We start from the raw sequence: 144179 nt of genomic DNA, 5'->3' as shown, positions 1-144179 counted from the left end.
GAAGCTTAGTCGAATTCCCCAATGTCTACTGATCTCCCCATCTCTCCTTTAAATGCCTGCACAATCAGAAGCAGCAGCATGGGACTTAACCACCATAGCCTTCTATCATTTTCTGGCATAAATAAATAGTGGGATAGGATTCTGTAGCCTTGGAGATTTGGGCCTGAGGCTAGCTAGCTTCACTGCTTCCTGACTGGTGACCGTTTGCCTCTGAGGTGAGGATGCATCTGAACTTAGAGAATTTAAGAATGTTGGCTGAGACCAGAGAGCTAGAGCTGTAGGCCAATGGCTGGAGGAGCGCCCTGCAGTGGGAGGCACTCTTTGAATATGTGCCCAAGCTTTCTGAGGGTGCAGAATGTTTCCTCAGAGCAGCTGTCAATCTCTGCTGCATATTGTAGTCTCAAAGATGGCTGGCTGTGCCCAGAGATCGTAGGATGGAGCTTAAGCATGGAGGGTTTTTTTAAAGTTTCCCCAGGCACGAGCCAGACATCAACAACACAAGACTGGGGTCAATACATGTTCAATGGGGACTTAATAAGATAATAACTTAATAAGTTATCACATTGGTTCTGCGATAAAGATGAGTAACAGGAAAGGGTCAAACTTTGAGTGCTGTTACCGCCAGGTTCCATTTTTAAACACGTGGAAACCCTATACTGAGTGGAAGGTAAGTCCAAATGGGCAGAAAGTGAGCACTTTCAGGCCGAACACCACAGCGTTTCTCTTCATGATTCACAGCCACCGGTACAATCTCCTCCAGCACGGAGACTCCTTGTTAGAGAATATCCATTTTCTCACACACACTTTACTGCAACAGAGAGAAATAAAGGGGTCACGAGACAACTCTGGAAGGGAAAGCAGAGAAGCTCGGTGGTGTATAAATAGCTGCGTGGTTACCAAACTTGACCCCAGAGTTGTATAATTAGAGAAGTGGGGGAGACCTCATTAACTACAGAAATCATTACTGGAGACAGAAAGGAAGGGAAGGGAGGGGCTGAATGCACACATGTCAGCAGCCAGGGTCTCTTGAGAGCGGGATGCTGCAACTGGGAAGGCTCTGTTGGTCAGCGCAGATGTGAGAGAGGCCACCAGGAGCTAGAGTGTCCCTGCATCTGCCCTGAGGTTCCGGGAGAAAAGAACCAGGGGTGGAAGATGCTCAAGCTGTTTCAGTGGTCACGGCCTCAACCTTCCAGGGTCTATTCCCAGGGTTCTGTAGAAGATCTCCCTTCAGATCCACGAAGGAGTCTCTGCCCTTCTCTACTCCATGCCCACACAGTACAATCTCCTGCAGGGTACAGAGTGACTAATACTGAAATTCAGAAAGAAGCCAGAGGGCCAGGAAAGCCTAGTTCCCAGCTAATTATCCCTGTCTATTGACTGCTCAATACCAAACAAATACCAGTCTCCTCCTCAATTTCCAAAGACTGGCTCCTGCCTGTACCCAAGCAGGGGAGGCACTGGCCCTTAGAATGTCCCATGAGGACCTAAGTGGGGAACTTGTTCTCTTGACAGGATTCATTAAGCTTGCACATATTCTTTCTCTTGATCAATGCCAGTGCATAGGAAAGATACATGGGGAAAGAGGATGACGAAAGAAGGAAGGAAGGAAAGATAGATGTGAACACCAACAATAATACCTAAGAATTACTGAACATTTATACCATGGCAGGCACTGTAATACAATGTTATTTTGTCTTAAGCAATCCAAAGTAACATTATTCCAGTCTTACAGAATAGGAAAGTGATATTCTAGGTAAGCTAGGAATGTAAACCCTCAGACGACCACGAACCTAGCCACGAACCGGTAGAGCTAAAATTAAAGTTTACAGCCTGGTTGCCCCAGCTTAAAGATCTCACAGCCCAACTGAACAACAAAGAACATGTAAACAACAACAACAAGAAATGTCAGAAAGACCAGAAGGACCGGGGTATTGTATACACCCAGCATTGGGGAAGCAGAGGAGAGAGACCCAGGCAGGAGGAGCAGGGGAGCCCTGCTGCAGGGCCTAGAAGCCCGGTGGCTCTCTGCTTATGAGAACCTATAGACATTTGTGCATCAAGTTGTGAGAGCATGTCTGATTTGGATTACTGATGGGTATGCAATGTGAATAGTGTCCTAATTTCTTACCATGGTCTGAACTACACATAGATCAGTTGTCCAACTCCTGTAGCCACTCAATTTGGGAACTCCAAGCAAAGACTGTAGACCCCTATCAAGAATCAGTCTCCCAGTGGTAAAGTTTCCTTTAGAACCACACAAAGATTATCTTTCTTAAAGCTATCTGAATCTCTGTGTGAGGTGTGTGAGGTGTGTGTGTGGGGGGGGGGGGTATGGGAACAGCTCCCTGGAATGGATTTGGTTATGTGTGTGCATACATACATGTCTAAGTAGTAGGAGCCCAAGCACAGGCTATGACAAAGTCCTCCATCCCCACTCAAAGCTACTCTGCTTAGAACTTACAGGATGCAGTGCATTGCTGGGGCATTGAGATCTTTACAGGACTTCCTTGATGATCTTTCATCATACCTGCCCATATGTTTCCTTAAGTAGGAAGAGAAGGAATAGAATTACAGAAAGCATCAAAGGAATTGCCCATACTGCATGGCTTCTCCGATTTGAGAATGCCTAAGAAATAGTATCAAGGTCCCACGCATCATCCATGGGTGTGTATGGCTCACAGAGAGGACACCCTTCTACCATTTCCCATATGTGGTGTAGCTTAGTGGGGTCCAGGCAGGCATCATGCAAACAGGAGATATAAGAAGAGATTCAAGGGATGTTTACATCTCTGACATCCCAATGCTGCTGAAAATCCCAGAGCAGCGGGTATCCCCAGCAGGTGCACAAATCCCTCACCTAAAACCAAGTACCCTGCCAGGCCTGCATTCAGTATCCGCTGGAGTGGCTCCTCCACAGAGCTTAGCAGGATCATTTACATGACAGGGTAGTCTGTTCTGTGCAGAGTAGAGGAGGGAGAAGGAAGTAGAGTGTGCATTTATTGTCAGGAAAGCTAAAGTGATTAATGGGTCCGTTGGGCGAACTCGGTTTGGGGGACATCAGCGTATCCACAGGTTATTCAGGAAAGTGAATCTCCGAGATTGTCAGGCAGCTGCCTCCACTATCACTTTTGGGAGGCAAGTCCTGGCTTCAGGTGATTTATACAGATAAATTGTCTTAATTATGGGGAACCAAGTCCTTCCAGGCATCTACAATATGACACTGTGATTTACAAAGATTGCATTCAAGAATCTCACCACCAAATTAAAATATCTTTGTCTCTCTGACTTTCTGTCTCTCTGTCTCTGTCTCTGTCTCTCTCTCACACACACACACACACACACATACACAGAGAGAGAGGGGGAGAGGGAGAGAGAGAGAGAGAGAGAGAGAGAGAGAGCACACATAGTGTTTTAAGTAAGTCAGGCCCCTGGCTGCATGCGGCCCAGAAGCTGTGGGATGGCCACACTGCAGCAGGGCATCCTGCATGACTGGGCTCCCAGTGGGCAGTCTTATGGAAACGTCACTAAATTAATAGCCACTAGAGTGTGAATCTGTTTGAAACTTTTTTCCCTTGGTGCTAGAGAGAAACCCCAGAGCCCCATGCATTTTAGGTTAGCACTCTACCACTGAGCTAAATCCCTAGCCAGTGCATTGGATAGTTAGCTCCCAGGCTAAGCACTAAACGGTGGGACTTCTAGGGGGTGATCCTGAGGGCTGTGCCCTCTCAGACTGATCAATGTAATTATCTTCAAGAACTGATCAATGCGTTATGAAGAGCGCAGACTTGTCATAAGTGTGCCTTTGCCCTTCTCAGCCTCCTTTGCTCATCAGTTCTGAGCATTTCATCCCTTTCACATTGAGAGGTGCAGAGAGATGGCTTTTGTCAGATGTGGGGCGCTTGACCTTGGAGCTTCCAGCCTTCAGAACTGCAATAAATATAATTTTTTCCCTTGTAGATTGCCCAGTCTACGGTAGTCAGTTACAACACAAGACAAGCCAGCACACTGGCTGTAATTATTTATGTGTACATGTGTATACTATACACATGTATTCATGGATGTAAAGCAGCCACTGTGCTCAGATGAACAGATAGATGAATAAATAAAGCAGTCAGTGTGTGTAGGAAGAAAAAGAGGACCATGCTCATGCTGAGCCTAAAGTGGGACTTAGACCTGCTCAGAAGAGCCAACGGACTGCAGACTCTCTTCCGATTATTATAAGGGCAGGGCAGCCATCTGGCCTTTAACTTTCCAAGAAAGAAGTAAACAAAGAAGCCTGTGACCAAGTAGCAAGGCTTCACGGACAGGGAGGGAGAGGTCAGATTCTGTTGACTGGGGGAGGCGCTTGCTGGTCTCTGTCCTGGCCCAACCAGTGCTGAATTCTGTGGGTCCTATCAGCTAGTCAACATCAGCATTACAGAATGCCAATATCCGTGAGGTGGGTAAACTGAGGCAGGCAGGCAAGGGAGGTCAGTGCTTAGAGATTGGTCCAGATACTGATGGGTGCTGCTGCCGACAGCAACCAGTGATTAGAGAAACCACTCAGCAGACTTTTCTCAGAGGGAACAAAGCTTAATTTACTGGGGCTGGCACGCCCCGTGGCCAGTGAAAAACTCTGAAATCGTTTAACTCCTGGGGGCCGGCAGGGAAGAAAAAAGAGAAAAATAAATGCATGCACATACAGATATACAAAGTAAATGAAGCAAAAAGCAGATGCCACTAACTTCATAATATAAAGGCAGACAGACAGACAGACAGCCATATACATATGCACACATAGAAAAGATGGAGCAAAGCTCCAGCAAGCTGGCTCTAAGCATTTCATGCATACACATATGCACATATACACATATGCACAAACACACACATACCTGGTAGGTGAATGAAACATAGTTTCAACACACGCTCACATAAAATTTACATATATACATACATATACATGGTTGATGAATGGAAAGAACAATGTTCCAACACATTCTCACACATATACATATACACACACACACACACACACACACACACAGACATAGTTGATTGTGGAAGGAACAATGTTCCAAACCCGACACTTTTATTTTTTTCTTCCATCCCAGCAAAATCTTTCAAGCCATATAAAATCCCCCTTAGAGTTTCCATACAATTCTTAGATTGGGAGGGAAGTGAGGGTAGCAAGCAGAGCAGAACTCCATAACAGCATAAAGTCCTCAGGACACACAGTCCTAGAGGCCATGCCTTAACCAAGTCACACCCATGTTGTGCTAGCTGGTGGGGCCGCATTCCATGGTTTCTAAAACCATTTGTCGTTCTTCCTGCATGGCCCTGGGCAACAAAGTATATGGTGTGCATCCTAAGCTTCGAATTTAGGTCTTTTTAGCCTCAAACAACCCTCAGGCACCACAGCCCAGAAGAAGGAAGACTGCAGGAATGATGAACAGTGCACTGCAGTCTCACATTCTGAGAAAGCACAGGGGAAGCAAGGCATCCGGCCTCCCAAGAACATCACATATTACTGTGTTTGGCACATGGAAACGTCCAGCATTGGTGATGCCTAGGTGGGTGGGGTGGGGGTGGGGGGCTGACTTAGCTAATTAGTTAGTCAGTCACACGTTCTTGGAAGAGAGACTGTGGTGTTCTGGAACAGTGTTGATGCAGGGAGAATGAAGGAGCTGCTCCAGGCAAGCGTAGTGTTGCTCCATGCAGTGCAGCAACAGTGCATACTATCAGTGCGCATCAGAAACCTGCTGTGTTTGGCAGGCAGGCTTGCTGTGGAAGCATCACTGGATGTTCCCCAGAGCCCAGGAACACCTAATGAGCTTTCCGTAAGTTCTGAGCTCCCACAATCATGGGAGACATAAGAAGTAAGAAACCTCAGCCACGGAAGGGGAAGAGAACCACTTCTAACCTCGGCGGCCACCACTTGCAGATGAAATGCATGAGGAGGTCGCTCTTAACGCCAAGCCCAACCTTCTTTGAGTGAATTCTGATTCATTATAAAAACCAAAAGGCCAAGTTAAATATTAAATGTGTCTTTTGCATCAAATCAGGGTAATAGTTTGAATCATCCAAACCCACTCCCCGAAACTACTCTCAATATTAATGGGCCTCTTTGGCTTCAGTCTTTGCAAACCTCCGATCAGCCCTGAACATCCAGGAAAAGAGCTATGAATCCCAGTAACATAGCCCACACCTCACTCCTCTCAAATCCATGCTGACGTCCTCCCATCTGTGAGCCTACACACACCCAAACCACAAACTCTCAAGAGAACCACAGCGTTGACAAGGACAGGGTTAAAAACCTTACCCTGCTTCCCCTCCACAGTGCCATGTGGAAAAGTGCTGGTCTGGCAGAGCCCCGTGGCTTTAGCAATCAGGCAGGGAAGGCTAATTAGTCCGTCTGAGATCCATGGGGAAAGTGCTGACAGACTCAATAAGCAGCAAGTGTCTCTTCCCACAGGGGAGCTAGAACTGCACTCGGCAGAGGGAGAGCAGTTCAGGGGCAGGAGAAGGGCAAACAGGTGCCCTCCAAAGAGCCCGAACCTCATGACCTTTTCATTCTCCATTTCAGAGACATTTAGCACAGCATTAAAGGACAATTACCAAGCACTAAGGATTGTGACTATGCTTTCTCAGACACTGTGTTTCCAGAAAGGGCACAGAGTACATAGCGGTGATGGGTGACTGACACCAAGGGTCGTGGGTCAGCACGGAATGAGCATGACACGCCAGCAGCCTGGAGTGTCGCTCCTCCAGCTAAAGAGAAGAGAGGTGCTATCATTTCGCAAGGAAATGAACACAGTTATGCAATGTGGGATGCTTTGTACATAGCACAGAGCTTCGGGATTCTGGCTCTGCTCCACGACTCCCACCTCAGGAGATAAGGTCAATGTTGTTCATTCTGAGGATGAGAAAGAGCAGCTGTTCTCAACCTGTGGGTCCTGGGCCCTTTCAGGGTTAAATAGATGATATCCTGCCTATCAGATATTTACATTACAATTCATAACGGTAGTTAAATTACAGTTGTGAGGTAGCAACAAAATAATTTTATGGTTGGAGGTCCCCACAACGTGAGGGTCACAGCACTGGGAAGGTTGAGCACCCCTGAGGTCGAGTAAGGATAAGGAGGAAGTAGAGGAGAAGAAGAAAGTGGAGGGGAAGAGACAGAGATGAAGGAAGAAGATGGGGGGAGAAGGATGAAAGGAAAGAAAGGGGAGGAGGAGAAGGGAGAAGAGGAGGAGAAGGAAAAAGAGCAGAAGGAAGGGGAAGAGGGAAAGGGAAGGAGAGGAAGAGAAGGAAGCCATAATAACTTGCTCAAGTGTGTCTACATCATCACCAACAGGGAAGTGTCATCTAACTTTACTCAGGAGAGCAGGGGGCAAGGGAAGTGGCCTGTAACACTTTGCATGACCCAGAAATCTCAAAGGAAAGGAAGTGAACGTGTTAAAGAGATGTCTGTGTTTCCATGTTCCTGGGCATTTCAGTAACTAAGACATAGGACCAGCCAAGACACTCATCAAGGATGCCCATGCAGAGAAACTGTGGTAGGTGTGCACAGTAGGAAGGTATTGGGCCTTAGGAAAGAGGAAAATCCTATAGGCAGGTGTGAACCTGGAGGACATAATGCTGAAAGTGAGCTAAAGCAGGCACAGAGGGGCCACATGATCTCTCTTATCTCTATACTAAAGTAAATAAATGTATGGAAACTGAGCAGAATGGTGGGCACCGGGAGCTGGGGAAGAGGAGGGAAGTCTGGGGATATGATGGCTAATGGGAGGAAAATGCCAATCTAATGGGAGAAATAAGTTCAAGAGGCCTGCTTTGTAGTTTTATGACTACCATAGTTAATATTATATGCAGGTTTTGGAGCCCTCAGGGCAGACAATAAATATCCTCAACACACACACATGCATGTGTGCACACACACACACACACACACAAGATGAACATCCTGGTTAACTTAGTTTAGACATTCAGCAATGTAAGAGTACATACAAATATATACATATATATAAGTTTATATTCAAGAAACATTAAAAGAAATAAAATCCCCATTCAACCTAAAAGGGAGACACTGTGGACCTTCAATTGTTTCCCAAGTTTTACTGAGGCTGAGTGTCCCTTGGCAGGTGGACGGAGGTCACTACGAAGAAAGGAGTACTCAATAGGCCCGAAAAGGATTGTGTCATTGCCCAAAATGTATCCCCAGAACCACTTGGGTGTGAGCTAACTCCACCAAGAGAGCATAAGAAACTGCTAAGAGCCACAGCTTAGAGAGCAGGTGGAGGCGACTCCAGGTTACGCGGAGAATAAAACGTTCCTTAATGTTTCATTTCATGTGATACACCTTCATTTTGATATGTTGTGACTCAGGACATCACAGAAGCACACCAGGTGTGAAAATCTGATTTAGATTTAATAAATGCATTCGCACACTCTCTGGACCTTGGTGGGAACATTAAATTATAGTATCTTCCAAGTGTTTCTGAAGATTAAAATACATAAGGCTCAGTGCGTTTTTTATTTCATCAGCGTATCTTTATCTCACCGATTTCTTAGCGTATCTTATAAATTGAAAGATGTGCGGGAGGCGGTGAGAGGCAGAGCCGGAGGCTGTGCAGCAAAGAGAAGTTCCCCACTGAGGCGCAGGAGTGGTGGTGAGCTTGCTGGAACTCTGGCCTCTTCCTGGACCAACAAGCCCACAAAAACAGGGTTGGAGGATAGCAGCTCCAAAGAGAAGCAGATGGCCTACAATCTGAATACTCACCTGCTCAACAAGTGGTTGTCTGCAAACAACTGTTACAGGTACTAGGGAGCCTCCAGTGATCAGAACAGCCATGTGTAACTCTGAGTAGAACAACCCAACTGATACAGCTCTTGAGTCTCTGCCCACACCAACAGTTGCTTCAGTACTAGGAGCTGAGGTCTAAATGCTGAATATTTGACTTCATCTGTTCAAGCCATGTGTATGCTCCTAGGCAGAATATAAGAGTGATTAGCCATCTGGGCATTATGATAATTAAATATACAAATAATATGTAAATTATATATAATATATAAACTATAAATATATAATATAAAATACATAAAAATGAGAAACAGAAATATAGCCTTGTAATAATGGCGTGGGTTGAAAAGTGTGGCCTTAAAGTAAGTCATGCTTTGAATTGGGAAGGATATGAAATGAAGACTGAGCACTGAGCAGGGTGGTGTAAGCCAGGGTGGTGTAACCCTAGTGCTTGGCAGGCTGAGGCAGGAGGATGGAGAGTTTGAAGATAGCCTGAGCTACCCAACAAGAATGTCTCAAAATAAACAAATAGGCACTTAAATGCAATGTCTGGCATATCTAAGCACTCCACAAATAAATATTAGCTTTTCTTAAGAGCAAGGGTAAAAACAGAGACAGAACAGACCTCCCGCTAAATGGCACCCAGGAACTATGCAGAATGTGAATGTGTCCCCTTCTTCCTCCCCTTCCTGTACCCGCCTGGGTGACACAGGACTGGGGTCGGGTGCGGGTGCGGGACTTTGAGTTTCCTCTGATTTTTGCAGCAGTTGTATTTGGAAATGCTGTTTGCATTTGCCTTTTGTTGATTTGATTTGCCCGGGAACTGGAAGCCAAATGTAGGGTTTGGCTAAAATGTCGCTTGATTCACTCCCCCCCCCCCGCGCCCCCAATAATGCAGATCACAGCCATGGCCTTGATTGCTTTCTTGAGTGAGGCCATGAAGTAGCTCACTCTAGTGACAGAGGGAAACAAACAAAGGGACAGAGGAATGAAAGGACGTAAATCACATCCCTGTTCTGTTGCCAAACAAATGGGACTAACCTCACCAAAGTGCTCGCTGAGTAAAAAAGCAGCTCCTGATGGGACGAGAAGAATGTTGTTCATCTCAGCCCCCACCCGGTCTCTCATCAAAGCGCCCACTGTCTCCCCCCTCCCATCTGTGCTCCCCTAATCCTGGCCTTCCGGGAGGAAAGGGGCTGTTCTCACAAAGGAGTCAGAGGAAGATGGAGGGGAACAGATGTCTTAATTGCCCTGCCGGGCTTCTTGATGCTGCTTTCAGCTTAATGAGCCAACCAGGTGTGTGGCTGCACACCTGGATGGGATTCCCGAGGCTGAGCGCACGCCCGGGTCCCGAGGGTGTCTTATATCCCATTGCCCTCCAGCTCTGCCTGGGTGCAAGAACCTGCTGCCAGCCTGCAGGCTTATCCTAGGGCTCCATGTAGCTTGAATCCTGGGAGGGCTGAAGGCTGGGCGCTGAAGGAAAGCCCACGTTCCATCTGCTGTGGCCCCCTAAAGAGGAAGAGAAGGACAGCACCTGAGGGAGCCGGAAGGCGTGAATGGGTTGGTTTATTAAATGCTCCAGTCTGGTAGGCACTCAGAACAGAAATGATGGTCCCTATGAGTTTCTATGCTCTGAACCAATGTCCACAAAACCCATACTTTTCAAATCATTGATCAAGAAAAAAAAAAACATCTAAGCTATCCTTAAAAAGGAAACCAGCTATCCTGACTTCAGTATAACTCTAATACATTCCATTTTAAGTCTAAATAAATCAAAATTTAAATAACCTCTAATATGTAAATTATCTAACAGTCTAAATAAGTAAAATATAATCTAAATATTGAAATCCAAATAAATCAAGTGCATCCTACCTGATTTAATAAATCTGCACTTTTAAATGAACTGGTATTTCCCAATCACAGGGAGAGCTGCATATATTTCAAATATCAGAGGCTGGAGAGATGGCTCAGCTACTAAGAATGGTGAGGACCTAAATGTGGTTCTCAGCACCACGCTGGCACTTCACAAGCATCTGTAACTGCAACTCCAGGGAATGCAACACACTCTTCAGGCACCTGCCACTCATACACACACCCCACACGGGCATGCTCGTGCATACGTGTAATTAGAAATAAAAATTTTTAAATCATTGCAACTGTTAGAGAGCCATAAAATGTAGCCAGTCTTCCTGCCTGCTGGTGGGTTTGTGGGTCTCCAAAATATCACAGAAGCTCTAGGACCCCTCAACCTGGCTGGTCACAGAGTAAAGGAGCCACCCCAGGAGCTTTTCATGATCAAATGTCAACCACATTCACAGGGCTCTGAGCCCACAGAACTGCACCTCTGTATGCGTCCGAGATGAGCAACAGCTGGCATCCTAGGTACACTTTCAGATGACAGAACTCTTGCTATCTGAACATCAAAATGCCATTGACGGGTATTGGTGGCAATCATTCTAAATATTTTATAATTTTCACTGTCTTCCTGAGAGCATTTAAAGGCAATTGAATATTTCTCTGTCCAACAAGGACCATCAAACTGTTATGGGTAGTGCTATATCCTAGACTTCCGGCATGTATTGGGATTTGGGTCTCTGTGCTAATAAGCATTGCTGGGACGCTGGGCTTCTACAGCTTCTCTACCCACCATTCACAGTTGTGTGCCTTTCCTCCAGTGTCCTTCATCTCCTGCATACTGTCCATGCATTCCTGATGACATACTAACTGGCTGAGCTGAAGGCTCTGTGACTCACCCATCAGGTAGAGCATCATTTTAGCTGCCGGTACTGAGTGTCACTTACTGAAAGCCATCCAGAGCTCAGATCCAAGCACTATTGCCTAAGCACTTTGTATACGATATCTTATCTGTTACAATCGCCTTCCCAAATAGATGACAGTCTCCTCATTTTAGTTTTAGAAATCCCACTACGGAATATTGAAACACATGCCTGAGACCACACAGGAAGAGCAGACAGTGACTGAATCTAACCTACTAAGCCCCTCTCATCTCATTAAATCACGTGCATTGCTCCCCCAAATCTGTCGAATAATAATGATGGGGTGGTGCTTACTCACTTCATTTGTTCATTCACGCACTCTTAGGAGATGGAGCGCTTCTTCTTCTCTTTCTTCTTCTTCTTCTTCTTCTTCTTCTTCTTCTTCTTCTTCTTCTTCTTCTTCTTCTTCTTCTTCCTCTTCTTCTTCTTCTTCCTCCTCCTCCTCCTCTTCCTCCTCCTCTTCCTCTTCCTCTTCTTCTTCTTCTTCTTCTTCTTCTTCTTCTTCTTCTTCTTCTTCTTCTTTTCTCCTCCTTCTCCTTCTCTCTTCTCTCTCTTCTCTTCTCTCTTCTCTCTTCTCTCTTCTCTCTTCTCTCTTCTCTCTTCTCTCTTCTCTCTTCTCTCTTCTCTCTTCTCTCTTCTCTCTCCTCCTCCTTCTCCTCCTCCTCCTTCTCCTTCTTCTTCTTCTTCTGGAAATGTTGTTCCCAGTGGACAATGAGGTACTTTCAACCCTGACTTCTGAAATAAGAATTACAATCAGTTTTTAATCCCAGCACTTGGGAGGCAGAGGCAGGCGGATTTCTGAGTTTGAGGCCAGCTTGGTCTACAGAGTGAGTTCCAGGACATCCAGGGCTACACAGAGAAACACCGTCTCAGAAAAAGAACAAAACAAAACAAACAAAAAACAACCAAAAAACAAAAAGAATTACAATCATGAAAGACATGGTTTTTTACCTTCAAGAAGTTTGGCATCTACATAGGGAAACAAAGTCAAATGCACAGAATTGGAACCAAGCTGTGTTAGTTTACGTGGGTTGCTATGACAAAGTGTCACAAACTGTGTAGTTTATACAACAGAAATTTACCAGCTGAGAGTCAGAGATCAGGTCATAGAAGGATTTGGTTTATTCTGAAGCCTGGGAAAGGTCGATGCTCTTAGCTTTTGGTAGTTTGCTGTCATTCATTGCTGTCTCTTTTCTTTTTAGACGAATCACCTGAAATTCTCCCTTGAGCTACCTGTTGCTCTCCCTGCCTCCCCTCCCCATGTGTGTCTGTCTGTTAGTCTGCCTGTCTGTTTGTCTGTCCTGCCAAAATTCCCTTTTCAGAAAGATGAAGTCATAATGAGTTTGAACTCATCCTAATGGCTTCATCTGAACTTAAATATCTCCAAAGATCTTATTGCCAAACGAGGTCACACTTACAAGTCCCGGATGTTTAGCCACTACAATATTCTTTTAGAGACAAAACGCAAGTCTAAAACTTCAGGAAAATAAGCAACTGAGAATGTCAGAGCCATAAGCATCCGGAGCTGTGGGATGATGCTGTGTCTCCCATCCCTTTCTAAACCCCACAGTCTCAGACACAAAGCAGACCCCTAGCAGATGTGTAATGGGCACATAATAGTAGGGAAAATTACAAATCCCTGGAACACAAAAAAAACCAAGTAGAAGAAATAAGATGCATGGGGCCTGGGCATATCAGAATTGGTCTTCACTCTGATCTCCAAATACACTGATGAGCTAGCCTTAACCATCACTTCCAGTGGCAGAATATCCTCCAAACCATCTCTCTTTAGGCAGAGCCACCCACAGCACAGCCACTCCCTGCTGGCTTCCTGGCCTAAGGCTATTGATGTCACTTAATACTAAGTCAGTGTTGTAATTTTACCGAAAACATAAATTGCTTCACTTATTCATATTATATACCTAGCTCACATAAATATTTATATCTATAAACCCTCCCAGCCATAAAGAATAACAGTAATTAATCCTAGAGGCCTTACAAGGCTGACTCTTTTCTCAGTATTTTACATGCTTGAATTAAATTTGCTCCTGAAAGCATTGTTTTAAAAGTAGAGGATATGACTTTTTCAATCAACAACAGAAATGAGGCACAAGGAAATGAAACTCTGCAGCATCTCAGCTGCCAATGAAGAGCAGAAATGGGGTTGACACAGTCCAGCCTTGGAGACTGAGTTCTTCACCCCTGCACTAACAGCCTGGTATATGAGCTCACCAGGAAGCAAAAATGCCTGAGTGTGTTTTAGGTTTGGAGACAGGAATATCAGTGTGTCATCAGCCCATCAGCCCTATGTACAAGTTCAGCATCAAACTGTCCTAACAGACTGGAGGAGGAAGGAAGCGTGACTTCTGCTCTGCAGAGGTTTGCAGTTGAATTAAAGTGACTGCCGTTTTGACAAGTGCTTAGCCACACCCTAAAGGAGCACTTCTCCCTCCCACTGCAGAGATCCTGGGTCAAAGAGGACAGCATTGGCCTCTGTCTGTATCAGGTTTATCTTGAACTATCTTGATGGTTGGTTCCTGGAGCATCCAGCAGGACCTCAAGCTTCGGGTTCTGTCTCCTGCAAAGTGAGCCCTCCTCCACCAGGAACCTGGGTCTCCAGCAGGTCTCTTCCCTGCAGAGATATGTCCTCTCCAAGCCACCAGAACAGTGGGCAGCCGGGTGTGGTGGCACACACCTTTAATTCCAGCACTCGGGAGGCAGAGGCAGAGGTAGGCAGATTTCTAAGTTCGAGGCCAGCCTGGTCTACAAAGTGAGTTCCAGGACAGCCAGAGTTACACAGAGAAACTCTGTCTCGAAAAAACAAAAACAAAAGCAAACAAACAAAAAAAGAAGTGGGCAGAGGCCCTAGGCATTAGATTGCCAGAACCAATCTGGTAATCCCTGGGTAGCATATTCACCCCTCCCCCACCCATCATGTTGCAAATCCCCAAGGCCCAGAAGGACAGCATGATGATCTTTCGGGAAAACTCCTATAAGACCAGATTTCTGTTAAAGGCTATTGTGAAGTTGGTTTGGTCTTTGTTTTTCAAAACATGGTTTCTCTGTGTATCTCTGGCTCCTCTGAAACTCACTCTGTAGACCAGGCTAGCCTCAAACTCAGAGATCTGCCTGCTTCTGCCTCCTGGGTACTGGGATTAAAAGTGTGTCTCACTGCTGCCCTGCTGTACTTCTTAGCTTGGAGACACACTGAGAATTTCCAGACTCACAGCCATCTATAATATTCTGCATTTAAGAGGACACCCTTGATGTCTTACTCTTTCTCAAGGTACCAGACAGGTGAGGAGATCTTGGCCAATGTCTCAGGGAGGCGTACCACCTCTAGATGCTTCCTCATCTGTAAATATCCCTGTCTGGGCAGCAGGACTTATTTACAAGACCTAAATTCCCAGCATGGGCCTGGTCTGTGACAAATGCTGGGATGTCAGAGCTCTTGGCTTTTATTTCCCTCATCTTCCTTCTCCTTCAGAACTTTCTAGAAACCCCAACATTCTGACCAACATGGTTGATCATAACAACAGGCCAATCAGTAAGCTCCAAGTTGTAAATCTCTATTTCAGCGGTCTTCCTACAATGTCTCCGGGCTCACTGATCTGCACAAAGAACATAATTAGCTCGGAAGCAGAATGACTTCTTTTTTAAATCAACGATTCTCAACCCCAGTTGATTTTTAAAATTACTCAGAGTGTCTAAAAATTACCTGGATACCCAAGTCTCACTGTGGAGAGTCTTCTCCATTGTGATGTGACAGGGTCACTATTATTGTTCCATACTAAATGAAGAGGTTGTCCCTTCCTGCCTCCTTTCATGCCCATCCAAACTGTCTCTCTTCTATCAACAAGCCCCTCCAATAAAGCCTCTTTTTGTCCTTGGTGGGCCACCGTACACTGTCAGCTCCTCAGGTAATCACTTTGCTCATCTCATACGAAGGCTAAAGTTGATCCCTGACTGTGAGAGCTGGGCTCAAGCAACACAATCAACCGTCCAGGGTGTCTCACCCCTTTGTCACCACTGCCATCTTGAAGGAATAAGGACGGTCTGGAGTCCAACATGAGAGCTCACAGTTTTGGAATTAAAGACTCCACTCTGACTCTGACTTCTCAGCCCTTCTAAAGTATTATTATTTAATCCCTATTACCACTTGGCCTCAGCACTAACAAAATGCATATAGAAATTTAAATTTTTAACCCTTTCTGAAGATTTTCAAAAATTCAGAACAGAGACATTGAGTCCAAGCACTGAAAAAAGAAAGTTCTAAAGATATTCAAGTTTTATTGAAGAATAAAATTTGGCATTTTTTTTCTGAGTAACTTCACCGATTCTACACATTCTTACCTAATCTTAATTCACTATGGTAAAATAGTAGCATGCCCCAAACATTTTGTACATAGCAGCCAAGTCCACTGTACTTTCATCAAGAAGGCTGTGAGTTCCTGCCTCCCATCTAACCCTGTGTCAGGGCTGTAAAAATTCTAAAAGGCGCTGGGGAGCTAAAGATGTCACATGCTCCCCATCTTGTCTGGAAGGAAGAGATGGGGATAAGATCAGGGATGGCCTGGAACCACACGAAGAGGCAGCAAATAAAGGAGCTTGCTTTGGTCCCATACCCAACGCCAGCTTTCTAACTTCTGCAGAGGCAGCCTGGAGCTGTCTCTTCCCTGAGAGCTGAGAAGGCAAATAAATCCATAGCTGAATGGTTCACCCCCTTTGCCAAGCCAAGAAACCTGTAGTTCCTGGGAAAGCTTTCCTCCTCCAAGAACACCTGATCATAGTGAGCATGCAAATAGACAAACAACTCTTTGATCCAAACATCTTTTGAAAGTTTTCTGGTGTGTATGTGCATGTATGGTGTGTGTGTTTGTGTGCATATGTGTGTACACATACATGTGAACATGACAACTTGTCACTTACTGCATCTCCATAAACAAGCTACTTAATTTCCTTGAATCTTAATTTCTTTTTGTTTTCTTTGGCAGATACTCATTTTCAAAACTTTGGATTTCTGATAGACAAATGAGCATTGACATGTGACACTTTCTATTTTTGTTACCTATTTAAGTTGTCTTCTTGCCAGTAGGAGAGGCCTTGTAGATGAGCCTTAAGGTCTTCTTCATCCACAAGAAAAGAGTAATAGCGCTATTTATATCATGGTTGATGTTATATGATTACCACTATATGCATAATACCTGGCATATAGTGAACTCTCAATATGAAAAATATTTTTTAAAATTAAGTTGGCTTTTTGTCTCTCCTCTAGGTGTCTAAGACATCAAGAGGAAGAGAGTCCAACGGAGAAGAAGATGGTCCTGATCCTGTTGTCATGGAGAAACAGGTGGAGAGAGCCCTGATTTTAAAAAGCCATTGGAAAGACATCTGGCCTAATGAGGACCTCACATGCTTTCACAAATGATCCTACTGTGTCCAGGTGCTACAGCAAAGACTGCTCTACAAGTGGCTGACCAAACTTCCCATGATTAACAGGCACCTCTAGACCAATATAGTTCCCAACCTGTGGAGGTCAAACAACCCTTTCATAAGGCTTGCCTGAGACCATCAGAAAACACAGGTATTTACACTACATTTCACAACAGTAGCAAAAATTACAGTGACGAAGTAGCAACAACAATAATTTTATGGGGGGGGGGGGGGGACTCACCACACATGAGGAACTGTCTTAGAAAGTCACAGCATTAGGAAGGTTGAGTGACAACCACTGTACTAGACCTTGAATTGCCACACAGCTGCTCAGCTGCGTAAGCCGCTCCACAAACACTGATGTGGCAGGGAAAGAAGACGCAGAGACTGAGAAGAAACTTCAGGCCTTAAAGGACCACTTGTCCTCCGAGCCCATCACCTCCGAGGAGAATCAGAGGCTCTTCTACCTATGGCATGGGTTCCATGGAGCCGGGCGTTTGTCTGCCTGCTCTGTATTATAAGGTATGGGCTACTTCTCGTGCACCACCAAGAGGAAGGGCACACAGAAAAGCCCGTGTCCACCGGGTAGATGGTATTCTTGGCTCCAAATGCTCTAAAGCATGCTCACCCATGTCTGCTATGTCCATCCAACCAAGCTGCTAGTGCAAGGTAGAAGTGAGCAACACTGTGGGACCCACTGTCCCCAAGGAGGTGACGTCCTTGATTCAAAAACTCTAGAGCACATTACCAAGAAAAAAAAAGGCCAAAGAACTTGCTAGTAACCCAGATTAAGTACAAATTGTTGAGCTTTATGTTAAATAAAAGCGGTTTCAAATTCCCCTTTAACCTGTGTCCATTGAACATTCTGTTTTGAAGGAAATGAATGATTTGGGCGGATGTTAGGAATCTTAATCTTAAAATGTTGATCCCTCTTGGTTTTTGGAGGTAGGACAGTACAGAAATTTCAAGGAGCAGAGTGTTAAATAGAGCCCTGCGATGAAATGGAAACATGGTAGCATCCTTCAGGTAAACTCATCTAGTTTGCAGAAACTTTGTAGAGAAAAGTGTCAGAGGGGGAAGAAATGGGGAGCATTCCAAAGCAGAGGTAGGCAACTCTGAGCCCTGGAGTCTGCTATCACAGCACCCAGGCCAGTTCGGGTGCCAGAGGCAGAGGCTACACTGACCCCATAAGAACTCCTTTCACACAGAAATCCACATTGCATCAATTTGGCACTTCCCGCCTTAACTGAATAAATGTTTAACTATCAAATTTTCTATTTTTAGAATGCCCAAATTTCCACCCATCTGGAAAGGTCTTCTGAGCGACAAAGGGCTGACCCCAGTGGAGGCTGCCTCTTCTCCTGCTGGGGTGGAAGTGGCCCAGCTTCCTGGGCCTCCAGCTCCACAATTCCCCATCGCTGGCCCCCGGTTTGCTGCCCTCATCTGTGCTTCTTGCCCAGCCTGTGACACCTAGGCTAGACTCAAATATTCAGGTACTTTGCCAGCTGAATCCCGACCCTCCCCCATTCCTAAAAGGGACAGCCAGCGTGGACTTGAAAGCTCCCACAGGGTCCCACTGAATCCTTAGACGGATGCCACAAGAGGAGGGCAGGACAGTTCTGCACAATGAACCTCCTTCCTTCACAGACAGAAAGACAGCTCTGGAGTGGGAGTCCACCATTGGAGTATGCCTAGTCACACCTCCTGGGTCACCTGACTGGATCTGAGTCTCTCCTGAGGGTTGGGAGTAAGGAAGAGAGGGACTCCCTAGACCTCCCGCTGGCTCGTGCCAGCTGGCTCTAAGTTGGAGTGGTCTGCTGTTCAGCTGGACCTGTTTACAACCTAAAGATACATAGTAACGGGGTGCCAAAGAAAGTGGAGTCAAGGCTGGGGCCAGGAAAGCAGTAAAATCTTAAAAGAGGGAGAGAAGTAAAACAGGAAGGATGGGGAAGATAAAAGGTGAAGAGGCCCAGGGGTGGGAGGAGGGGAGGAGGAAGGGAAGGAGTGGGGGGGGGGGGGGAGCGGCGCGTTCCTAAGGTGCTATATAATTTGAGTCTTTAAAACAAATGAGTTAAATCCTCAGAGGACAAAGATGCAGATAAAGGCTCCTCAGCTCCTACAGCCACTTACTCAGATGCTTTCCAAGCTCCCGAAAGCATTTCCAGCTTAGCTTCCCCCTGGCCTTCTCTAAGAGTGACAGCTACCTCTGCTCCTGCTGGCCCTCACCCTCTCCCCCGCACCACCCCCACCCCACCCCCACCCCCCAAGCCAGCCCCAGTTGTTTCCAAATAAGCCCTGGGTTCTGGGAACGCTTGAGGTAGATTGCATCTCATGTAAAAGGTTCCAGGAGAATAATCTTGTTTTCATTTCACCAAGCAAGGGGGATGACCTGGAATGTTTAAGAACAGCAGATTATCAGGGCATTTTTAATAGGTGAGCAGATGGGATAATAAGAGTGCAAGAGATGGGGGTGGGGGGAAGAGAGAAAGGTTTTCAATGCATCCCTCTCAAACTCTGGTAGGTCACTTGACATCCCGTGTTGCATTAACTTTTCTTGGGGAGGCATCTACTCATCTAGATAGAGCAACTAACTCCAGGCCGAAGGAGCAAAGCCACCACAGCCATCCTCAGCAAACCAACTGAGTTTGTTGGGCTCACGAATAAAGCAGGAGTGTGGATTACTTACAGAGACCAGGTGTCCCCGGCGCAACTGCATCACCAGTAGGTTCTACTCCAGCATGGACAACTTCCCACAATTCAGCGGGGGGGGGGGGGGGGGGGGTGTCTCTCTTCAGTTATCTTCCATGACTACATACTCTAATCAGCTCCTGAGGCCATGAAGTTACACGTGCCTTGGACAGAACTAAATATACTTGGCAAAGATTGTAGCTGGAATCACTCTCTGGTGGTGGTCTAAGGAGGGAACAGGTCTGATCTTGAGATCTAGCTGTGGGTAGCCATAGCTGTTCTGATTACTGTGACAGTGGCTGACACAGTCAGAAGACAGCATTCTACAATGTCAAGGCAGGCTGAGGGCAAATGAGTGCCCACTACTACAACCTATCCGCACACATCTGTAGAACAGCCCTAGCAAGGCATGATGTCAGTGTCCCTTATACTTATATGGACAGTTCCCAGTGAGGCCTCCTTCTGGTACTAGCTGGCCTAAGGATGACATATGGGGATACATAATAAGCTCTTTCCAGACTCCTATATATCCCTCAGTCTTCAAGAAAATCAGCTAGCGCTCCATTCATCCAGAGTTTTCAGGATATGTGGCCCATGACAAGGACCAATGGTCCCCCTCTACACCTGAGTTCTGGAACTTGCTTTAGGAGGGTCAAATGTGAACAAATAGTTCTTCTTGATAATCAGAGTTTTTTTCTTTGTCACCAACAGTAGGTCTACACTGAACCCCTATGTTATAGTCTCCATACAAGGTATCCCCACAAAAGGCTCACGTGTTGAAGGCTTGGTCTCCAGATCATGGTGTTAATGAGAGAGGATGGGATCGTGAAAGTTTTCTTTCTATCAGGGGACTAGTCCTTTGGTAGATTCATAATTTGTTGGCTTACTAGGAGGGAAGTGGTAATAGACATAGCAGGTAAGGCCTGGGCAGAGGAAATGAGTCACTGGGCGTAGGTCTTTGAAGAGCATCTTGTCTCTGGCCCTTCCTATCTTTCTCTCTGTTTCCAGGGTACTCTGATGTGAGCAACTTTGCCTCCCATGATCCTTTGGCCACAATGACCGTGTCCCAGAAAGAATGGAGCCAGCAGACCATGCACAGACACCTTTGAAATCTCCAGTGGATCAGTCCTCTCGAGTTTCTCAAAAGCGTCTGTCATAACAATGAAAAGCTGACTGATCCACCTTCTGGTCCGTCATCCTCCTACAGCAGGGGCTACCTGGAATCCTTGAATCTCATTCCATCAAAGGAGATCTCATCTGATGAAAATCTTTTAGTGTATTCCCATTTTTTGGAATAATAAAATGAGTGCAGAGATCAGTGGTATGTTGCATTTTCTTAAAGCCTCAGGCTTGATTCCCAGACCCATGAAATAAATAATAAACAAATAAAATATCCTACAAAGCTAACCGCGCATCATGGCATCTAAACCAAGACAGTGTTGAGAAGAAGTCCCCAGCATTGTGCATACTCTGCCTCAAGTCTTTATTGTTCTACCTAACTCTGACCTTCCAAGTCTAGAATCATTTGCAGTTTGGGCCTCTAAATGTAGTACTAGATTGTGGTTTTCCCCTGGAGCATTCTTTAGTTTCATAGATAGTAATAATGCCTAATAATTAACAAAGCTCAGACATGAGCTTGTATCTTTTTTTTTCTGCCCAACCCTCCTCACTTGATCCCTGACCTTAGCCCAAGGTTTGGGCTCTTAGAGCCCAGCTCTGAAATAACCATTGTACCACCTTTGTAGAGTGTTTAAGAGGGAGAATTCATTAGTGTGAGCAGAGCCCAGGATATATGCATGTAAAATATACCAGCAGTGTTTCTCAGGGTGATGAGGGTAGCCTCTGTCCCTGTCTGACACCCATGTACTGGAAGTTGACCTCCCCTAACCCTCCTCACAAGCCATCACTGTCTTCTTTACTAGGGAGTCTAAAGACTGTAGTTTGTTCTCTCCCCAGTTCCAAAGCTTTGGGCCAAGGAACAGGCCTATCTTACCAGACACAGCCTCTGCCCTTGGCCCACCAAGTGGTGTTTATGAGGCTCTGGAGACAATGACAACTGGGCACTGTCTCTTTTTGTCTGTTCATGGACACTAGTTGCCTAGCATGCATCCCCTGTAAACTTACTTCAGCCCATTGACTCTTTTATGCAGGTACTGATCTAGCACAAGGAAATCGAACAGTGAGTTTTAAAAAAGTCAGTCTCTGCTCCAGAAGGCTAACCATCTAGCTATAAGTGACTCGTGCTGGGTGAAGGGTCGGGGGAGTACCAGGAACAGTGAGAGTGTACAGGGAGCATGCTCAGCCTTGGGGAGCAGGCGAAAGGGGAATGATTAACCATTAGACATGAAGGATGAGGACAGCTGTGCCATGGTGGAGAAGATGCTGCAGGCAGATCTGCAAAGGCTCTCAGCAGCAAGTTGCAGTAGGATAGCCAAGGAACTAAACGATTGGGGGCTTCAGGAGAGTTGGAAGTAAGGAAGTAGGTTGGGAGAGAACTCTGCAGGAGATGCCAGGCCCTGTGTGGGACCTAGGAAGACACACTAAGCACTGGACTCTGTCTTTGACATCATCTCTTCCACAAACCAGCTCAGGAACACACATGAATGTGGTAATAACTGAACAGTAAGTGTGCAATCCTAAAGGACCATAGGCTATCCAGTCGGGCCTGATGGGCCATTCTGTGTTGAGATAAGTCTCCTCTGTCCACTTTGTCTGGCATGTTTTAGCCTTGGCAACTGAAGAAACCAAATGTTTTATTTTATTGAATGCTCACCAGCTTAAGTTCAGATGGAAACAGCCAGTGGCTAACCACTAGGCTACCCAGAAGGATGAACTCAGTTCTAGAAGCAGAGAAAGGAAGCCGGTCTCCGGTAGGGTGGCAGGGAACACGTTCCTAGAGGGAAGGGACACAGGTTAAGACCTCAAGCACAAGGTGGTAGATCTGTTGGTTAGTCTAACTCAATATCCCTCATTCACAGCACAAAACAAAACACTTAAGATTTGGGTTCTAGCCCTAGGTCAGTGTCAATGTGTGTATGTATGTATGTGCATTTGTGTGTGCATGCATGCATACATGTATGCGTGTGCAAGTGCATGTGTCTGCATGCTTGCATGTGTACATGTGTTCGTGTGCGTGCTCACAAGTCACACAAGTCCCTGGTTTGCTGTGAATCCCAACTTCTTCATTTGTAAGATGGGAATAACCATTTATGTGATGCACAGGACCGATAAAGTTATAATTTAGCTTTTGGACATTCGTCCCTTACTTGAGTGAATATGCATGTGTGTGCATACATGTGTGCCTATGTATTTGTGTGTGCATGTATGTGTACATGTATGTGTATGCATATATACAATGTGTACATGTGTATGCATGTGTGTGTATGTCTGTGTATGTGCATGTGTGTATGTATGTCTCTGTGTGTGCTTTCATGTGTACATATGTGTATGTGTGTGTGCTTGCATGTGTACATGTGTGTGTATGTGTGTGTGCATTTGTGTGTGCATGCATGCATACATGTATGTGTGTGCAAGTGCATGTGTCTACATACTTGCATGTGTACATGTGTTCATGTGCGTGCTCACAAGTCACACAAGTCCCTGGTTTGCTGTGAATCCCAACTTCCTCATTTGTAAGATGGGAATAACCATTTATGTGATGCACAGGACCGATAAAGTTATAATTTAGCTTTTGGACATTCGTCCCTTACTTGAGTGAATATGCATGTGTGTGCATACATGTGTGCCTATGTATTTGTGTGTGCATGTATGTGTACATGTATGTGTATGCATATATACAATGTGTACATGTGTATGCATGTGTGTGTGTATGTCTGTGTATGTGCATGTGTGTATGTATGTCTCTGTGTGTGCTTGCATGTGTACATATGTGTATGTGTGTGTGCTTGCATGTGTACATGTGTGTGTATGTGTGTGTGCATTTGTGTGTGCATGCATGCATACATGTATGTGTGTGCAAGTGCATGTGTCTACATACTTGCATGTGTACATGTGTTCGTGTGCATGCTCGCGTGCGTGCGTGCGTGCGTGCGTGTGTGATTTCCAGCAAGCCCTAGACACTTCGGCATGCTGCTCTGTAGTCTGCTCTTCTCTTGGCTGTGTAGCATGACCCCCTCCCCCAAGTTATTATCATTTTTCCACAGCACGGTCCTCAATTGCTGCAAAGTGCTCTGTAAGATGTTGTCATTTTACCTCCAGAGCCCATTACTTCCTTCATTAGCAGGTTGAGATCGAGTTGAGGGAAATCCCTACCTGCTTTCTCCCTGGCACCATGCCTGAGGATGCTGGCAGCTCCTTCAGGCTCCAAAGGGCCAGGCTCCTGGAATCCATTGCCTGGAAGCCCCAGAGCAATGCCCAATGAAGTAGCATGGTAGGGGCTGGGGTGGGGGTGCCAGAGGAAAAAGCATGGAGTGGGAGTTGACTGGTGTGCACCCACCCACAACATAAACTCCTGCCCTCAGCCCTGGGATTACCCTTCAGCAGCCTCTCACCACAAACTGCACACCAGTAAGAAGTCCCCAGTCAGTGTATATTGACCTCCTCAAGGGGTGATGGGCCAGCTCCCCCAACCGAGCCACTTGAACGCCAGCTCTGACGGGCAAGTGCTCCCTCTCTTTGTCACTGGTAAGCTCCTCTGGGCTTTAATATTTTCCAAGTTCAGCCAGACCAGGGCCCTCAGAGCAGCGCTCCTGCTGAATTGGTTTTCAGACTGCACCACTTTAAACATGATTTGAGAAAAATTACCCGAGCCTCCACTCCATCTGTCTCTGGGAATGGTCTTTGTGCTCAGATCATTTGCCGGCGACACTCCATCTCCACAATTACCTTGGCTATTTTATCTTTATCTGTCTGGAACACTGAAGGGGAAGCAGCAGATAGTGCTGTTGTTTAAGTGACTTGTTCAGCTTGAATACTTTCACACCCCCAGAGCATGGAATGTGCCCACTGCTACACCTGCCTTCCTCAGGGGATCAGTCCCTGTGCTGTCTTGGGGCTTTAAGCACGAGGAAGAGACACTGCCAGCAAAATGGCTTAATCCGTAGGAGTCCACATCCCTTGGGGATGTGGGGATGGGACTGAATTCCTGGCCATAATTAGATGTGTCTCTTCGCGGCTCTCCTGACCCTCAGATGGCCCAGCAGCATGGAGGAGAATTGTACCTGCCCTCCGGCACTGTGTGGCTTCTCTGCACCTGGAATTGGGCAGGGTAGGGAAGTGCTATGTGCTGGAAAGGTCAGGAGGAGAGTGCAAGGATCAGACAGCCAAGATGTTAACCTGCCTGACCTCTCTAAGATCGACCCTCTCTACACACTATCTGTAGCAACCACAGATTTGGAAAGGAAGAGGGATGCTCTCCGGCTGCCCACAGGGAGATGAAATATCAAAAGATAATGAACAACGCCTGGCAGTGCATGTCACATTAATAATAACCAGCTTTTATTGAGCCCTTACTCTCTGTAAGGCATTCTGCTAAGCGCTCCATCACATTTTCTTATTTACTCCTCATAACAACGCTATCACCGCGAGCCTTGTTTCTCAGACGAGGATGCTGAGCTGTAGAGGAAGATTAAACAACTTGCCCCATGCCACACAGGCTGCAGTTGCAGCCAGAGCTCAATGCTTTGCAAGAAGATACTGCTGTAAGGAAGCCCAGCCCTGCCTTCCCATAAAGTGGATCGATCGATCTGTTTGGGCCTCCCAAGTCCCACATGTAGAATTCAAAGGGATGAATTCAGACAGCCCCGGTGTGTGGAGAAACCCACACCCATCCATTCCTGGACGTGAGAACACATCAAGTCTGAGGAGTACTCCTCTGTGTGTGTGTGTGTGTGTGTGTGTGTGTGTGTGTGTGTGTCTGTGTGTGTGTGTCTGTGTGTGTCTGTATGTGTCTGTGTGTGTGTGTGTCTGTGTGTGTCTGTGTGTGTCTGTGTGTGTCTGTGTGTCTGTGTGTGTGTGTGTCTGTGTGTGTGTGTCTGTGTGTGTGTGTGTCTATGTCTGTGTGTGTGTGTCTGCGTGTGTGTGTGTGCGTCTGTGTGTGTGTGTGTGTGCGCGCGTCTGTGTGTGTGTGTGTCTGTGTGTGTCTGTGTGTGTGTATCTGTGTGTGTCTGTGTGTGTGTGTGTGTCTGTGTGTGTCTGTGTGTGTGTATCTGTGTGTGTCTGTGTGTGTGTGTGTGTCTGTGTGTGTGTGTCTGTGTGTGTGTCTGTGTGTCTGTGTGTGTGTGTCTGTGTGTCTGTGTGTGTTTGTGTGTGCCTGTCTGTCTGTCTGTCTCATTCTCTGTCTCTGTGTATCACTTTCTCCTCTCTCTCTCTCTCTCTCTCTCTCTCTCTCTCTCTGTCCCTGTCTGTCTCTGTCTCTCTCTCATCCTCCTACTTGGCTACAGGCCAACCTGTTAGGAACATTTTCTTAGTAGAAGTTCCCTCTTCTCAGAAGACTCTAGCTTGTGTTAGTTTAAAAATAATAATAAACAACCAAACAACCAAACAACCAAACAACCAAGACAGGGCCTAACAAACTATACAAATTCAAGATGAGGATGAGAGAGCAAAGAGCTCGTGGTGATGTAAGACATCCCCAGATAGGGGAGTAAAACAGTAAGGCTGGCTTGGAATGGGTGCCCCAAGGTTGAGATAGGCAGGAAAACTGGGGATGGGGGAGGTCTGGGAAGCTGCATCAGGGAGGTGCAGAACTGAGCCAAAGAAGGGAGAGCTGCAAACCCAGGACTCATTGATAAGGAGTCTGTGCCGTGGGGCAATTGGGACTCCACTATACTGCTAACCCTGGGAAGCTACAGATTATACATTGGAACTGACTCCCCGGGGCCTGGACTAGGGTAAGTAGCCATCACTCCATTTCCATTGGTAGCCAAGTCTTAATGGATGCACCACGTCCGCCAGCATTTCAGCTTTGCTGCCTGTTCGTGTTAAGCAAAATCTCCCTATAGCCAGGTGAACCGCTCAGGCGGTCGAGCTGGGGAGCCTGTAGACAGAACTCTGGTTTGTGCCTGGGAACTGAAAATGCAAAAGACAGAGAAAACAGTCCCTGGATGGCTGAGAACTAGGGGTGAAGGGGGGTGTGGCAGGGATACCAACATATTAAAGCCTCAAAGCTACAAGCCGGACAGCCAGTGAGTTCACAGGTGCATCCCGTTGATGACCTCATGGCCCAAAGACGGGCAGACCTGCAGGGTTAAAAGCTAGTTCTTTAGACTCTGTTCCTCACTGACATGACTACCAGCAGAGCTGGACACTGGGCTGAGGACAGGACCCCAGAGAATAATAGAGTCCTTGTAGAATCTGTCCCTTGTCTCTATGATGTCTCTTAGCTTCTCGGCCCACTATATACAATGCCCCTGCACTTGGCCCCTGGCAGAGGGCGTGGTGTCTGCCGAGATGCTACCTTCTACCCTTCCAACCCAAACTCGAAGCCTGACACTGCTAGTAGGGCCCCAGAGCCATTACTCTGAAAATAATTGCAGCCAGCCAGGGTGCGAGGTGGTGAGGCCAATCAGAGGCTCTGAGGCAGACACGTGCAATCTCACATTCGAGAAAGCTGAAACTTTCAAATGGAAGTGCTATTTCAATTTCCTCTCTCCCATTCTTCTTCAGTCTCAGACTAAGGAGGGAATAACCCCTTTTTGATTTGTAGACTGAATTCCTTAAAGAGACAGCTCTTTCTTTTCTAAATTTATTTTTTTCCTTTTGCTTGGTCCAGACACCATGGGTCCCAAATAAGATTTTGGTGTCTTGGTTGGAAGACTTGAATGCCCGGAGTGACTATAGGGGTGCTGGATGGCCAATCCATCTTTCTTACTAAGCCAAAAGTCAAATAAGTCCATGGAGGGCTTTTTTTTTCCCCTAGAATTTCAGGTTCCCTGAGGGCTAATTTCTTTGAAAGCTGCATTAAACTAATAGCACCATAAAAGGCCCATTGTGAGATGTAATTGGTTTGCAGGACTTTCCTATAAAAATAATAAAATGACTGCCAAAGGCAGTTTCCAAAGGTCAATTATCTTTGTGTTGCTTGAGTTGAGTGGAGGTCAGTCCCAGAATTCCATTTTATAGGCGTATCAATCAAAACGGGCCCTTGCCTCACCCATCTGACCCCATCAAAAAAAATGAAGGAAGTCATAGGCTCCACCCTTGTGGCAATCGCCCAAAGGGTACACTGGGTTCCTCCTTTTCCAGGAAGAGGCTGACCCTTTCCACTAAATGCAGAAGTGGAAGCTGAAAAAGTTAAGGAAAAAGCTAGGAAAGTGAGAGGCTAGACCAGGTCAGGGACCAGGGTGTGCTGGGTGAGACAGATCTTGATAAGCTACCAGGCCAGGACTCCTGGCTGTACTTCCTGCAAACTAGCTTGAACTTACTACCGAACATCTCAAATGGATCCAAAGGTTCAAGCAAGGCCAACAGTTGGTTCTCTCTTCATCTCTGTCTCTGTGCCTCTCCTTTTAGACCAGCTCTCAACCACACTGAGGGGCACCAGGCTGACTTGGGATCCCTGTCCCCCTCTGAGCTATCTCTTCTGCTGTGTATTTAACAACTTTGGTGGAGAAATGAGGATTGTGATTGACCCTGTTTCAATCATAGATCTACCTATGAATCGATCCTTGAATTCGAAGGAGATACAAGAATATAATCCCTGGGGACCTTTCACATGGCCACTCCTGCTTCAGAGAGACTAGGAAGGAGGGAAGATACAGCCCATTTGACAATGACCAGGGCCACACTGACTAAGGGGAAAGAGGATCTTGCAAAGTAAGATGCTAGCAGACAAAACCCTGCCCTCCTCTCAAAACCTAACCAATTCAAATGGACCCTGCCAGCATATCTTCGGGAGTCCTGATAAATCCTCTTTCCCATTCATTTATTCATTCATTCACCCATGTACCCAACCATCTACTTATCCAGCAAGAGCTGGTTTTATAGGGAGAATGAATGAATGAATGAATGAATGTTTCTCATTCTTGTTCTGAAAAACAGCTGCTCTTACAGGGTCGCGTGCTTTAGAATGCTCCTCAAATCCTAGACTGTGCAAGTCTCAATAAAGACATGTAGGAAAGTGAGGTACAAAACAGTAACAATTGCTGTCTCTAAGGGGCTTCTTTGACTTCCTTTTTGGACTTGGTGTGATTTCCCAAGTCAATTTACAAAAAAAAAAAAAAAAAAAAAAAAAAAAAAAAAAGCGAATCATCCAGATTATTTTTTTTTTAATAATAATGGTACCCAGCTATACAAGCCTATTCCTTCTTTTCTGGGTCTCAGATATAATAAGATCTCAATTATAAATCCACTCACAAAGTGCTAGTCCAACGACCAGCCTCTCCTTGGCCTAACATGTTAGCATCATCCTAAGACCTGAAGGATAAAGTATTTGCCTGCTTACAATAGCCCTGCCGTGACTGCCACGTTTACAGCCTGTCCACAGAGCAATTACTCATTAGCAGCTAAATAAAAGCCAGTGCGTTTTTTTTGTAATCCACCTGAGGGGGTGGTCTCCTGATGCGATCAGCAACTGTACACCCTGAACATGAAAGGGATTCACCTTCCCTAGGAGCAGGAACAACGAGAAACATTCCAGTGGTGCAAGGAATACAGAAGAATCCTTATCTGAGATAGGAATAAAAGCAGAAATTACCAGACCTTTGAAATAGTTTAAACTTAGAGCTTAGTGTTTTGAAGAGGATCAAAGGATCTTGGTATAATGCAGTTCTTTTTTTAATGAAATCCTTTGTCACACAGGGAAGGTGGTTCACCAGTATGTCATTCAAAATAAGTATTTCAACCTTCTCTACCCAGTCACCTTTAAAAGGTAGAACTGCTGACCAGATAAAGAATAAAATCATGAAAGGACATTTTGGGGTTTTTTTTTTTTTTTTGGATGTAACACCAAAATGACCATAAGCCACACTATGTCCATACATAATACTCGAACATGCAGTCAATCTGATATGCTTCCCAGAGAAAAGGGCTATGGCTCAGAAACAAAATAACACTGATCACTCATCCCCTAAGATTTACACATGTTGTTTCAGGTAGTCCCTTTTCAGCAACCTTAAAATGAGGGACCTCAATAGACAGGACCAGCAACAGAAAGAAGCAGAAGTTAGCCTCCAGTAGATCCCATCTTCCCCACAGGACACTAACGTATCCTTCTTGGCGAGGTTGCAGCGGTGCAAAGCACACATGGTCACGTGGTGCCCATCCCATGCATCACGTGTCCTGCATGTTTTACAAGTTCAAATGCAGCCAGAGGAGGAAGGCACCGAGTGAGAAGACTGAAATAAAAATATAAATTAGAGCTGATTCTGGGCAACAGAAATCAGATTAACTTGAAAGGTCTTGGAACGTCCAGGCTGGACAGTAGGCTCTGGACCAGCCTTGCCCATCTCTGGCTGAAATACAACCTTTCCAGAGGGAATTTCTTAGTGCCAGGGGAGCATAATTCTAAACATAACACTAAATGCAGGCTGGGAAATAAACAGAGTGGTGATAAATCCCACAAGGAAATAATAAAAGTGTCTATGCCTAGGTAACGGCCGCACACACCAGCGTTCCCAGAAAGGCAACCGTAAAGGTATATCTCTGCCTGCTTTGAACAAGGGGCCCCCGGTGACAAACTCAGTCTCCGGCCATTAGGAAAGTTACAAGCCAGGGCACCTGATGCGACTTTCTCACAGGGTGATGGCCAAATGGGGTTCTTATAGCACAAACTGGGAAAGTACAAATCTTTCTTTAGAGGTTTACAGAAGGAAAAAAATAATAACAAAAAAGACTGGCTTACTGGGAGCTGGCTTTGTTGTTCTTTACAATAACAAGAGGATCTGGATGTACACTTGGGTTTATGAAGTATAAATCCTGCTTAAATCTATAGACGATAAGAAGACATGTGATGGTTCTTTAGAGAAGAAAGCAGCTCCCGCATCAAATTGCACTGAGCAATGTTCTTTGTTGTTGCAAGATATTGATAAATCTCCAGGTCTTCGACAAGGGGAGTCGAGAATAGGAAACTCATTTCAAATCATACCTCAGGTAGGCGTCTGAGCTGAAATAAGATGAAAAGTCATTAATTTTTTTTTCTATTAAGCTACCACCAAGTACAAGTGGAGTGGCTCTCTCCTCTTCTTATTTCAACCTGAGATCTGTTTAAGGACACGAGCCAAGGCTCCTGCTCCAAATCTTCGGAGAACAGCACAAATTTGTCCTTTTTCTTTTGCTTTAGCAGAAATAGCAAAGTGTGAACAAAGCTGTCACTTAGCGTGGTAATTAACACAGAGAGACTGAGGAGTGGCTACACTGTCCCTATCTTTTCTCAATCATCACTGAAGCCAGGGAAGTCAAAGTCTCTATCGTCCTTCCATCGATAGGATAATAAACCCACCTGATAGACAGGGCCGTCCTACCTGTCAGGGCTCAGTAACACAACATCCCAAATTAATTTCTAAATGGTGTTCCAAATTTTCTTGGACAAAAAAAAAAGGGGGGCTGCAGAGGTAAAATTCTTTCCTTGGGAAAATTCTCACATTCCGTAAACAGAAAGAGCCTTTTTGCCAAACCGGCTAGTCTTTCTGTAACACAGTCCAAAGTTAACACCAGAGACTAGCACAAGGCGATTGTGTTCGTTTCTATTGCTGTGATAAAGCACCGTGAGGAAAAAAGAAAGCTGGGGAGGAAAGGGTTTGGTTGGTTTCTATTTCCACATCGTAGTCCAACGCTGGAGGAAGTCAGGACAGGAACTCAAACAGGGCAACAACCTGGAGGCCAGGGAGAGGTGGCTGACTGCCTTGCCTCTCACAGTTTTCTCAGTCTGCTTTCTTAGAGAACCCAGGATCACTAACTCAGGGTTGGCTCCACCCACAATGCACTTGAAGCTCCCCTGTCAATCACGAATCCAAAATGCCCCATAGGATTGCCTACAGGCTGGTTTCATGGAAGCATTTTCTCCATAGAGGTTCCCTCCTCTCAGATGACTTGAACTTGTGCCAAGTTGACATAAAAATCTTCAGCAGTACAGTGATACTCTGACCCAAGTCCCATCTAGAACCACCCTGGATAACCAACTAGAGAGTTCATCACTATCATCATCATCACCACCACCACCACCACCACCATCACCATCACCATCATCATCGTCGTCGTCGTCGTCGTCATCATCCGGTATCAGTTTATATAACACAGCATAACAAAAGTACTGAGGTTCAGCTTCAGATGATAGGTTGCCATCTCCTCACATAAGATCCGGCTTTCCCTTTTACCTCATGAGAGCCAACCATTTGACCAGAAAATGGTATCTGAGCACAAAGGTGGTCTAATGATCCATAGTGAGCATGCTGCCCCCGTGCCCCTCCAGTACGCCTCTCCTCTGCCGTTCTCTTCAACTTAAAACAGAACCCAAGCTGCTTGAGTTTATACCTGCTGCCTGAGCTGCCCCCTCAACACACACCTCTAACCACTGCCTACCACCTCCTGGAGCTCATATACGTCAGCTCCCTGTAAATTCTGCTGTCCACATGTTTGTTTTTAATGCGGACTTCCCCGTATAATCAGTTATTAGATACAATTACTTCCTTACGAGTAGATTTATCATGCTATCAAGTTTATTAATTCTTTGGGAAAATGTAGTCACATAATATCGGAGTTGGAATTCCTTCCTGAGACATCTCTGCCCTGCGCTGTCTTTAATGTCCCAATCTTGCCTCTGATAGGCCTGATTCATGGTGTTCTCTCTTCACCCACACACTTTGGGTAGAAAGAAGGCAGCAACTTAAATCTCTGATACGGGTTCTCATCAAAAGATTTCTACAGAAGAGACAAACTCCCCTTGTAAGGTAGTAGACCTAGAGAATACCGAGTTCGTACCTTTCAACAGGTGTGGGTTCAGACCACAAACGCCCCAAACCACACCAAGTCAGCTACAAGGGACTGAGGGGGACCAAAAAGCAGCTCACCCATACAAACCAGCACTGAGCCTAGGCCACGTGACTATCACCAGGGACTAACCAAATGGTAACCTAACGTCACCAGATCTTTCAAACGCTCAAGAAAACCAACCAATCTAGGTCTGTATGTGAAATTCCTGTTTTTGAAAGTTGACAGGCTGAACAGGAAATGGTTTGAAACAACGTGTTGGCCAAACAAAATACATCTGCCAACCAGATCCAAGCCACGGACTCTGAGCTAAAAATCTAACATGTTTTCTACAAACCAGCAGTGATTGACTCATCTGCAAACATGAACACCTTGGGGAGTTTCTTTTTGAATTGTTATTGTCCTACCCACCGGGTCCAGAAGGAATGATTAAGAGTCTTATTGAGAACATTTTCATTTGCCCGGAGGTTTTCCTCTCTACAGCACGGCAGGCAAGTTTATCTGTCATACAAGGTTGTCTGTACAAATATTAGCTACAAGGCAGTAAGCCAACATCATTAGCATATGTCTGTGTGTGGCCTTAGAAACACCACTTAACCCTCTCTGAGCCTCAGTTTCCCCAAATGAAACAGGACTATAGGAAGTTCCTTGGAGGAGCTTATTACTACTTACTTCCGGGCTGATCGTATGCCAGAGTTGATGATGTGTTTCCAAAGACTAAACCAGGGAAAGGAGTAAAACTTTTTTATAATGAAGAGATCTAAAAATTATTAGCTAAAGCAAATGAAAAAGGTGAACATCACCTATAAAGTCATATGGCGACCACACACCCCTGAAGGGATCACCTTAGAAGGGTAAAGTCATATGGCGACCACACGCCCCTGAAGTGATCACCTTAGAAGGGTATTTTGATCCTGTGGTTATCAAAACAAAACAAAACAAAACAAAAAAAGCCACCAAACTATAATTCCAACCAACTCATGTGACACTGTCTTAGTGAGCTAAGACTAGAAAGGTGAGGGGTGAGGAAGGGTGGGGGAAGAAGGAAGTCTTGCTAGTCCATTAGAGTAGAGATGGGGCTTAAGGGAGTTAAGTGTTTACATGGGAACAGTAGCAATTATGGTCCAGCCAGGAGAGTGAGGAAAGAAAGAGATAAATAGTGACTAGCTAGTCGTGTTCATGTGTGGAAGGGCTGGATGATGCTGAAAAGCTGTGGCACTAATTATGCTAAAATGTTTTCTAGATCAGCATTTCTCAACCTCCCTAACGATCAGACAGACCCCCTTTAATACAGTTCCTCATTATGGTGACCCCCAACTGTAAAATTATTTTTGTTGATATTTTATGCCTGTAATTTTGCTACTACTGTTTCGAATCATAATGTAAACATTTTTGGAGGCAGAGGTTTGCCAACAGGATTGTGACTTAAAGTTGAGAGCCACTGTCTAGGAGATTAGGTACCCACTATCAGAGAACAGAGTATTTAAAGTCAGGATGCTATGATGGGTGGAATTTCTGGACACTGACCTAGATGTGTTAGAGGAAAAGTCATTGGGATGGAGGACCACAAGGGTATTGTGTGAACCATCCACAGAGCAGTGAAGACAGCAGAGGCACTAGAGGAATTAAGTACAGAAGTCTTCTAAGCCAACCAGCAAGGCCTTGGGAGCCCAGCAGGTGAACAGATAGGCAAATGCAATTCTTGGTTGTTGATGGGTGGTTCAACTCTAAATACACAGATATTTTTCCAAAGAAAAGGTAAAAGAATGTACCTTAACAGTAAGGGTCTTATTTGACATGCATGAAGCCTTGGGTTCACTCCTTAGTACTAAAAATAAATTGTATTAGGCCAGGTATAGTAGTTACCTGTGGGGCCAAGCAGCTGTAGAAACAGTGGAGCTGGCCTTGAGTAAGAGAGGAGTCAAGGCATGTTTGAACCCCAGTATTCTCAATCTAAGATCAGTAAGAGTAGGACACACACGCGCGCGCACACATGCACTCTCACACACGCACTGCCCTGCCCTAGGCCTGTGTCCCAGCTCAAGTAAACCTTTGCTCCATCAGAGGAGCCCATGTAGTCTGGTAGCCAGGCTAAACTTCCTCTTCCCTTATAAGGTCATGGAACTCCTCCTTATGCAAATGAGACATCCCCAGAACCCTGACTCCATCCAATAATGCAAACTCATCCCATAGCCTCTACTCTCCCCACCCACAAAGGTTTATATAGCCTCCCTTGTCCCATTAAATTAGCTGTCCCACTGAAGCTACCTCCTGAGAGTCTGTTTGAGTAGTGCTCACCCTCTGCCTGAGGTCTTTTCACTATGGGTCATTCCTGCCCCGCTCCCTTCCTATCTCAGAATCCACCTGTTGTGACAGCAGACTGATCACACCACTATGGGCCAGGAAGCAGATCCTGAATGAGGGAAACCACATCTGTAACGCCAGCTTTCTAGAGTCTGAGGCAGGAGGATCACCATTGGTTCAAAGAAAGCCTGGCTACAGAGTAAAGAGATCAAGAAGGAATGAAAGCAGTATTTTTTCAGAGCAAAGATGGCAGCTACCCCATATCCTTAGCCTGAAAAGTATGATGTGTGCTATTTAACAAGAAGAGCATCGCCAGTCAAGAGGGCTAAAATGAAGCCTGACTTCAGTTAGTACAAGAAAGGGAGGCAACCCATGCTCAGAGCAGAGGTTGAGGACATCAGGAGGCAGGCTGATCACAGGCAAGGGGTCCAAGAAGAGAGTAGAAAGAAGAGGACAGGAGAAGATGGAAAATGGGTAAGACCAATTCAGTTGCTGACTGGACTAAGCTATGTCGGGTACGGTGAGATAATCAAAGAAGCTCCACAATCCATGTTTTTCTCTGAGAAACCCTAGCACAATGACCTTGGAGGTTAGGAGTTTGTAAATGGGAACTTCCCTCGGAAGACACCAAATATGAAACTCCAGGCTGGCTGAGCATTGCTGGTTGGGTCTTTCAAAGGACTCTGATGGACATACTACATCCATGCCAATGAAATTAACTCATCAAGAGAGACTTAGGTATCAACATTATGGAAAGCTCCCCCAGGGAACTTGCAAGTGCAGCTAGGTTTGAGACAATGAAATCTCCCAAGGACACTGGAGTGTGGCTGGTCATACAGGTTGCCAAAGCCTTGCCGTGCTGGAGTTACGAGGTGTTACTACTCACAGTTACCCTTATGGATGCTCCGGCATTCTCACTGCAGGGGAGAGGAAAGCAGCTGCCTCTGTTTAAGCTGTAGATGTGAAGAGTGTCATTCTGGAATCAGAAGAAAGAGTTCCTGGCACTCTGTCCCAGATGAAGTATAAAAAAGACCAATCACTAATGGGAGAGAGACTGAACCGACCCAATATACTTTAATAGGCATTCAACCTTTTAATGTCTATTTAAGGAGCGTAATAGAAGGCCTCATAATCCAGGGGCAATTCTTGACCCTATCTCTATCCAGATAACAGGGAGGGGGTTCTACGGTACTTATTATCCACTCACCTGAACACTCAAAAGAGTTTTTCAAATTGTCAAACTACCAACTAAGAGCAAGATGATTTTTTGATATTGGCAGAATTCTCTTGTACATTTACTATGCACAAGGCACTGTGCAAACATCAAATATAGCAGCCCAGAATGCTGGGAGTTCTGTGAGATAGGTACCAGGTGTAATTATGGTCCTCGCTTTGCGAATTAGAACCTGAGGGCTGGGAAAAGTTAGCTTGCCACGACTTAGTTCGAATAGCTATAATTGGAAGAGTACAAAGTCAAATTAAGAAATGATTCTTTCAGAGGCGGGTGGTGGCACGTGTCTGTAATCACAGCACTTGGTGACTGGAAGACATGAAGTTTGAGGCCAGCCTGAGCTACGTGGGAAGAACTTAGAGAGAAGAAATGAGGGGCAGAGAGGAAAAAGGAGAAGAGGAGGATAGGAGAAGGGAGGGGAGGGGAAGGGGTGGGGAAGGAGGGGAGGTCCTCATATTCATGGAAGCATTATTTCCAATCAATCAACAGAAGTCTATCTGGATAAACAGATGAAAAATACAGTAAGATTAAGGTATATATGCACAAGATACTCTTAAGCCTTTAAAAGAAGAAAGTTCCTACATTTATAACCGCATGGAGGAAACAGGGTATTTCACACTAACTGCTATAAGCTAGACACAGAAAGACAAATACTTAAAAATTCTCACTTATATTCAAAACATAAAAGTTTGAACTCTAGGAAGTTGGGAGGAGACTGGTGGTTTAACAAGGGCTATGGGGGCAGAGAGAAAAAGGGTGAGATGCTGATCACGGTACACAAAGTCTCAGCTAGGACAAAAAAAAATGTTTAACATCTAATGTACAGCAGAGTGACCACCAATAGTTGGTATTTCAATTTTTTTAATTAAAAAAGGTTTTTAAATGGACCTCTGCTCTAAAACCTCACACTATGCATAAAATTAGCTCTGAATCCATAAACATAACCATAAAAGTCAAAAGTATAACAACTTCTAAAGCAAAAGTACAGATGAAAGGATCTCATTACAGTCATGGAGAAGGTAGAAATGGCTTAAGACAGGACAATGGAGTGAAAGCCACATAGGAAAGATGAGGGTGTGGGGGACTCGACTGAGATGCGACTGCTCTGTTCCTCAAAAGAACAATGTTGAGAAAGTGGACAGGTAAGCCCCAAACTTCGTGAAGAAACAACAAAATCCAAAAACCACCAGCCACAAAACACGGCTCGTGCATCAGCCTGCAGGAGGACATTTCACACCCTAGGAAGAAGATAAAATGGGCTTCAGGTTTGAAAGCTGATGAATGAGCAAAATGGCAAAAACAGATGCTCAACGCTATTAGTCACCAGGGAATCAGCCACGTAGAGACATCGCTGTTTATAGGATAGAATGGCTTTAAAACATTGACAGTGCACAATATGGACCAAGATATGGAGCAATCGGAGTCCAGACACGTTGTTTGTAGGATGCTGCATTGATACAATGTAGGGAACACTCTGACAGCGTCTCATCAAGCAAAATACATGGTTTTGTGCAGATCCAGCAATTTCTATTCCTTAGCGCTTCTCCCAAGAGAAATGACGATGTCTCGCCACAGGATGATTCATACATGAATCCTAGTAGCAATGTGATTCATACAAGCTAAAAATCTAGAAGTTAACCAGCTCCTATCAACAACTCAAATTGCATTACTTCTATATCACAAGATATCACCGTGCAATAAGACGGAGTCAATTTGGTGTGAAGGCCCATAGACAACCACATGGCTGATCTCAAATGTACTTATCCTGTATTTTCCAGACCCAAGTCCAGAAGAATATACTGTGTGTGCTTCCTTCTTAAGATACTGTAGAAGAGAAAACCAATCTAGAAAGATGAGAACAGTCCTTCTTCTGGACTCCAGAACTTCTTCTGGACTTCTGTGGGCACCAGGTGTGCAAAAGGCACACAGACGTTCACGTAGGCAAAGCATATAGAATCAGATGATACATATAGAATCGTATGATTTTTAAATGCAGAAAGATACATTCAGAAGTATGCAACAGTAGTATTTTATGGACAGTGTTCAAACTATTTACCATTTTGGCATCCTGAGCCTTCACCAGTCAGGACAAATGGCAGACACAAACAATCGCTACAACCCCAGGTAAAAGAGATGGGGGGGGGGGACGATTGGTAGCATTCTCCTTTTTACTTCTCCTTACTTCCTGGTTTTCTGTTACAGTGGGGTACTTTAAAATAAGAGGAAAATCTATTTTTAATTATAAAAAAGAAGAATGGTATCCTGTTGATACATTTCCTACTGTTATAAAATTCTAATGGATCTCAAAACCCTAATGGAACCTTTAAATAATAGATATGAGGAATGGTATACTAAAACAGCATCGAATTAGAAGTTAAAAATGGATAATGCTATAAAAATATTTTCCATCTACTACAAAAAGAATGATGAGATACATATTAAGTTATTTTACAATTTTAATATTTAAAAACACCCTTCCTTTCCTCCAATAGCAGGTAGGTGGCCATGTAAGAGACTATGCTTAACAAAAATTGGGGTACCCTGTTTTTCAAATTTCGGGGCCTGTGAAATGCCATTCCACTCAAAATTTGGCATACAGAATTTTCCTATGGGGATCGTGGCCTAGGTCAAACTTCAAACTCAGAGCTAGTCAGGAAATCAAATGAGATTATCAACCCTGGATAAATTTTTCCAGCAGAATTACCACCATGACAAGGGGAACTGCCGCCATCTCCTCCTAGTACAGCTAACACCCTCTCCATGGATCATAGCAGCAAACCTCTGCTCTGAGCCATTCTTCAGAAGTAAGCACAATTAAAAAAACCCAGCTAGGAGAGTAGCGGCTGAGAAGTGCCAGTCAGCAAAGGATGGCCAGGGAATCTCCATGCTCACGGTCCCTATTAACAGAGAAAGCATCCCAGCTCCACGTCTTCCCAGTTGGAAGTCATGCATGGTTTAGTGACAGGACTCCTCTCTCAAACTCAGAAAAGCCCTGGGGCAAAATGACACAGCTGTACCATCTCCTCATGTTGCTTTACAATGCAGAGCAGATTTGCGATTTTTAAAAGCACCAAGCCCACTGTGAGCTCACAGTTACTGTTAATCCTTTGGAAAGCTCCAAGTCTTTAACAGTCCGTTATTGTGCCATGGCCATGGTGGAAATACGTGCATCTAAATAGACAGTGCTTACAATACTGGGCCTCTGCTATTTCTAGCCTAATTCACTGCTCCACTTGAACATACAAACACACCATCTAATGGGGCTGCATGTAGCTCCCAGAGCCCTCTTCAGTCCTGAGTCTTAGGATCCCTGTCGTAAGTACAGGTGACAGCCCAGGAAGAAGAGGGCAGAAGGAGGCTGAGGTCACTGGGACTTTCCCTTTAGTTACTGAGTGACAACAAAAATTCCAGCTTCTAAAGAAGAAAGGTCACCTTATCCTCATAGATTGGATTTTTTTTTTGCTTCTGTGTGTAAATTTATTATGATACATTATTATTTTATATCACATTTTCTTTAACCACCCCTCCCCCCAGATTTTAATAACACATAGAGATTTCATAAGGCAGCCAATGTGGCATTTTAGAAGATACTCAGTTATAAATTACATTACCAAATCAAGTTTCATCCAGACGTTTGAATGACATCCACCCTGTACCAGCATTTTAGAATCACCTTTATAGTTTTTAAGAATTATCTAGCATCGTCTCTTCTCCAACTCCAAAACACTGGTTATCTCTTATATGTATATATCTATATGCATATGTAAACATAACGCATACATATTGCATACTCTATGCCTAGCAGTACTCTAATCTTACATGACTGAACTCATCCACTCTTCAAAACAGCTCATCGTAAGGAGTCAGACTGTGAGCCCAGAAGCTGTTCCCAGAGCCTCTGCCATTCTGGGATAGATCAGGAGTCCCAGGTGAACCTCTTATGGAGCCCTTGAAACAACTCGATGAACTTGGCCTTGGCTGCTCTTGAGGAAATGTCTCTGCATGGATGGGAAGGCCTAAGGGTTGGCTTTGTCTATACAACATGTAGCTCTGAGGAAAAATATCAGCAACATTTTAGAAGCGAAATTGTCATCTCCACTGTGACTTTTTTTAAAAGTACTGGGTATTAACCATAGATTCCTGTACACTCCCCAGCAAGGGCTCCCCATTTAGCCTATTCTTGTCCAGACTGAAAAAGGATTTGTGATCTTCCTGTCTCTGCCTACCATTTGGAGGCATAACAGTGTACTGGCTAGTTTTGGGTCAACTTGACATAAACTGGAGTTATCACAGAGAAAGGAGCTTCAGTTGAGGAAATGCCTCCATGAGATCCAGCTGTAAGGCACTTTCTCAATTAGTGATCAAGTTGGGGAGGGCCCATTGTGGGTGGGACCATCCCTGAGCTGGTAGTCTTGGGTTCTATAAGAAAGCAAGCTGAGCAAGGCAAAGGAAGCAAGCCAGTAAGTAGCATCCCTCCATGGCCTCTGTGTCAGCTCCTGTTTTCTGACCTGCTTGAGTCCTGACTTCCTTTGGTGCTGACAGCAGTGTGGAAGTGTAAGCTGAATAAACCCTTTCCTCCCAATTTGCCTCTTGGTCAGGATGTTTGTGCAGGAATAGAAACCCTGACTAAGACAGGCAGGCATGCACCTTACCTAATTACTGAGTCATGGTCATTTGTTTGCTTTGAATCAAGGTCTCCTGTAGCCCAGGTTCAAATCTGACTGTTGCTGTAGTCAAGGTCGGCCTTGAATTCCTTATCTTCCTGTCTCTTCCACTGGGATAAAGCACTCACCACCCACATCTGGCTCCCATTGTGATTCTCTGGATTTAAAATGCTCTTGGTAACTTCTCAAGGAGACAGCCCATTTTCTATACTCAAGTAAGGTGCTGGAAGCAATTAGAAGCATTTCTCACCACAATATCACCTCGACACTAAGGTGACCTTCTACCTGTGACAGTCTCACTCTGGTTCAAAGGAGAAAGAATCACAAGGTGGCAAGCATTCAGCACCTGCTGTCTCTTTATCCAAGGGCTGCCACTGAGTAACAAGGGCCTGCATTGCCTACAGGCAAAGAGAACCGGAAGTGCCCCTGCAGAACAGCCATTGGCTGGCAGCCAACAGTGTAAAAATATAAACACCCAAGCCCCCTCATTTCTCATGATAAAACTCTGAGCAGCAACTGTAGGGTCTTCAGAGTTGTTCTACAAGATCCAAAGTCTCCCATCATGGACCTTGACTTTACACAGCATCCTTTCATTGCCTGGCCTACTTCCCTTTGCTGTTTCCCTTCTGTAACCCTCTTACCTGCTCTTGTAAAGTAAATCTCCTTCATGGACGTCTCTGGCATTGGTCAGCTTCTGGGGCATCTCACCTAGGCAATAGCACCTGTCTCAGTGGACTGAGGGGAGCCTCAGGATAACCAGAGAATCCCATTAAGCTATTTTTTCCCATACAGTCTTGACAAACACCTTGGGTCACCAACACTCTTACCCCCAACAATGGAAAGCATGGTCACTGAACACAAATGGAACGCTCTCAGCTCTCATGTTTTGCTCATCTCTGAGTTGCTTGTCCTCAAGAATTTAAAAAAATAACTGCAGAAATCAAGTTATTGTAGAAGAGGTGGCCACGGCGTTGCAAGATGAGCATTCAGCAGGGTAACTGCGAACTGCTGCCCACGTCATTGCGGCTTTCACAAAAAGAACTCACCGTGGATCCTGTGACTCCAAACGCTGTCTGGCAACCTGAGAGCCAAGCAGATCGTGGGGCTAACCAGCTCCACTGCCAAGCACAAGGCCTCTGAAACCCAGCAGTTGGCTCTTGCATTTCGCTGGCTTGGATCCTTATGTTAAACATTACTCACAGTCATTTTAAACTTTAATGACATGCTCTACCAAAGCAAAGATCAAGATCTTTACAAAGAACTTTTTTTTTATGATGAAGTATTTATTGGCATTTCTTCTTCAGAACAGATTTTCCTACCCCAGGCCTGGAACGATGTCCCACGTGGAAATCACTCTCAATATACACTTTTTGAAATCCCAGTCATGTGTCCTGTTATCCTATCTCATGCTATCACTTGCTAATGAGGAATAATTAAAATAGATTTTCACTAATAAGATGTGAGGGCATGCATTGCATTTTTAACATATAAAATATTTTTTTGCATACAAAAACCTTCAAGTGCTCAAATATCTATAATAGAGGAATTAATACCCAAAGCTTCATCCACCCCAAGTTTCTAAATCTAGTGCATTTCTAATCAGCTGATTCAACTGTAACAAAAGATCAGCTTTATGCCAAGGGCCATCTTAATTAGAGAGCTGCAATCACAGTCTGTTACTGTCCACGTGCTTCAGGTACGACATCATCACTTGTATGTACAAGACACTGACAGCTGCCCATCCCTTCCAACTCTGAAAAGCTGGGCACCGGCTTTTTCTATCTAGCTATGATTTGAGGGATTGAAGGCGATTCCTCTACAATGTTCCAGCGCAAATTTCCTGAGCTGTTGAGCTTGAGCCAGCCAGTAGCTTCCGGTTAAAACTTCACCTTGGTTGCCTGGTGGAGGGGAAATCCACCCCCGGTAAACCGAGGGACGGACTTCTTGGTCTCTGAGAAGATGTTGTTCATCGACATCCTGTCCTTGTTTCTATAAAGGAAAGGACATGATTAGCATTCCCACACCTTGTTCCTCTCCTGAGTCTCATGCTCTGTCATTTCCTAGGGTGAGCCACCCACTGAAAACAACGGATCAGGGCTTCTAGTTGGAAATCTCGTTAGGCGTTTTCTGACAGCATATAGAATTATGGGGAGACAATAAGATATGAAGTATTTGCTTCTACTGGTGGTCCAAACATGGACAGAGGGCCTCATTACAGCCCAGACGCTGCCTTTGGTGCTTCCTGGCTTGTTTTAAAACTACCTTCTTGTTTTAAAAATATTTGTTTAGTTCCAAAGATCAGTCAGAAGAGCCTTCCTCTTGGCTTAGATATAATGACTAATTAGTCGATTATCACCTGGTCCATTTCCAAATTCTTGTGAAATGTGAGAAATATTTACTCCATGTACAGTGTCTTTATGAAATTTGGACATCTATAATGTACAAACTCTCCTACAACTCCAGACAAGTATCAGAATGTACTAGAAAACAGTCTAAGATACAAGAAAATCTGGGGAGATTAAAAAAAGATGGTATTTTGGTAGAAAAAATAAAATAAAAAGAATTCCGCCTAAAACAAATCTGCAATATATTTTTCTATATGGATCCCTTTTTCACACACACACCCTCACACATACATGTCTGCACACACACATATGCCCACATTCACACATGTGCGCATATATATATATATATATATATATACATATAAATATACACATATATACATATTCACACACATGCATGCACATACACACACATGCATGTACACATACATGCACTCATACAAACACACACATCTCTTTCCTGCAGAGGTAGCATACAAGTTACCTATTTTGAATTATAAAAGGTAAAAATTAAGCAAACTCTAAGACCAAAATCAGATGGGCCAACTACACCTGATTGATCTTAGGGGAAAGAATATTGACTTTAGGGAAAGAGCCTGATCCTGCAAAGTACAGACCAGCATAAAAAGTGAAGACTGGAGGGATCCAGTGGAGGGATGGGGGATGGATGTGGCTGGGATGTGGGTGGATCTCATGGATGCATGTGGGTGGATCACATGGAAGGATATGGGTGGATCACATGGAGGGATGTAGGTGGATCCCATTGAGGGATGTGGGATGGATGTGGCTGGGATGTGGGTGGATCTCATGGAGGGATGTGGGTGGATCCCATGGAGGGATGTGGAATGGATGTGGCTGGGATATGGGTGGAACTAATGGCTGGTGAAGAGTGTCTGAGACAAATGAAAGATGCCAAAAGGCAAAAGTGATCCGAGTTGCTGTTTCTCAAGGGTGTGTGTAGAGAGCGCACCGGCAGCAGAGGTTCTGAACTAGTCCCTTTGGAAAGAACCTAGAGAGCATCGCGTGGTCGACTCAGCTGCTCCTGGTAGATTTGATTTCTTCACTGTGGAAGCCCATCCTGCACACATAGGACAAAAGGCTCTCGCTCTGAGTGGACCCAGCAGAGGGCTCCTTCCTTCCCCCACCTTGGCAACTCTGTCTAGCTCCTGACTGGTGTTAGATGCGGGCAGCCCTCACTCCCCCTTCCCTGCACTTCCTTGCCTTAAATGACCTGGATTTTCCTTTCTGAAGGAACTTAGGCTTAATGCTTCTGGCTTGGTCTGAGCTGACTAATGGGAATACTGTCTCCTCTGCATTATCTGTTTAATGTATTTATAGACCACTATAATGACTCCCTGTAGCCTTCTCCTCCCAGGCTACACCGTCTCAGCACTTTTGTTTCTGCCTTTGCATATCTTCTTCAGCACCTTAATCTTTTTTGCTGTGTTCCTCTGATCTCTTCTCCCTGTCTACGACTGACTTATGGATGCCTCCCTGGACTGGAAGGAACCACCAGTAAAACCAAAGCCAGGTGCAGGGGGCTGAGAGGGAGGACAGGTGAAGACAAGCCTGAGGAGCCAGGCTAACTGACAGATACCTCTGCATCAAACAAAAAGATTCTGTGGCTCGCCACCAAGAGTGCTCGGCTACCCGACACTCTAAATGCAGCTGGTGAAAGCAAGGCACAGAATTTTCAGCTTGATTTAAATTTGTTTGAACTCAAAGAGCCAAACACACACACACACACATACACACACACTCATATATTCATGCACACACATTCACACTAAATACATGCAACTTGAACACGTTTTTCGAAAAGGGGGTTAGGGCAAGCCAATGAGCTTACAGCCTGAGGTGAACTGGTTCTAGAAAGAGGCTTAACCGTTTAACCATGCTAGCTGTTTGGAGTTGTGTAAACTATGCCAGTGATCTCCAAGTGACTCTAAGGGTGTGGGGACCCTTAGAGACAAGTGGGATGAGCCCCGTCATGGATAGAAGGTATCAGAGTCTAGTTGGGCTTTTTTCTTGAAAACTAAGCATTATGTTTTACTTAACATTACAAAATGGAGACAGCATGCATGCAGCCTGCAAATTAAAATGTTCTGAAGGTAGACCTGAAATGGATAGCTTTTCTCATTAAAAAAAAAGGGGGAGGGTTATATGTCTGTATACATTCGAGGGGGAGCAATGATTGCAAGAATCACTTATTGTTCAAAATGTGTTTTTGTTTTTGTTTTTCGAGACAGGGTTTCTCTGTATAGTCCTGGCTGTCCTGGAACTCACTTTGTAGACTAGGCTGGCCTCGAACTCAGAAATCCGCCTGCCTCTGCCTTCCAAGTGCTGGGATTAAAGGCGTGTGCCACCACACCTGGCTATGTGAGCTCAAAAAAAAACTGGAAGGTCTCAGAGCTTAACACCTCCCTCACAGGAAAACAGATCTATGATATTTTATCCTAGTTTAACCAACTGTTTCTGTTCCACGACCTATGAGTCTCCTCTCCCCCCACCCCCTCTCCCTCTCTGTCTCTCTCTCTGTCTCTGTCTCTCTCTGTCTCTGTCTCTCTGTCTCTCTTTCTGTCGCTCTCTCTGTCTCTCTCTGTGTCTCTCTCTGTCTCTGTCTCTCTCTCTCTCTCTCTCTCTCTTTCTCTCTCTCTCTCTCTCCTCCCCTGCCCCCGTGGTTCTAAAACTTCAGTGTGACTGAAAACAACCCTCAAAGCTTCAAGTTGCCAATGCTTAGGCTGAGTCCAGCTACCAAGAAATGGGACCTTGGAACCTGCATGTTTAATCCATCTCACTACAGACTCAGAGAGTCAGTCACAAGACCCACATATTAAGACAGACTTCTCTAAATCACGGTAGTATTTCACTCCACTGAGGAACCGCCATCTAAATGTGGACCAGGGGAATATCCTGATCTACGAGAAGGGCAGATTTTTTTTTTTTACTGGCAAATGAATTTGCATCCAGTTACTTTATATGCTGTTTGCTGCTAACGGATTGTGGGCAGATGCACTCAAACCATATTTCAGCGTGTCCCTGAGGTGTCCATGCAGATGAAATACCAAATATGACTTTCAGCCTGTAGTGGGAGTCATTGTGGAATTAGCTGCATCAGTTTTGGCAAGGCCACACCATCAGACCAAGTTTTAAACTTCCTGACTCAACTGGGCTCCTGCCCTGCTCCCTGGGAATAGGGGAACAGCAATTAAAAAAAAAAAAAAAGCTAAGGGTGTTTTGTTCCCAATTCTAAGAAGGGGCAAAGTGTCCACACTTTGGTCTTCGTTCTTCTTGAGTTTCATGTGTTTAGCAAATTGTATCTTATATCTTGGTTATCCTAAGTTTCTGGGCTAATATCCACTTATCAGTGAGTACATATTGTGTGAGTTCCTTTGTGATTGGGTTACCTCACTCAGGATGATGCCCTCCAGGTCCATCCATTTGCCTAGGAATTTCATAAATTCATTCTTTTTAATAGCTGAGTAGTACTCCATTGTGTAAATGTACCACATTTTCTGTATCCATTCCTCTGTTGAGGGACATCTGGGTTCTTTCCAGCTTCTGGCTATTATAAATAAGGCTGCTATGAACATAGTGGAGCATGTGTCCTTCTTACCGGTTGGAACATCTTCTGGATATATGCCCAGGAGAGGTATTGCGGGATCCTCTGGTAGTACTATGTCCAAGATATAAGATACAATTTGCTAAACACATTAAACTCAAGAAGAACGAAGACCAAAGTGTGGACACTTTGCCCCTTCTTAGAATTGGGAACAAAACACCCATCGAAGGAGTTACAGAGACACAGTTTGGAGCTGAGACGAAAGGATGGACCATCTAGAGACTGTCATATGTGGGGATCCATCCCATAATCAGCCTCCAAACGCTGACACCATTGCATAAACTAGCAAGATTTTGCTGAAAGGACCCAGATATGGCTGTCTCTTGTGAGACTATGCCACGGCCTAGCAAACACAGAAGTGGATGCTCACAGTCAGCTATTGAATGGATCACAGGGCCCTCAATGGAGGAGCTGGAGGAAGCACCCAGGGAGCTAAAGGGATCCGCAACCCTATAGGTGGAACAACAATATGAACTAACCAGTACCCCCAGAGCTTGTGTCTCTAGCTGCATATGTATCAGAAGATGGCCTAGTTGGCCATCAGTGGAAAGAGAGGCCCATTGGTCGTGCAAACTTTATATGCCCTAGTACAGGGGAACGCCAGGGCCAAGAAGTGGGAGTGGGTGGGGGTAGTGGGGGGTGGAGTGGGGGGGGGACTTTTGGGATAGCATTGGAAATGTAAATGAAATAAATACCCAATAAAAAAAAGCTAAGGGAACACTTGCTCCCCAGCATTCAAGGCACCCCAAACCCACAATGTCAACCTCTGCATTTACATCTTCACATCTCTATCTCCTGGAAGAGGAGCTGGGGCCAACGCCCTGCCACAGATACTTAGTCAGTCAACGAACATGGATGCTCAGAGTCAGTCATGTCTAAAACATAGGAAATGTTCCCAATCACAGCGGTGCCACTGCATTGTGAAAGCCGTAGGAAGCCCTGCCCCCTCCACAGGTCTTAACTGTGGGTACACTTCAGCCCAGAGAAGGCTGGCGATTGAGTCTGCAAGCAGTTATGACCTGGCCATTGGCAAGCCATGAAGACAGTGTGTATGGCCGAGCAGCCCTGTTCAATCTGATCTATGCTCAGTCCACCAATGAGCAGGTGTTGGTGAATCCTTGGTAAATCTCTAAGAGAGGAGAAATCGATGTCAGATAAGACATGAATTTTAATGTGTTATGAACTTCTGGTTGCTTGACCCATGACTCAGTTTACCCTACTGAGATTGGCAGCTCTGAGAAATTCATCAAACTTTTTTTTTTTTTTTTTTGACACGGGGTCTCACAGTGTTCTACTGGTTGGCTTGAAACTATGTGGACCAGGCTGGCCTTGGACTCTCAGACATCTGCCTGCCTTTGCTTCCCGAATGCTACGATTAAAGGCAAGCGTCACCAGTCCCAGGCCCTTCACATATTTTCTTACAATCAGATACCAGGCATAACGAGATTAGAACGTTGGACTGAGTCTTACTTCAGAACGAGTTCTTTGCGTTTCTGAGCCAGGTATTTCTTCTTTAAAGACATCAGTTCATTGCCAAGTCTCTCGATCTCATACTTGTACTCCTGGCTCTGTGACTCGTACATATTCAACTCCGATGACAGAACCTAACACAACACGGGAAGCAGTGTTAGTTAAGGATGCACAGGGAAGTGATATCCTTTTCTGAAACATTTGTTTTAACTTGCCACCATTCATCCCAGGGGCTAAAGGTGAAGACCACTGTCCAAACCGGGTTTCAAACTACAACAGCATGCTTCCACATGCTTCTACATGCTCCCTCATGCTTCCTAATGCTTCCACGGGTTCAGGGCCCATCCCTGGCTATTAATCTGGCTGAGAATTGATGACTTTGTAACCAAGTGACAAACATAAGCGAAATATCATCCCGTATTAAAAGGAAAGCCAGCAGCAACATTCGAGTGGGTTTCAGATGAACCACCATTCGTCTCTGGTCATAATATGTTTCTGGGAATATTACAAGTGGAGACAGAACACAGACACACCATCTAAAATAGCTCTTAGCCTTTTAAAAATACATTCAAGAGAAAATACCACTAGGTAGTATGAGTCTGAGGACTATGGTAAAAGCCCTTCCGAAAGCATCTCCCCACTACCGTTAACCAGGCTTTTGAATATATGTATGTGTATACCAGGGTGGTTGTTCTGCTAAATGTCTATCATCCTTTTCATTCTTTGGGACTATTCCTGGGCTCGCTGTGTATCTCAGCAGTGGGATACCTTATCTCTAAAAAGCAGTGAGCTTGTGCCTTGGAGATCTTAATGCAAGAGAGAGGCTGTAAGAAGAAACCTGACCCCCACCTCTCTCCATGACTGGGTTCAGTGAGTGCTAAGGGATATAAGCTGCACTAGAGCAGAAATTTACTCCTCCAAACAGGGCACAAAGTATGCCAGAACTAAGCTGTGCTCCCTACCAAAACCCGGGCAAGAAAGGGCAGCCAGTCGTTCTAAGGGGCACACACTTGCTGTTTTGAGGATAGTCATAAAAGCATGATCATCATTTTGCCAGCTTGTCTGCTTCTGAACTCTTCCCTCTTAATTGTTGTGAATATGATTATGGCCATGCCGGCTGCGCCAAAGAACATGATGTTCATGTTGAAAGAAAACCTGTCTCCATGGTTCGATTCTTAGGAACAAAGACCCTGTTTTGAGAATCCGGATAATGGCTTTGCTCTGTGGGACTTGCTCAGAATCTCCCCATCCCTCGGCTGCAAGGTGTTGCATTTTATTCGGAGCTGAAGATAAGGGTTTCCCGAGGTAAAGGACTGCTGTAACACAATGCCCCCGAGGGAGCCATTGAGGGCTGTCCAGAGCCAACTGTGAAGAAGACAAAGCAGGCACGAGCTTTTCTAATTTATACTCACCATGAGAAAACGAGAAGGAAACATATTTTTTTGGCTTGAAATATTCAATTGTTTCAAGAAACAAAAGTAATCAAGACTGTGTGCCTTTTGCAAAATTCAAATTATGTCTCTGGGTCCTCACGTGAAATGAACACTCATAGTAATTTGAAAATTAATGTTCTAATTAGATTGGCTGCCTGTGTCCTTTTCACCTAAAAGGACACACTATTATAATGTCTCGTTTATGAAGAGGTCAAGTCTATACTAATAGGGTGTCATCTAGTTCACTCCAAATAGAAGGTTAGGATTGTCACCCTTGTTTGGGCCGGGCAAGTGCCAGAAGTCATCTGACCTGAAGAGAATTCCATGGACATGTGTGTGAGCAGAAAACATCTCTGGTATTCTTAGTGACTGCTCACTCGCTCACAAGATAAAGCTAAAAGGACAGATTGAAGAAGCACAGTTTTTGGAGACAACTTCCAAGAGGTGCACAGAATAATAAAATACTCCATGTCTCCAACTGAGGCTTTTGTGTCACTGGGAAGGGAATTGTGCCCCCCCCCCCCACAAAAAATTCTTTTTGCATGGTTGTATCTCCCTTTTGTGGCTATTTATGTGATAAATGGGCATGAAGCAAGACCCTGAGCACCGGCTGGTGCTTTGCAAATGTTTACTGTGGGTGGAAAGGAATAGCAGGAAGCTGCCTCGGTGTGGTAATGGACTTTGGTTTGGCAATGGTGTTTAATGTTCTCTTCTACCATCTGGGCTGTCTGAACCATCCTGTGACCTTCCATGCAAGCCCTTCCTCCATTACATCACTTCCTTCCTTCCTCATTCATTTCTTGGTGCTCCCTCTCCTCCTTCTTGGATCATCAGAGTCTAATGAACTCTGAGGAAAGCTGGCTGGGTGGTAGACTGACTCACTGAGCAGCCCAGGAGTCCCCTCAAGGCATCTGTCCTAACAACCAAGAGAGGGACTTACTTTCAGCTGCTTAGTCTTCTCGCGCAGTGTATGCCGGTAGATCTGCAGCTGCTCCGCAGCCTCTGGGCCAGGCTGCCGGGCCAAGATGTGCTTCAGCTCCACATACAGCTTCTCTTTCTCCTGGGGGAAGGCATAACCAGGAGCAGAAATTAAACAACCCATCCAAACTTGCACCACAGGGCCCCATGGTTCTGGAGCCTTCTGAGCTGCTTGACAGATGTAAGCTAATGACATCCACTCGGTGGCTGTCACATCAGCACCTGTCAAAGACCTAGAATGTGCCCAGTACTTGGAGTCAAGTGACGAGGAGTGAGACAAACAAGCAAGATAAAGGTCCTCTCTCTCTGGACGTATGATCACAGGGAAGTGCTGTAGGGTCCAGTGACTACTGTCAGAGGAGGTGGGGGAAGGCGTGCAAAAACATCTTGTGCAGGTCCTCTCTAAGCATGAGTAGACACTTTCCCCATACAAGGAGAGATGGTGGAACGGAGTTCCATGGGTTCTCTGAAGGAGTTACCTCGCAACAGCGAATCAAGGGGACAAGTCAAAAAGAGGAAAGAAGAGCCCAGATCATGGTGTGAGTCTAAGTTGTGTTGGGAACCACAGCTTTCAGGCAGTTGGGAGTCAGGAATGAGCATGCCTGGGCTGCCCACAGAACTAAAAGAGTAGCAAAAGCAGCTTGCAGCAGGGGGAACAGTCCCAGGGCCTCCATGCAGATAGAGCACAGGGAAAGATGGGTTCCAGGAACATTAGGGGAAACACAGGTAGATGGGAAGATATCACTGGAGTGGAATCAGTGGGCTTTGCTGAGTGATGAGACATGCGTGGAAGTCAGGAATCCAATGACTTTTGAGTCTCCGATGTTTGCCCCTGCGTGGGGAAAGGAAGAGTCATCGTGATGGAGGGAGCAAAGCTGGAGAGGACTAGAAGTCCCAAAGGCTAAGTAGACAGAGGCTGAGGTTAACTAAGCCTGGGCCATGGGGCATATATACCGGAGAGCTGGAAATGCAGCCCAGAGTTGGAAGCCAAAGGACAAGCTGGACCAGAGCAGTCAGCTCCCTGTAGTAATCAGCATACAAGGGGTAGGTACAGAACAGAACGAGAAAAATCTGAAAGGGGAGGGACAACTCAAGAGTGCCTCAAGGCAAAACAAACCAGGTGCTTTAGAGACAGGAGAGAGAGAGCCATCAAGTGAGAGGAAGAAAAGAAGCCAGAGGACTTCCAGCAAGTCGGAGGCAAAGCAGATTGGCTACCTCCCCAGGGCTGGTTTCAGTGACATATGGGAATCCGAAATAACACACGCGGGAGAGAGTACCTCAAGACACATGAGGATGCGGGAAGAAAGGAAATCAGGAAATGGCTCAAGGAATAGATAAAAATCCTAGGAAAACTGGAGCAGGCGTATTTACAGGAGTTAAGAGGGAGGATTTCACAGGAATCCGAAGAGGGCCAGCTTTTCATAGCTAGACTAGATTTTCATCACTGGTGGTGAGTTTTTCAGATTTTTAAACTAAAAGCATTACACTTTAGCCTGATGTCCCATTTCTAGATCCTCATATGCATAGAGTGGGGTAAACCGAGCAGGCATTTATACAGGCTCACATATGCTCTTAGTCCCTGAGCACTATCATCTCCTGCAGGTCATTACGCTAAAGGGGAAGTCATGAGAAGTAAAAGCCCACATGTTAAATAAAACATCCAATCAAATGGAAACGGATTTCTACCCGGAGCTATGCAACCTTGGCGTGGCCACCCAATATCTATTTTTTACCAGAGTGCATAAAATCCATTTGTAAAAACCATAAAAATCCATTATCTAGCCATTGTTACCATTAGTTTTAGGTTTTTCCTTTCCCCTGGCAAAATTGGAGAATTTTTATTATAAATACATAGCCCAATCTACAGAACTGTGCATGAGGCTTCAAAATTAAGTGAATAAAATTAAGTGTCTCCATAAACCCGCTCACCAAACAACGAGAAGTTGCCCTGGTAAGACATCATTCTCGAAAACAGGAAGCCCTTATTAAGAAAAACACGGACAAATAGAATTAGAGCGAGGTGACTTTCCTTTGTCGCATAACCCCTCCAGTCACACCTTCCGATACACTCATCGCAGTAAATGGATACAGCCAGCAGAGAGAACAGTATCAGGAGGTGAGTTTATTTTCTATAGCCTCTTAACGCCGTCTCCGTTGGAAAAATAACACTTCTGACAAGGCTCCAAGATTCAATTTGGAGAGGCTGAGACCTATGTGGCGAAGCCCATGAAAAGTGTTTTGTTCATTTCTTTCAGCTCACCTTGCTTTCTTACAGACACACAGAAGGTGGAAAAGTAAAAGACCTCCCGATGATGAAGAGGAAGCAATCTGGCTCAGGACAGAATGATCTCTTGGCTGGAGAGACCATCTTACTGCAAGAACCATGAACTACTTCCCATGTGTAATGTTTCAATTACTCGTGCTCAGCTGGGAGTCGAGACACAGAGAAGGAAGTTTAGAAGAAGCCGATGCTCTCACCCCGCTTCAGAGGGGACAATGTCAAGGTCAGCGGGAACTACTGATGCCCAAAGTCCCTCCCAAGCAAAGCATATGTGCCCTAAGAATCACCTTTCCTATAGTTCAGGGGCTTGCAGATACACTATTGCATCTAGGGGGCGGGGAATCTGGATCAAACTAAGCTACAAAATTCCTGAAGACCACTCATCAATAAAAGAATCAAGCAGAATGCAAATCAGACCCAAAGCCACCACAAAAATTAAATGTCTAGAGTAAAAGACGACTCAAGCCCGCTATCTCCTCTCCACAGCACCTGACTACGAGTATCCTGATGCAGAGTGATTGACACTTTATTCCACCACATCCGGTTTTGTTTCTCAAAGTTACAAGATGAATGATAGTGACTCTGCCCTAAATAGCTGAGTGTGGGCTGGAACCGCGGCTCAGTGGTTAAGAGTACTTACTAAGCTCTCACAGAAGAGTGGGACTCGGCACTCACGTGACTGCTTACAACCAATCAGTTCCAAGGAATCTGGTGCCCTCTTCTGAACTCTACCAGCACAGGCATACACACAAGATACCTACTACGTGCTGGCAAAACATTCATCCACATAGCGAAGAAGTAAATCTTAAGAAAGGAAATGGAGGGGCTGACAAAATGGCTCAGCGGTTAAGAGCCTTTCTTAACCACTGTTCTTTCAGAGGTCCTAAGTTCAATTCCCAGCAACCACATAGTGGCTTACGGTCAATCATCTATAAAAGGATCTAATGATTCTCCAGGTAGGTAGATAGATAGATAGATAGATAGATAGATAGATAGATAGATAGATAGATAGATAGATAGATATGTGTGTGTGTGTGTGTGTGTGTGTGTAGAGAGAGACAGAGAGAGAGAGAATAGAACAAGAACTGAGCAACTGTACAGCAAGGAGCCCACAGGTGTGAAGAAAAGTGGAGGGATTTCCATTAAAATCAATTATTCAAAACCAGAGTTAAATCCCCCAAGATAAGTGATACATATGTGTGTTTGCAGTGGGTGGAAGAAATGCCGAAAGAGACTCAGGTGCTGACACAGACGGATGCAGGGGCGTGGCTGTGGTGGATAGTGGTGGGGCGGGACTGACTGCCAGGTTTCAGTTTGTGCTTACAGAGGAAACCCTGACTGGGAGAACCAAAGTGAAGTCCAGTCATCATTAACATTCCAGCCATGTGTATCATCCAGATTTGTATTTGGGGAGAACGTGCTGGTAATTTAGATAAATATGGAGCGTTTGATAGATTGACAGTCTTAAGCACGATTGTCTTCCAATTTATTTCTCTCCTAACCCTCTACAAGGTCCAACCAGGCTCTTCAAACATTGTGCAATGGTGTGTATAATAACCCCATTTAGAGACAAAGCATGCAATTCTATTATAAAGAAAATCTATCTTACGCAACAGAGACTCATTAGCTGTCCAATGTATATTGTCTCCATAAGCCAGCAGTAGCAGAACCAGCTGTCTCATAATACATAGGCTGTCCCTCTTCATTAAGCCACATCCATTTCTCTTTAAACCGAGTCAATTAATTTGTCATTTGGTTAGCAGCACCGTGTGTCAAGGCGATATCATAAGAAAAATCATAAATACTTTATTTCCTCACCAACTAATAGATGCATCTTTAGGTTTTAGCTTCTTATTTATTCAGGGTTTTTATAATGTGCATCAATACTCAGCAGCGTGCTTTAGTCTTTAAGTTATTTTTTGAACAGCCATATCAGAACATAGCTAGACTATTCATACTGAAAGACTGCCTTTCTATTCAGCTGAGCATATCTTGAGGTTGACCACACCAAGGCTAGGCTAAAACTGATAGTCTATCCAACACTGTATCCCCTCTGTGGGAGAGACCATTGGCATGATCATAAAGTCTCTGGCTGCAAGAGGCTGCACCAAGTTACAGTGGATATGTTATCCACATTGTATTGTCTAGCTCTGCTAGATGCAGTGTTAAGAAATTGTAGAGGCTGGACGGATGGCTCAGCAGTGGCCAGAAAGGTCTGGAATTCCAGCACTGGGAAAGCTGAGCCAGGAAATGCCCTGAGTAGGATGGCTGTCCTCAGGGAGCTCTGGGTTCAACTGATAGACCCTGCCTCAGTGAGTAGAGTAGAGAGTGAACTAGGAAGATTCCCCAACTTCAGCCTGGGCTCATCATAGGTATGCCCATACATGCTCACATGCATCTGTGCACACATGAGTATGTGCACATACAATCCAACATGCATACACATAGGAACACACACTACATACATACACATGAAGAAGAAAAGAACTGAAAAAAAAATTAACTCTGCTACTAACTTCAAATAATGTTGTCATCCCTCGGTGGCAGTCCGTAACCTCAACAGGAAACTCCAGATCAACAATCACTTAAACCTCGGGTATTTGTATTTTCTCTGACAATAAGTTTAAAATATGTATTGTGAGCAGTCTGTGCTAATAAGAGTGAGTATTGTAGCAGCGACGATTTGAAGAAAGAGGTTGGTTTGCCCACGGGACTCCTTTATCTCCCCAGCTGCGGTTCTATGACCACGGTTTATAGTCTCTGTCTTTTGCTTTGCATCTTCGGCTGGAGACAGAAAGTAGTTCACATTCAGCACGTGTCTCCGCACCTCTTCTTCCTCGGCGCGCCCACTCGACAGTAACTGACGAAGCGGTACTAATTTATTCTGTTTTCATCCCAATCTGTGCTTGGCAAATGCCAGTGTTTCATTCTGCCCGCCCTGGAATCATCCATTTGCCTGGGTGAGAGCTGGGGACACTTGCTGGTGCGCAGGAAGCAGGTAGCCTCCCTCCTGGCTGCAGACACTGATCGGCCCTGGTAGGACCAACCCCACCCACATCAACTCCTGAGTACCAAGTCCTCCAAGACAACCCTGTAGTCTCCTCTTTATGCTAGGCTTGCCTGGGCAGATTGAAAATTCAGTGAACTAAGAATTAAAATTTTTATCACCACCATTTCTAAAAACACCTCTTTCACACAATATGCTGATTTTCTGAATGCCAGCAGGCATCCCCTAGGGTCCTAACTCTCTCAGTTGAACTCTGTGAACTGTGACAAAGTTCTCTGCGTTCCTCACACCTATTCTTGTGTTCCACTCATTTTGGTAAGTTTTTCCAATTGCAATTACAGTGACACCTCTCTATGACCCCATATTTTATAGTGTTCTTAGAGAGAGGTACGGCTATGTTTGTGCTGAGAATTCTTCTTGAATGACCTTGGCCCTCTGGGTGACACCTTTCAGTGGGCAGAGCTGGCACTGCCCACTTGTGCCGTGAGCATCGGCACTTTGAACTCAGTTTTTCCATTGTGTCTATTTGTTCATGACTGAGGAAATGACTCGGTGTGCAGCCTTGATCTCCTCACTAAACATTTTCAGGGGTTTCTAATAGTTCTGTTCCAGACACATTTTTGAAATTCATGTGACTTGTAAATGCACGCAGATTAATTGGCTCAGTCAACACTCCTGCAAGGTGCATGCGCATACAGATCACGTCAGTGACAAGAAGGGGTTAAACTGCTTTTCCCCAATAAAGTCATGTGTTGGCTTCTTAACAATGTTCTTAAACACAGAAATCCTGATTACACCCATAACTCTTTTCCAGGATTAAAGGAAAACATACATTTTTGCCTCTTGGCTTAGTTTCAGTTATTTTCCATCTCCCTCTACCCCATCTATAATTCTTAATAAAATACGAAGTTAGATTTAATTTTTAAGCAGATTACTGCCCCCTCATATGAAGGCAAGTCTAGAATACTGACTAATGAATCTAAAAAAAAAAAAAATGCCTGTTTTCATTAGCAGAAAAAAAAATGAATTAGGAGCTCTGTAAACAAATCGCATTTCTACACGGCTTTGGAAAAGAAAAAAAATAATAATGGTTGTTCTCTTGAGGCTGTCTTGTTTATTGGCTTTATAAGGAAAATGTCAGCAAAACTGAACCCTGGGCCTGTCTTGTTTATGATGTCGTGAAGTGGCAAAGGCCCCTGGAGAGAGTGCGAGATGCTGGAACTGGGGATGGAGCGGAGTTACTCAGCCTGTTTGCTACGAGCCGGAAACGAGTCCGGTCCACAGCGGGTCTCAGCCTCCCATAGGATGATTACGTACTCTGTGAGGCATCTGTGGGATGTGCATGCGCTGACCTTCACGGTGTTTAGAACAATAAGAAAATTGCTTCTGGCCACATCAATACAAATTTTCAAACAGGATCTCCTTTTAAAGGGATTTTATTTATGAAATACAAACAAATGTTTATGGAGTTCTGCTGCACAGGGTGGATAACCCCCTAGACCATCCTACCCTTTGGTAGCTGAGACTGTCCAAGTCACCATTGAACCTTTCTTAGTAACTGTAATGAGGAATTTGCTACTATTAGAACAGGATAGTTCCTATAACCGTTAAGGAAAAAGATCCAGAGAAAGCCAAGTTCAATAAGCATTTAACTGTGTAAGGTTCACACAAAGGAAGGAAAGTCGGAAACGTTAAGAAGTTTACCATCCAGTAAAGGAAAAGTGAACAGCTCATTGTAAAGATTAAAGTGTGCCAGGCCCCCAAAGGCATGGGAGGTATACTGTACAGAGCACAGGCAGCCTCAGCAGCAGAGATGGAATCTAGTTGGTGAGCCACAGCAGAGGCACCAGGTATATCTTGTATATTAGTAACCATAATAACAGGAGTCATAGCAATGCTATTTGCATCTGTGGGCCAGAAAACATCTTTGCTATCAAAGGAAAGATTTAATAGATAACACCCTTTGCAGTCAGTCCATTTGAAATCTATCCACTGTCTCCTAGAGGATCAAGTTTCTAAAGTGTACCCGGATGCCATGCAGGCATCGGACACAGAGAAGGTGGTTATTATTAATGATCCAAGTTCATCGTCCTCCATAAATGGTGCTCACAGTTCATCTTCATAAACCATTTTTTGTTTGTTAGTTGATTGCTTGCTTGCTTTTTGATGGCAAGGCGATCTCTCATGTGGCGCTTCCTCTTTGGCGATTTTGTTGTTATAAAGCTTGGCATTGAGACTAGATAACTGTATCCCAATCCTCATAGCTGGACCATTGGGTTCCAAACATGAAGTGATAGAAAGAGCGAAAAAAAAATCAAAAAGGACTCCTAGAGGAGGGTCAGACTGCCAAGGCTAGAACAAATCTCTGTCCCAATTCCACGGAATCTTTGTACTAGTTCTGTCTTCCAGAGTGGATGGTGCTTTGGCGGACTCGTTTCAGCATTTGGTAGTTTTGCTTGTCTGAAATCTTCATACACTGAGGTTGCTGCTGGCAGTTGAGGGCTGACGGGAGACCATGCCTCAGCCTCCTTTAGGGATGGGGTCCCTGCTCCTGCTTCAATAGGTCCTGCACCCATGTGCACACTGGCTGCATTGAGCACAGTCCATGGGCTTTTAGAAAGAACATATAAAGTTAGGATGGAGATGGTGGAGAAAGTTGAAAGTGAGGGAAAGTGGGGTGTATTTAATCATGTGGATTATGCTTTGGTTGGACTTAATTGACTGTTCAAAAGATTTCCCCCTAGGGGCTGTAGTGATAGCTCTGTGGTTAAGAGCACTTGCTTTTCCAGAAAACACAAGTTTGGATTCCAGCAACACCCATGATAAAGAGCTCACAACTGACTGTAATTCCAATTCTAAGAGATTCAACACCCTCTTCTAACCTCTAAGGACACACACACAAATGCACATACACACATACACAATGCAAACATGTACACACACATACATACACACACACACAAACATACATAAACATATACATACATGTATACATACATACACATATAAACACATACAAACATATACATACAAACACATTCTCTCTATGTATCTGTCTCTCTGACTCTGGCTCTAGCTCTGGCTCTCTTGTCTCTGGCTCTAGCTCTGGCTCTCTCTCTCTCTCACACACACACACACACACACATACACGCGCCCTTCAAAGACACAATAGAATTGTGGGGTTTTTTACTTTACTTTTTTTTTTTAAGGAATACAACTGGTATTTGAAGATCTGCACTGAAATCATCTTAGGGGATTCAGCACAGACAGACAAGAAGCATCTAAAAGGGAAAGAATTTGTTTAAAACAGAAAGTCACCCATTTGGAGAAAACAAAACTGAAGGTAAAGAATACCTGTGCCTGTTGGCTTCTGATTTACTTTACAAATGTGTTTTCAAAGAATCTACTAGAATGAATTTAAAAATAAAAAAAAAGTCATATAGAATAGAAATGTTTTGTAGCAAGAATCTCTTATAAGCATCATCTCTCAATAAAGATGACCAATGAGCTGAGGCAGGAAATAGGTGGCACACTGGCAGGAAGAGAGAGGATTCTGGGAAATACTGAGTGGCTGCAGGAGCTGGAGCACTGAGGAAAGGGATATAAACCAGCAGGTAGCTGGACTCAGGGCAGAATAAAGAAGTGATTCGTCCTGGACTTGGCCGCACGAAGAAGAGGACAGGAAACTGACCATGTGATAGACAAAAGAATAGTCTAAATGGGTTAAATAAGTTACGAGCCAGTTGGGGAACAAAGCTTGTGGCCCAGCCATTTATTAATAATTAATTAGTTTCAGAGTCATCATCCCAGAAGCAGGGGATGGAAAGAGGAAAAATCATATTTACTTTTCACATGTTTTATTGGGTCTTTTGTTGTGAGTTTGTTTGCTCTAGCTCTAGAGAATGAACCCAGGCCTATGGGCACGTAAGGCAAGCACCTGCTGCTGTACCACACCAGGGCCCTCTCTTGTCCATTTATAGGTTGAGATATCATCTCACTAATGTGCCCAGGAAGGCCTTAAATTCCAGAACCAAAGGCCTCCACTGCCTAAGTGCCTGGGACTCAGGTCTGTGCCACAAATCTTAGCCTTAAAAATATCTGTTGATGAGACTTGTTTTCCCTGTAAAACTGAACTAAAATTTATTTTAGAACCTGTCTCACGACAGAATTTGTATTGTATCTGTAGCAATGTATGACTTGGAACAAACAAGACAATTATTAACAATTATAATAATCAACATAAACACATGCAAACATAAGCACATATATCATCATTATAATAATCAATGAACTCAGGAGATTTGTGTTATTTTAAGCTACTAGGTATTTGTAGCAGTTTCCAATGGATCTATAGATAACTAAAATGAACATCTTAGCTTTTGTCCCTAAAATAATATCTTAATGTGGTCCTGGGAAGGCTCACTATTAAAGGGTGCCCAGATTTCATTTGCACAAGTATAAAACAGTGTTGAACATTTTTTCAAGCTTATTCTCCATCTTTCTTTCTCTCTTTCTTTTCTCCTTCTTCTTCCTCCTCCTCTTCCTCCCTCTTCTCACTTTACTGTAGTAGACAGGAGAACCATGGGTATCTCCAAGAACACCTAGGTGACTCTGCCCTCAATTATAGGCAATCGGAATCCGCTGAGAGACGTCTCCTCGGGTGCCATTTCTCTCTTCTCGTATAGACTAGCTTTTCGCTTATTGATTTGTAATTGTTTATATATGCTGGAGATATAAATTTTATGCCTTAACCTTCTTTATGATTTCCCTGAAGGAACAGACGGCCTTAATTTTATTGTAGTAAGATTTAGCTATAATTTCTTTTATGGTTAATGCTTTTTGTGTTTCATTTAAGCACTCTGGCTGAGTGTTTTTAAAAGATTTCTTTCAGTAGAAATATTCAAAGGCTTCATTAATTTCTTGCAAAGCTCTTTACACCTCCTGGATCTTTTTTTTTTTTTTTAACATTACCTCCCATCTGCACGTATGCCTCTTTAACTTGTTCTCTTCCAACCAGTTTCTGCTTTGTCACCGACTGTGAATATGATTCCAACGTTTTCCTGGTGCCACCTATGTTGGCACCCTGGCACGTGACATCTGTTGTAAAGGTTATAATTTTACCTTACAAATGCCTTGCACTGTATTTTTTTGTTGTACTGTTGGATTTCAATGTGCATGGATAATTCCACTGAACCACAGATACCAGTGCTGTCAACATAGGCCACTGATGCAGAGAGACACGGGGGGGGGGGGGGGGCGCGGAGGGAGGGGCGGAGGAGACTAACAGAAAGCTTCTTAGTGACTGCCTACAAGTCATGACACACTCGATTCCCTGAATGATATCATAATTTGGGAAAATAAAGCATACTAGCGTAGAAAACATAAGAGAAGCAATTCACCTCTCACACTGAGCCAGCACTGTAGACAGGGCAGGCACAGTGCACACTCAGCAGTGTACACTCGGCCATGTGTTAGTCCATGAGCTGGACACCGTGCTCCAGTTAAGGAGGCTGGAGCTCAGAGTGTCGGTGAAAACTGACTGAGTCCAAGTGGAGCGGTTCGGACAGGGATGTGAGTATGTATTCTCCTTGCTCTCGGCCACTACGTGAAAAAGAACAATTCAGAGCAAGGCCCGGGGGTGGGAATGTGAGACTGGATGAGCATCAAGGGAGCAGCGATGGTGGCTGGAGCCAGCAGGTGTGCAGGAAGGGCTGTAGCAGCTTGTTAGACTAGGCAAGAGGACCGAATGTGTCTCTAAGGACACCAGATGAGTCTGTCTTTAACTCTAGGCAATAGTAGGCTATGGGGGGGTTTCTTGGTGTTAATTTTTCCATTATGTTAATAGCATGATATATTATCAATGTACTCTAATGAGTTATTTATATCATGAAATGGATATAAATCAGAGCATTTTAAAGAGAGATTAAAATTCATAAACATCCAGATGTTTTCGTATTTTCTTCTAACACAGAGTAGGTTGTCCTGGGTGCTCTAAGACCACAGAGAGGATCTGAATGAAGGTAATGTCCAGTGACAGCAGACAGAACAAAACCAAAAATTGGAGACAGATGCAAGGGTGTGCTTAAATGGTACTGAAGCAGTCAGCACCTGGTTGGAATGGAAGAGAATCTGAGTCAAACCTGGCTTTGAATTTCAGTCTATGGAGCTTAGAAGAAGCTGCCACCCCACAAACGTTCACAGCAGTGCTGGGTAGAAGAGAGTGCCAGGATGAAAGAACCAATAGGGCATCATTCAAGTGCTAAGGAATCTAAGCCCGGATACAGAGGGTCTAGAAAAATCATCTTGGCTTTCACCCTCATGTAGGTGGTACCTCAGCCTTTCACAAGTAATGAGATCTCTGCGAGCAGAAGCAGTATTCGAAAATATGACCTGTATAGTGGTCACCCCTGGGGGAACAGGACAAGAAGGAACAGAAAGCAAAGGAGGAAGAAAAGGGAAGAGTTAGCTGGAGAGGGGCATCTGCAAACTTCTGAGAAGGCGAAGGGAGAGGGTAGAATCTGATTCAGTAAGCCCTGGGGGGACAAGGGAGGCAGCAGCATCCCCATTTGTTTAAGTGCACACACTCTGCCATTCACTGGCACTCTTACACACACACACACTGACCCTGACAACTGGCAGCACGTCAGCATTATCATCTCTGCAGCCATAGCAACCCTCCAAGTCACCAGATGTCGTTTACTAAGCACCTTCTACAGGCCAGCCCCGTTTTTCCTTTTACAAACCGTATCCATCCTTTGCAAAGACTATAGTTCACTAGCCTCGTCTCATTGACAAGATGTGACCTGAAGAAGATCACTCGTCCTAGAGCTGTGAAGGGAACCCAGTTAGCTCCCGGAGACCATGTTCCTTCCTGTGATCCAAGGAATTTAGAGTCTAGTGGAGGAGAAAGGTAGATGATTCCAGCGTACATTGTGATAAGGGGAGTTCTTGACAATAATAAAATGACCTTAAAATGAGAGAATGGACATCTCTGAAGAGAAAAAGGCCCCTGGAGCTCCATCACCCATAATACTCTGTCAGTTTCCAAGATTGTATGAGATTCCATTTCAAAGATCCCCTGGCTGGGACCACACATCCTTTTTCCTCTGAATCGGTCTCTCTAATGCTTGTTTCTTGTTACTTTTTACAGGAATAAGATAAGCCAAGCTGCAGGTGTGTTGTTGGGTTTCCAGAGAGAGATAGTCAAGGGATCCGTTTCATTCAAACTCAGACTCTTTGGTCCTAAAAGAAACACATCTCTCTTGGTCCCGTCTAGGTGCTCTACCTTGAGAGTGAACCTCCAGGCCTCCTACACTCTTCCCTAAAGGCTGGAATCAAGAGTGAGCCCCAGCAGTAAACTCCAGCTTCCTCTAAGATGCTTCCCAAGTAGGGAACAGGATAGAAATCCGAGGACCATGGCTAATTTGACCTCTGATATGAACGATCCCCTGGGGACTAATAAGAGACAAGCTGATACCAATTACTTTAAAATGGCGATTGTGATAATAGCTAAGCTTTATTGATCACTGGCCATAAGCTGGGGAGAAAGCACTTCCAGCACGTTATCCATGCGATCCTCTCACATCAACTTCACTTTGCCATTGAGAGAACCAGAATTGGCCGAGGCTAAGTCCTGTGTCCAAGACCACACGTCTATAAACTACAAAGTAAAGACTTGAACCCAGGACACCACTTTGACTTGGAGAACAGACGGGTTACTGGGACTGGAACCTAGAACATCAAATTTGCTAAACAAGTACTCTATCGCTGAGCTACACTGTCAAACTCTTTTTTAAAAAAAATACTGCCCATTTTAAAATGGGACCTTCGATCCATTGATCCTGGAACTCACTTTCAAATGTAGACAAGCCTTGAATCTGTCATCCTCCTGCCTCAAGCTCCCGAGCTGCTGGGATTACAGGCCTGTGCCACCAGCTTTCCCTTATGATTCTTGCCCTTTTATGTTACCTGCTCCTCTTCCTACTTCTAGAGAAAAGTCCATCTATCATACCAGGACACCTACCCAGGAATGCCCATTGAAATCTTTTACAGTCATGAAAACTGAAAAGAAAATGTACTAAGCTAAATCACATCACTTAAAAAGATGGGTTTAGTAGAGATATACAATGAAATTATCTACAACTTGAAGCGTATTCGAATAGATAGATCACAGAAATATAATGTGGAATGGGTATGATAGGAAATGAATAATAATGGGTATCATATAATACCATGTGCAGATATAAAATACATCAAGTAATCCTATCTATTGCTGGTAGGTACATCCATTTGCAGTAAACGTACCAAAATATATTGAAGGATCACACATCAAATTCATGATAGCCGTTGTCTGTAGGAAAGGCAGGGGGAAATGAGGTTTTGAAAGAGAGAAAAAGAAGTCTTCACCTGATTTTGAAAAAAATCTATTCAATCTTTAAAATCAGAAGCAAGTGTGATGCAATGTTAACATTTGCCACTTGGGGCCAGGCATGGCAGCACACACCTTTAATCTTAGCGCTCAAGAGGCAGAGTCAGGCAGATGTCTGTGAGTTTGAGGCCACTTGGTCTACTTAGAGAGTTTTAGGCCAGCTAAGAGGTGAGACCGGCCCTGTCTCAAGAAAACAAAAAGTTTAGGGGATTGCAGAGACGGCTCAGTGTTGAGTGAGCTCACTGGCTTGCAAATGACCTGAGTTTAGTTCTCAGCACTCATGGCAGCATGTCACAACTGCTTGGGACTCCAGCTCCAGGAGGACCCAATTCCATGGCCTTGATGCCCCTGCATTCACACACACATACCCACACCCAGACGCACACATGCAAAGAGTTTGAAATACCCACACCCAGATGCACACATGCAAAGAGTTTAAAGTAATAAAAAGAAAATATTTTTTAATTTGCCAGTTGTAATGAGTGAAAGGTGTATGTGTTATGCTCATCTGTACTGACACTGTATCTCAAACTAAAACAAAACACATGCACACACACAGAGTCTTCAAACCCAAGATTACATACAAATACACTTATGTTTTATTCTAGAACCTTTGTGATATTTCTCAAAATTTTGTGTATACAGAAGGAACCTAACCTAACTTTTTCAATCATAAATGGTTAACACCGTCTATCATCCTGTGTGTCTATATCACACTGCAGTTGTTGGCTTACATCCCCTTCTTCTCCAGTAGATTTGTTCAAACCAAATTAAGGACCATTTCTGTGCCTTTTACATCTTACAATAAACACATTACCTCATTCTTGTTGCTTGTTAAATAAGTGAATGCATGAAGTGGCCAGATGGATAGGTAGATGTATAGGAAGATGGATGGATGGATGGATGGATGGATGGATGGATGGTGATGGGTGGATGAGTGGTTTAATGGATAGATGGGTGGATGGATGGATGAATGGTGATGGGTGGATGGATGGTTTGATGGATGGATAGGTAGGTGGATGTGTGGGTGGATGATGGACAGGTGAATGGTGTAGTTTCTTTACCTATAGCTATGAATATCCTGACAAAAGCAAAGTAAGAGAGAAAAGGTTTAATATGTCTCAAAGTTCCTGATTATAGTCTGTCAACAGGAGAATGCCACAGGAGAAGCTCAGAGAGCTGGTCACATCTTATCCTGGTTAGACTCTGTCAACTTGGTACAAAGGAGAGTAACCTGGGAAGAGGGAACCTTGACTAAGGACTTGTTTCTATCAGAATGATCCGTGAGTATTCTAGGCACACTGTCTTGATTGCTAATTGCAGAAGGAAGATCTAGGCCCTCTGTGGGTGGTGCCACACCTAGGCATGTGATCTTTGTTGCATAAGAAAGGTACCTAAGGCTAGATATGTTAACACATGTCTTTAATCCCAGCACTCAGGAGGAGAAGGCAGTGGGATCTCTGTAAGTTCAAGACCAGGCTGGTCTATAGAGCAGGTTCCAAGACAGCCAGGACTACATAAAGAGACCCTGATTCAGAGACGGAGAGGGAGAGGGGGAAGGGGAGGGGGAGGGGGAGGGAGAGGAGAGGGAGAGGGAGAAGGAGAGGGAGAGGGAGAGGGAGAGGGAGAGGGAAGGTGACTGAATGTAAGCCAGTGAACAGGTTCCCCTCATGTTTCCTGCTTCCATTCCTGCCTCCAAGTTCCAGGCTTGAGTTCCTGTCTTGGCTTCCCAGTTTTATTTGATCTGTAAGCCAAATAAATCTTTTCTTCCCAACCCCCCATGTTGTCACATTTTGTCGATGCTTCATCACAGCAACAGGAAGCGAACTCAGATGCACCACATCCATAACCAGGAAGAGAGGACAGCGAGTGCGTGTGTGCTAATCAGCCCCCTTTCTCCATGCATGGTACAAGACCCAGGCAGGGGATGGGGCTGCCCGTGGTATGTCTCTTTCCTACCTCTGCTAGCATCCAATAACACCGCAGGCATCCTCAGAGGCTCATCCTCCAGATAAGTTTAGATGCTATCGAGTTGACAAGTAAGACTAGCCTTTACGGATGGATGGATGGATGGATGGATGGATGGATGGATGGATGGATGAGTGGGTGAATGGATGGATAGGTGAATGGATGGATGGATGGATGGATGGATGGATGGACTCTACTATATGACTAAACAACTCTCTGAAGTCCTGTGAAGACCCTCATTCAGATTATATCAAACAATCTTGGGACAGCCAAGATGATGCCTAATTAATGTCCATAAAAAACAGAACCATGCTAGTTGGTGTCATAGCCACTAGCCACTTGTGGTTATCAAGCATCTCAACTGTTCATAGTCTGAACTGATATTCATTGTAAGTTTTAATATACATCAGATGCTATACACTTTCTGCTCTGTTGCTATGGTGCCAGAAAATGATGTAAAATAACATGTTGGTAACTTAAAGTTCATTTCATGTTGAAGTGGTATTAGTTTGAATAAATTGAGTTAATCAATATATATTATCAAAGTCAGTTTCACCCCGCTCTTTCCACACTTTCTCATTGTGGGTACCAGGAGATTTAACATCCCAGACAGGACTCACACCATAAATTTATTGGACAGCTCTGAAATCGAGCAACAATGTTGCCTTACATCTAAAATTATAGAAGAAACCTATCCAGTTTTCACATGCGCCTAATTTGAATGCAAACCAGCCACCTCTTTATATAAATAATGGCACAGAAACTAGATGAAAAAGTATGAGGTCATTATGCCGCACAGCCGACAACTTGGGAAATTAGACCTTGTGCAAATTGTTCCATAAAGCACTTAATAAAATTTTAGGGAAGTGGAAAATTGTGTATTAAGTTCTGTAATGCAAAGTAGATTTGTTTCCAAAAGAACAGCATAAGGAGAGGAGAGAGCGTAGAAAACAGCCACCGAGGAGGGGCAGCTTTTGTGCTCAGGCTACTGGAGCCCACGGACGGATTATCCCCTGCAGCTTGTGTGATGTATGCCATCCTGGAGTTACATAGTGCAAGCCCTAGACACTAAGAGCCACCCAATCCGATTGCAGAGCTATCGTGGGCGAAGACTAACAAATGTCTCTCCACAATGTCAACGGGATACCCTAGCCACCTACTTAAAATTCCCCTTCACTCTTAATACAGCTGCTCTTCCACTTCAAATTTCCTGGAAACCTCCTTTCGTAGGCTGCCCCTCCTTGTTCCTTCGTACCTTAAAAGCCAGGAGAACTGCCCTAGCCTCCTAGGCTGGGTAGACCCTGCCTGAGCCAGTGCAGAAGCTGGCCCAGAGAGCAGAGTCCTGACCCTCTCCAGCAGGAGAGGGCCAAAGGCTGTGCTTTATTATCTGGCACCCTGTGTAGTCAGCCAAAGCTGGAACCTGGAGTGGGAAAGTGAAGTGACTCGGTGGGTAACCTTGGGATCAACACAGGAAGCTCAAAAGCTCACGAAATGAGAGGGACACAGGATGTCTAGATGTCCCCGGGTCATTTCTGACCTAAGAGCAATTCAAGTTGTTTCAGACTTGGTGGAATGAAAAGGATTTCACAAGTCAGGGAGTGATAGGTGTATTGGATATCAAAGAGGGATGGAGACTTTCCCAAATGGGCACCATTTGAACACATACCGATTTCACAGACACGCTCATTGAGAGGCTCTTAAATAGCAAAGACATCCTGATAAGCAGTTCTGAGGGATCGGGGCTGCTGTGCTCCGGGAGGCTCCAGCCACATATTTTTATTATTTTATCTGGTGGACAAATTTATTACCTCTCCAGTTCCCTAGCCAGCTGGACACCAATGTCATTAATCTGAGAGCCAGCTCAGCAGTGCTCCTTAGCACGCCATGCCCCTCTGGACACTGTCGCCTGCCCCACCTCCTCTGCTCGCTGTGCTTGCTGAGACCTGCAGTCACTCTGGCTCCCACTCCACTCAGCCCATTAACCTCCTGGCTTTGTTGTTCTGTGACCTTTTCCTCGGTTCCACGGAGGCATACTTCCCAGTGGCCCGTGTAACACCCAACTCTCTCATCTCACGCTGAAGGCACACCACAGTGCCGTGTGTGTGTGTGTGTGTGTGTGTGTGTGTGTGTGTGTGTATGTACATGAGCAGGTTCCTGTGCACACATGTGCATGTGCCTGTGGACGTGAACCAAGGAATGTGAACAGAGGTTGCTGTACAGCGGCTTCCTCTGTCACCCTTGACCTAATTCTTTGAGACAAGCTAAACCTGATCTCACCAATTCTGGAAGACCAGCTGGCTAGCAAGACCCAAAGCTCCTTCTGTCTTCATGGCCTAGTGCTAGAGAGCAGGCACATGTCTCCATAACCGTCATCTTAACATGCGTCCTGGGGACCCAGACTCAGGTCCTCAAGCTGGCCCAGCAGGCGCTTTTACTGGCTGAGCCATCTCTTCTCCGGTTTGTGCTTCCTTCTGTCACCACTGGGTATATTTGTTGGACTTAGTGCTGTACTACATAAGGACATTTTCATACAAGTACTGACTGGACACTGAACACGGCTTGCTCTGTATTGTTCTTCAGCTCAGCTTCCGAGACATATTTGTGGTGTTTATGTTTTTAAAATTTGTCTTCGATTCTTTCTTTCATACCTGCATATCTACTACAAGGTAACAAAGAAACAGAAGTCTATGTCCTCCTTTTCCTCAGCTTCTTTTCCCTTCTGAGCCCTTGCCAGCAAACCAATTCTCATCTAGAACTGGGCTCTGCAAGGCCACCTGTGGTGACCGTGTGGCCACATCCTGTTCATTGGCCGATTCCTGACAGAGACGGGCTGCTGGTTCCTTGGAGTCTTGCCTTCTCCCCTCAGTGGGGTTGCCTTCTAAAGCTTTATTGCAAAGTCAGGAGCATCTCATGAAAGACCCAGCAAGTTCCCAAAAAAACTTTACTCTCCTGTCTCCTAAAATAAAGGATGTTAGGTAGGCTTATCTAAGCAAGGGGTGCTCTAAGAAGGTGGCTACAGGATACGGAGCTTCTAAATGTGTTCACGTGTGCTGCATCCTGAAAAGCACACACTGCCCTCAGCCACACCACCTGCTCCCACCCAGAGTTGCCCCATCATGGTCAACACAAAGTTAGTGTAACCTCCAGTGTTGCCCATGGGCATGTTTGTCACCCTGTGTCTCTGTAAACCACCAAGGGTCGCAAGATAGGGTCCACCCTTCTTGAGCCACCTAGCCCAAGCTTCCTCTCCCTGTTTCTACCCCAGGGCTCTTAACTTGCTAGAGAAGCTCAACCTCAAGGTTTGACCTAGATAAGGGTTCACAGACAGCAGGATGAGCATTCCCAAGAGTAGGAATCTCATTTCTAGCAATAGGCAAGAGAACCCATGGTAGCATCAGTGTCTTAAATGCATACTTAGAAATGAATGGCTGTGAGCATCAAGTGGGAGTGGCAGATGTAGAAATGGTTTCCATAATATAGCGTGCTGTACAAATGTTGGACACTTCTATCTTCATCCACCCCGCGGAGCTGCTAAAACCAAGTGAGACAATCTACGTGAAATTGCTTTGTCGACTGAAAGCACATTTATAATTTGTAATTATCCTGTGATATTTTGCCTGTAGCTAGACCAAGAGTCAGACCGTAGCAAAGCTGGAGAAAATGAATATAACTGCTAATTTCTTCTGACTCAACGTTCCTGGAACTGTTTATAAACTGAGAATTCTAATTAATTTCTATCTTCTCACCTTCTTTCAAAGGTACAAAGTGCAGTACGCTTCAAACTCTATTACCAACACAGTCAAGCTCCCGTTGACTTTCCATTAGGCCACCAGACTTTGGTTTGAGCTCTGACAGTCAGCTTTTGCCCACAATTTTTTCTTCTGACCTCTTTCATTTAAATCTCCTAAGAGATTATTAAAAAAAAATTTTCCCCATAGTCACTTCCTGGCTAATACTTTTTTCCTTTGTCTCTCTGATATCTAGGCAGTTCCTCCAAGTCCCAACTGATGGGTGAGAATGGGTGCCGTCTGGACAGGACAGGGCTGCTAGACTCATGGCTTCACAGCAGTTGTTGCTTATACAAGACCTGCACAAGATCAAGCCAATCCACATTCTAGATTGGAGAAAGAAGTGTTCATGGTCCTGCCGATCCTAGTGGCGGATCTATGGTGGCATACTGGGGAGGCCGAGTCGGTTTTCTTGAAGGGTGTGGCTCTGGTTGTTTTCTCACTCTCTGGTGAATGATCCCACACACAGAAGTATGTGAGCAGCACAGAAGTAACTTGACTGATTTTTTTTTTTGATAAAATGACACAAAAGTTGATGGGGTAGGAAACTGAGGGTGGATCGGGGATAGCTGTGGGGGAAGCAAGGGGTGTGAATGTGATCAAATCTCATTGAAGATAATCCTCAAAGAATTAATAAAAAATACCTGTAAAACAACATCATCTTCACTGTTCCAGCTAATACTTAATGTCCGATTTTAGTAAACAAAAGCATTAAATCGTAAAACAGAAACAACTCTAATGTTGTCTTCCAATAATCCAATCATTGCTTCTTATTAAGAAAGATATTTGTGTATCTTGGGACATCAGAAAAATGACTGAGGAGGTATTTATCCTGAAAAGATATTTATTTGCATATCCTGCATGCAAATAAGCACACAGGAGCTGAGCATGATGGGTATCGTGGTTAGCTTCAGCTGTCAAGTGGACACAGTCTACAGTCACCGGAGCAGAGCAGGGGCAGCAAGCAGTGTTTTACCCCATTAGGAAGCCAGAACAATAACACAGGTCTATACTCCCAGCAGTTTAAAGGCAGGAAGCACAGAGATTTCTATAAGTTTGGGGCCAGCCTGGTCTGAGTTTCAGGCCAGCCAGGGTCAGATAGCAAGATCCTGTCTCAAAGGGGCTGTCTCCAGCTATCTTCTTAGAGGTTCAATGGTTAAGAACGTTTGCTGCTTTACCATAGAAGCTGAGTTTGGCTCCAAGCACACACTTTGGTGACTCATCACTTACATCTACGGCTCCAAGGGGTCCAGCACTTTCTTCTGCCTTCTACAGACATCCACAGTCACACTTAGATCCAAATCGATTCACAGGCATGACCATTCACATAAATAAAGCAAATACTTTATTTTACAGACTTTGTCAGAAGGAAGGAAGGAAGGGAGGGAGGGAGGGAGGGAGGGAGGGAGGGAGGAAGGAAGGAAGGAAGGAAGGAAGGAAGAAAGGAAGGAAGGAAGGAAAAGAAAGAGAGAGAAAAGAGAGATGGAGGGAGGGGGAGGGAGGGAGAGAGAGAGAGAGAGAGAGAGAGAAGAAAGCAAGCAAGCAAACAAGCAAACAAGCAAGCAGAAATGAACAGGTTTCCAACATGACCATAGAAACGCACTGGATTATATAATAGAGAAAGATTTGTTCTTAACTGCCTATACCTTACTAGAGGTATCATTAGGAATTGTAAAGTTGATCAAAAGCATTTCTGGAGTTTCTAGTTTTTTGATGATTAAGAAATGGTGGGAGGTGGAGTGAGGTTGGGAAGATGGCTCAGTGGTTAATAGCCCTGGCTGCTCTTCCAGAGGATACCCAGCACCTACCTGGTGGCTCACAACTGCCTGTAACTTCAGTTCAAGAGGATCTGACACCCTCTCTTGGCCTCTGTGGGCAAAAGGCATAAACATACATGCAGGTCAAACACTTACACACTAAAATGTGTATGTGTGTGTGTGTGTGTGTGTGTGTGTGTGACACCTGTATGTGCCATGGGCTGTGTTTCTCTGGATAATGGGCTTTCAAGGCAGCTTATCAGCTTCGCCAACATTATAGTCATCATGAATCAAGAAGAAAGTGGAAACCACTCTTGCCTTTTGCCTTCTATAGACTCCTTGCCAACGCGTTCTCCCACCCATCGTCCGTTGAAGGTCTTATGAGCATCCTCTTCCTCTGCATCCCAGAGCCTGCCCATCAACATCACCTTTGCTGCTTTGACCGATTACAACTCTTCCTTAACTACGACTCCCTCCTTGGTCCTGATCTCTGCCTCTTTTCAGTCTTCCTCCTTCTTCACTGTCTCTGTGTCCCACCCAGAAATAATTAATAGCATACAGATTGTAGGCTAAGAAGACCAAGCAACACTTCCTATAGCCATCTATAGGGGTTTCAGCCTCAACTCCGTCACTGAATAGTTATAAGGCCTTGATTGTGTTGCTAAATCACTTTGAGCCATAAGTCACATAGTAGGACCACTCCCGGGAGTGGGAACAAACAACACAAAGGCATTCAGACTCGTAACCGTCGCCCTAAGAGTTGTGGCTGTTGTCGTGATGGAGTCCACAGTAGTCTTGCAGATCAAGGTTAACGGCACTGCTTGTCTCTAAGACCATATACGGGTTTCCCATGCTGCAGCCAAAGGTACATCCTAGCACAAGATAGTCAATTAAAACACAGCCCCACGCAACAGCTGTTCCTACCCTCTCAGAACTGTGATTCCATCTCTCTTCAGCCTGAAAAGCCCTTTGCGTTCATTTCCCACTGGATCTCTTTCAAGCAAATGTTTCCTTCCTACATCTGTGTTTTCCATATTGTCTTCTTGGTCCAGGCCTTCCACCAGTGCACCCCTTAGCTCTCACAGCCCAACATGTCTTGCTTTGTCCTGGGCACATGAAATTACCTTTCCTACTTTCAGCTAATAATCTCCAGGCAAATCAGCCACTGGATTACTTTTAAGCGTACATAGTTCTGGTAAGGGTAAGACTCCCCCACCCCCACTCCACTCCACCATACCCTGGTTTTGGGTTCTGTTTTTGGGTTTTGGGGTGGGGGGTTGTTTGGTTGGTTGGTTTTGTTTGCTTGTTTGTTTGTTTGTTTGTTCTTCGAGACAGGGTTTCTCTGTGTAGCCCTGGCTGTCCTGGAACTCACTCTGGCCTCGAACTCAGAAATTCGCCTGCCTCTGCCTCCCCAATGCTGGGATTAAAGGCGTGCGCCACCACAGCCGGCTTCCCATTGGTTCTGATAAAGCAGAGACTCGGGCCTACATTTGGGCTCTCCTGCTCTAGTGCTGTACTGCAGTGGATGTTTTTAGGAAACGGCTAGAGGAACCACTACAGCACGCAGAGCCCAGTTCAAGCACATTTTCTTCATCCTTAAGGAAGCCTGTTCTTCCCCTCCCGTTCTCTGATCCTTCTTGGTCCAGATGGCTGATCGGTATGGCAAACACTTTATTTCTTGCTGTCCCAGCAGAAACTCTGACCCATAGGTACCCACGATCATCGGTATCCAGTATAATGTGAGCAGCTGTCATCACAATTGTTCACTAAATGGAACCATAAAGTAATGATCTGGATGTTCACGCACCGCTCTTAGACACCAATCTCATTTCTTCTCAGAGACACCTCAGGAGTCTTCTCAAATAGGCTATAAATTTCTTACAGGCAGGGACCGTGTCTTAAATTCCTCTGTGTCTCACAAACTTCTGGGGCAAGATAGACATCCCAAAATGCCTTTTGAGTCGGAATCAGTCTTCTGAGCGGGCTCTCCTACCTGCGGGCCCAGCAGATCGCTGGAGATGCGCAGGCTGTGAGGTAAAAGATCCCCCATTGTCATCTGACGGCAGAGAGAACACCGAGTCCCTGTTCCCAATGGTCAGAATCCAGAAGCAAACGAGGTTTGATGGCCTCGCTATAATGCTTAATATGCTACACACTCGGCATCGGTTCCAGAAGAGACTGTGCGTCAGGAACTCAGAAAATGGTCTCCTGGGTATATAGGCAGTTTCAAGTCTGTCTCCTCCATTAAATACACCCAGGGTAGGGAATGCACATCTTTAAATGCATGAAACATGAGCCAGGCTTGACACCCATCTATCACGGCAGCTTTAGGGATAATAAAACCACAACTGCCATTATAAGGAGAAGGAGCTTAGTGACCCACTAGAGATTTCTCCCAATCTAAACGATTCTATAAATCCCCCAAAATCATAAAAAAAAAGAAGCAGATTAAGGATTCGTGTAGGTATCTATGCTATAAATACAAATTAATTTCTGCTCCAGCGGCAGTTTTTCTCATCCTTGTGAGAAGCGCTTCCATCCCTGAGATATTTTTGGGTGAAATACCAACCGACGGAGGAGCTGAGGACAGTTAGGGCTCCCCCAGGTCCTTGGAGGCAACTATTTTCTTCTAATTTCCCAGATAAATCTGTATCTTCAAATAAGCTGAATTGAATCTTGCTGCTGTCCAAAAACATTTATCAAGGAAAATTTGGTTTGTTTGGGGAGTAAGACATAATTGTACACAAATTCAATAAGAAGCTAAACACTCCACTGAGAAACTCATTCCTGGAAATGTCTGGACCTTGTAATCTATTTATTCCCTCTTTTGGTTATTGTTCATATTGTTGCTTTGTTTTGCCTGAAATTTCCTGTTTGAACACTGATTCTTGCAAAAACCTTGAAGACGTTCTGAGGCCAAAAAATTATTGCTCTGCCTCTCTCCCCTGGATCTGTGCAGCTCCATTCAAAATGATCATTGCAGAAGAAAATAGTAACTGTACAAACATCCTCACGTCTACTACATAGCTCAGTAACTAGAAATTAAAAAAGAAAGAAAGAAAGAAAGAAAGAAAGAAAGAAAGAAAGAAAGAAAGAAAGAAAGAAAATAGGAACTGGTAACATTTCTCAAGATTAATTTATCAGCTATTGCAGTTTTAGCTCACATGTTTTCCCTGATCCAATATGGAGTCAGAGACCAAAATAGAAATGAACGAATGGATTTGTAGATCGCATTCCAAATGTGTGTGTGGGGGGGGGGGGGAACGCGAGCTCAGTTATGACATCACAGCTGCTTCTCCTATAAAAAGAACCATGTCCTGTGGCAAACTATAATTTCCCAAATAAAGGGAATAAAAGATGAAAGGAAAGAAGAAAAATACATGTCAGCAATAGAATCCAACGATATCGACCAGATGCCAGGCATATTAAAATACCATATCTGACGAGAGATTTAAAAGAAAAAAGAAAAGCTTGTATCACAAGTGTTTACGTTGGAGATGCTTAACTAGAAAGTGTTCCTGCTGAAAGTCACCAAAGAACGGAGAGAGTGGCACAGCGTTGTGATAAGAGCCACTTCTGTCTGAGGTCCTGAAAGCCCCCTTGATTAAGCGCGGCTTTGTCACGTGACTTGTGCTGTCCAATAGGAGATTAGCAAACATGACACACGTGAAAACTCAAAAGTCGCTTTGACACTGAGGTTTGAACCTCCTTGCTGTTTCTGGAGGCCTTGAGGTTGTAACCTTGAAAGTCAGCCTCCACAAACCTGGTGGGGACTTGAAGCTCACTGTTACTCCCATCACCCCAGACACTATGAGTGTCAACGCTGGACAAGCTGAGTGACGCACGAAGACCACCCACCTGCTGTCCCCCATTCTTGAGCAGCAGGCTGGGGAAACATGAATGAGGACAGAAGAAGCCAGCTGAGTCCTGCCCAAACTGCCAACTGACAGAATCACTTTTGGTGAAGTGATCGCTGCTCTGAGCCAAGGCTGCGGAAGCTATACGCTAAGCTCCTTACAAAGCCCTACTTTGGAAGCCCTACTGGAGTCTGTCTCTAAAGTGCAGTGCCGTGGTAATAACCGTCGGCATGTGTTAACTACAAACACCGAGCTGTTTTGTACAAGGCGACCTTGTTCACTCTACACAAAGCCCTCCTGTGAAAGACGGTATTGCCATCTCCGATTTACAGGCTAAGAACTGAGGCATGGGGTAGCTGAACACACCAGCAGTCGGCCCGACGTTATGAGTGAGCTGGGACTCACAAACTTGACCTGCTCAGCAGGCTGATCTCTGCCTTACCTCTGCTTTTAGCAGACACTACCCCAAGGAGGCCTCTCCTGTCCATTGGCCAGGGAAGCTGTCTGGCCCTGAAAGTCTACTCTCTCTCTCCCTTGACTCTTAGATAGCCAAGAAAAGCAATACGAGGAAACTCAGAGACATTGCAGCAGGATAGAAGCAAGAAAGCTTCAGCATGTGGCCAGGGACTATTTTCTACACAATGCCCAACCCACTGGCAATAAATATGTGGCCAACCAGCCAACAGCTCCTCCCTTCCCGATCATTGGAAGGTGAGGCTGGGGGGGGGGGGGTCATTCCTTTCTTCCTGTGGATACAGATGATGGTAAGTGGAGAACAGAGGAGCACAGCTGTAGCTCATTTAGTACATATGAACCCTTTATTAATCAAACTTCTAGACTCACACCCACTGTTTCCTGGATTTCCGATTATTTAAAATAACTCTTCAACTGAAGTGAAAATATGGGTAAAGGCAGGAGTTCAGTGAACACGCCCCACCCCACCCCCCCTTTGAAAGCACTTTGTTTCAAAATACCAGGTGAACAAGACCCTTGCTAACCAACCCAGAGACAGAGACGGGCAGCATCAGTGTGTCTGTCTCTGTAGATTACAAGTGTTTAAGGTCCTTATGGTTTAGGGCATAAACTGGTTTTAACTTCTTTCTGCCTAATTGAGCCTAGCAGAGCCAATCTCCTCTTAAGAAACACTAGCGCTACAGGGAATTGTTCCTGGCCCATTTATGGCGAGAAGCAGGAGACGAGCATATGAGAAGTGTTTGATAATTGAGCGCGTGAAATACACCTAGGCAAGTCGGAAGAGACACGGGCAAAAAACTCTTCAGCTCCAATGGCACTGAACGGGAAATCTCCAAACATCTGCGTATTGAGCACCTGCTGTCCATATCCAACCTTGGAGTCCATGACAGCCTGCGGTGCCTCCCTTAGGGCTGCCAGCCTTGGAGGAACTGGCTTCTGAGGGCAGGTGAGTCCCTCTGAGCCAACATTCCCTGATGAGCTGTTGAGCAGAGTCATTGATAGAGCAGGAATTGAAATAGTCGCTCCTGGATTATGAATTTCTTCAACCTATATAATCCCCCCCAGATGCCAAGTCTTGGAAGCAACAGCAGGCATGCCAATTTAAGTTGTAGGGTTAAACACACACACACACACACACACACACAGGGCTCAGTGAGTACAGATACTTCCTAAATGGGCCTGACAACCAGTTTGATCCCTGGAACCTATATACAGATGGAAGGTGGAAACCACCTCCATTGAGTTATTCTCTGACCTCCACAGGCACACTGTGGCCCATGGGTCCCCTGAGCATATACACACAGGCACACACGCAAACCGACACAATAATAATAAACAACTTCTCAAGAACCCAGGAACAGTAGACAACACAGTGACTTAAATACAAAAAAGCTCTCCACAATCCCACATTGGATGGTGCTTGCTTCCCACTCACGGTGCTGTAATTATTCTGCCAAAAATTAAGGTGCTCTACAGAGATTGTTGCAACACCTGATTTAACTGTAAAGCGACTTAAGTTGACAGACTCCAAGACGGGGGATGAGGGGGGAGTTTCCCTGAGGAGTCTCATGCTGGGACAAGGAGAAGGCTGGGATTCCAGGTGACTTGGAGGGGTAACACAGTTCTAACAACTTGTCAGGCCACCGTCTCCATGAGCCTGGAAGCCCAGACAATGACAACAGGACACCGGTGCCAAGACCACACCCTGACCAGGAATCTTAGGTGTTTGTATCCCTGGGCCTCTTAGCTAAACTTTAAAATCTCACTTTGGGACATCATCATTAAAAGCCCCATTGAAAACTCTCCCTTCCCTGTGTTGTACTATTAGTGTGGCAATGTTTTCGTTGGCTTCTCAAGGGTGGGCTGCTGAACTTGGCTTTTGGGAAACGGACTGCCAGTCCCAAGTTGGCTCACAGTGCTATTTGGGGATGAGCAGAAAGTGAAAGATGTGGAGCCTAGCTTGCTCCCCCCCCCCTTCCTATAGGCAGACACATAGAAGCCTGTTAGAAGAAAGCTAGCACCCCTCAAAATCCTCAAGAAGAGGTGGTAAAGCAGGAGACTGGGAGAACCGGGGAGACGCTCGCAGCCATTACTGAACCTTCTAATACCCTCTGGCCAGACCAGTAAGGTTCTAAATAAGCTGTGTCTCTCTCATCCTGTTCCCCTCCCCCTTTTCATTCTATTCAAGAACTAACACCCACCAACCAAGGGGTTCAGTTTACACAGTTCCTCCGAGCGCTACCCCGCCTCGGTCTCTCCAGGGAAAGAACATCTGCAATCATTTCAGTTCGGCTCTAGGGTGGGCTGGTTTAGACACTAACAGATGAAACAAGCACGATGCTTGGTGTGGGCTATACCACCAGCCACTGGGGCACAATATTAGAACTCAGCCTTCCAAATCTTAAAGCGGTTGTTAAATAATTGAACAATTACTTTGGAATGGGGCGGGCAGGAACTCATCCCAGAAATGAAATGTTTAGTGATGTGGAGGTAATAGAGAAGAGCAGTTAGGGGCTGTGTTCGGAATTCCAATGACTAAGGTCTGTAAGAGGGGTCAGCAAGCATTTGCTGTGTGGGGTCAGATGGTAAGTGCTATAGAACAGCCTTATGAGCCATTCAGTCTCCCTCACAACTCAACCCCATACCTTGGTCACATAAGGACAGCCATGGTCAGTATGCAAATAATGTATATCCATAAAGCCTGATTTCTGGACACTGGGTCCTGAATTTCATATATTCTTTTTTTTTGCATGTCTATGGTACTGTTCTTTATCTACTTACATAAATGAATAGCGTTCTACGTGGGGGCCATAGAGAAATGGGTGATGGGTCAGACACAGCCCACTGCCATGTTTTCCTTATTTCCCAAACCTTGGGTTATAATCGGAGCTCTGGCCTTTCTGAGCAGTAAACACTTGGCCAGGTTTGGTTTCCCCTCCTGTGTTAAGTTCATGGTCAAGTTCACTTCCCTCCCCTGTGGAATAAAAACAGCAGCATCCTCCTTATCTGAGTTTGCTGTGGATGCGGCCAGAACAGAATGGTCAGCACAAGTGGCTAGACACCCACTCAGCATTCAGGAAACTCAAGTGGTGCCTGCTAGCTCCTGCTGCTCTTCAAGACTCCCAGTCACTTCTTCCAAACCTACTCGAGTTGCCAGCAAATAGGATCAAAGGCCACCGCGTCTTCATCAACAAAGAAACGCTTGAGACTTCTCCCACTAACTTGGGTAGTTTGCTGGCCCAGCAAGTCCTCAAACCCTGGAGAGCTCTGAGACGCAGCATTTCTGCAATGCGCTCTGGAGGAGCCGGTGCTGCCGGCCTGGCCCCAGGAGTCGCATGACTCTAGATGCTAACAAAGATGAGCTTGCTCTGTGAACACCGGGGCGTGGTCTGCACTCCGCAAATTCAGTGCCCGTGGTGTTCCGACATCGCATGCTGTGGTAGAAAAGCCCCTGTGGGGCTTCTGCCAACATAGAATCCCACACTCCACTAGGTTCCAGTCATGTGACCTTAGGAGAGCGCCTTGACCTTTCTGTGTCTTGTCTTTACTCCTCTGTGATAGGAAATGGTACTCGCTCCTCTTGGCTTGTGATGACAACTGAAGGGATGGATGCACACACAAGCTTTCCCATGGTGAATGACTTTAGCAAATGTTCCATAAATGCTGGATGGTCAGGAGGTCACAAAAATGCAGACTTTTTGGTGGAGAATGATCAAAAGGGGGTGGCTATGTGAGGCTTGTTCCCCTGCACAACGGGAGACTCGTGCAGAGCTGTCCACCCCTCCTCTCCATTCCAGCCATTTTGCAGTTAGGTAAACTCAATTTCTGTCTAGTCGGTAATAAAATTAAATAAGAGAAGGTTCGCCTTAACAGGGCAAAGACCCCCATGTCAGCAGAGAAGCGGCAACTTCCAGTTCAGCTCATGATATATGTGTCTGAGACTATTCCCACCACCGAGGCTTCTGTGCACATGTGAAAGAATGTGTGTGAATTCCTAAAGCAAGACACATCTGAACTCCTCCAACCCACCATTGACACCTGCACCGTTACTGACGACTCAGTGTTGGCCGATGTAGCCATCCTAACACCTAAATAACACACTTCCAGTAGGGCATCACTACTGCTACATTTCATTATTCCTATCTGTATAATGGGTCCTCTGGGCAAGCTAACTCAGTGAGAACATTCTAGAAGTTCAACTTTATTTTCTTTATTCAAATTAGTAGCGCTCCTCAGGTAAGTCCATCATTGTGCTCCCACTACCTGGCATGCAGTTCACTAAAGTCTCTGCTGAGGGCAAGTGTCCCTGACACATTGTACACATTAAGGTTGTGATTAGAGCAAAACTGAGGCTCCATCTTTAAAGTATTTTGTTGTTGTCTGGCTACTGGAAATGCCAGCCAGAGGGACCCGGGGAAGGACCCAGGGAGAACTTGATTGGCAGGTGCCACTGCTGGCTCCAAAGCTGGATGGGCAACTTACAACTGAGATAACTTGCTAAAAGACCTGGGTCAGGGGTGGTCTGCAGGCTAATGGTCTCCAGGACCTACCAGAAAGCCAGATCCCATACTGTAGGCACTTCTGTTACCTAAGCCTTGTCCAACCTAAAATCTATAATTTTGAGCTGGCACGTCTGATGCACTTGGATGTCCATCAGTTTCTGAAGAAATTCTGGTGGCTTCTAACTCCAGCATCTAACACAGACTCAGCTTTTCTGCCTCCAGTCAGGTCTCCTCTAGTGAGATACTAGAGACGAGCAACGGCCCCTCAGCCTGCTTCTCAACCAAGGAGAGGAGCCATGAACTGATGCCCTACCCTCTGTCACCTGGAAGGCCGTGTGTTTTCTGCTGTTTCAGTGATCCCTCTATGAATGGCAGGAACCACTGGGATTCCCACCAGCTCCCCCTGCCCCACATCATCCCACCCCACGCCAGGCCAGAAACTCTTCCCCTTCTCCCGCTCCAGCTCCTTTAGGCCAGCTGCTAAGGACTCCCCTCCAGACTGCTGCAGTCCAGCTTCTGTCTCGGGATCTGATTTGCGGTACCCAAACTGAAATCCCTGCCCACTCCAAAGCACGGCCAAGTAAGTCTCACGGCATCCAACCACAGTACCTAGAGGTCTCTTGACACCAGGATGACGCTGGCTTCATTCATCCTGGAATCCAGTGGCCATGGTGAACCCTCAGACACAAGCTGCTTCCAGTGCCCCTTCACGAAAGGGTGGAAGCAATCCTTGCAGGTTTTTCCAATGCTTCAGGACATCACTTTCTGGTTTGGAAGGTTCGTGAAATAAAGCGAGACTCACTGGCAACAGGGGGAGAGACAGCTTAAGAAGTCTCCTCGTTCGTGGAGTTCACCCACCTTGCACCAGAAACCATTCTTTGCCTCCCCTGCCACTGGATTCCACGATGTCTTGGCCTGTTCACTTCCGGGTGCCTGTACGACCACACTGCTGCGGCCTGGGGCCTCTCCGGGGTCTCTCCTCCTTCCCTGTCTACTTGCTTCCTTTTAATTCTTGGGCTTTGCATTTCAATCAAGGAACCAAACCAACGAATGAGATCAAAGAGATCAAAACAAGTAAAGCTGACCGTGCACCTCTCTTTCTTCACTCTTCCTATCCAGACCCTGAAGCTGGTTACGAACCATCCATCTGCCTGTCAAGGGTACTAGGCAGGCTTTGCTTTAAGTTACTTTAGTATATGTATTTTTAATTTTATGTGAATTTGGTTTTATGTTTTGCCTGTGGTGTGTGTGTGTGTGTGTGTGTGTGTGTGTGTGTGTGTACCATGTACAGGTAGTACCCATGGAAGCCAGAAGAGGGTATCAGATCCTCTTGAACTGGAGTTACAGATGGTTGTTGGCTGCCATGTGGGTGCTGGGAATCGAACCTGGGTCCTCTGAGAGAGTAGCCAATACTCTTAACCACTGAGCCATCTCCCCAGATTGGGTTCTGAAAGGCTCATTTGGTATTCTTAAGGTTTGCTGATGAGTAATACTCAACATACCAAATGCATTTCTAGCTATCCTTGAAAAACAAAGTGACATATAAGCCTGGACTCGAATTCCTGAATTCTGATAGCTGCTTCCTGGAGACTGGAACCACAGTGCCCCGTGCTACAGTCCCCGGCACTTCCTTTTGCTTCTGAGTCTGAGAGTAGTGACAATGGACAATTCTGATCCTTATACGCAAAGCTCACATCCCCGCTTCTCATTTCTTGCCTGTCTCTGAGAACAAAGGGATTTAAGCTCTGAGGGGAAAGAAAACCCTGGCTGCTCTAAGTGATGCTTATGCTTGCAGGTGCCTCCAGCAAAAGGTTAAGCTTCCTATACTTATACCACCTTGCCTTATGTTCATTATCTATTTAGAATGCATGGTGATGATGATGATGATGATGATGTAATGACAGCCATCACCAAACACATGCTAGCATGATCCCACAGATGTCTTCAAAGAAAACAGTTATTAATCCTGTGGATTGGAGATGTTCAGGGGCTGAGTGGAGTAACAGCAATGGCATATGCAAGCGTGTTTCAATTGCATGCGCTCCCTTCAGTAGGAAAAATTTACAGGAGAGAAGCCTGGTAGACAACAGCAAGCAAGTCTTCCCATCCATGCCCAAGTTTCCAATACATCTCCATCTTCCCAGCAAATTGTAACTTAAGGCTCGAGAACCATCGTCAGCTAGACCCACAACAAGGAATGGACTTTGAGGGCACCCATGGGAGCCACCCTGCCTCTGCACACAAAGGCATCGCAGACAGAGCCGTAAACCAAAAGCAAATCCCAAGCCCCTGTAAAGTTAATAATGAAGTGTCGAGACAGTAGGAAGAATAGATCCCTGTCCTGCTGGCCCAAGATTAGAACCCAACGTCTGTAAGATGAACGACTTCTCAGAGAGCCACCATTCCTCCAGCATGCATCAGTCACTGGACAGATATTAGCAGGGATAACGCTGGGACTGTGATAATCAACAGGCAGGCACAGAAAGCGCCTTCGGAAGACAAACAAATGCCTTTGTGGAGTCTACAGTCTGGCAGAAATGTGTCAAATGCACAATGGTGGGCATGGGGAGGGGTACTTCTGCTGATAAAGTGCTTGCTATATAAACATCTAAGCCCCAAAACTTACATGAAAGAGCCAAGTGTTGTGGCTTACGAATATGAATAGAATCCTGGTACTGGGAAGGGAGAAACAGGATCCTTGGAGCTCTCTTCTCAGCCATCCTGGCCTACTCAGTAAGTCTAGGCCAATGAAAGGCCCTTTTTTAAAACACACAGTAGATAGTGCCTGAGGGACAATAATTAAAACTGACCCCTGACCTCCACAGATACCTGCACACACACACACACACACTCACACACACACACACACACACACACACACACACACACACACGTGCACTGGTACACATGAACATACATGCAAGCATAAATACAAAGCACAGTTATAATAATTTCATCAACTGCAGGTATGATGTGAGCAGGACATCAAGGCATCTTGATCAAACTTCATCAGAAAACATCTAACCTAGGAAGAGGGGGGTTTTCTGAAGAGGAAACGGCCATTTACAGTAATAATTCAAGGATAAGGGGTCAGCTGGGTGTTTACATCTTGAATGAGAAATGTCTTCTATAAGATCAGATGCTGGTACAATGCTACCAGCCAACCTCTTGCTCCTGCTACTATACCCTCCTTGCCTGCTGCCATGTCCCAGTTCCCCTGACACACTCCCTATCCCCCCACTCCCTACCCCACCCCACCCCCCCAAACTGGACTGGGTCCTCCTGAACTGTGAGCCAGAAAAAGAAAACAACAACAAAAGAAACCCTTTCTCCCTTAAGTTGCTTTGGTTGTAGACTTTTATAAGAGCAACATTGTCCCATCTTATAAGAGCAACATTGTGGCATTTTATAAGAGCAACAGGCAAATGACTAAAAATGTCTGTGGGCAAATGACTAAAAACGTCTGTGTGTAAAGAGTCCTTAGCAGGAAGAGAAGCCAGGGAGACGAATAGGAAGTGCCTTTCTTAAGGAACTCTTCAGTCTAGCTGGAGGGAAAACATCTTCCATTTTATCTGCTGCTTAGAAGTTGTGGAGCCTCTCTATGCCATGACACAGAAAAAAAAAAAAAAAATCACCTAAAAGTTATTCTGGGACTCAAAAAAAAAGCGCAACCACAAATCTTCGAAATTGTAAAGAATTTCTCCTGTAAGTGCTGAGAACTTTTCTAATCGGTTAATGAAACACATAAAGCTAAGAGAATGGCCAATCCTTGGAGCACTTCCTGCTTTGCCAGCGTATCACGGCTTGTCGTCTGTGGATACATGACTGCTAAGAGGAACTTTATAGCAGCCAATCATAAAAGACTAAATAAGGGATTTCTCAAAAAAAAAAGTGAGACTTTGAAAATCTATAAGAACTGCTTGCTGACAGACAGCAGTATTATTAATAAAATTATCAATGTTAATGATGTCATTGTTAATGATAACTGAATGCTCTTCTCAACTTGGATGTAGACAATTATTATTATTGCTTCAGATTTACAGATGGGGAAGAGAAGAGTTGAAACTTTTATATTAGTTTTCTGTTGGCTATGACCATGACCAACTTAAAGAAGGAAGAGTTTATTTGGGCTTATAGCTCTAGAAGGATAAGAGTCTATAATGACTGGCAGGCATGTCAGGCAAGAAACAGGCTTGGAGACAGGCTCAGGGAACAGGAAGATCGCATCTTCACCTGCAAACACAGAGTGGAGAAAGAAAACCGGAAGTGGGATGAAGCTGCGGGCTCTCAAAGCCCGCCTCCTGTGACATACTTCCTCCGGCAAGGCTGTGCCTCTTAAACCTCTCGCTCCTAACAGTGCTGCCAACTGAAAGCCAAGTGTTCACATGCCTGAGCCTCTGGGGGGACATTTCTCACTCAAACCAACACAGTTCCTATTGACGACCAGATATCAAACTACATACCAAAAATAATCTGACATATTGACCTCTGGTGTTTATAAAACATTAGATACTCTATAAACAAAGTAGCCCATATTTTTACCACAAAGCAGTCTGTCTGTGGTTTGCTCAAATGTCAAAATCCAAAGGTAAACTGTGTTTGAAGGAGTGAGCAGTGACATATGGCAGTCATTCCTCGAGGGGACACTCACTAAGAGGCCTGGAATTGAGAGGCCACAGGAGGACAGGGGTGAGGGTCTGGGTTTGTGTAAACTGGAAAGTCGTGACTGAGACCCCCTTCATATAAGAGTCACAAAAAAAGCAAAAAGATAGAAATAAATTCCCCACCTTAGCCAGGAAACCCACTGGGAAATCCATATCTCTTGAGCTCTCCTTGGAAAAAAATATAGTTCCTCTGGGAATGGAGATCTACCAACCTCCTGTCACATGTCTAGGATCCCAACGTGTGTTAAATGGTCCAAAGAGCCCCAAGTTAGGAGCTTGGCATAAAGATAACACTCTAAGCAAGCAACATGGCCTAGGGAACCCAACGGAAACAGATTTAGGTGCATAGATCCCCAAACAAATGACCCGAGATCCACTGTGGATCCTACGGTAGGAGGAGAAAACTCCCTACTGTCCTGTGACTGCCATACAACGTTATAGAATGCTTGTCTGCAGTCCGATATACATGATCCATACACGCACATGCACACAGACAGACTGACTGACTGATGAAAAAGAGCATTAGCCAAAACATAAACAGGGCCAGATTTTTTTTTAAAAAACAAGGGATTTTCCCAAAATACAAAGAAACCCCAAAATTCAAAAATATAAATATATCATTTTAAAGAACGCTGCTGATAGAGCTATATTAATACTAGATGAATTTTTAGCATTCTTGTGAGAGTTTCCATATAATATTGAAGAAATAATTCCCCCAGAGAAGAATGAAAATTCTACCCTTTTGCTCACCTCATGATCATACCAAAAATGTATTGGAAGCTAAAAATAAATAAATAAATAACACAATAGTAAGCCGTCAAACTGGGCAAGACAGCGTGCACCTTTAATCCCAGCACTGGAGAGGCAGAAGTGGATGGCAGAGGCAGGTGGATCTCTGTGGGTTTAGAGCATATAAAACGCTTGTATCTTTTTCTAACCCCAGGGATCAGTTAATTCTACAAGATCGCTTATGCTCAAAGCCAGTATTGGATTCTAAAGAGTATATCTACTGCAGTCCTCAGTGAAAAGGAAAAGATCCGAAGGAACGTTTAACCCAGATATGCATGGAATCTGAAGCCCTTCAGAGTCCACTTTCATCCTCCTGAGAGGAGAAGTGGGGATCCTTCTGACTTCTTCTCCATGGAGGAGTAATTCTTAAAGAAGACAAGCTCTGCAACTAAATAGAAGCACCGTGCGTAGCAAGACCCGTGGGGAGCAACCCAAGTGTTACTTAAAACATACTTCATGGGCTCAGATGCTTGTATTAGAAAATGAAGGGGCTGTGGGTAGTTCAGTGACAGGATTCTTTTCTCAGATACGCACGGTTCAGTCCTCAACACCGAGAAAGAAAGGAGGTGAAACGAAAAGAGAGGAGAGAGAAGAAGAGAGAGAAGAAGAAGGGAGGGGAGGGGGGAGGGGAAGGGGGAGGGGAGGGGGAGGGGGAGGGGGGAGGGGGAGGGGGGAGGGGAAGGGGGAGGGGAGAGGAGGGGAGGGGGAGGGGAGGGGAGGGGGAGGGGAGGGGAGGGGAGAAGAACAGGAAAACCCAAAGCGTGAGAAGGAAAGAAATAACAAAGATAAATGCCTGGAGCTGGAGAGATTGCTCAGTAGTTAGAAACACCTACTGCTCTTGCAGAGGACCAAGGGTTGGTTCCCAGCTGCCACGTCAGGGGGCTAACAGCTGCCTGTAACTCCAGTTCTGGGGGATCAGAGCCTTCTGGTCCCCACAGGTTCCTGAACTCATGTGGTGCACATAAATACACACAGGTACACACGTATACACATTTTCTTAGTTATGGCACCAAATACAATATAGGACAAACTCTCTAAAAAATACAAAATAAATGATTTTTTAAAAACTGAGTTTTGATACAACATAAGGTTTGATTCTCTTTATATTTTACAAAGTGGCACCAGTACCAAAATAGCACCAGTGACAAGAGAGTGAGGCCAACCCACACTTATGGGTTCTGCGAGCTCGAGTCCCAGGCCTTCGCTCCCAGCTGCCTGGCCTTGGGATGGCGCACTATAATGACATTTTAAAATCACATTTCACACTCGGGTGAGTCCCTAGTGCCTGTGCTCTAACTGGCTACCTTTGCAAGACCCACCAGGTTAGGTAAGTCCCCTTAATGAGGAGTGACAATGCTATCTCTGCTTTATAGAAAGAGAAACCAATGTTTGAAAAAAAAAAAAAAAGTCTGTGATTCTCCCCCAACTATTGAACCATCAACTATTGATGACGAGTGCTTCCTCACTCCAAAACCTGCCTTCCTGCCATCCTGCTCATCTCTGAGAGAGGAGGAAAATGCAATGCCTACTACAGGCGGGGATGTCTGCGTTGCTCTGTGGTACACTGTCCAGCCATCATTAGGGAAAACATGTCTAAGGTCAAACACAGAGTAGAAGAGGGGGGGTAAGGCTCCTCTTGCACATGAGTGGAAGTTCCTACCCCCACTAATGGTCACCCAATAGTTAATGTGGCAGGCTGTGGAATAGATACGTCCTGTGGACTGAGTGAAATGCTGAGGTCTTTCAATGCCTCCAACCATGAATTTTCATGCGTTCCATTGTTGTCTTTAACGTAGACTGAGAACCTCAGGTGCAGAGAACTCAGAATCAAATAGCTGCAAGCCAGCCGAAGCAGAAAGCCAATTCAGGCCACCTGGTGCCAGCCTGGCCTCCTTCTTGAATTCCCAGGCCCCAGCTACAGCAGTGACTGATTAAATGGCGGGATTTGCTTCCCAGAGTTCTCAAAGCTAGCATGGGGAGATGATAGCTCAGTGGGTAAGATCTCTTCCCACCCAAGTGTGAGGACCTAGGTTTGACTCCTCGGTACCCATGTAAAACCCAGGCAAGGCTATGCATGCCTGCAACCCGGCACTGGGAGGGTTAAAGTGAGCTGATACTGGGGGCTTATAGGCCAGCTGGTCTAGTCAGAGAGGCTCGATTAAGATTTACTGAGAAAACCTGCTTGTGGAGACTATGATGGGTGCCTATAAGATGCCCAGCATCCGCCTCTAGCCTTCCCATGACTGTGCCCTCGTGTGCCCATACCTCATCTCAGTGCCTACCCACCCCCACATCCTCAAACACGTCTCTCCATTTCGCTCCCACAGATCCTCCCGTGGACAGATCATGAGTGCACTATACGAAAGCTGTTTTCAAGATTGAAATCACAGCACTTCACAGCACATGAAGATAGGGAGAAAAGCAGTTAAAATAATTTGACAAATAGAACCGTAGGAAAAGTGAGGGGAAGAAAAAAAAAAAAAGTTCACGTTACCCGACTGCGGTAAGTCTAGCCTTGAACTTAATTTCCTGGGATTCTTGAAATATCGGTGATCGCAGAGTAAAAGAACAATTCGTTAGGCTGTTTGTTCTCCGTGTGTGAGTCGCTGTTGCCATCTACAGTTTAAGACGGGGCTTGCAACACTACAAGTCACCAATTCTAAGGCTCCTGGAGACCGCCATGCTTGCCCGGGGAGCCCAGGCCCAGAGACTGTTACCTGAAGAAGCAGCTCTTTTTCCACCACCTCTTCCGTCTTGCTGATGAGTCGCTTCTGCAGGGTGTGGATTTTCTGGATCAGCTCGAAGGTGCTAGGGTCGCTGGCCTGTCCCAGGAGAACAGCGGGAAGATAGCATCAGTTTCAAAGCACCATGGTCCGTGTGCAAATAATGATTCTTTGATTCAAATGCCTTTCCCGCATGAAGACCTAGTACATAGAGAATTAAATCCAAAGAGAAGAGGCATAGCAAACGACACAGCCACAAAGCTCCCCAGGGCAGACCACTGTCTCCCACAGTCGTCACCGCAGCTCTGATTCACTGATGGAAAGTGAGCGTGTTTGTTCCATCAGAAAGAACGGTCCTAGTCATCATGCAACCATGCGTGATGCTTGGTGCTTTCCGTGTGATATCACATTTTACATCACATGACAGCAGTGAGACCACGTCAGCCTTCCCCTTTTACAGACAGGAGAACCCGGGAGCCGAGAAGCCAATTGCAATGGCTGGGGAGAGTCTAAGCTGGATTGGAGATGTGCCCTGCTGCCAAGGCTGTGGTTTTCATTATGGTTCTCTGGGCTTTCCCTCCCATCTCCAGTTTCCATAGGAATAGCTTCCTGAATCCACTCAGCCTTGGAATGCCCCTCTAGTCATTGTCAACCGGAAGGTTCAACACAGCATACCACGGGGAAGGGTTCCACGGTGGGGCATCTGCGAACAGGAGGTAGGAGAGCAGGGCTATGGTGGTTAGCAATGAAATGGAACCACCAACCTGAATAGCTCTAATGTTCCTTCAGTAGCTGTGTGCACTCTACTCAGAGAAGAGCTACGGGTGTAAGTGGATCGTTTGTCCTCCGGACTTGGAGCCAAAGCTTTGCTTTCAGCCACATTGACACTTTGAGTTAATCTAGCAACTGGATACTTTCAACTACCTCCTTCATTTAAAAAAAAAAATAGAAATCGACAAGGAGTTGGAAATTTCCAAGATCTACGTGCTAGCATATGGGATAAAGTCATGTGATGGAAAGCAGGTGCAAGACTTTCACTCCACCTCCCAGGTAGATGCACGTTAGCACCAGGTTAGGAAGCTGTACCACTCTGGGCACAGAAGAGGAACAAAGAGGCTATTTCCATGGCTCCAACTCTGCTTACACAGCACCAGCTGATGCCCGTATAGCTGGGCAGGATTTGGCACGAATTCACTTGGCAGCCCTGGGTGTTGTTAAAATTCAGGCCTTGTGTTTACACAACTTTAAATGCATTATCTTTAATAGTTTCTTCATTAAAAGTAAATAAAAATGAAATCCTATTTGGGTGGTTTTCCACTTTTACCCTGAACTTTCTTGTGCTATAGACTTATATATCTCAGCGTTGTAATTGGTCAGTTACCCAGTCTCTTTCTGATACCCATGATGCTATGTACAACTAAAGGAGAGGTCCATCCTTGTCTTGACCAAGCAGACTTTGTCTGTCACTGTTGTCTGCAGAGCTGGTAGTGATGACTAGCAGGAAGCCACAGAATAAAACCGGATGGGACTTTGGCTGTGTCCCCAGATCCTAAGAGAAAGGGTTTGGCTAACAAAAAATTAGGCCTTTAAAAAAGAATGGGTCTCAAAACCATATTTCCTGTATGAAATGGAAGAATGCAAACCCAGTTGAAAGACGGCTAAGATGTTGGTGGGAGACATTGCTAACGGCCATTAATAGTCAACGCAACCCCAAAACTACCTGAAAAGCAAAATGTATATCCATTAATGAAAGCAATGTATGGCTTCCACAGGGTCTTTTGGAGGGGGGGGCAGGCAGGTGGGAATTTTGTCTAAGATTTTAAAAACCAAACTCAAATTAACCACCTGATTCTAAAACTGGCCAATTTACATTTGACCCAGTCTTAACCCTGTAGGTGACAATTTTCATATCATCAAATTAAAGGGACTTCTCGGCGTGCTTTAGGTTAGGAGCCTTGAGTGGGTGGAGAGGAGGGCTGGGGAACAGGAGGGGTGTGCTAACAGGTGTTACCTCAAGCTTTCTCCATCTGTGCACGTTCATGGGGTTCTCCAGCTCCTCCTCCAGGGCTCGGCACCTCGTCCTTTCCTTCAGGAATTCTCTTTGCATGTGGTACAGCTCCTGCCTGGAAAAGACAAGCCTGGTTTTGCAAAGAACTTCTCTTGAATGTGCTATCTTTGCTGCAGAGGGCTGGGGAGATGGCTCGGGGTATAAGGCACTTGCCCTGAAGCCATGAAGGCGAGAGGTTCAAACTCCCAGAACCCACGTAAAAGTCAACCAGGTATGGCGACCCCCACCTGCAATGCCACCGCTGGAGAGACTGAGGCAGGAGAACCCACCCCACCCCCCAGATCAGCCGGCTAGTCAGTCAAGCTAGATCTGCGGGCTCTAGATTCAAGCAAGCAATGGACTCCATAAATAAAGTGGACACTCATAGAGAAAACCACTGGAGAGCAACCTCTGATCCCCACAGCACATATGCACACTCACGCGCGTGCCCCACACATGCGTGCGTATGACATGCATACCCGTGCAAAGGTTAATGAATTGATTACTGTAGACACAATGTATCTGGCATAAAGAGCTAGAACCAGGAAACTTGTTAGCACTGAGAGAGGCCAGCTCCCCAAACCGAGGCCGGTCACAAAGGATGCTAGTTTGTTTGGAGTTCAAGATCCGCCTTAGCTCCAAACAACAGCAGCCATTAAGCTCTTGACTCTGAATGCTCAAAGGATTTAGAGGCATATGAAAGGAACCAGGTGGGGGAAGTGAATTCCAAGAGTCCCAAGACACATTGCAGTGTTTCAGTCTCCAGGAAACCAGTCAGTGAACACTCTACGTTGCAAGTGCCACGCCTGACAGCAAGTCACGGCACAGGCAGAGGCAATAAGCTAGCACCAGCTATGGCCTCCAGCTTCTCTCTTCACTGCGTAGTAGAGTCACATGGAGGGCTCCCAACATCCCTTTGCCTGGACCCATTCCCCGGAGGACTTCTGCTCTATTGGGGTCTGGTGCACAGCCTACATTCCACAGGTTTAAAAGGCCCTGCAGGCAATTCTAATGTGCAAAAGGATTTGAAGATGCCGAGTTTGGAGCTTTGAAGATATGAAACACCTTATGCCCCACAGCCGCCAGGCACAGGGTGCTGAAAGCACCCTGAAACCCCGACTTTGTGTCAAATGCGTCTCTAAAATCCTCAGGCACCCCTAGTTAATAGGTAGACTGTCACGGCCATGCTCAGCACCCTGAGTCACCCCATTCACAAAACCGTTGTTGGGAGAAGAAGAGACAAACGTTTGCTTTGACTCACATAATAAAGACATTGCTATCTGTCCTCATCTGCTGTGGGTGTACAGATTTCTAACATGAAGCCATCTCTTCTACTTAATTGCTTCATTTAAACCAATAATACAACTTCCCCTCATTAACAAGACAAACCATTAGAATTAACTGCATGATGTTCGCTCAACGGGGAGTGCAGAGCAAGCTGCTTGGAATTAAAAGCATATTTTTAACACTTTGTTTTTCTCGAGCATCCCTGGAAAAGAAAGGCAGAAGTGCACGCTACCACATTTGAGAACTGACTGTTCCAGGAGACTCTGTAAGTCCCTTTACCTTTTTTTCTACCTTTAATGGTAATTACAAGCCCAGACCTCAGAGACATTTAGCTCTTTGCCCAAGGTCACACAGCTAGTAGACAGCAAGGCCACTTGCCTCCGTCCTTCTTGAGACTTTCCTCTCCTTGGAAAGGGAAATAAAATCCATTATCAACAAACTAGTAATATTGACTAGGAATGGATCGAATTTAGTCCTTTTTGTGTGCCATAAAAATAACTCAGGGCTGACAAAGAGTATGGGCCTTGAGATTATTCAGGGGTCGCTTAGAATGAGCCCATCTTTCTCTGAAACATCGGTGGTGTTCTCTCTGAGTAACAAAGTTAATGGGCGGCACTCCTAATCCCTTCAGTGTTTTTCCTGCATTTCCTAGAATGAAGATGTTTTATTTCCTATAATAATGATGCTACAACTCAAAGAAGTCCAAAGCCAAAATGGTTTGGTCCATCTTTGATATTGGCAGACTCACAACACCAGCGTCCTGAACACCAGAAGTTTCTTTTCTTCTGATTAGGGGCAGATCCAAACAGCATCCTTCTCCCGAGAGAGCCAAGGAGAAGCTCCGCCTCTACAAGTCACCAAGGAAATGCCAGATCCCTCCTTCAGTCCCCTTCGGTGGCCCATAGGAGAAAACCGATCCCCGCGTGGTGCTCAAGTATTAAGATAAGGAGTACAGTGAGCTAAGTGAAAGCTGCAAAGGATGAGTCAGGAGTCAGGCAGGAAGTTGGCTGCCCCGTAGGGAAACAGATTTTCAGACAGTAATAGAAATAAGTTTTCTACCTCTTTCCAGTCTATACATTAGTCCAGGAAAAAAAAAAAAAAAACTGTGCACATTACCAAGACGGCACTTGAATATTGGTGCTCTGTCTCTTGCACAGTCCCTGATTAAAGGAACTCCTTGAGGGGGGAAAAAATACTTCTGGATTGTCTCTGGTTTGTTTGTGTTTAATGCTTTGATTTGAATTTTCCTTTTGAAGGAGCCAGAAGGGTGTTTTAATTACAATTTGGCTCTCCCCCACACCCCCTTGTCAGAGATTCCCCAACACCCCCTGGTAGAAGACTCCCCCACACCCCCCGTAGGAGGCCCATTTTAGTGACCCAGCATGAGCACAGGGGAGACTTGATGGAAAGGTTGTTCTTATTCAATGACCCTTTCATACTGTGAAGTCTATATTATTTTTTTTTTTTACAATTTGCTAAAAAAAATTTAAAAAGACCTCAAATATCCACAGCAGAGCATTTTGTGGGCTCCCCAGAGACCCCCATGACCACCTGTTACCTGAGCTCCTCCACATTGGCCACACTCCTGGCAAGGATCCCCTTCTCCCTTCGGAGCTTCTTGATCTCCAGTTTGAGGATGCGCATGTCCTCCACCCGCTGGTTGTACTGGGTCTCGCCTTTGTTCAGCACTGACTGTTGGATCTTAATCTTCTCATAGAGCAAGGCTAACTCATCGTTTCGCCGGACAAGTTGAGACCCCAGGATGTCTCTCTCACTGATGACCTAGAAAGGCATGGCCACTTGGGATGAAAGGAAGTCTCTTTTTTCACCAATGACAACAGCGTCCACTTTGTCCACAAGCATCTATTGAGTGTTCCCACATGCCCCACAGGCAGGACACTGGCAGCATCCCATAAGATACTCAACATGGCACTCCTCCAGTTGCTACAGCCATGGTCTGATAACCCAGTAATTCGTGGCCTGAAGCTGTGTCCTTCTGTTTGTTTTCCCTGCCCTACTTTTTTTTTTCATTTTTAAATTTTTATTTATTTTATGTGCATGGGTGTTTTCCTGCACGTATGCCACATATCATGTGTATGCAGTACCCACAGAGGCCAGAAGAGAGGAGAGCATCAAATCCCCTGGGATTAGAGTTAGATAGCTGTGAGCCAACATGTCGGTTCTGAGCATTGAACCCTGGTCCTCTGGAAAAATAACCAGTGCTCTTAACTACTGAGCTGTTGCTACAGCACACCAAACCCATTTTTTTATTAGTTATTTTGTTTATTTACACTTCAAATGTTGTCCCCCTTCCTGGTTTCCTCTCTGAACCCCCCCCCCATCCCACCCCACTCCTCCTTCCTCCACAAGGGTGCTCCCCCACCAACCTGCTCACTCCCACCTCACTTCTCTAGCATACTCCTATGCTGGGGCATCAAGCCTTCACAGGACCAAGGGGCTCCCCTCCCACTGATGCCAGATAAGGCCATCCTCTGCTACATATGCATCTGGAGCCATGGGTTCCTCCATGTGTACTCTTTGGTTGGTGGTTTAGTCCCTGGGAGCTCTGGGAAATGTTTAAATCTAAATGCTTTTCTCATAGGCCAGTTCTTGAAGCAGGAAGATAACCAATGAAAGACCAGCCTGGGCTACATAGGAAGACCATTTTAATCAATCAATCAATCAATCAATCAAATTCTACTGCCAAAATTATACAATTGAGTTTCTATCATTTAATTATTAACAGCAATTATATACGAACAACTATATTCTATTATTTCTTAAGGTCCCTGAAAACAAGGGCCTGTGATTTTATTGATCAATGAGTCCCCAGTGCTTAGACAAATAACTGATACCAAGAAGTGCGCCTGACTGAGTGGTGCTCCTGACTGAGTGCTCCTGACTGAGTGGTGCTCCTGACTGAGTGCTCCTGACTGAGTGCTCCTGACTGAGTGGAATGGGTGACTACTTTCCTGTCAGCCCAAGACTCTGCTGCTCATCTTCAAACATGGCTTGCAAAGGGCAAAGGATTCATGGTTGCTGGGGGGTGGGGGTGACAAGGAGCTCCTACCTGGTCCAACTCCTTCTTCTGCCTCACCCTCTCGCCGTCAGCCTCGGCAATGATGCGCAAGAGTTTCCTCTCTTCTACCTCCTGCTTTTCAATGAAGTGTTTGGTCTCCAGGGCTTGTTGTCTCAGCTTCTGTAGCTCGGCCTGACAGGGAACAGATGATTCGGACACGTTGCATTGATGAGTAGCCTAAGCGGGACCACTGGGCTGGATTTGGCTGCATGGCCTTGTTTCTAATGCTTTCGTCTCGTGTCTCATTTAGCAGAATTCCAGCCCTATCACCACCCAAACAAGCGTAGTGTGTGTGCGTGCGTGCATGTGTGTGTGTGTGTGCATGCATACGTGTGTTGGGGGGGGACCCATTTTAAGAACCTGCATGTCAACAATACCGATTATAGTGATCCAGTTCACTGTGGACGTGGTGCCCTAAGGTGTCCTACCTCTTTTCTGTATAAGCGTAGAAGGGGTCTCACTGGAATCTTCCCTGCCCCCACCACAGTTAACTAGGAACAGTTCAGGAAGAGGACAGGGGAAGTCTGTTCGCATATCAGCTTTTCTAGTAGTCCTACCAAAACCAGTACACTGGCCACAGGAGAAGGCCATTGGGGGGATGAACTAAATTCGTCAATAATAATAATAGTAATAATAATAATAATAATAATAATAATAACAACAACAACAACAACAAAGCATCTCTCCCATAGAACATTTTGACAGGACAAAAGGAATGCTATGATGTAGAAAACATTCTAAGACATCTCCAACGCAGACATGAAGATATGATATACAAGAAGGATGCAAATAACATGCGCATTGTTGAGTCCAAGAAACAGTTTTCAGTATACCTTTTATTATTTTTATGTTTGGGAATGTTTATGGGTGTATGTGTGTGTGTGTGTGTGTGTGTGTGTGTGTGTGTGTGTGTGTGTAGATGTACATTTGCGTAGAAGCCAGAGGTCAATGTCATATGTTGGTCTCTCACTGGATTCTAGGGCTCAGCAATTTGACTAGGCTACCTGGCCAGCAAGACCCAGGAAGCCACCTGTTCCTAATTCCTCAGACTGGAACTATATATGTGTACTACTATATGCCCAGTGTTCTAGATGAATGCTAGTGATCAAACTAGCATGCTTGCACAAGAAACACTTCCCTGACAATTTTCCAAGCCTGTCCCTACATATACACACATGCACACATGTACACACACACAAGTATCTATCTTTTCTATCGTTCAGACAGTGAGTTGTTATTCCAGGAAGCCAAAGAAAATGCCATCACTGAACAGAGACCCCAGGGATGCTTTCTCAGAGAGCTTACACCTGAGTCAAGGTTAACTGGAGACTTAAGGTGAGGTTAACTAGAAGTACAGGAAAATGGGGAAAGCAGCTGGTAAGTTAGAAAGGAAATTTTCTCCCTGCAAAGCCACTTCTATCTACTGCACAGCACGTAAGTGACTTACAGTACCCAAGCATGATGCTGTGTGTGTCCCACACAGAGGCAGAGGGAAGCACATTTAGCCAGCCCCAGTGAGTCAATATGCAGTGATGCTTAGCTATCCAAGCGGGATGTTTCAGTGCAAAAGCCTGTGCTCTGTCTACTGCCTGCATCCAAGAGTTACAGATCAAAGACGGAGGATGAGTAAGACGGTCTTCATTACCCATGGAAGATGACTGACGTAACCAACGACGACGTGAACTTGCCATCTGCTGCTGTAGACCAGGGGGGAGCACACAGGAGAAGGAGTTGATAGGCTTGAAGCTAACGGAGAAGAATGAGTCCTTGGCAGGTGACAGATGATACCCAGCTGGAGAGGTGTGTGCATTGGAGGGAGGCATCCAACACTCAGGGTATATGAACTAGCTCGGGCAAACAGAAACATCTGGTGTGTTGTCTAGACACAACAGTGCCCCGCATGGCTGGATTAAAGGGATAGATTGGGTGTGGGAAGAAGAGAGGCTGACAAACAGCTGGGCAGGCCTGGAAAGGGGTCCTCTGATTGAATACACTATGGAGATTGTACATCAAGGAACCAGTGTCCCATGCAAAAAAAGAAAGATAGAGAGAGGAGAGAGAGAGAGAAAGAGAGAGAGAGAGAGAGAGAGAGAGAGAGAGAGAGAGAGAGAGAGAGAGAGAGAGAAAGGAAGGAAAGAAAGGAAGGAAGGAAGGAAAGAAGGAAGGAAGGAAGGAAGGAAGGGAGGGAGGGAGGGGAGGGGAGGGGAGAGGGGAGGGGAGGGGAGAGAAGAGAAGAGAAGAGAAGAGAAGAGAAGAGAAGAGAAGAGAAGAGAAGAGAAGAGAAAAGATGTGTCTTTCCATGCTGGGCCAGGAAAGAGTACTAACCATTTAGCACAAAGGAATGAGGAGGGGTTTGCCCACCATGACCACAAACACAGGGTCAGAGATGGGGTGATATGAAACCTCCAGTGTGTGACAGACATGGGGGCTGAAACACATGGCAGTGCAGAAGGCTTATAATTTTTCCCCTCGGGTAACTACTGGGCGCCCCACACCTGAGCTTGTCACGACAAGGGGAAGCTTAGAAAGCAACCCAACTGAGGTCAAGGCCTGATTCTAGCCTGTGAGGGCCAGAATCCCATACTGCAGCTTACCCAAGCACTAAGAGAAGCTGCACAGCTGCTATTGGATGCGTGGTGCATATGAAGTGCAACCAGCGCCTAGAAAACCAGGGCTTTCTTTGATGACAGTTTGTGTGCTCGTTCATGAAAAAAAAAAGTATGCTTTGATTCAGAGATAAGCAAAAAGAAATACTGGCCTCGTATTTACCTCTCAGGGGAGTGCATGTTAGAAAAGAGAGTGAAGAACCAGTTTTGGTTTTTTTATTTTTTGTTTTTTTGTTTTTCTGCTTCTATAATCATTGCAGGTGGTAGCAGCAAAGACAGCGATGAATTACCTGCTTGGCCCGTGCCTCCCTTCATAAAACTTTTATTTTCCCATATCTACACACACTCACTTCTCTGTTCCTAAGTGCCAAGAGCGGATCAGAATCCATCAGCAGGACAAAATGAAACCCTTGTTATATTAAAATGCAATCAGTGGTGTGTAAAAGTATCTGTCTGAAATGTAAAACCAGCCATGCGCCTGGCATTGCCGGGCGCCTTTTTCCGTTATAGATCAAAATTCTGAGTGGTCTCCTTATGTCATAAATTTATGAGCTGTAAACAAGACGTGGCATTAGGTATTGGCAGCAAATGTTAACATCAACAAAATACCCAGAGCCTGATACATTTAGCAGTTATAAATCTGAACTAGCTCTCGGGAAGGGTGACAACTGCTATGTACCCTAAGTAGCATTAGAAGATTCTGCACCTGCCAAATGTGTTGCTGGTGACAGGAGATTATAATGAGATAACTGGACACACCCTTCAGTAGCTACCCTTGGGATTATACAATGTAGCAACCAGTGCTTATGGACTGATGACCATCAAATATGACTCTGGGCATAAATCGTATCTCAAGAGCTAGACTCAGGGGTCTCACAGGCTCATGCACGAACCACCTGAAGTCTACAGCCACGGGCGTAATGAGGCGTCTTCCTCCCCTTGTGGATGGCAGCTCCTCATTCATGTCTTGGGAAGGAATCACTAAGTGGAAGGATGTGGTACCCTGAGGCCAGTCCCTAACGTGCTACTGAGCTCTGGAGGCAGAGAGCTTGCTGCTGCATTATTCACGGAGAATCAAAGCGCTTGTCAGACAGATGCAGGGTGATTGGGAAGAGGCGAGACAGCCGTCTGAGCCTTGTTAGGACAGCGAGGCAGACATCCCAAATGAGGTGGCTCCCTCAGTGTGGAGGAAACAAGGCTGGAACTCCATGAACAACAGAGGGATCCAGATTGGGCCTGAGCTGCGGAGATATCCTGGCATGTTGTCAGAGGTGTGCTGTGCTGACAGTGTGTATGATCCCGAGTCAGTAAGGGACCAATGACAACAGAAAAGGGGGAGAAAGATGCAAGGAGCAGAATTGTTCAGATAAGAGCGGTGAGGGGGTGTGAATGGCCCCTTATGACAACGGTCTGTCAGAGGCTTCAAGAAGCAGTGGGTTGGGTTATCCTATAAAAATGCATCTTGTGACCCACTGGGCCCATCAGGCCCCTCCAAAGGGACTAAGTACCCACATAGTTTTGTAGAATAAAAACATAATTATCTTTTGGGGGCAGGGCTATTAGAAAATCCGTTCTTTCCTCCAAGGTTTTAGTTCTCAAATCAAAGCTACTTGCAACCCAGAAACCTGTGGAAATGTGATTCCAATTCTTCCTCGTGAGCAGTCAAACAGGCTGGGACTCTACCTGTGAGCTGCACATTGTTCTAAGGGAGGTCAAACAGGCTTAACGCTAGGCCGGAATCATCCATGCACTCGGCACCGTGATGAGTTGCCCTCGGATAATCTCAGATAAGAAATCAAATGGGCATTTTTTTCCCCCTGGTCCTCATCCTTACCTCAGTGGGAAAAGCTGGCAAATCCACCTCTACAACAGATCCAAAACTCTCACCTTCCTAAAACCAGTGGCCAGAAACTGTCCACTCCAAAGCAGAAGCCTTGAGATCACCCACCATGGCTACTGGTTACAGACACTGCTTGCCTGGAGATGCAGAAAAACACAACCTACTGCCCTGTTTCATTCTGATGTTTGGTTGGCACGATATTTGTAGATGCCCGATGATGGAGGGCACCTTTGAAATAGACACTATCTAACAACAAACCCCAAGGAATTGGACGCAATTGATCGTTTGTATGGGATGCCATTCATTCTGGAGTGAGAGTCTGTGGGAGGCACTTCGTTCCAGCTTGGACTCCGCTCTGGGATGATGGTTAATCTTCTGAATTGGGCACCACTTGGGAAGTAGAGATGAGAATCGATGCATCGTCCAAGAGAAAGAGATGGTACACCAATTAGCAAGGCTTATTACACTAAAGCCTTGCTAATGTAGTCCAAGAGGGCCCTGGTGCAGCCGGGTTTATAATGAGATTTTTCTCATTTGTTCGACAGTGACTAAACCCCATCCTGCTACTGACTCTGGGATAAAACAGACTGTCCCCCCCCCCCCATTTAAACTACTTTTGAACAAGAGTGGATACAAAACTGCAGGGTAGTTTCAAATTTTGTAAAGTTCTTTATCTCCCAATAAACTTTCGTGAAGAACTTTCCATTCTTTCTCACGAGCTGGAATGACGCAGTGAAAGTCCCAGATAAATCCTATCATTTACCACACCCTTTTCATCAAGGCACTTTTGTGATGGCTTAATCTTTCTCAGGCTAAAGGTCCCATAAATTAATGTAATGCAACCGTTCCGTTCCCATGGAAACCTATCGTTAGGGTGCCAGGCCTCTGGTTAAATTGAGAGTGTGTGTTTCAAACTATGGCATCCTAGAGTCAAGGAAGCATGGCGCTAAACCTGGGTGGGGCTGGGTGCAGGTTCAATACCGAGTCTACCTTTGAAAGCTACTGTTTGCAGGAACCATGGCACTCTCTCTCTCCTCTCTCTCTCTCTCTCTCTCCATCTCTCTCTCTCCCTCTCTCTCTCTCTCTCCCTCTCTCTCTCTCTGACTTACTGTCAAGGGGCAGGTGGATCTTAAGCCACTGTTAAGTATTAATTTATATATATTTATATATTTGCATCAAAATCCCATCATTCTCTTAGATACACCTCATTTTAGTTCTTTGGTCAGGTGAAGTAGAAGGGAAACCTCTCTTACATTGTGTTAGTTTTCTAAACTGGTGGGTTTAAAGGCCTTACTGCGTAGGATGTGGAGGTATCTGCCTGTAATCCCAAACTAAAGATGTACAGTCATGAGACTCATGAGATTGAGGCTAGCCTGGGCTACTTAGCAAGACCCTGCCTCCCAAAATCAAAATCTAGAGATATAACTCAGGAGTAGAGTGTTTGCCTTGGATGTACCGGGGCCCGGGTTCATCCTTAGAATCATAAAAACAAAGCAAATAAATAAAACAGGTGTGCCTTAGAGATATCTGTGGAGGCAGGTGTTCCCTGAGGGAGAGGCTGCAGATGTCTGAGACCCCCAGATGCAAAGTCGGCTGCGAACCTGGACCAGAGCGAAGCAAGTGAGGAGGAAGTGCTAGTGGGTACCAATCCTGCAGACAGAAGGACACCTGCACACCAAGGAGCAGCGACTGAGGACAGACAGACAGACAGACACCCAGAGTGGGATCTGGGAGTGTCGGGCACTGATTCTGCATGCAGATGGGCGGCGGCTGGTCTATAAGGCCGAGGACTTCCTGGGCACTACTAACCTGCTAGCTTCCGCTGAGGCATGGTGATCATAAATGAGCTAGGAGCTACACATCTCTACCGCTCTCCTCCCCAAGTGGACTAGGACCACCTCCCATGAGGAGACTCCTCTCAAGATGACAAAGGTGATCCTCCCAGCACCGGATGCTGGAGGCTTCTGGATCTGAGTGATTGAGACTTTGGGTCCCTTCCTTGGTCCCTCTCCCTGCCTCCCACTGCCTTCAGTGAGTGGAAGCCGCCCGAGCCCGAAGCTGCCAGCTATAGCCGCTGCTCTGAGTAAGCCCTGTACCTTCAATGTTTCTTTCTCCTTCTCAATGCGCTGCTGTTCCAGATGCAGCTTCACGAGCGCGGCTTCCTTGGCAGAGATTTCTTCCTTCAGCTGGTCCACTTGATGCGTCATGATCTTTAACTTCCTCTTCATTTCTGTGATTTCATCCTAACAAAAGAAGGCAGGAGGAAGGGTGGGAAGTCAGGTGAGCAGACACCACCCTCCATATGGGCATTCAGTGTTTATTTAAGAGCTTTCTCAGAATAAAATCTTGACCAAATCTGATTAGGCAATTCCTTTGTCTCTTGCACCCAACAACATCAAAATACCTTATAGACATGGCACGGAATTGGCTCATGGAACACACACAGCATATAAACAGTGCCATATGCAGCACACATGTGCAAACACAGACATACACATATGCGCACATGTGCAAACACAAGCACACATGTACATATACATGCACACGCATGCTCATGCAAGCGCACATGTACACACATGTGCACATGAACACACATGCTCACACAGCACACATGTACACACATGTGCATACCCACACACGCACATTTGCACACTACCCATCCTTTGACTAAGAAAATTAGTCATGTCATTATGAAGAGATCCCAGAGCCAAGTTCTGGAGTTAAACCAGGAGAGTGTACAACTGCAGTCGGAGCCTTGGCAGCTACCACCAAGCATTTTAGAGCCTTCCCACAGTGCAATGGCAATCCTACATGACAATTTAAAGGAGGCTGAGCTCTCCGTGTCCTATTGAGTGACGTCACTCCCTTTTCCGGCAATGCGTCAGTGTGTATAAACTCATGCCTTTTCAGCTGGATCCAACAGGATTTCTTAGTCTTGTCTAGTGCTGCCACAAGAACATCAGAAAGTGATTTAAACTCAGTATGGCGACAACTCAAGATATAAAGACGTGAGCAGACGGTTTACCTGAGCCTCCACCAGGTTTTTGCTGTACAGGTTCCTGTCTGATCTCACAGCTTCATACAGGTTTTGCTGCTGTTTTAACTTCGTCTCTGATTCGGCAATTTTCTTCCTGTAGTCAAAAATCTGTATTTCTCGGACTTTAATGTCTTCCATGTTTGCAAGGACCTGGGAGAGAAGAAGCAGTTGGACCCAGTTATACAGCCCATCTGGACTTAAGGGCTTGGGAGCAATGAGGGTTTTTATCTAAGAGTGGCTGCTAGAGATGCCAGCACTCAGTAAACCGGAGAGATCACTTTGGCACAACGCAAAAATGAAGGCAGGCCAGTTAGGACCACGTGTGTTACACACATGACACTAGTACTCAGTTATAAAGCCTTAACACAGATATTTTCGAAGATGATAAATAGGGGAGTAGTTCCATTCTGGAAATATCTATTGATCATCACACACAAAAACAGGGTAGGGGTCATGAATTTAACAGATCCTAACATGTAGAGCACTAGGAAAGATAAGAGAGACCTTAGTTGCTTCAAGACTGCCCACTCAAATTCACTAAGAGGTTTTTTCTTTGTAAAGCGACCTTTGTTTGATAGCCATGTGACTCTGTCTTGCTAATATCAAGCCCTTCCCATTAGGGAAGCTAGGTAGACATCATAAAAATGCCATCAGCTACGCTCACAACACTTCTAGGAAGGGCAAGAGGCCACATCACCACGTCCCCTTCACAAGGATGAGAATCAAGGACCTGAGACCCCTGCCTGATCCAATCTCTCTCCACGACTGGTTCCTGAAGAAGAAATTCCCTAATCATGACTCCGGTCCACTGGCCCCAGAAACTGACTCTTTCTAAAGGAAAAGTTCTTTTTTTTTTTCTTAATGCCTTTAAAAACTCTTAGCGGCAGGAAGACAATCGGTTAAACTACGATGTGAATGAACATCAACAGCGCGTGAGTAGACAAAGGTTTGACTTCATCACAGCATCCTCGTGAGCTTCTCTCCACAGCCACAGCTTACAGTGACAGGGTGACGTGGCAGGAGATGAGAGGGTGGGGATGGGCTCCAAGAACATGAGCCCAGAAGGGTCCTCTGTGGAAACAATGTTTTTATTAGAGTAGGGGTCATGAATTTAACAGATCCTAACATGTAGAGCACTAGGAAAGATAAGAGAGACCTTAGTTGCTTCAAGACTGCCCACTCAAATTCACTAAGAGGTTTTTTCTTTGTAAAGCGACCTTTGTTTGATAGCCATGTGACTCTGTCTTGCTAATGTCAAGCCCTTCCCATTAGGGAAGCTAGGACCTAGAGATGGAACAGGACCACACACCTTTGCCAGGCTCATGTTCCTGACATCCAGGCATGTGCTATTTGTGACCAACGTTTCACCAAGTTTTTGCATGATGGATATGTCCTATAGAGGCTTCCTTCCCCTCTTATCCCCCAGTGTGGGATTAGGATCTCAGAAAACACACTCCGGTAAGCACCTTTGTAGTGTTTCCTCGGCGGGCCCAACAACAAAGTGCTCCTCTGAAAATAATGAATTTCCTTATAATAGTCCCAATACCATCGTTTATGTTCCATTCATAAATGTGAAGCGCATACATTATTCATTCTTTTATTTATTTATTTATTTATTCATTCATTCATTCATTCATTCATTCATTTATTTGGACTGTCACACTCATTATCCCACATCAGCCACTTGTCCCCACAAAACATGAGAAGGTTAACAACCTGGTGTGTATCTTTCACCTTTTTTTCCTTGAATTTTGTGCTCGGGTTTACTTGGGTCTACAAGCAAGAGAAAATCGCTGTGATAATAACTCACAGCTATCCGTTATTTTCTATGTCCCTGGCACTTTACCCATTTCAATTCATTTAATCTTCACTGATGTCCTATAATCAGAAGGGGAAAAAAATGAGATCAAAGAAGTAATATTCCCGAATGGATCCAACCAGCGAGGCTATAACATGGGGATCCCCCGCCATTTTGAATTATTTACTTTGGAGGGTTTTTTCATCCTTTAGGCTAATGACATCTTTTTGAACAGCGCCCCATGCCCTTTGCTTCTTGGCACATGATGGTTACTTGTGAAAACTGTGTATTAACTGGCTCTAGTCATTCTCATGAGTATCCTGAACGGTGTGTGCCCACATCATCACATCGCCAACTACATGACTATGAGCGATCATTTAGTCGCAGTTTTTGCTGCCAGGAGCCAGGCTGCAATGACCATTCTGTACTAGAGATCTCATAGGCTGGCACTCTCTCTTCTGGGGAACGGATTCCCAGGAGCGGCATAGCTGGCCCAAAAGACATATATATATATTTTAACTTTAATACATATTGCTAGATTGCTTTCCAAAATGGTTGAAACGCTTTACTCTCCCACACGACCAGCGCCACTTTCTTTCATAGAAACTCACCTTGGCAGTTCTAAAGAAACCCTCTTTGGTCAGACCAGATGACTCTTTCAAGGTGCTATTGAGTTTAGTCTGTGAAAATTTCATTTAGGACCCTACCCGTGGATTTTCAGTGGTATATAGCCTGCAGCGTTTCCACTCAATTTCAACATCAAAGTTTCTGCTCCTTTCAGAAAGCAAATGAAAAATGCCCTACTGTCCATTTCCAATCACTCACCAATTCATTCATTCATTCACTCATTTGTTCATTAACTCACCTATTCATTCACTCATTCATTCACTGACCTTGAATTTTGCATTTGGGTTTGCTCGGGTCTACAAACAAACAAAAGTAGCTGTGATAATAACTCACAGCTATCCATTATTTTCTATGTCCCTGGCACTTTACCTGTTTCAATTCATTTAATCTTCACTGATGTCCTATAATCGGGAAAAAATGAGGTCAAAGAAGTCCCAAATGGATCTTGACCTGTGTAGATCTGTCTGTGAGATCTGTCTGTGAGACCTGGGATTTGGCGACTCAAGAATAGGGCAGACTATAGTCTAATGCTACAGACAATTTCCCTTCAGTGTCAGTGTGCTTTTTATACACGGATGTAACAAAAATAGCTATGGTCCAAGAAAGGTTGTTTGAGTTCAGAAAAACATTCACATGATCAGAAAAAACAGTAAATAAAAGCCAATAAAGCACATGATAAATATTAACAGGGCAGCCCTTTCCCAGAATTTTCTCAAGACAGACCAATGGAAGCGCAACTGCCTGGCACATGCTATAGATTATATCTGGGGAAGCATGAAAGCAAGGCAGAAGGACATAGCTACATTCCAGGCACATGGAGGATAGCACACAGCACATCCTTCTGCCAGACTGGGTTCTACGGCAATATTCCAACCTCCAACAAGAAGCAACATGCATTTTTCCTGGCATCTCTCTCACAGTTCCCCAAGGCGTTGCTCACCGTGCCTCAGAACTTTGACCGTGTTCTCACGCTCCTCTCCTCTCTCATTCACTCATGCACTATTTATTAGTTCCCTCGCCTCTTCATTCATTCACACATTTATTCGTTAATTCACTAACATGTTCAGCAATTCATTAACATTAATCAGTTAGCATCTTCATTAATTATTAACATGCTCACTGACTCGTTAGCATATTCATTAATTCACTCACATATTCACTCATTCCCTTGCCTGTTCGCGCATTCACTCAATGAGCACACACTGAGGACATGACTAAAGCAGGCTCTGTAAAAGCATGATCATTACAGAGAGGAACAAGAGGTCACTAGCGGTAACCCTGAAGCTTACCGCTAGTGAGTGACCCCACTGTAGAATGAATCGATTAATCAAGAAATGGTTAAAATCCATGACTGGGACATGCACTAGAAAGCCTCTGGATAATCCCTGAGGATAGACCTATGCACCTTATCCAAGCAGGTAATATTAGTGGTTTATATAATTCATGAGAGCTGACTTTTTGTTCTTAGTGCTGAGCCATCCCACCCAAATACACAATCATTGTGGAAGCGATGCTTCCACATCCGTAAAGCAGTGGCTACCACCATCACCCTAAAATTACACAAGTGCATGAAAAGCAGTTTCTCCTAGATCTATACACAAATCATAGCTTCTATCATTATAATTATATAACGTAAGAATTTGCTGCATATAATTAAGAGTTATGCTAAGCATTTGATAAAACCCTGCCATTGTTTATTACTGTTGCTTACTGCTATCGTTCAGTTAGTGCAGGCAGAAATGCCCAGACTGAAAATATATGCAGGCTCAAGGGGAGTGGCTTGGATGGCTTGTTGGGACTTCAAGGAGCAAGATGTAAAAACTGAAGGCAAGGATGTCTGAGGAAAGGTGTGTGGATAGTCCACAGCGAGAATAAATTCTGCTCCTTCATCCAGGACTGCTACAATCTGCTACAGTCCGCATTGCTGGATTGATCCATAAACAGAAGGCATCTTTATGAGATGTCAACCTGATAGTTAGACTATATGTTAGGAATAAAGTCTATATGAGGTACTCGTCGGTGGATCTGTTAACTGATTGAAAGAAAGAAAGGAAGGAAGGAAGGAAGGAAGGAAGGAAGGAAGGAAGAAAGAAAGAAAGAAAGAAAGAAAGAAAGAAAGAAAGAAAGAGGGAGGGAGGGAGGGAGAGGGGGAGAGAAAGGAAGGAAGGAAGGAAGGAAGGAAGAAAGAAAGAAAGAAAGAAAGAAAGAAAGAAAGAAAGAAAGAAAGAAAGAAAGAAAGAGAGAAAGAAAGAGAGAAAGAAAGACAGACAGGGGGAAGGAAGGAGGAGCAGAAAGAGAAAGGAGAGAGGGAGAGAGAGATAGAGACAGAGAGAGACAGGCAGGCAGACAGACAAACTTATCCTGAAATTTAGCCTCTTTACCAATTAGACATCATTCTCACTGGGTCAGTGAAACGAAAAGATTGGAACTGCTCTGAACCGTGCCATCAGCATTCAGAATATCTAAGCAGCCCATCAGAGAACAGAAAAAAAAAGCTGCTTGTTCAATCACTTTGAGAGATGTTATAACAAGGATGATCCTTGCACAGACAGAATAATGCTCCAGAGAAAGGATGCTGGCAAGGACATTTCTCTTTCTGAGCATCCAAGTGGCACTGCCATCGTTCTGCACACAACAGTGCACAGAATCGCAAGTTCACGTCTGGATTCCTGAAGCCAAGAGTCATGGGAATCCGTCACCATAGCAAGGGGATGAAAGGGACAAGGAAGAGGCGGGAGCTGAGGGAGAAGGCGATTTGCAAATCAATTTATCTCTGAGCATTGAGACTCACAATTCATTCTGGTGCAGAGCATTCAAACCAATGTCCCGCAGAGGATCATAACCCCCAAGTTCATTAAATGTGCTAGGATGCTATACATCAGCCCAGCTTCTCAACACGCAGCTGGTCCCTGTTAAAAGTGAGGTATCAGCGAAGCCAGGGGGTAGCTGTGAGGCTGTTAGGTTAGCTAATTGATTATACTTTCAGATACCCCAGACCGACTCCCAAGATCAATCACATTCAAGTCTACTAAGTTTTATTGCAGTCAAGGAATCCGAGGGGCATTTGCAAGCCCCTTCAGAGGAGCGCGGAAAACACTTAGGGTACAGAATAGGGGAGTAGAGTCCGTGTCTGTAACCTGCCTCTTGCTATCTCTCTTTCTGTTAAAAACAACCTCCCAGCAGGAATAAGAGTGAAATAAAAATCGATAGAAGAGTCTGGAAAACAGCACCACAGACAACGTATCGCACAGACTGAGGGCAGATGAGAACGTAGGTCATGGACTTTGGAAGCCTCTGCCTACATATGATGAGACATCGGTGCAGTCAGCTTCTCAGATACCGCTCTCTGTCTCGGCGTCTACATTCTCCCACTGACACCGCCACCTTCACTTTCCTAATGGACCTGGGAAACGCTCCTTTTGAAAACAAAGGAGACCCATGAGCCCGGACACAGGCAAATTTGTTCTCATTTTTTTTTCCTTTCCTCAACACCTGCCTGCCCCCGAGTCCCTACCCTCCAAGTGTAATGGCAGCCACGGGGTTAATACAGCAGATATCGCTGAGGGCTTATACTTCAGAGATCAATGAAGATCTTAAGGCTAAACCTGGTTCCTCCCTCTCCCGAGCCACAGACTTCCTCCCCTGGCAACTCCCTCCTGGTTGTTCTTCTAGAAGAACCTAGCATCTTCTTGCAGTTGCTGTTGCCTCCCGCCTCTTCCCAGTCTCTCTAGCTCCTCCCATTGCTGTCTGCAGCCCAAGCCCCTTCCATCCCCTATGCCTTTTTAAATGTCCCCATAGTCTGACTAATACAACTGTACCTTTTATACCAATGCGAGTATCAGGTACTTCACCAAACACAGACTATTTTTCCACTAGCAGAACCCTGGCATCAGATGTACCCTGGTTGTGCTCTTTGACGGAAGCCCACACTGTGATTTCCACCCTCACCTTGAAGGTTTGGGGCCTTCGCATGCACACTGATGTACACCCTAGCTTTCCTGGGCCTCCAGCCTACAGATGGCAGATGGGAGGAATGCCCAGCCTCCATAACCACGTTAGACATTCCTCCTACTCAGCCTGCCCCTCCTCCACATCCCTGACTGATGCTCAAAGTGATGGTGTTAGGTCCCTGGGTGACACTGACCCTGGCCATGGAAGAGAAATAGGGAGAGATGCTGGACCACTTTCCAGCTTCTTTCAGGTCATGTACCTGATGAAGCAAGTTTAAGAACCCACAAGTGGCGGCCTAAGTCTTTTCCAGTTCACCTTTGTCGGCCTTAAAATCCTTGTCCTTCCTAGTCTTTGGCCTGTACCTTCTGGGCATTTAATAACGAGAATAGCACCGCTTAAATAGCCCCTTGACGAAAAGCTCTGGCTTATTTGTCCAACAGACATGTTTGCTTCTCTATCACGTGTACAAGACTCTTCTCATTGTGTGCCTACGAGTTTTTCAAATACTCAGAAAGTATTGTTTCATTGAATCCTCACAATCACCCCCAAATAAATGTCTCCGGCCCTCTTGTATGCACACAGATAAAACTGAAATTAAAGCTCTTTGAAAAACTCTGCCTCGTTCTCACGGTCGTGTGATGGACACGCTTCCCGTTTTTGATATTTACGTACAATCATCGCAACAGCTCCTTAGTATTTTATCAGATATGCACAACACAATTTGTTGAGCCTCTCGGGGTGCTGGTTTGTATTTTTCTTTATTCTAGATTATACCGCGGGGAACGTTGTTTTATGAAACTCTTTTCACTCCTTATTTTTCCTTAGACTTGGTTTGTATAGCAGAAATTCCCAAGCCTAGGTGATACTCTTGGAGCATGTGTGCAATCGCTGTAGTGAACTTAGTGTGGCATTTTCTCCAACCCTGGGCGTTAACTCCTAATGCCTTACAAACAGAATGCATGGAAGAGAGCCTTGTGTTGGTGTCAGTGAGGGTGTATAATACCACGTGTCCATATGTGTCGGAAGACACACAAAACAAGACGCACAAAGATTGTAGTTGGTAAGCAATAGTTTAAGAATTTATACCGAAATTGCTTGGGTGAGATCTTGTGTAACTCCATCTACTTCAAACACCAGAAACTGCGAAAAACAGCTGACAGCAAATCTCAGTACCAACAATCCTCTTTTGCAGGGGAGCCAAGAAAAACATACTACCCTATATGGAAACTGTAATAGCTTTTTTTTTAAGAGGGGGGGAGAGGGAGAGAGAGAGATAACCTCACCATGTACCCATTTAAACTTGCTTTGTGCTCACTATGTGCCCAGGTGTTGGAAGAATAATACGATCCTGTCTCAAACAAAATTTTAAAAATACTTTTGAAGCCATGGAGGAAACCTTAAGAGTTAGCTCTGATCAGGGGTGGTGGTGACAGCCTGGAGCAGAGACGGACAGTTTTCCACAAAGAAAGAATTGTAATCCTTGATTTCTCATGTTCAAGTCTGAGCACCGCCTCATGCCGCAGGGTCTCCCTTAGGTGCAACCTAGCTCCTGCTCACGATGTCAGGTGTGTGAGACGCAGAAAGAATGGGCAGACCCCACCCTACCCCACCCTTGGCAGCTGAGGCTAGAGAGAATCCCAGGGGTCTATTGGGTCGAGTGGCCAGAGAATCCTGGCAGGATCCTCCTGTGGTGCAGTGCTGAGGCTGACCCTCACAGAGAGTTCTCCTAAGAACAGGTCCCTGTTGTTGTGGAGCGGCCGCGAAGGGGTTAATGCGCCATAGTGCGAGCAGATGGGACCAAACGCTAACACGGAGCCTACACTGTGCGGTTCCCACCTCTGAACAGGCAGTGTTTCTGTGCAGCGTAGGTAAACGGGTCAACCATAGTCAGAAATGCTATGTGCTCTACTCCAAAGACCCCAGCTCAGGAGTGTGAGTGTCCTTTGGGGACCTGCCGGGGCTGGCTGCAACACTACACTGGTACTCCTCCGTTTGCCTCTGTAAATCTGTTTGTTCTCCGTGGGGAAAGGCTGATTTTCTATTCCCAAGGCTTGTTTCCCCTCTGTGTATACAATTCATGCGTCGGCGGCTGTCCCTCTATAGTCTCTGAGAGTTCACTCAAACAACAAACAAGACAAAGCTTAAACATTCAAGCGCTTTGGTCAACACTGTAGAATTCTCAGTGGACTTGACTGACAAGCAGGAAAACGGGCTAACATTTCTGTAGAAGGCAACATTTTGCTAGGGGGAGGAAAACAAAATTAAATGAATGCTTTCCCCAAATTCTCTTCTTAGTCTCATAGCGCCTTCCTGATCCCCTGCCCTATTTCTGGGCTGCTGTTCCAGGTGGTCTTGTAAAACTATGGGTCAAACCCATATGGAAGTCAGAGGCAGGGGAGAAACACAATACAATAAAAAGATTGCTGAAAGCACAATAACCAAAATTATTAGAGGGGACTGGAACGATAGTTCCGTGGTTTCAAACACGTGTCTCTCTCACAGAAGACTCCGGTTCAGTTCCCAGCATGCACATGGTGGCTCACAACCATCTGTCACTCCAGTTGGAGTGGACTCAATGCCCTCTTCTGGCCTCCTCGGGCATCAGGCACATGCACGGTACCACACACATCCATGTAGACAAAACACACAGGTAAAATACAATCTTTAAAAAAAAAGTAATCAGAAATCAAAGGCACGACGAACCCCAGGTGCTTCTAGTGGCGCTTGTCTGTAACACAGGCTTAGCGACAGCCTTGGTTCTGGGCATGCGCACTCTGTACTATGCATGCCAGAGCACTCAGCACCAGTGAACACTGATTGGAGCCTCTTAGCTCAGATCTGAAACTGTTATCACAAATTGCAGAGCTTTTTGACAGAAGCTAGCTAGGGAAGGCTACACAGTAAGCAAGTAAGTTTCCTGGAGATGGCCCACCATTTGCATAGCTACAATAAATGCATGCACTATGGAGAGGCACAGCCCCAGAGACTTCATCCAGGATTGCTTTCCGCTGCTGATGTGCCTTTCCTGCCACTATTACATAGACTAAGGATTCCTGGGCATCAACCCACCCTACTGGGCAAATTTCCTACAGATCAACAAGAAGATCAACTTTTATGAATTAATGCTGTTCAGATGATTTAATGACTTTACAGAATTCACATAATTTTAGTAAGAGAGTGTAAGGAGATGGGATTGTTTTGCCAGAATGATGTAGTAAAGTTAGAATCAAGAATAGAACGTTGGGCTGGAGAGATGGCTCAGCGGTTAAGAGCACTGACAGCTGCTCTTCCAGAGGTCCTGAGTTCAATTCCCAGCAATTTCATGGTGGCTCACAACCACCTGTAATGGGATCTGTTGCCCTCTTCTGGTGTGTCTGAAAATAGCTACCATGTACTCATTGAATAGATAGATAGATAGATAGATAGATAGATAGATAGATAGATAGATAGATAGATAGAATGTGCCCCTTCCTCATAGACTAGTAAGTGAGGATGCATAAGGGATAAAATGAGCTTTCATAAATTACAATAAGAAGATAAATAGACTTGCCAAAAATTTGTGATCAAGGAGAAACATTCATTCTAGATCAGGTCCAAGAATGAAGCCACAGATGTGTACTATGATAAAGCAAAGCCTTGTGAAACTGTTGCTGTGAACTTATAATGAGCTTGTATAATGAAACACTGCTATGAACTTACTATCAACACCCTTCTGGAACTCCCCTTTTGTGTAACATTTATCTATGAGGTAATTTTATAAAGAACTTTTGTCTAAGAAGGTATAAAAAGGCTGAGAAAAGAAAATTATGGCTTTTGGGGTTCCACTCCATCCACTGTGGGGGGAGGGGTAGTGTATGGGTGTGTGTGTCCCTCTGTCTGTGCCTGACTTACTTAATTTCTTTCCTTCTTTCTTTCTTCTTCTTTCTCTGTCAAATTGCCAAAAGTCATCAGCTTGTGGCCCCCAGAACAGTAAGAGAGTCTTAGAGGCCAGAGGTCATAGGCTTTTGGCCTTCATCCAAGGTCAGCGCCTGGCACCGCCTCCAGCAGCTTTTGTCGTGTACACAAACTTTTCTATCCTTACAGAAAAGGAATGCTTTTAACTATGGAAAACAAAGACGTTGATATTTTTCTATACTCCTCAACATTTAAGCATCAATGTAGCTGTGAATTGTATTGTTAGAATGTTTGGTGTTTAAAATTACTGTTTGAGTGGCTGACATGAAAATTCATGAATTTTGACTTAGGATGAGGACAGAGTTTCCAACGATTTCTGAAATGACCTTACACATATTTCTGTCATTTTGTGTGACATATTTATGTGAGGTGGCATTCCCAGCTTTGACAATTATGAAAATCAAAGTAGCAATCAACTCTGGAAAAAAACATTTAGGATGCTTTATGTCCTACAGTACTGAGTACTCAACCAAGATTTCATTCTGTATGTTAAACTGAGCAAGTACAACCATCTCATTAGCATGCAAATTGGCTTTCACCTTTAAGGAACGGTAACAGTCCATGTATACCAATGGCCTGCTTTGAAATACACTTATGATTTACTATCAGTCAACATTTGGTTTACATACTTATTTATATTTCTATGTAGCTGGGTTCAAAAATAAAATTCTTGGGCAAAGAGGTTTTGTGAGGGTAAATAATTTAAGAATATCTGCTCTAGGCCATTTACCGGAGAGTACACTGCAGACAGACACTGTTTAACTGGCCTTATCGGATGCCAGCTCTACGCTAAGAAAACAAAGCCCGAATCTCTGATCTTCCTCTTCAATATGTCCTTCTCCCTCTAGTTGGTTTACAGAAAGACATCTAGAAGCCAGCTACCCAAAGTGTGGCTTTCCCTCAGTGGAAGAGTTAGAGATTCACCCGCTCTCTAAAAATCAAAACGGTTTGTTGAAGATGTGACAGGGGGCACCACGACTTAGCTTGACATTGGTTAATTAAGTGACTTTCTCCTAACAAGCTTGGTTTCCGTGTTCTAATGAGACATGAACAGACGCAAAGTGAGAGTAGAGAGTTGAAAAATATTGATGCCTGTGGTGATTTTAATAAGAAAGACCCTTATAGACTCATGCATTTGAATGCTTGGCCCGTAAAGAGTGGCACTATTAGAAGGTGTGGCCTTGTTTGAAGAGCATGTCTCTGTGGGGGCGGGCACTGAGGTCTCCTATGCTCAAGATACCTCCAGTGTGGCCCGCAGTCTCCTTTTGCTGCCTGTAGATCAAGATGTAAAACTCTCAGCTCCTTCTCTAGCATCACAGCATGCCGCCATGATGATGATGGACTGAACCTCTGAAACTGTGACTTAGCACTGATTCCATGTTTTCCTTTGTAAGAGCTGCTATGGTCTTGGTGTCTCTTCACAGCAAGAAAACCCTCACTAAGACAATGCCAGAAACATGATGCTGCCAAACCGGGGGGTGGGGGGGGGGGGATGGTGTTGGGAGTGGGGTAGGTTGCTGCACATCCAAGCAGCAGGGAAGAGGAAAAAGCCACAAGGAGAGGGAACAAAGGGCAAAGACAAACGACAGAGAGCAGGAGCGTGGTCCATTCCACAATTTGGCCCCGGATCGGCTCTGGAGCAAGACCCAAATCTGAATGCAAACCGTAGGCGAACACTGGAACAAACCGTCCCACCCCAGGCTGTGGTGGTGCTCAGAACAGAAACACGGACTGGCACAGCTGCTCACCGAGGCACGGCTATGTGGCTTACCCTCTGGGTGAGGTCGCTGGCCTCGTTGATGTACCGGTCCCGTTCCTTTTCCAGCTGAAAGATGATCTTCCTCTGCTTCTGGGCCTCGTCCTTGTAGTTCTGGATCTCCTCCTCCAGGTTCTTCTTGGCTTGCTCGTGGAGTTTCACCAGGTCCACCTGCTTCTGGGTCGCACTGACCGCCTTGAGCATATTCTGAAGAAAAGTGGCGACAAAGCGGGCGCCTTACTCACGTGTTCGACAAAGCGGGCGCCTTACTCACGTGTTCGAGAACCTGGGGTTCATTCGGGTTACCCTGGTCCCTATCTCTGAGATAACCAGATGCCTTGCCTTTGGTGCGAATCAAAATTATCACTCTGTCTATCTACTCCTGGTTATGAAGAGTTCCTTTTGTGAACTTTGCACAAGGCACAGTTTAACACGCTAACATATCACCGCATCCCAAATGTACTCTGCTCTGCTCCCTGTTGAGCAGTGGGAGACAGCGGCCAGAAGGATAAAGGTATGTACCGATGACCTCACACCACAGGGAAGGCAGCAGAGCCAAGGTTGGGACCCACCTCCATCCCAGCTCTGATGTTGTGAAGACTGAATCACCAGCCCTCGGCACCTAAACTGGGCTTTGACTCCAATGTAAAATAAAACTAGCTTACTGAGAGTGCAGAGTTGAGCCCAGTACCGACATAGGCCTGTAACCCCAGTGCTCTGGGCAGGAGGCAAGAGGCAGGAAGATCATGACTTCAGAGGCAGAGAGCTCCAGGAGACTGGTGTGGGCTAGGTGAGACCCTGTCTCCAAAGGAAAATGAAAGGACTAGGGATGTGGTTAGATGATAGAGTGTTTAATCAATGGTATCCAGAGCACTGGAAAAGCCCAAAGAACATACATACATACATACATACATACATACATACATACATACATACTTAAATAATACTCAAATGCCTATAAATAGCAAATGACCAATAAAACCTACTCTTACATCACTACTAAAAGAAATGGAAGCACAGAGAGACTACTAAGAGAGAATACTATGAACATTCTTGCTACACAAGAGATAAATCTTAACTTTAACATGATAAGCACATCAACCTCCCTGACTTGATTATGGGACAATGCACGGATGGACAAAATAATCCCTCTAGATCTGGAGTAAGATATGCAATTTATTACATGCAAGTTAGTAGTAAAAGAAAACTTTATCATAATAACAGCAAGAGTTTTATAGTAGACCTATTCACAAAAGTCTACCCATGAAAACACAAATGCCTACCAAGTGGCGGGCACCGGAAACACACAGTAGGTCCATACAGTGAAATATTACTCAGCTGTAAAAGGGAATAAAGTTCTGGAATGTGCTGCAAATGTTGACAGAACTTTCAAACAGCATCCTGAAGGAAAGAAGCCAGATGCGAAAAGGTCACATGGTGTGTGATTCCCTGTCTACAGGGAGCCAGGATCACCAAACCCAACAGAGACAGAAAGCCCAGTTCAGGTTTCCAGGAGTGAGCGGGGGGGGGGGGGGGGGGGGAGACAGAGGACAGAAAGGGGGCAGCGTTTCCATCCGTGTGATAAGAGTGTCCTGGCACTGGATAATGATATTGAGCTGTTACACTGGGGATGTTTGAAATATTCTTAGTGATACATTTTGTTATGTGTGTATTTTACCACACTTGGGGGAATTCTTCAATGATAGAGCTTCCGGTAAGATGCCCGGACTTCTGCAAGTAAGCCCTCCTCCACGGTCCTGTATACAACCTTAATAGAAAACTCTCTGAGCCACAAAAGATGAAGGGCAGGGCAGTAGGAGGGAGGAAAGGAGGGATTGCCTGAGAGTGTAATAAGACATAAATGTGATCAAAATGCTTGATATGTGTGACAATATTATATTAAAACCATTATTGTGTGTAATCCATACATGCTAATAGAAAACCTGGATTTCACTTTCCTCTCTTCCTGCTTTCTTTTTGTGGATGGCCATGTCCCAGGACCCTGGCTCAGTGAGCCTGGGACCCAGGTAGCTACAGTTTTTTACATTTACTTATTTTGTCTGGCACACAGATAGAGGTCAGAGGAAAACAAGGAGGAACCCGTTTTTCTCCTTTCACCAAGAGAATTCCAGGGATTGAACCCAGGTCGTCAAATTTGGCAGCAAGCCCCCTTACCGGATGAGCCATCGCACCACGTTTTTTAGGCTGCACTGGGGCACTGGTGACTTCAGGAAAACTTTAGGCTGGATGCCCAGCTTCCTAAGAAATGAAGAGCAAACAACCTCACATCCTGACAGCCATGCTGCCCAAGAGGAGGGCTCACCTCACTAGCCACAAGTGAATGGATCTGTGAGCCCCTCCAGGACTTCATTTGCATGAGAGGATGTGTGTGAGCTTGTGCGTGTGCGGTGCTATGAATCCAACCCAGGGCCTCATGCACGCCACACAGCCTCTTTGCCACTAAGCCCACTAAGTCCCCAGCACTGGACCTGCATAATTTTGGAGCTCTGTAGACAAGGTACACCTGGGAGTAGATAGTGACAGCCACTTTCCTGCCATACGGACCAGAAAACCGAGTCTTTACTCGAAGAGAGATGAATGGAAACATCAACGTGAGAGCTTGCAGTGGGGCAAAGAAGGCTCCATCCTGAGAACGCCAAGCCAGCTCCCTGGAATTTCCTGGGGGCTGGATCCAGGGCTTCCAGGATGCGCCTGACAGTTTCTTCTCTAGTCCCTAAAGGAACCCAGGGTGCAATTATGTCTGAGTAACCAGTGGGCTAGAGCATGTAAAATGCTCGTGGAACATTAGCCGGTCAATGATGTAGAGAACACACAAGGTCAGTTGGATTTTCAGGTACTTGGGTGAAGCATTCATTTTATAAATGTCACTCCAGGCAACACCGAACGGATAGATGCACCACGATGACTGTCCAAACAATGTCACTCTTCCCATGAAGACTGGCATTTCAAGTCCGTGAGGAAAGAATTCATTCATCAATAAAGTTGATTGCATACCGGCTGGGTCCCATGCAGGCAATGGCCTGGGAAAATTCTGAACTGCAAACCCTGCCCTGAAGCAGGAGCCTGGCAGTAAAGCGAGATGAAGAAATGGGAAATAACCCTTAGTCTGCATGTCCCGTTGTAGCAGAAAACCTACTAGCCGTTTACAAAGACAAGTACAATGTGAGCGATAAAAATAAATTTAAAAACTAAATCCAGAGCTGGAGATGTGGCTTAGAGGTAGAGCATTCGCACAGCTTATGTGAGGTCCTGAGTTCCATTGCCAGCACCACAATAAAGGAGAAAGGGGGCCGGTGACTAAGTCCAATGAAATGTTTCCCTAGACATAAGATTGCAGAATAAAGGATAGTTTATAGACCTATTGGGAAGAGACTTCAATAATTTTCTTAGTGAATGTTTTTTCCAAAGGAACATCCAATCTGCCCATTCCTGAAGATTCTCTAGTCTACTTCAAGTGAAAATGTAGCATGTTCCGTTAAAACTTGGTCTCTGAGAACACAGGAAGCCTGTCCCTGAGCTAAATCCATCCTATCATCTAGAAGTAGTCTGGCCCCTCTGTCCTGGCCTGTGACTTCTCCCTCCCAAGATAAAACCCTTAGAAGTCTGTCACAGGAAGAAGGAACACTCTGGAAGGAAGGTAGCAGAGAAAGTCTGTCTTTCTGGGGAAGCTCAAAGTCGACAAAACCTTCCCCAATCCCTCCCTCAGCTTTAGACTGCCATGAAGATCAGAAGAGACAAGGGCGAGAAACCAAAACCAAATCCTACGCGCTGTATGAGACCCTGGGTTCGATCCCCTGGCCCACAAGAAAGGGGAGAGTGAGGGGTTCAATCCAGTGGAATATTTTCCTAAGTGTAAATTTGTAGAAATCTGAGAAGGCAGACACAAGAAAGACTCCACTTACCTCACCAACCAGTCATTTTCTTACCTAACACCTCAAAGGTATATTTCAATTAGCACTCACACCTGTAATTTGGGGATTAGTCGATTGTGGATTCTAGATATTAAATTAAGAAGTTAGGTGAACTGCTTAGAATGCCAAGAAACACAGCAGCAATGAGACCGGAATCCCCCCCCTCAAAAAAAAAATGCCCTTGAAATCCCTGCCGGAGGCGTATCTGCTAATTCTCCAGAGCCCTTCTGTTCTGGGCAGTGATAATAATGCAGCTTCAATTAGGGCCAGAAAACGGTGGGATTGCAAGCCGCTGCCCAGAGGAAAACGAAGCGGCGTGATTTATTCTAATCCCTTGCTGTTCTGTTCGCCCCAGACATTTCTTTCCAGACAGCTGGCACGGTTCTGAGTGGATACCACGGGGTGAGAAGAAGGTGTTGTGTACCAGTGTTGCTGTGACGAGCTCACCTTGTTCAGTATGTCTCTCTCTCTCAGAAGCTCCTCCATTGCCTTCTTATCAAGCTCCGCTTGCTTCTTTGAAGACTCCACCTCTAAATAGCCAGACAGAAAAATAATAACGAATATACAATGGATCCAAGGGAGAATGTGACTAAGCCAAAGTGATATATATATACATATATATACACATATAACATATATATACACACACATATATATACACACATATACACATATAACATATATATATATACATACATATACACATATAACATATACGTATGTGTGTGTGTCACTCTAGCTCAAGGATGAGAATCTTCCGGTCCCACTAAAAGAGATGGGAAAGGAAACTAAAGGAGATTAAGCCAGCCACAGGACCAAGGGTTAGCAAGGGTAAGGTAAAAAGCCTGAGCCTACTGGCTGCCAAAGGTCTTTGAGCTGTTTAGATCTTCTTTCCTTATAGCTGTAGGTAGAATTATAAAATGTAACTACCTAGAACTTGTTACATCTCTCCATTTGCCAAGTCTTCCCTTATGCCCCTCAGTGGAATTCTGTAGCTTTTTTATATATAGGTCTTATAGACATGTTTGCAACTTTGTTTATAGGTATTTTATTACTTTAGTAACTACTGTGGAAGAGGAGTCTAGCTAATTTTTTATATATAAAATGCTACTGGTAGCTACATATATTCTATAGCCTTCTACCTGATTGAAATCTCTTACTAATTCTAGAATGTTTGCAGATCATTTCTCAGATATTATTGTAGGAAATCCTGAAATAGAAAGGGCCCATGCTCCTAACCAATATAGCTAACACTGTTCTTTGATTAGGTGCATCAAAAGAGACAGGTCCCATGGGTACACACCGGTATCTATTTGGGAGGCTGAGTGTTGGAGACCTGCTTCAGCCCAGAAATTCAAGACTATCCTAGGCAATATAACAAGATGTTATAGCAAACAAAAGTCCCCCAAAAAGGATATTGTCAATAGTACATATAAAATAACAAAAAGAAAAAAGAAAAAGAAGAAGAAGGAGGAGGAGAAGAAGGAGAAACAGGAGGAGGAGAAGGAGGAGAAGGAGGAGGAGAAGAAGGAGAAGAAGGAGAAGAAGGAGGAGGAGAAGAAGGAGAAGAAGAAGAAGAAGAAGAAGAAGAAGAAGAAGAAGAAGAAGAAGAAGAAGAAGAAGAAGAAGAAGAAGAAGAAGAAGAAGAAGAAGAAGAAGAAGAAGAAGAAGAGAGAAAAATGAGGAGGAGGGGAGGAGGAGGAGGAGGAGGAGGAGGAGGAGGAGGAGGAGGAGGAGAAGGAGAAGGAGAAGGAGAAGGAGAAGGAGAAGGAGAAGGAGAAGGAGAAGGAGAAGGAGAAGGAGAAGGAGAAGGAGAAGGAGGAGAAGGAGAAGGAGAAGGAGAAGGAGAAGGAGAAGGAGAAGGAGAAGAAGAAGAAGAAGAAGAAGAAGAAGAAGAAGAAGAAGAAGAAGAAGAAGAAGAAGAAGAAGAAGAAGAAGAAGAAGAAGAAGAAGAAGAAGCATGCTGGTTCTCATAAACGTGACGTAATGGGGAGGTGAAGAGTATTAGCTTCTGTTTCAGAGGACCCAGGTTCAAGTCCCAGCACCCACATGGCAGCTTACAACCATCGGTAACTCCAGCCCAAGGGATCTAACGCTCTCTTCTGTCCTTTGAGGGTACCAGAGATCCACACGGTACACAGACACTCAAGTAAAACACTTCTAAACATTAAGTAACTGAATATATACACATATATAGTCAAAGCAGGGAAAGGGAGGAAGGGAGGGAGAGAGAGAGAATGATAGACTGATCTCAAAGCTTACAATTACTGCAAGGAATAAATACGAAAATTAAAACATGGGACTGTTTTGGTCTCGTTTGGCCAATTACATGATCTAAAGGTTCCATTATTCTTCATTTCTGTTATGGAAGGTTTTAGGTTGTAAATCCTCATTACCCTGTGAGCATCCTGCAAGCAAGGTCTTCCACATGCCCACTGTTAGCTCATGGTCTGTCCCAGTTTACAGAATAGATACATGGAGACGTTGCTAAGCTAACCCGCACCTACAGCTCAATGAAAGATCACCCCACACACACACTGTCTCGGAAGGAAAAGCATTCGGGCTCCCTAAAGCTCACTTGACAAGGCATCTAGATTTTGTACAACTTGCAGAGAGGCAAAGTGTGCTTTTTATGCATATTTTCCTATTATTTATGACACACAACGCCCTGTAAAGAAATTAAAAAGACACGTGTGTTAAAAGACATGTGTGTTCCTACATCGCACAGCCAGAGTGCATACTCAGACTCTTTTCTACAAGTCCAGGGCTGTTTGTGCCACACAGGATTTGACCAGTACCCCACATTATTTAATTATATTGTTGTTCAGAAAGTAGCACATGACATTTAGTGAGCTCTTAACTCTGTGCCGGATACTTCAGAAGTACAAGCAAGCTCACATCTTATTAATCAAGTACTTCTTCCTCGTCTTCTACAGAAGGACCTGAGAGTTCTGATGTCATTTACTTCAGTGGCAAATATCGAACCCTGCTTTAGGTTAGACTCCCATGGTGCCACCAGAACCTATGGAAGGATTTGGTAGGTAAAGGAAGTTTACAGCCTTGGAAACAGTGGCCCCCCTCCAGGTGGAATGGCATCCGATGTCACGTGGCGTGAGCCGGCCTCGCACAGAATCCCAGGTTTTGATTTGGCCGGAGTCACCCACGCAATGCTTATAAATAAGAGCGCAGCGGGTTACCTCTCTCCAGCCCTAGGATCTGGTTCTTCAGGGTGTCCTTCTGCTGCTCCACTTCTGCCTTTTGGTCATCGAGCTGGTGCAGTTTCTTGTGGATCTGCTCGCGGATCTTGTTAAGCTTCCCAAGGTCGAGGCGCATCTGGTGGATCTCATCCTCTTTGGCCTGCGTTAGGAGAGAGAATTAGCTGGGATGCTGAACCAATGAAGAGCCGGCGGCGGCGGACTAAACTCAGAGCCAATAAGAGGAGATCTCTGTATCAGTGTAGTTGATCCGTGGAACTGGATCAAAGTGCACACGTTGTTCAGTTTCTAGAGAAATTGAGCAGCTCTGTTCTATGACTAAAGTATGTGATGCATAAAATAAAAATAATGAAAAGGCTGATTTAAAAAAAACTGATGTTTTAAGCTGCTACCTATTTATAAAATCAAGCAAGAATGCCAAGTTATGTGTACACAACTATATGAGTTCTGCATACAAATGCTATATTTGATTGGCAGTTTTCATGAACTTACGAAGCGATCTCTCTGAGAAGGTTATTAAATTGCTATAAAATAGCTAAACATTCTTTTGGACCTACAGGGTCATAGTAGCCCAGTTACACACCCCAGAGAGTCATCCTTCCGCAGAGTCTGTTAGTCTATAGATGTGCAAACAGACCAGTGGCCAAGATCGGTAATATGGATACTCAAATCAACACATTGGCAAGAGATGTCAGAAAAGGAACTCTCCAGTCTTGGGGTTCTTTTTTATTTAAAATTCATTCACTGTTTAAAGAAACATTGCCATCAAGGACTGGAAGGATGGCTCAGTGGTTAAGAGCATTTGCTGCTCTTCCAGAGGACCCAGGCCTGATCCCCAGAACCCACACGGAACATCCAGTCCCTGTGGACAGATTCAGCACCCTCTTCTGGCCTCCGTGGGCATCACACATGCATGTGGATGCAGGAAAGTATCAAAGAAAATTTAAAGGTTTTTTTTTTTTTTTCAATTTTTCCATTCTAGATAACTAGAAAAATAATGACAAAGGTAGTTTAGGTTTCTTCTGTAATCATCGTAACTCTCAAGAAGGAAGAGAGAAATTTAGCTACGCATGTTACCTCTGGGTTATTACTAGAGACATAATTCCATTAATTCCAGGATGTAACAAAAGTTGTCCATCTTCCCAAATGTCTCATTTATGTTATCAAAGAACAAAATTAGTGAGATAATTTTTTTCTTGCTATAATTTCACCTCAGGGGCTAACATATCGCTCTGACCAAAGTGACCATCTCATGTTTGCTCCAACTTACTACAGTATCACAAAGATCAAGCTTCAAGTCAACTCACTCTAGACTCTTCTAAGTGTTCTTTGCCCCAGACCCTAGAAGGCTCAAGTTGGCTGATCTTAAAGCCTTTTCAATGCTGTGGTGGTTCGAATTATATAGCCATCAATCCAGATCCATGGTTACACTTCAGAAAATCCTGGAAAAAATCTCTTCTTTGGGGTATGCATTTAAAACAAGATCCATAGTGTGTGTGTGTGTGTGTGTGTGTGTGTGTGTGTGTGTGTGTGTGTGTGTGTGTCTGTCTGTCTGTCTGTCTGTCTGTCTGTCTGTCTGTCTGTCCTCTTTAGATTCTCCAAAGAGACTATAATACAAAAAATGGTCTGGCTCACTTCTCACATCTATACGCTATTCTGGTAGGCCATTTATTTTATGCCCAGTGTCCAGATATAATAAAAATAGGGAATATTGATTTTCCTTTCAGAACTGAAGTGAAAAATGTTGAGGTGTCTGTTAATCACAAAGGCACATGATACAGACCGTAGTGTCAAATGAGTATACACAGTCCATGTGCAAGCACTCTTTATTGAGAGGAGGGAGAACAGGAAAACTACTTGAAAATATGCATTAGACAGTAGTTTTTTTTTAAAAATCCATGATTCTACAATGCTGGAATACCCAACAGTGCCAGCCTATGCCCCAGCTCTTCCAGGCTACCTTCTCCTTACAAACCGTAAACTCTAAGCTGAATCTCTCTATTGTGCAAGTAGTGAATGGATTCTAGCTCCCGGCAACTGGTTACTTGCCGGGCTAATTACAGAGATGAGCATCTGAGCTTGCTTGAGAACGTATTTACATGCGCATATGATGAATTCTGTCAGTAAGAGAGGAAGTCTGATGACTCCCCGTTTCCAGGCCTGAAGTGATCATCACTGTGGGCCTGCACCTGCCTCTCTGTACCAAGGCTCTCCTCGCTCCGGCTAATGTAAGGGCACCAGTGGCCGAGGCAAACTTCCATTCACAGGTACTGAGGACAGGTAGGGCCCAGACATGCGCACGGTGCTTACTTTGAGCTCCAGGGCCTTCTGCTGGTTTTCCTGCGACAGCTGCTCACAAGTCAGAGTGTGCTGATCATTCTCTTGCTGCAGTTTCGCGTTCCGCATCTGAAACTGTTCCACCTCCTTCGCAGCTCTCTCGTTCAGTATCTGGAAGGAGGGGAGTGAAGGAGCTGGGTAATGCCCTGGTTTCAGCCAATGCCCAGAGGAAGCCCCGCAACCTCCTGAGAAGACACCAGCCACGGCCCTTTCCTCTTACAGAAAGATTTCTTTATCCCTGGTGAAAGCACTCATGTACTCAAATAAACATAATGGATGTAAAATGGCTGAGGAAACCCATGGCTTCTAACGAATAACACAGTGAGCATGGTTTTGGTTTTCTTTTTTCCCGAGAGCCTTTGGGAAGTCTTGTTCACAGGTGGCGGATAAATATTTTAATGTCTGTTTGCCGTTTGGCAGGCTTTGCCTACGCAACAATTTCTATAATCCTTGCAAATGAGCTAGAGACTCGAATGGGTTTTGCCAGCTCTGGGGCTCTGAAGCTGCGGCCTCCGAAGCAAATCCTGCATTAACATGCCACCATCATTTTTCTGAGCAGAACTGGGTCCCCAACACCAACCCAGAGACAATTCCCGGCTAATCCAACTGAAGTCAAAACTGGGGGTCAGCGTAGGGCCTGCTCTGCGGCTCTGCGCTCTGCGCAGGCGTGGTTTAAAACATCAACGGGTTGATGAACTATTTGAGGACTACTTCTGCTGGGGAAATGCTAAAGATGTGGGGATTAGGAAGGAGCAGAAGGAAGATGGCGGAAAGCAGGCACTTCCTTGTGTGCAAAGACAAATCACAGAAAGAGACATCCAATTCCCTAGCCCTGGGAACGAAACAAAATGGAGCCACCTTGCTCAAGATGAAATTTTGTGAGCCGGGTGTGGTGGCGCACACTTTTAATCCCAGCACTCGGGAGGCAGAGGCAGTCGGATTTCTGAGTTTGAGGCCAGCCTGGTCTACAAAGTGAGTTCCAGGACAGCCAGGGCTACACAGAGAAACCCTGTCTTCGAAAAAAGAAAAGAAAAGAAATTTTGTTTTATATGGATCCTAGATACTATTATTATAAAACCTTTGTTTTACCCAGATGCCCAAAGTTGGGGTTTTTTTTCCTTCTTTTTTTAATTTCATGTTCAAAGAAGCCTTGTGGATTTTTTTTCTCTTCTGAAGACTGCACACTGTGTATTATCCATTTGAATTCTGGCTTTATATAAAATTAATAAGGCACAAATGACAAAGAAATATATTCTAATATCTACTCTTTAAGAAGAAAAGCGTTGTGTGCCCTGACAAGTCCTTTAGAAACAAACTTCATAAGAGAAAAATAAAAGCATTTTTAGGAAAAGACTCTTTAACTAAATGTAATGTTTCTTTAAAGAGTGAAGAAGGAAGGTGATACATATCTGTAATCTCAGTACTTGGAAGGCTGGGTCAGAAGGATTGCAAGTTCAAGTCTAGCCTGGGCTAAGCTGTATCTCAGGAGAGGGAGGAGAAAAAGAGAAAAGACAGATTAAAATCATTAATATCTGTATAATCTTAAATGGCCACAAGAGGGGGAACATTTAGAAACATGACTCTATTTAAAATGCATAAAGATTAAGGATGGCTCTCTCCACTTGAAACTTAAACCTGTTAGGAATGAATGCAGTATATCTGTCCACTCATCCCACCACATTCGGGACTAATGGTCCTTGGGCACCGTGAAGGGGTGACGTCAGGCTTATCTGTCTGTGCTGATACTGTCCCCACAGGCCACACTGAGCACTGAACACAACTCTGGCACAAAGAGGAGTTACATTCTAAGTTAGTAGTGCATGCGAACAGTCACGTGTGGTTTGATGGCTTCCCCACTTGACACCTCAGGTCCATAGCTACATGGTGACCACATAACCAGCAGGATGTAGCCAAAGCGAGACAGGGGAGATTGTGCCCAGGTTGTGGTTCATTTCGGTAAAGCTCGAGCCAAACCCTTACTTGCTGAGAACTTCAGAGAAGCAGCTGAGGAGAGAGGCACTGGGGCTTTGGGGGATCAGTAATGCTTGGTTTCTTGAGCTGACTGCAAGTGAACGAGGCTGGATCATGGAGCTGCATACTCATGACAGACATGCTGCTCTACGTGTATGTACACTGTCCATCCATGAAAGGTTTCAAAGAAACTAATATAAAGCCAGGCATGGTGATCGAGACCTCCAACCCCAGCGACTGAGTGCACAAGGGGAGGGGGATGGTAAGTTCAAGATCAGAAGCAGCAACCTGGGAAGACCCCCTTGTCTCAAAATAAGAAATAACAATAGAACAAAAAAGTGAAGGGTGGGAGATAGCTCGGTAGCAGAGTGCTTGCCTGCAGTGTGTAAAACCCTAGCCTCGGTCCCCAGAACTCAAAAAGGAGAAGGAAAAACGCTGTCTTTGAATACCTATGGGGGTCGGAAGCAAGAAAATGGTTCATAAACATCCCATTGGACACGTCAAGATGGAGAGGAGCTGCCTCGGTGCCTAGAGTGCACAGGCTGTTCTCCCAGAGGATCCAAGCTGGATTCCTAGAACCCACACGGCAGCCAGCCCATGACACGGCTTTTGGTAACTCCATTCTTAGATTGTACACCCTCTTCTGGCCCCTGAGGGCACTAGGCATACATGTGATACACAGGCATACACTCGAGCAAAGCATTCACGCACACACACAGAAAAATTGTATTCAAAGCCCAGTTACGCCAATAAGTAGCAACTATTGTGACCACTGAATTATACCTATTTTCCGGGGGTCGGGGGAATCACAAAATGTAGGCTTTGGGCTGCAGTTCAGTTGGTAGAGGATTTGCCTACAAGAAGCATACAAGCATACAAGAAGGCCTAAGGTCTGTCCCCAGCATCAAACTTAGTAAGTGTGCTGGCGCATGCCAGTAATCCTAGCACTTGGAGATGGGAGTCAGGAGGATCACAAGTTCAAGGCCAGTCTAAGCTTCATACTGAACCCAGCCTGTACTAGCCTAGCAGAAAGAAAGAAGGGGGGAGATGGAAGGGAGGGGAAGAGGAGAAGTGGGGAGAGGAGAAGAAGAGGAGAGAGGATCCTTTCAATAAAATCTTGCTAGTGTATGCAATGGTGTCAGCGTTTAGATGTAGCTGTCTCTTGTGAGACTATGCCGGGGCCTAGCAAACACAGAAGTGGATACTCACAGTCAGCTAATGGATGGATCATAGGGCTCCCAATGGAGGAGCTAGAGAAAGTAGCCAAGGAGCTAAAGGGATCTGCAACCCTATAGGTGGAACAACATTATGAACTAACCAGTACCCCGGAGCTCTTGACTCTAGCTGCATATATATCAAAAGATGGCCTAGTCGGCCATCACTGGAAAGAGAGGCCCATTGGACTTGCAAACTTTATATGCCCCAGTACAGGGGAACACCAGGGCCAAAAAGGGGGAGTGGGTGGGCAGGGGAGTGGGGGTGGGTGGATATGGGGGACTTTTGGTATAGCATTGGAAATGTAAATGAGTTAAATACCTAATAAAAAATGGAAAAAAAAAAAAAGAAGAGAAGAGAGGAGAGGAAAGGAGGATGGAAGACGAGGAGGAGAGCAGAAGAGAGCTGGAGAGAAAAGGAGGCCGCGTCACCTTCTGCTCCTTGAGCTGCTGTTCCAGCCGCTGAAGTTCCTCCTTGCTCTTGTGCATATACTGCTGCATAGCCTTGATCTCCGCCTGCCTGCCGTCCATGTCCGTCTGGATCTGCCTGAGCTCTTTCTCCAGCTTCTCCTTCTTCCGAGACTCCCTGGAAGCTTCATTCTGACGATGCTGGATTTCTTGTTGGAACTGCGGGGGGGGGGGTGGGGGGAGGAAAAGAGAGAGAGAGAGAGAGAGAGAGAGAAGTGATGAGTCCTCCCGGTGGCGGTGGCAGTGGCAGGTCTCCTGCCTCCGCGGCATCTGGCCTGTAGCGTGCTTCTACAGCCTCCGTGGCACGGTCGTGCTGGCCCCAAAGTTCACGGGTTCGGGGATGTTCTGTGATGGTTTTTCAGGACCTTGACACCAAAAGAGCCATCCTGGCTGCAGGCAACAAATTCGCCCATGATATTATAAATATCAACCAAATCCAGAAAGCTCGGAGTCATAAGGATGTTAAATATAAGAAGGGTATCCAGCTTTGCATGGGGGGGGGGGGGGGCAGTTACCAGAAATAAGAAATTCTGTTACTTGATCACGGGTGTTGTTAAGCCAAGCACTGTGGTTACACCTTAATGTCCAAAAAAAATCTATGAAAAGCCCTTTTCTTTTCTTTTTTTAAAAAAAAGAATTATTTTATTTATTGCATATGCATGCAAACTCTATCTGCATGTCCACCTGTGACTTATGTGCCAGAAGAGGGCATCAGATCCCATGATAGATGGGATGCCACCATGTGGTGCCTGGGGATTGAACTCTGGAAGAGCATCCAGAGTTCCCAACCACTGAACCATCTCTCCAGTCCTGAAAATCCTCTTTGTGTTATCTTATGCTAAAGAATGTCTTTTCTTGTAAGGGTCTCTGCCCTTGCGATTTATTTTGTGAACTATAAAGGAGAAGGCTGAGGGATTTCTTGCTCCATGTCTGATGCAGGGACACCACCTGAACCTGAACCCAAAACTTAAGCAGAGCCATACACTGCCTTAGTGACCTCTCGGACAGAAAGAACCCTGGGCAAAATGGGCTCATGAGACGCGGCCAGAGAAACAGCCAGTACAGAGAACACTTGGGTTGGACATAACGGTTTACATCTGAGAGAGGCACTAGAGGGGAAAGCAGGCCGGAAGGACAGACCGTCCTCCGGAACCGGAAGGTGGTGGGCAGACCTGACTGATGGCCATTTCAGCTTCTTCCTTGGCGTGCTCTGCTGCCTGCTGCTTTTCGATGGTCTGAGCTAGGTTCTCCCGCAATTTCACCACTTCTGACAAGAGCTGGTCACGCTCCTTCGTCACCTCTTCTTTGAACTTCAGTAAATCTCGGATGCTGAACAGAAAGAACACAGGAGTCAGACTAAGTGGCCATTTGTTTGGGGGGTCTTTCCCAGTGTCCCCAAGTCTGGCTTCCTGGGAGATCCGTGGTGCACACTCTTCAGGCCTTAAGAGACAAGAATGGGAGCTGGCTGTGAGGTGTTTACTAAAAAGAAATGACAAAAAAAATAATAAATACAATAAGATCTGTTTTTGTTTTTAGTAAAGTATACTGTCTATCCTGTGTGTGGTGTGTGTGTGTGTGTGTGTGTGTGTGTGTCTATCTGTGTGTCTGTGTGTGTGTGTCTGTGTGTGTATCTGTGAGTGTGTTACAGACACTTTTAAAAAGACAGATATTAATCATGTTATCAGCTATCTCTGAGAATCAGGATTTGGGGTAGAAAAGTTGGGAGCATGGGTTCTTCCTGTACCTCTGTGTTACTTGGATCTGTTACAATAACACCATGTTGTTATTGTCAGCTCTTATAATGAGCCCTGTGAAGATGTCAATTTAGGGAATTAACTATCTAACATATCCACTGGGGGCTATGCTGACAGCTAAAATGTGTAAAGTAAGGGATAAATATAACCAAGTTATAAGCATCACCAACTCTCTTCCCATCCAACCCCCCCCAAAATTAATTTATCCCAAGGGGTGCAGCCCAGAGAAAGCGTTCCCCAGAACAAACTGGAAACTCGGGCATGCTGCCTGGCTTTGAGGAGCCTATGATAATACTCATTGATTTGAATTTTAAGCCGAATGGCTCCACGTTACAAAATCCATTCCATCTGACTAGCCGTGACTTCCCATGGAATTAGTGCTCGTAGAGCGTGAAGCTCTGCGTCTGACGGGGCTTCTGCAGCAGGGCAAACCAGAAGGGAGGCAGCAGCAGGCTAAGACCACGCCCCGCAGATTCTTGCCGCTGACAGCCTTCAGGCGACGGCTCAAAACACAGGAATTTGACAACACTCATTTTACCAGTATCACTGATACGACTAAGTGTTTCAGAAGGAACCTTCAAACCCATGCCCACACGCATCTGCAGAAAAGAAACCTCAACTCTAAGGCCGATTTGAAGAGAGCGAGCCTAGACTGAGCACACTCTTGAAGCTCGAACTCCAAACGGCTCCTGCTCCACATACCACCCTCCTCACCCTCCTCCACTTCTGTCTCTGTCAGTGCCCTCACATGTCAGTGGATCTTCCTTGAGACCATCATATCAGAGACCATATGGTTGTCTTTCGTATTCCTCCCCTTAATGCCTGTACATACGACATCAAAGTCAGACCAATCGAGCAAGAAGATACAAGAAACTGAGCAAGTGACGTTAGGTTTGGTTAAGAGGGCCAAGGAAGTGCACCTGCTCCTGGTGTGAGACTTTGCGCGCCCTGCTAGATAGACTCTTGCAAGGCTTCTAAAGTTCTCTTCTTTGGGGAGCTCAAAGCATAAGTAGGTAAAGATATTGTTCTAGTTTGTTTGTCTGTTGCCGTGATAAAGACCAAAACCAAATTGACTTGGGGGGTGGGTAGAAACCCCTCCGGTTACAGTCTATCATGAAGGGAACTCGGTGTGCGATCTAAAGGCAAGATCCTGGACACAGAAACTGCAGCGGAGACCGTGGAGGGCTGCTGCTTACTGACTTATTCCTCATGGCTTGCTCAGCCTCTACAACCCAGGGCAATACCACCTACAGTAGGCTGGACCCTCCCACATCAATCATTAATCAAGAAAATGGCCCCAGAGACTTGCCTACAGGCAATCTAACAGAGTATTTTCTCAGCCGAAGTTCCCAGGTGACTTAGCTTGTGTCCCATTGACTGAGTGAATGATGCACAAAACTAACCAGCGAGGAAATACCTTAAGGAAGCCTTTTAATACAATGTAATAAGGGTCACACTGGATGTAGATGTTGGAATCTGTGGATCTGTGGATCCCAAATACTCACTGAGATCTGGAGGAGGAGAGGAGACAGGATAGGAATGTTGATTGTGACAAAGTAAGGATGGTGTTCCAGATGGGTTTTAAAGGATGAAAGGAGCATATAAAGGGGAGAATGAAGAAGGGGCATCTTTGGGGGGGGAGCAGGGAATGCTTGTGCAAAGATGGAAGTACACAGAGTGAATGAGGGAGGGCTCAGCATGAGACTAGAGAAGCTAATTGCAGCAGACATTTGAAACTTTTGAATGGCATTTTAAGGAATCTGTCTTCTATCCTCTTTGTATAGGTACACAAGCAGGGATGGGGTGGGGGGTGCAGGTGGCTGCCTGCATGCTTCGGAAACACACCTCAGGTTGCAAGGATGGCTAAAGGGAGAGATGTATTGCTGCAGACAGAGCAAGCAGAGAATAGGGGTGTGGGCCAGGCAGCAGCACCGGCCACAGGAAGTCAAATCGACAAGACGAAGCTTAAGGGATGAAGAAGTGGCAGAGGGAAGAGCATCCCAGTACCTGCCCAGACCTGAGCAGGTAAGAAAGATGGGGATTCATCATGGAGGATGGGTGAGAGGGCTGAAAGGGGGCAGAGAGGCCAAAGTTCCATTCTGTACACGCTTAAGAGAGAGGGCTACATTCTAAGCTTCTTCTCCTTACACTGCAGGAACAGGTAGCGAACACATAGCTCTCGCCCCTTATCAGACACGCTGTGTCTGCATTAGAGGGAGTCTAGTACAGAAAGATACAGTTGGTCAAAAGGCAAAGAACAACTGGCCACGGGGTTTCCAATCCCAACTGACACATCTACAACGCCACTCTCTCCTGAAGGACCAGTCAAGGAAGGTTTCGGAAGAGCAGGTTAAAAGATTCTAAGAGTCAGAGGTCCTGGACATCTGCTTCAAGATAGTGACTCCTGTATATGAGAGGGAAGCTGTACCCATGAATTATCAGCAATATGTCTGCCTAGATGAGACCTAAAAATGATAGAGCCATGAGGTATGCCATCATGGATGGGGGAAAAAAATCCCACGAGGCCCCACCCCTAGATGAAGAGCTGCAGGTGATCATTGGTTGCTGAGAGAATCAATCTTACGATAGAAGCCTCTTGATAGGTTATCCAATGCCAAGTGCTCAGCCCTAAACTCATATACATATAAACAACACTAAGTGAACTCAAGGGGTTACACTATAAATTGTGTGTGTGTGTGTGTGTGTGTGTGTGTGTGTAATGTCAGTATCTAAAGAGTAAGAGGAAAAAATAATAGAAAGATAAACCTAAAATCTCTACTTACGCAAAAAACGCAGCAGCAATTCTTCTCAAGAAAGAAATGTAATCGGGCAGTGGTGGCGCACGCCTTTAATCCCAGCACTTGGGAGGCAGAGGCAGGCGGATTTCTGAGTTGGAGGCCAGCCTGGTCTACAGAGTGAGTCCCAGGACAACCAAGGCTACACAGAGAAACTCTGTCTCGAGAAAAAAAAAAAGGAAGGGAGAGAGAGAGAGAGAGAGAGAGAGAGAGAGAGAGAGAGAGAGAGAGAATATAGCCTTTGGGGAGGACAAGGGGAGTCTTAAAAAGGAAAGGTAGGGAGCCTAGAGAGGTGGTTCAGTGGATGGTTCGGTGGTCACGAGCACTGGTTGCTCCTCCAGAAGACCTGGCTTTGATTCCTAGCACCAACATGGCAGCTCACAACCACCCATACCTCCATTCCCAGGGAATCTGATGCCGTCTTCTAGATTCCATGGGCACCAGGCATGTAAGCGGTGCACAGACATACATTCAGACAAAACACCTATACAAATGAAATTTTAAAAATAAACAAGTCTTTAAAATCAATAAAGACAGGAGTCGGGCAGCGGTGGTGCATGCCTTTAATCCCAGATAACCGTGCCAGGCTGCGCCAGGTTGCGGCACACCGCAAGGGCAGAGGCAAGTTTATACACTATCAAGAAGATTTTCACCTACTTGCTGTCCTGATCCATTGACAGTCCAGACCCCTGCTCAACTAGTTTGGTCAGGTTCACTATTTCCTCCTTCAGGGCAAGAATTGTCTCCTTGGCCTTTTGCTCCTTGTCATATGCCGAGTCCACCATCTTCCAGGCTTTCTCGATTTCCTGATGGGCCAGAGAATATCATTGAGGAGAAGAACAAATGGGATTCCGGATCCAGCACAAAGAAGAGCCCTGTGACTCCACTTAGCAGTCACTTACCAGAAAAGAATAATATGCTTTTTACAGTCTGAGGGAGTTTGGACTGACTGAATTGTTTAGTGTGAGTAGCCAACAGGGAAGAAGAGCAGGCATAGTTCAAGGGGTGGTTTTCCTAGTGCAAGGGGTTTTTTCTGATAAACTGATAAATTTACAAAACTTAAAATGAGCGCTTATATGCTTAACAAATATTTAAAATGGCTTTATTCTGTAAGGTGATCTGATCCTTAAATTAATAGAAAAATTCTTAATATTTTTCAAGTAAAAAAATACGTGCTAGTGGGGCACGATGACGCATCATCGTGCCTATAATCCTAGCACCAGGAAGATTAAGGCAGGAGGAGCATGAGTTTGAGACCAGCCTGGGCTACGTAGCAAGTTCAAGGATAGCTTGAAAACATGTATATATGTATATGTATGTATATGTATAAGTATATGTCTATGTATACACACATATACACACATACACATATGTACACACATTAATATAACAAACATACACACATATTATTACACACATATTATGTATGTGTGTGTGTGTGTGTGTGTGAGTGCCTGTGTGTTTGAATGTATATGTGTGTGTTCACGCGTGTGTTTTGTCCTCAGGTCCCTGGTGAGTGCCTGAAACGCGTGGTCAGCTTTAGAACACTGCACAGGCAGGATCTCTTCTCCTTGCTGGTACCAGAGTATGCACAGTAATTTTAGCACTTCCCATCTTCAGAAGACCAAGCCCAGATCCTCCCCGAGTGCATGTTAGGCAAGCACTCTGCTTTGGTCCTTGGCTTATTTTGAGGGAGAGAAAAATCTCACGGCGTGTCTCAGGATAGCTTGTTTTCTTAGAAACAGATGCCCGTGCTCATGAGGGAAAACAAACCCCATAGCAGGAAATGGAAGTATGACTTATCCGGCCCCGACATCCTCACTGTTGTGAAATGTAGCGCAGACTTCTTACATACACACTGAAAGGTGAATTACTGCTGTTGAGTATTTGTCTGCATTTGTCTGCAACCACCTTGAGTATTTCCCACCACTTCACTATCTTGAAACATTTTTTTTTGTCAAATAGAATTTTGGTTCTTTATATAAATAAAAACCTGCAAAGTTTAGATGGAAATATTTAGCCTTTATGCTGACAAGGAAGAAAATGGATGGGAAAGAGCAAGTTCAAATTTGCTGTTCTAACACACAGAGAGTCCCCTTGTATGGCCACGGCCCATCACTTAGTGATTCAAAGCAAAATGTCAATTCGTGGGCTCTCTCCTGATGGACTAGCCATATGCACATCTGGGCAAAGCATGTGAAGAATATCTAAATTGAGAATATGATTGCATAATGTTTTAGGCAAACCAATTTCACTAATTAGATTTTCATCAGTCTGTAACTTTCATTTCCAGTGTTAAAGTTTATAATGAAAAGTGTTTTTCCAATTATAAAATGAATTACAGTTTCCTTATATTACGTTTCCAGCAAGAAGAAGAAAATGACAGTAGAGGAGAAGCCATGCTACAGGAGAGTAGTTTCTAAGAAAGCAGGTCAGCCCTATCTTGTACTGGTCTTGGAAGTTAATTTGAATTGGGTGACATCTGATTGCTTGCTTTCAAGGGAATTACCTAAAACATTCACAAGTCATTTCTCAGAGCTGGAGATTTAATTATAAATTAATACATCTCAACCTCTTATGACTTTGAGATCAACAGGGAACATGTATGCTTTATCTTCAAGAAAATGCAACGCTCTTAAAGATGAAAACCTTTGCAGCGTGGCACAAAGGCAGACTTCCTCCGGATCCCCGAGACTGGAACTCTGGCTCTCCTACAAGAGCATTTGGGGAGACGAAGAGACATGGGAAAGGACACTGAGAAGAGTGGTCGTGAAAATAACTCCCTGGGAACTCATAAAACAATCTCCCCTGGAGCAAGAGGAAAATAGAGATGAAAAAAAAAAATGCTTGTAACAAGATATCAGGGTGAGAGATGGCTCCGTGGATAAATCACTTGACACAAAAGCATAATGACCTCAGCTACACCTCCCAGATTCTACCGGCAGCACAAGCTTCAATCCCGGTGCTAGGGAGGCAGAGGCAGGTGGACCAGTAGCACTAAACAGGCCAAGCAGTAGAGTCTAACACGGAAGCCGCGAGCTAAAGAGAAGCCCTATTACTTAAAACAAGGTGGGCAGCATCTGAAACAATAGTAAGTCACTGACCTCCACATGAGTACACACATGATCGTACACACACACACACACACACACACACACACACACGCACACACGCACACACACACACACACACACACTGTCAGGTGTATACTCATCTTGCATCAGAGAGAACAACCTGAGGTTCCCAGCTTTGCCTTGTATCTCTAAGTCTTTTGGAAAAGCCATCATTTTACAGAAACTAGGCAGCAAAATATAGTAAAGTTCTCCATTTGTTTTTCAGCACAGTAAACCTCACCAGGGTTAATTACTTTCTAAAGGAATACTCTTCCCTAGGCTTAATGGGCAGTTTTATCTAATAACTCATGCCTGGCCAGCCCGAGAGCTGTCAGTATCATGGATAGGTGATGTCGGAAACGCAGGTTCGTCTGCTTCTAGATCACTGACCTTCTTAAGGGATGCGATGGTGGTCTGGTCGTCCTGAGAGAGCTTCAGAGCTGTGGCAACCTTGGCCGAGTTCACCACAATCTCTGCGTTCAGCTCTCTGCACTTGGCCATGAGACGCTTCTCATTCTCGTAAGACTTTTTCATGATGGAGTGAAGTTTCTCATATTCGGTCCTGAATTTTTCCAGACTTTTGTCTCCTGAAAGTTCGCTGAGAACCTCCTGAAAATCTTTCTCGATTTCTTCAAATGCAGTTTCCTCCGGCATTACTTTTTCAGCCTTGTCCTGCGAGAAAGAGCGAGGATGTTGCTCTGTGACTTCAAGAAATGGCTGCTGGTGCCCCAGAATGAAAGACCCTCCACGCACACACAGCTGCTGGCACCTCAAAATGAAAGACCCTCATGCACGTGGCTGATGGTACCCCAGAACACACACAAAACCAAAGCCGCCAGCTAGCAGAAATATTGAAACTACATGTTGGAAAGGTTCCCTCGACCTCAGATGAATTTATAAAGTGCATATGCATACATATACGGTATAATTAGTTGATATGAGATTATACTCAAATAAGGTAAGCCTTAACTCCAATATGATGGGCATCCTGAGCAGATTTTAGCAAAGACAAAGAGATACACAGCGAGACTATAAGGCTGACTAGGACTGGTGCAGTTGCAATCTAAGGAAGGCTAAACACTGTAGGCTACAACCAGAGACTAGGAAGAGACAGGGAAAGAGAGTCACGGTCTCAAAGGGAGCATAACTCTGCCAGCATCTTGACCCTAGACTTTCAGTATTGAGGACCAGGAGACAAAATATTTCTGGTTTAAGCCATCCAGTTTGTGGTACTTTGTTAGGGCTACTCTGGAAAATGAGCACCTACTTATCAGGTACTGCACAGCAGTACTACTAAGGATAAAGGTATGGCTAATGCATTCATCCATCCATTCAAGGGACATTTATTCCCCCTTCTATAGGGGAGTTCTGTGATGGAGCCTATAAAGGCAACCAAGATAAGGAACAAATGTCCCATCTGGGGGGTTATTTCAGTTTTACTACCTGGTCGAGTATGTTCTCTGGTAACGGAAATAGAGAATTCAGTCCCTGCCATAAAAATGCATTCTGTGTGCTTTAAGAACACATAAAAGGAGACTTCCTCCCAACTTCCAGTATAAAGTACACTTTGTGAAAGAAGCGGTACTCAGACCACTAGACGGAAAGAAAGGATTCTCACAGGTGGCTCTAGAGAAAAGATCATTCCCTCCCTGCAGCTGGCAGTGCCCAAGGAGCAGCTCACAGCCACACAAGTGCCTGAGATGCCCACCCATCAGAGCTGTGACTAGGAGAAGAGGCAGAGATAGCCTAGGGGAATGGGATGCTGTGCTAAGGGATGCGGATGTATGCTCTGTCGGCCACAAAGACCCACTCATAACTTCTAACCGTGGGTACGGTTTGCAGACTTGATTTATACTTTCCACATTCTGCTTTGACAGCCTACACCCAAAAGACCTTAATGGCAGCCACCCACTGCTCATCAAAGAAATCAAACAAAATGGTCTTTCATCCAATAATAATAAAACTCTAATCCATCCTGGAGATTATAAGTAGCCTAGTTTGCCTCTTCTCCCGACAAGCATAGCATGCCCAGTGTGAGGAAACCTTATATAATCTTAGTTTAAAAGCAAAAAAAAAAAAAATCTTGTACTGTTAGTTAAATCCCTACACATGATGTGCAAGCAAAACATGGTTTTTAGAGATTTAAATAGACACCATGCCTGTAACACTCGGTGTAACAGCTTTGGTACTATTTTAAACCCAACAGAGTTTTCCTTACTAAAAGCAGATTATTGCATAGAGCATGATTCAACCAACGCACAAAGAAAGAAAAAATCCTATTAAGCAAATGTGGAGCTGCTATTGCTCCAACTCATTGATACAAAACCTGAGTCACAGACACATTTATTGCAACAGCGTTCTGCGCTCTTGCCTGGAAAGTGGTGTTAACGTCAACACTTGATCAGCAGCCTAACGATTTGTTTGCACCCAGGTTCTCCCTGTGCACCTGGCACTTACTGCAGGAATGGAAAAAATATCAAAAAAAAAAAAAAAGAATATGTTAAAGAAACTTTTGTGAACAAAAGAGATGTATTTTTCTGTTGTCGCTTCAAAAAGTATTCTATTAAAGGCAAAGAGAAAACAAAACTCTAGCTCTGACCAATGGGCAGTTGGTATCTTCTACATTGTGGCCAAGTGGGTATTTACAGGGAGATCAACATGAAGTGCTACGAGGAACTGTGACATTCCACCATTCATCTACCTAGAATGTCTGCCACATGCCGCCAAGTGCTCTGGGCTCTGCAGGTCATCAGCTTGTCCTGCAGACAACAAGTTTTCCAGGGAGGAAAACATGGAGAATGAAGAACAATGAACTGAGAAGAGGACAGTGAGAACCAGAGAAAACACAAAGCAAAGCAAAAGAATGAGGAATAAAAATGAGAGCAAGCAGAACCAAGAAGCGAAGATGGGAAGTGAAGAGTCATGAAAGAGACCAGGTAGTGGGGAGCGGTGATGTGACCACAGTCTCCCGGGACACTGAGTGATGGCAACTGGGAGCAGGGACAGTGTGGGGGGATAAGGAACGATGGGGGTGGAGCTTACAAAGGCAGAGTTGAGGTGGAGGAGATGGAATGGTGAGGAGATGCAAAGGCAGAGAGAGGACAAGAAGCAATTGGGCGGGGCACGGTTGTGCTAGGAGATGTTGGGACCGGGGCTGGTTTCATGGGTGTGGGCCCAGTCACTCACTCAAGACTTAGTACTCAGAAGACTTCTACCTTGGTTAAATTCTCTGCTGTCACAGCTTAAAAGTCTTAGTAATTTTAAAAAGCTTTTCATTTTACTCTGGAACTCACAGATTATACAGCTGATACTGGCTGGAAATGGTATATAATAGGTAAGGTGCGGGTGCACTCTGATAGATCGGTGAAGAATTTAAGTAAGACCAAGATAAATGAGAACTCTGCATGTCAAGTGATGGCAAGGATGTAGGGCTGTCGAGGTTATAGATGAGAGGGCTAATGGACAGACAGGTTACTGAAGGATGCAGAAGTCAGCCCTCATCAGTGCAGCTGAAGATGAAGTGTCCAGTAACACAGGCGAGAGACGGGGCTGCGGGATGTTAACACGGGGTCAATGAGAGCACAGGGCAATGACAATGAGCTGGAGGGCCGTGATGAAAGTGTGACAGCTGGTGATCATGTGTTAGGGGATCAGGGCGCGACAGGTGGAGAGGTTAATGAGGAAAGTAACAATGAGACATTTTCAATAACATCTCTGCTGCGGTATCAGTAATCGCCCGCAGTTCAGACTGCCAGTCACGGTCTGCGAATTCATGAAGAGAGGAGAGGTGGGACAGAGCCACGAGAGAAAAAGCGTGAGGATGCATATAGCAGGGGTGCTTGTGAAGGAGGATCAGAATTAGTGAGTGTAACAAAGGATGAGTTCCAGTAGGAAAGAGATGACAGGAAGAGAACCAAGGAGAAAAAGAGGGGCTCTGACTCCTGACCTCCGTCATCCTGACGCTGTTTGGAGGCGGCCTCAAAGGCTGCCGAGGAGATCAGAAAACTGGGCTGGAGTCTGGAGAAGGGGCTGTGCACTGCCCCCAGTGTCTAAAAGGGCGACACGTTTTTCTGATCGCCAGCCCGGGCGCCGAAATCCGGCGCTCGGTGCGTCTTCGGTCGCCTGGCAACCGCCACGCCCCCTGCCGCTGAGGCAAAGCACAGGTTCGAAAGGGGCGGAGCCCCGTAGGTCGGTACCCGGCAGTGGTCCGCAGAGAAATATGCAAATATATCCTGAAGGGGATGGAGCCAAGGAACCGTGCCCCTGAGAGGCATAGCAGAATCCCCAGACTCAAGAAACCAGTGCACTGTGAATGCATAGAGCTGGGATGGATAATCAGTCTTGTTCGTGAAATGTGGTTTTCTTTCTCTTTATCGCTAGCCCTATTTCCCAACCCTCAAATTCAGCCACAAAGATTGTTAATAAGTGCTTGTGTGCTCAGATATGTATTTTTAAAAAAAATCAATCCCATTTTCTCGTGTGTTTTTATTAGTTTGCTAATGAACGTTAGAAATATGTTCTTTTCTCACTGGGCAGCGTTCTTTTCTAGGGCCTAATTTTATTGCACTGGTGTCCGTTGCTTCAGACTTCTGCTTGGCATTTCAAATTGAAGACCCGACACATGTCATTTCCTTCCTCAAATGTTGAATAACAAGGCTGCCTCCAATTCACCAATCACCACCATAGCCATTGTTGACTGGTGTGCATTTTACGGACCTATATATAAATTCCCCTGTAGGAGATATTGATGAGCGAGGTTGTGCATAGGGGAATCCTAGGGGACATCATATTAGAACACGCATGTGTGTTCTGCAAAAGAAATCTCACCGAAGGGCCACTGGGGCTAAGACAACCTCTCCTCTCCTTTTCCATGTCCCTATTGTAAGATGTATTCTTCCACTTCACCCACTACACATAGGCAAAAGCTCTGTTCCGTAGCAACTCGTGAACCTAAGACGCAGTGACCACGTGACTATCCGAAGCGTGTACCTTTTCCTGCCTAAAAGTGGACTCTGCTTTCCAACAGCAAAGGTGCAATCCCTTAATGGCACTGCCCTATATATGTTGTACCACAGCGAATGTCCCAGGTTCTGCACCCATCCGGCGTTTACTGAGCATCAAGCAAGGGCTAGACAAACATTAGTTCATCTAATTAGGCAATTTTCAAATTCTGTCAATGGGCTGGAAGAAGCAGAGGCACATTTTGCTTTTACTTTCGCTTCCTCCACTGAAGAAATTGAGCATTTTTCTTCCTATGAACACGAGCTGCTCTGGGCCTCCCTTCTGTGAGCTTCCCTGTTCATAACCTTTGCCAACATTTTTATCCCTGTAAATATTTATTGAAATTTCAAAGAATAAAAATAATAAAATGACATAGGAAAATTTTACTTTTCTTTATTTGGACGTTTCAATAACATTCCTTTGGGGAATGCTTAAGTAGGTCTTTTTAATTTTTATAGTAATACATACATATTTTTATAGTAATATTTAGAAATCTATGCCAATCAAGAGGGTAAAAACTCCTTTTCATGTCACCTTTTTGACTTGTAAAACTTCTCCATTTGCAGCTGCTTAAAAGGGTCTGCTACTTTGGCTCTGTGGCTGGTGAGATAGTTCAGTGTGTAAAGGCACTTGCTGCCAAACCAGATAACCTAGGAATAGTCTTCAAAATCCCATTGAGTTGAAAGGGAGAACTCACTCCCTACATTGCCCTCTGACCTCCTCCACATGTCTGTATTTTCCAGCTAACACACCCACGAGCGCCACACACACACACACACACACACACACACACACACACAATGTTAAACCATAGTATTTTGTTCTTCTAGTTAGTCTTGAAAAGGACCATTGAGTTGGGTTGGAGAGGTGGCTCAGGTTAACAGCACTGGCTGCTCTTCCAGAAGATTTGGGTTCTATTCCCAGCATCCACACGGTGTCTCCCAAGCATCTGTAACTCCAGTTCCAGGGATCTGGTACCTCTGGTCCTTGAGGGTAGCAGGAATGTACACAGTGCACAGGCATACACGTGGGTAAACACCCACACACATAAGATAATTTTTTTAAAAGACCAGAAGCAGTGTACACGTGGTACACATACATATATACACAGGCAAGACAATCAGACACGGAAACTTTTAACAGGTTTTAAAGATGCTGGAGAGGGGCGTGGAGAACGGAGGAACACATCTATAATCACTGCACTTTCAAGAGACTGGGGCAGAAGTATTGGGAGTTTGAGACCCATCTAGATTACAGAGTGGGAAGGGACGGGGGTCGGAGGGGTGGAGGTAACAAAAGTCCACGGAGCATTCACATCGAGTTTGGTTATGTGGTGAGACTGTGTATCTTGCCCACTTTTTTTATGTCTTTTCCTCCTTCGTTTTGATTCATCTTGGTGAAGCCTGGACATCAAACACTGAGGACTGCTGTCTTTTTTTTTTTTTTTTTCACAGAACCGTAGTCCTAACTTTTGGTTCACCCCTTTTATTTACTTGTCTGTTTGCTCTTTCTCCATCAGTTTATCCTACAGGCCTCACCAAGTTTACCTGCTTGCATGCAGTTCTCAAACCCATCTGCATGGCACTGGAAAAGAGACAGATCTCTTAATGGAAGCACGGTATGAAAAGCGCACGTCTGAAACAGCTGTAAAAGGTTTCCAAATGAACACAGCCAAACATGGAACAGGCTGAGCTGCCTCTGACAATGTTTACCTAGGTTGTTTCACGCGACTTCGCTGCACATTGGTTCTGAATGAGCCAGACCCATACACGCCATCGCATTAGTGAAGTGTGAAAACACATTGTGTCGTGTCCCACTCGACCAGCAAGAAAGACGCAACCACCGGTTCTTCTTAATGTAGTTTACTCAGGCAGCTACTTATTTTAAATCCCCCAGCCTCTCTAGTTACAAGTGCTTTTTTCCACTCCAGCCACAACCACGCCCCCACCAATCACCACAGGTCACATCACCTCACCAGGCAGGCTTGCTCAGCCAATCAGGGATTAAGGGCGGGCCATCCGCCAAACATGGGCTTGTTTACTACCTGGAACAGACTTCCATCCTGCTGACCAGGAAGTCCGGAATGGCTCCTACAACATAGCATGAGGCACCTGAGAATTTAATGTTTTCAAAACCTATTTTTTTTAATGATGGTTCTTAAATGTTTTAACCTCCCTTGTCGTCCACCACCCACCAGAGGTATTGGGAAAGAAAGGATACAGAGGAATTGGACCTGTTTAGAAAGGTCCTTTGAAGCAACTCTTGTCTGTGTTGTCTGGAAATCGGCAGTTTAGTTCACAGGTTAGCAGTGGCAGCTTGATCCATTTGCGAACGCTTCAGGGATATGACAGCAGTCCAGTTCAGTAGAGTTGGGATAGCAAACATGAATCAGCAGAGGTGGCGTGACCTAGCACAAACAACCTGGCCTCAGCCTCAGCAGGAGGGACCAGGAGGAATGCCAAAAGAAGTTCTTAGCTGTACCTCTCTCGGTGAATCAAAGATCAGCGAAGACAAGAGACCAACAAGCATCGCAAGCCTAGCTCAGCCTCCATCACTGTTGGTAGAGTCCTATTTATATCCTCCAAACATTACGTGTTCTCCTGGGATCTTGCATCAGCACACACTTCTGTCTCAGCTGGCATCACTCTGCAATCAGCCCGATCCTCGGAAGTGGCAAGAAACTGCAGCACACCACCAGAAGTTCTTGGTGCGTTTCTCTCTATAGAATTCCAGCAAATGGAGCTCAACTACGCAATGTGGGCAGACCAACACATGCGTGTCATTAGCAAAGACTCCTTCAACACATGTCCTTTCACGTGCTTACTTTAGCAGAACATCCTTTCACCTGTGTCTGCTTCAGCTAAACATTCCTTCATGTGTTTGCCCCAGCAAAACAACAACACCCATGACTTTCCAAAGAATGCTGAAGATTCCATTTCAGGCACATTAACTCATACTCAAAATTAGTATCCGTTATAGCAGGGTTTCTACTGTACATGGAAGGTTTCTAGTCTCTTTTGTTTTGTTTTTAGTGTGCTTTGTTTGGTTTGTTTGTTTGTTTGTTTGTTTGTTTTTGGTGGCAGGTTTTCTCTGTGAATTTCTGGCTGTCCTGAAACTCATTCTGTAAACCTGGCTGGCCTCCAAACACTTGCCTCTGCCTTGAGAACTGGAATGAAAGGCATTCACCCCACCCCCACCCCCACCCCCACCCCCACCTGGCCACAAGGTTTTCTATTCTTAAAGAAGCATAATAATATAATTATTGAGTAATTTTTAATATTTCCCTGCCAGCATTTCTCAGCATGTATCACAATAGTGTCTCTTTGTGTTAGAAGATCTGGTTTTTAAAATTGCTATTTGAGTTTCATTTTTTGTTTGTTTGTTTGTTTGTTTGTTTTGTTTTGTTTTGTTTTGTTTTTGTTTTTCAAGACAGGGTTTCTCTGTGTAGCCCTGGCTGTCCTGGAACTCACTTTGTAGACCAGACTGGCCTCAAACTCAGGAATCCACCTCTCTCTGCCTCCCAAGTTCTGGGATTAAAGGCATGTGCCAC

At 45.1% G+C, this 144179-nt stretch overlaps 1 protein-coding gene across 1 annotated transcript; it reads right to left on the bottom strand.

Moving 5' to 3' along the window:
* Positions 1 to 42031: 42031 nt before the first annotated feature.
* Positions 42032 to 139699, bottom strand: Cfap58 (cilia and flagella associated protein 58). The gene is made up of 18 exons (NM_001163267.1): positions 139575 to 139699; positions 136019 to 136300; positions 133173 to 133321; positions 129139 to 129295; positions 127931 to 128125; positions 124287 to 124424; positions 121959 to 122118; positions 119209 to 119291; positions 114845 to 115036; positions 102732 to 102893; positions 101803 to 101949; positions 95252 to 95392; positions 93740 to 93963; positions 90859 to 90970; positions 88842 to 88946; positions 50572 to 50691; positions 48199 to 48332; positions 42032 to 42750 (listed from the first exon to the last, which is right to left on the bottom strand). Exons 1-18 carry the CDS (start codon positions 139581 to 139583, stop codon positions 42639 to 42641), a joined length of 2622 nt encoding a protein of 873 aa, NP_001156739.1. The 5' UTR covers positions 139584 to 139699; the 3' UTR covers positions 42032 to 42638.
* Positions 139700 to 144179: the final 4480 nt, after the last annotated feature.

Source organism: Mus musculus, chromosome 19, assembly GCF_000001635.26.
Source record: "Mus musculus strain C57BL/6J chromosome 19, GRCm38.p6 C57BL/6J".
Taxonomy (NCBI): Eukaryota; Metazoa; Chordata; class Mammalia; order Rodentia; family Muridae; genus Mus; species Mus musculus.
The sequence above is the reverse complement of the archived record's forward strand: the minus strand, read 5'-3'. Positions and strand labels throughout refer to the sequence as shown.

Excerpts from the sequence above, each read along its gene's own strand:
- Cfap58 (NM_001163267.1), bottom strand. Across the intron at positions 133,322-136,018 it reads CCATCGCATCCCTTAAGAAG|GAAATCGAGAAAGCCTGGAA; the intron begins GTCAGTGATCTA and ends CTGGCCCATCAG. Across the intron at positions 119,292-121,958 it reads GATCCTAGGGCTGGAGAGAG|AGGTGGAGTCTTCAAAGAAG; the intron begins GTAACCCGCTGC and ends CTGGCTATTTAG.